This window comes from Symphalangus syndactylus, chromosome 6 (assembly GCF_028878055.3).
Source record: "Symphalangus syndactylus isolate Jambi chromosome 6, NHGRI_mSymSyn1-v2.1_pri, whole genome shotgun sequence".
Taxonomy (NCBI): Eukaryota; Metazoa; Chordata; class Mammalia; order Primates; family Hylobatidae; genus Symphalangus; species Symphalangus syndactylus.
In genome coordinates, this window is record NC_072428.2 from 45,014,760 (window position 1) to 45,158,938 (window position 144,179).

The 144,179-nt window shown below is 41.5% G+C and overlaps 2 long non-coding RNA genes and 1 pseudogene across 3 annotated transcripts; all 3 read right to left on the bottom strand.

Moving 5' to 3' along the window:
• Positions 1-41,600: 41,600 nt before the first annotated feature.
• LOC134737012 (uncharacterized) lies at positions 41,601-52,718 on the bottom strand. 2 transcript variants are annotated; one of them, XR_010121532.1, is made up of 3 exons: positions 52,674-52,718; positions 43,086-43,191; positions 41,601-41,689 (listed from the first exon to the last, which is right to left on the bottom strand). It is a non-coding gene; the product is annotated as an uncharacterized lncRNA (long non-coding RNA). The 2 variants fall into 2 exon arrangements; XR_010121531.1 differs by lacking the exon at positions 52,674-52,718 and adding an exon at positions 43,635-43,799.
• Positions 52,719-53,334: 616 nt separating this feature from the next.
• Positions 53,335-109,142, bottom strand: LOC134737011 (uncharacterized). The gene is made up of 3 exons (XR_010121530.1): positions 109,046-109,142; positions 106,589-106,702; positions 53,335-54,035 (listed from the first exon to the last, which is right to left on the bottom strand). It is a non-coding gene; the product is annotated as an uncharacterized lncRNA (long non-coding RNA).
• Positions 85,332-88,664, bottom strand: LOC129484409 (activating transcription factor 7-interacting protein 2-like; annotated as a pseudogene).
• Positions 109,143-144,179: the final 35,037 nt, after the last annotated feature.

Sequence of the window (144,179 nt, forward strand, 5' to 3'; positions counted from 1 at the left end):
TTGTGGACCCTGCCTCTTTTTTCTGTAGTAACAAAGACACTTACTCCATAGGGCGGATGGGAAAAAGAGAATGGAAGGGAAGGGGCAAGAAACCCCTATGCCATCCCTCATGCCCTGGGCCTTGTGCACATATGCACCACCCTTGAGAAAAGCATCATCATCCAAACCCATTTTACAGCTGAGGAAACCAAGGCTCAGAAACGGGAGTGAGTGTTGCAGCCAAGAACCAAGATTTGTCTCAAGCCAAAGCACATGCCCTTGCCCTGAGCCACTGCCTGTGTCCTGACTTGGTCAGCCAGAGTCCAGTGTTTCATTATTCTGTGTCTAATGGGGTATAAGAAAGTCGAATTAATTCTGACATTCAGGGCAGAATTTGGTCAACAAATAGGGAAGGTATTGCTGGAGGAACTCAGATGTGAGTGAGATTTGGAGCTAAATAAGGTTAGCTAGGCTCACAGGCTGGAGCAAGAAATCAGCAAAGGGCCAGAGCCCCTAGAACCTGTGAATGGGACCTCATTTGGGGGGGAAAAAAGGCATTTACAGGTGTAATTAGTTAAGGAGTTTCCTATGGTTTGAACATTTAGTCCCCTCCAAAACATGTTTTGAAACTTAATCCCCAATGCAACAGTATTAAGAAATGTGGCCTTTAGGAGGTGATTGAGCCGTAAGACCTCTGTCCCTGTGAATGAGATTAGGTGCCCTTATAAAAGGGCTTGAAGTAGGGAGTCTGCCCCTTTTTTGCCCTCCCACCTTCTGCCATGTGAGGACACAGTGCTCATGCCCTCTAGAGAATGCAGCAACACAGTGCCATCTTGGAAGCAGAGACAGCAGACCTCATAGACGCTGAATCTGCTGGCTCCTTGATCCTGTACTTCTTTCAGAACTGTGAAAAATAAATTGCTATTATTTATAAATTACCCAGTCTGTGGTCTTTTGTTATAGCAGCACAAACAAAGACAGATCTGAAGATTAGATCATCCTGGATTACCTGGGTGGGCCCTAAATTCAGTGAACTCTGTCCTTAAAAGGGAAGGGGAGATGAGACACGTAGAGGAGAAGGTGATGGGATGACAGACGCAGAGGTTGGAATGACACGTCTACAAACCAAGGAGTACCCTGGATTGCTGCAGCTGCCAGAAACTAGAGAAGAAACATCTCCTTCAGAGCCTCCAGAAGGAATAAACCCTACCAACACTTTGGGTTTGAACTTCTGGCCTGCATAATTGAAAGAATAAATTTTGATTGTTTTAAGCCACCCAGTTTGTGGTCATTTATTGTGGAAACACTGGAAAACCAATACAGGCTCTATTGCTGGTAAGAATTAAGGTCAAACCAGGAAACACCAGCCATCCAGTGGCTTTGGGCTGAAGCTGGTCCTGGGTCAGTGATTAAGAGCCCGAGTCTCTCCTTAGGAAATGCATACTGATGATAGAAGCTCAAAACCCTCCTTCTTCAACTTGGAGAATTGGCTGAAGTTTCAAATGCCCTCTGGTCAGAGAGGATCTGGGATCTTGATGGTGAAGAGCTTTGGTGTCTGCTGCTGAGAAGGGCTGGGGCAGGCAGGAGCAGGCCTAAACTGTGTGAGGTTCCTGTCATGGGGGTGTAGCCTGACAGATAGGGCAGGAAGGGGGAGATTATGCCTCTGGTTTTTTCTTCAGTGATCATCTCTACCTTTGGAAGGATGGGCATGAGGACCAGCTAGCTATTGACCCACTGTCCACGGGTTGCATTCAGCTTCTCTGACACAGAGCTGAGGGATTTCTTTCACCTTTCCTCTCCACGCCACCCCTGATAAGCACCCCTGTACATGAGGGAAGGAAGCCTGGCATTGGCCTTGCAGAGGCCCTGGCTGAGGGCCCAGGGCTGAGCCCAGACAGGAATTGCCATTTGCAGCATCTTGGAGCATGAAAAGCTGAAAAACAGATGCCCATCAGAGTTCCAGAGAAAGCTTAGATCCTGAAAGACAAAGCACACATGCCAAGTCCAAAGTCTCAAAACGCTGAATCAAAATCAGAATGTGGAGTCAAGAATTCAGAATGGGGCAAAAGTGGGGTCTGGGGTGGAAGCAGGCTGGGGATGAACAAGGGAAGTCCAGGTTGCCTGCCCTGGGCTGACATCCTGGGGGCTGTGGTTCCCCTTCAAGGCATGGCAGGTCCTCATGAATGACTGGGTGAGGAAAGGCTCAAGTAAAGGTCTGAGGCAGCACTGACACCAAGCGGGGGCCTCATGCTCAGCAGGACAGGCCCATGGTCAAGCCATTGCACTGCTTTCAGTTTACAGTGGGCAAAACAAACCCCGCATCCCTAAGGTCCAACTGGTAGTGACCCAACTGGTAGAGACATCTGTCTTCATGCTCAGGCCTCGGGAAGAGCGGAAGCAGAGAAGATAGAATGGGTGGCAGTAAATACTCCAGAAGCTTCTTTTAGAGTCCAAACCCCTGTTCAGAGTTGGAGGCCTGCTCCAGCAATGACACTCAAAGGCACCCACAACAGGCCCCTGCAGGACAAAGCAATGTAGCTGGTCAGAGACTGGGAAAAATTTTCTCTAAGAACTTGGACTATGGTTTGACCATCAGGCTCTCCCTGGCCTGAATCACCTCTGCAGAGACTCCTAACTTAGATCTGGGTCCTGGATCCCACCCCCCCAACAAAACTCCTGGGCAGGCCGTGCACAGTGGCTCATGCCTGTAATCCCAGCACTTTGGGAGGCCAAGGCGGGTGGATCAGGAGGTCAGAAGTTCAAGACCAGCCAGTCCAACATAGTGAAACCCCGTCTCTACTAAAAATACAAAAATTAGCCAGGCATGGTGGCACATGCCTGTAGTCCCGGCTACTCGGGAGGCTGAGGCAGGAGAATCGCTTGAACCTGAGAGATGGAGTTTGCAGTGAGCCAAGATCATGCCACTGTTCTCCAGTTTGGGTAATACAGTGAGAGTTTGTCTCAAAAAAAAAAAAGGCCTGGCATGGTGGCTCATGCCTGTAATCCCAGCACTTTGGGAGACCGAGGCGGGTGGATCATGAGGTCAGGAGATCGAGACCATCCTGGTTAACATAGTGAAACCCCATCTCTACTAAAAATACAAAAAAATTAGACAAACGTGGTGGCTGGAGCCTGTAGTCGCAGCTACTTGGGAGGCTGAGGCAGGAGAATGGCATGAACCTGGGAGGTGGAGCTTGCAGTGAGCAGAGATCATGCCACTGTACTCCAGCCTGGGCAACAGAGTGAGACTCCATCTCAAAATAAATAAATTAATTAATTAAATACATACATACATACATACATACATACATACATACATACGTACAAATTCCTAGGCAAAGCAATGGGTTGAATTCTTCTAACCTAAGTCCATTGTCTTTGAGTGGGGGAAAAAAAAGAACTAGCAGGCCTTGCCCAGAGCAAGAGAAGGTAGAGGTCAAGAATTGGCCTGGGGCCGGACACGGTGGCTCACACCTGTAATCCCATCACTTTGGGAGGCCGAGGTGGGCAGATCACGAGGTCAGGAGTTCGAAACCAGCCTGGCCAATATGGTGAAACACTGTCTCTACTAAAAATACAAAAATTAGCCGGGCATGGTGGTGGGCACCTGTAATCCCAGCTACTTGGGAGGCTGAAGCAGGAGAATCACTTGAAACCAGAAGGTGGAAGTTGCAGTGAGCCGAGATCGTGCCACTGCACTGCAGCCTGAGCAAAAGAGCTAAACTCCATCTCAAAGAAGAAAAAGAATTGGGCTGGAGCCAACATTTAGCAGCAGAGGCAGCAGAAGACAAAGAGTGGACTGCCAGAGTCTGTTCTGACTTCACGTGACTCTCTCAGGACGTCCTCATGATCCACAAGTAGAAGCAAATGAATCCTTTTCCCCAGGGAGCCGGCTCACCTTGTAGGCTCATTAGTGTTTCAAACACAAATTTGGTAGAACAGCAAAAACATATACATTAGTAACATAATCACATTAATATGTAGAAAAGATCTGATGCAAACTGGAAAGTGGCATTTGGAAACTCTGATAAATGGCCATGCAGAATTTAAGATTCCATCTGGAAGCCTGTTGCGAAAAAGGTGACGCATGGGTTTCCATAGAGGGCTCAGCCTTCCCAGGCTCTGACCACACTCAGCTCAAAACAGCTTTCCAAATCACATCAACATGCAGGCGTGACGTGTACCTGTCAAAGGGGATAATTCAAAGCTAGTCAGGATAAGAGGAAACAGGCTCTCACTTCATGCTGCAGGAGGGAGAGTGAGCCCTTTTTCTGCATGGCCATTCAGCAGATTGCCTTGAAATTGGTCATATTTCCTCACCTAGACTTTCACTTCTAAGAACTAAGTCCAAAATATTGTTCAGAGGTTGTGCATGCCATCTCATACACCAATTTAAAGAATAGTCACTAAATACTTTTGTATTTCATGGGAAGGAAAAATAATAAAATAAAATAAGTAAAATTAAAAACTCCACTACTTCTGCCTTCCAGAAGGATGGCAAATTCATCTCTATAGTAGATGTCTATTTGATTCAGAAAATCCCTGGCCTTTTGGCTATGATAGGTAAGGCCATGGGCTAGTCTATATATAAGACATTGAGACAAAAAGAAAACTAAATTACTTGGCACAACAAAGTAATAGGATCTCTAGAGTGGTCCTGTTATTGGAAACAGGTCCTGATCCAGACCTCAAGAGAAGGTTCTTGGATCTCGCACATGAAAGAATGAGGCAAATCCATACAGTAAAGTGAAAGCAAGTTTATTAGGAAAGTAAAGGAATGAAAGAATGGCTACTCCATAGACAGAGCCCATTTTTATGGTTATTTCTTGATTATATGCTAAACAAGGAATGGATTATCAGTGCCTCCCCTTTTTAAGCCATACAGAGTAACTTCCTGACGTTGCCACGGCATTTGTAAACTGTCATAGCGCTGGTGGGAATGCAGCAGTGAGGATGACCAGAGGTCACTCTTGTCGCCATGTTGGTTTGGATGGGTTTTAGCCGGCTTCTTTACTGAAGTCTGTTTCATCAGCAAGGTCTTTATGACCTGTAGCTTGTGCCGACGTCCTATCTCATCCTGTGACTTAGAACGCTTTAGGCTCCTGGAAGTGCAGCCAAGCAGGTCTCAAGCTTATTTTACCCAGGCCCTATTCAAGATGGAGCTGCTCTGGTTCAAACGCTTCTCACGATCCCTTGGGCACCCAAGAGAAAGGTGTTCTGGGGAACATGGGACAACCAAGAAGAGAAAAGATGGGAGGAAAGTCTGGGGAGAGGGAACAGGGCCAAGAAATCTGGTAGCAGGACTTTGGGCTTAGCAGAGAGTGGCAGGAATAATGGTGTCTAATCTTCCATTTTCCAGCTGAAATCCCGTTTTAACCCAAACCCTTTAATATAGGTCATTATAAAATAGACTTGTATTAACTTGCCTCTGGGAAATGAAGGAGGTGGGGCTTGCTCATGGTTGAAATGGAGTGAATCAGAAAAGGCTGGAAGAGCCAGCAGGAGCCACAGGAAGATGTGAGAGGGAATTACAAATGGAGATTGGAGCAAGCGTTTAGAAACAGCAGTTGCAGGAGAATGTGAGCAACAGACCCCACTGCCCCACCCCACCATCCCCACGTTATCTGCAGATACATTAGCAGATGTAACTGCTAATACATACAGATACATGGGGGTGGAGGGGCGGTGGGACCAGGACCAGGGCCAGACCTAAAGAGGAAATCAACACGTTATCTGGAGTAATGGGATTACATTTTTGTTTTGTTTCTTTCGTCTTCACATATATGTTTTCAAATTGTTTTCCCCAAGCATGTGTTACTTATGAAATTTTTTTAAGTCAAACTAAAAAAAATAAACAAATGTGCCAACAGGGCTGTGGAAGGACTTGAACACTGAGTGGCAGCATGCAAGCCTTGCTCCCACACCATTTTTCTCTTGAGACAGAGGAAAAACAAACAGCCATCAGCGCTGGCTCCTCTCCTAAACCTGCACAGGACATGGACTCGAGACACTTGCGAGGCAGAACCCCTTGTTTTCAGGCTCTGCCAACAAGGCTTCCAGAAACTCCAGGAATTCACATCCCAGGAGATGGGTGAAGCAAGGCAGAGCTGTCATTAGCAGGCATTCTGTGTCCCCACCATCCTCTATACTCTCATAGTTTCTAGGTGCAATGTTTAAGTGTCTTAAAGAAGATTCACATGGGGAAAGTGGACCTTTCTAGAAAAGGAAACGGCATGCCTTCTACCAGGTTCTTGCTTTTATCCTTTCAAAAAATTCAAGAAACCAAAGTTTTTGAGTTCCAGCAGTGGCTGCTCTCATTCCTGCTAGAACCCCATTCCATTCTCTGTGCTCTCTCTGGCCTTATGAATCTTGGCAGAGGGCTGCTCTCCTATGGTGATGATTCCCATATTAATTTCAGTCTTTTCAAGACGTACTTGCTAATTAAAATGTGAAACAGTTTTTATCCCTTTAATTAAGACACAAGATGGGAAGCGTAATTTAATTTGGTCCATTGAAACTATCAGTATTATTAGCTCCATAACTTGCTTCCATTAAAGATGTCTATGTTAAACAATATTTTTTTTTACTCCCACACTCACTGGAGTTTTGGCATGTGCTCTCAGTCCTGAAACCACCATGGGAATTTGTGAACTGTGGTCCTGTTGAAAAGGCACCGAATGGAAGCTGGAGCCATCAAGGACACTGGCTGTAGGGACCTGTCGTAGGTTGGGCTCCCCTCCCCACAAGAAGCAGACTCTAAGGATTTGAGTACAAGTAGTTGGTACAGAAGTTCATCTAGGGGTGTGAGGAAATAAGACAGGGACAAGAAGAGAGTCAACTCCGGGTGAGCAAATGAACAAGCTGCTGTTGTGAGAAACTGAGGGGACGCTCACTGGGGACACCTGATAATGCGGAACACACTTCACGGCTGCCCCACCAGAGGAATAGGAAGCCGGGCGTTTATCCTCCAATGACCATCCATCACTGGCTGATGGCTGCTCCCAGGGGCATCAGCTCCCCAGTACTTCCAGCCTCCCCCTTGGGCAGACAGTTGCAGATATTGCAGAGGGAAGCCATGGCGTGGAGGGGCAAGGGGTGATCGGAGACGGTTACCAAATGCATCTGTAACACACCCACAGCCCGATCCTGCAGTTGCACCAGGCTAGGCAGAAAGGGAGGGGGAGACATGCAGGGAGAGTGTCAATCATCAGCTTATTGCTAGTTCTTTCCATGGCCCAAGAGACAAAATCATGGACCAGCAGCAGCCGGGGCCATACTTGGAAGTCTTTCAACAAGGATAAGAGTAGGATGGGAGAAGTGTCAAACTCTCTGGTCCAAAGTCAGAGACAAATGTGGGGAAATAAAATACATGCAGAAATAGATGTGGAGAAATAGAAAAGGCACTGCCAAGGGCCCAGAAATGGGAATAAGCGGATATTTCTAACATCAGTTCAGCTAGTTCAGTCCAAAGGGAACTTCCTCACCCAGCACTGGAGCCCTGACTCAGTGGCTTTCCCATTACCCCAAGGTTTTTCTCTTCAGACAAGGAAAAACAAACAGCCACTGGTAGCTGACTCGTCTCCTAAACCTGCACAGGACACAGACTTGAGATACTTGCCAGGTCAACCCCTGGGTAAGTGCCAGCTTCCTCCAGCTGGAGATGGAGAGGACAGTTGTGAATATGACCCTGCACTAAGTGGAGAACTGATAGCTGGAAAGTGGAAAGTGAACATAATGTCTAAGACGGAGTCAGAGAAATCACCAGTTCATCAGCAACGGTACGGGACGGAGAGTTAGCTCAAGGGGGAATTCTGAGGACAACACTCTGGATACTGAGCTGAGTTGAAAACTAAGGGTGACAGGAATCCAAGAAGGAAGAGAGAACATTAGAAATCTTGCTTGCGCTGCAAGCAAGTCAGCCAGATAAACACAAGTGTGGCTGGAGCCAAGACTGCAGGAGGCCAGACACAGACAAAGTGCACAGTTGTAGACGAGCTCTGTCAGAGGCAGCATGGGGAGACAGCAAGAGGCTATCACTGGGAGCCAGACCTCAACTGTCCTCTTAAGTGAACAGTTAAAATCCCGGCTCCACCACTTACTAGCTGAATGACTCTGGGCAAGTAGCTTCGCCTCTCTGAATCCTTGCCCTGCAGAGAATTCTGCGCAAGATAAATAAGGTGTAAAATACCACAGCATAGTGTCTGCCCCACAGTAAGAGCCCATAAAAGCTGCCCCTCCTCGATCTTAGATTTTAACTTGTATTGTACTCTGGAGCCCTACTTGTTAAGGGAGCCCAATCGTGGCAGCTTCTGACTGTATGTGTGGTGCAGGGAGGCAGGTGTGTGTAGGCAGGAAGTAGATCCACCTGCCTTACCCCAGGTTTGTTGAATGTATCTGTCCTAAAAAAAAAAAAAAAAAAAAAAACAAAGAACAAAAAGAAACCACACAACTAGCTATGGATAACAACTCTTTTGTCATCTCCCAGACAGGTAAGGCACACTGAGCCTAAGGGACATGCCTCTGGTCCCTGCTGGTGATTGTCAGAGCAGGTCACTGACTGCTCTTAACCACTGTGATGGATAATACTGAGTGTTAACTGTACTGTTCCTTCAAGTATTGAGAGTGTGTGTGCCTGTGAGAGTGCTGCCAAAGGATATCAACATTTGAGTCAATGGACTGGGAGAGGCAGACCCACCCTCAGTCTAGGTGAGCACAATCTAATCAGCTGCCAGCACTGCTAGGATAAAGCAGGCAGAAAAACATGGAAGGACTAGACTGGCTGAGTCTTCCGGCCTTCATCTTTCTCCCATGCTGGATTCTTCCTGCCCTCGAACATCAGACTCTAAGCTCTTCAGCTTTGGGACTCTTGGACTAACACCAGTGTTTTTCCAGGGGCTCTTAGGCCTTCAGCCACAGACAGAAGGCTGCACTCTTGGCTTCCCTACGACTTTTGAGGCTTTGGGATTTGGACTGGCTTCCTTGCTCCCCACCTTGCAGATGGCCTATTGTGGGACTTCAACTTGATATCGTGAGTCAATACTCCTTAATAAATTCTCCTTCATATATACATCTATCTGTTAGTCTTGTCCCTTTAGAGAACCCTGACTAATACAACCACCCTCTATCCTGCCTTCCACCTGGTCCAGCCCCCAGAGCCCATCCTGGCCAGGCCAATAGACAATTCTAGGCCATTGCATCCTCTGTGGGATATGTGGGTGCCTGTGTCTTTAAGGTTCATGGTGGGGTGAGTAGAAGGTGGGGTGAGTGAAGGCACACACACCCTAAATACTTGAAGGAACAATATGGTTGACACTCAGTATTAACCATCACAGTGGTTAAGAGCGTTCAGTGGCCTGCTCTGACAATCACCAGCAGGGACCAGAGGCATGTCCCTTAGGCTCGGTGTACCTTACCTGTCTGGGAGATGCCAAAGGAGTTGTCATCCGTAGCTAGTTGTGTGTGTGTGTGTGTGTGTTTTGTTTGTTTGTTTGTTTGTTTTTTTAGGACAGGTACATTCAACAAATCTTAGCAAAGCTTGTTCCTAACTGAAGTAGTTTTTCCTCTCAAGCAACAGTCTCTTCCAAGAAGTGGTAGGCGATGTGTCTGAAGTTGAACAAAGAAAACTGATTCAGTCTGATGAACACACAGCTGAAATTCCATTAAGGAATCCATGCTCCACATACAGAGGCAGGGGCTGGAAATCACACCTCCCAGGGCTGGCCTTAGTGGTCCCCCTTGTGGGAAAGCTGGAGGAAGGATGAGGGCACAGGCTTCCACTTCACATGCCCAGGCCTCCCTCCTGCCACCCTGGCTTTGGACACCCAGAAGATGGGAGCATCTTGAATCTTAGAGAGGCAGGGCCATCAGGATTCGGTGCAAATGTCCCTTGGGTCCCCTGCTCCCCTAGTGCCAGCCTTTTCTGGGCCCACAACTCCTAGCACAGAAGCCCCCTGCCCTTGCTGCCTGGGTCTTCCTGTGGAGAGTGAAATGAAACCCATGAAGAGAGGATGCAGGAAGCAGGCTGGCTTTTCTCCTGCCACGCTTTACCCAGTGTGTTTTGAAACAATACATGGGAAAAGCCACCTGCAGCCCTCAGACCCATGGTGAAGGACTCATTCTTTCTCCTGTTCAGAAATCCTGCCATGCTGAACGCCTCAATGACAGAAGAAACCTTCTTCAGCAGTTGGCAGTAGGCCACTTCTAGCCCCTCCGCCCAGGAGGCCTGTGACACAGTGGCCCCATTGTTCAGGCTGCCTGAACTCCTCTGCATTGCCATTGCAATGCTGACACTGGCCACCTGAGCTCTGTTTGCCATCTTTTTATCTTTCAGCTCTGACAATGCTGTGGCCACTCAGAGTAGGGATGGGCCAGGGCAGCAAGAGGCAGGGGAGGTGGGTGACAGCAGTGGCAATGGCAGCAGGGTGGCCTGGCAAACACACAGTTGAAGAAATGGACCAGCAGAAGCGAAGGCTTTTGTGCGCCAGGCCTTGCAACCTCCCCACTTGTGGTTGCTGACCTCACAGGATGTCATCAGAGCCTGACATATTTCCCACTGGCTGCCATCTGCCCATGGATTACTCCCAAGCCTGTGTCTCCATTTTGCCCTTTGTCCTCAACTCCGGATCAATTTATCCTGCTACTTGCTCCTGAAGGTCCTCCAAGACTCAGCAAACTCACACACTCAAATCTGCATTCTCTGTATTGCCCCTAAGTCTGATCCTCCCCACTGGTTTCCCATCACTGCGCAAGTGTCACGCAAGTTGGAAACAAAATTCCATCCTTGACTCTGCCTGGGGCATATCTCACATCCCAGCAATCATCCGGCCCAGCCAATTCCATCTCCTAAAAGTATTTCCAATCCGTCCTCCTCTCTCCACTCCTGCCGCAATCATTCCAGTTCACACTTCTTCCCAGCATCTCACATCCAGCTTGTTTCCACACTCCCTACTGGTCTTTTTGTGCTGATCTTCCCCCAGCCTCTAATCCATCTGCCTGGAACACCCTTTTCCTCTTGTTCCTCTGGTAAACTCTCCTCCTCCTCAGCCTTCCTCCTTTGTGATGCCTTTAATGATTTCCCACATAATAGGAGGCACACACCCTCACCTCACCCCGTGGGCTCCAGCTGCTGGCATCCATACCCTCATTGGAGCCCTGGCCACATGACATGGCACTGGCTGTTGGCACACCCTTCTCCCACAGGGCTCCCCGAGAGCAGGGGCTCCCAGTGCCCTAATCAATTCTTGGCAAACAGTTAATGTTTCCTAAGTGTTTAATTGAACTAATGAATTCTACAATAAAGAGGCCAGGGGTCTTTATCAAAATCCCTTTCCTCCCAGACCTGAAAGACTTGAAATTGGATTTTGTGTTGGATCTTTTAATTACAGATCCAAAACACCTAAGTCCTTTAGCTGCGGAATCTGTCTGGCCCAAGCATGTACCTCTCTCAATAGCCAGGAAACACTTTGTAAATAAATTCCTTGTCTCAAGTCCCATTTTATTGTTTTAATTCTTTAGAATTGGAGCAAGATCTCCACTCTCAGTGTCTCAATACCTAGTATTCCAGGTGGACGAGTGAAGCACAGTTACAGTGTCGTGTTCGATTCTTCGGGTCCTGCTGTCAGGGAAGATGGGTTGCTTCTTTCAGCTCAAAGCTCCATTCATGGGAGGAGAAAGGCCTTCCACTCAGCCCAGAGCTCCCACTTGCAAACACTCAGTGTTTGAGAAAGATATTAACAAAGAAATTAATCAACCAATGTTACCTGTGCCCACAGGTGTAACTTGCTTCTATGGAAATCACAGAATTTTCTCTCCGTGATGCTTAGACACAAGGAGTTCTCCAGGGCACTTATCGGCGCTGGAGGAGAATATTTGTGCCTTGAGTAGCAAAATGCACAATTTGTCTTTGTGGTTTAGACTTTCACTCACCCTCTCTGCTGCAATGGTTTTCTTCCAGCCTGATTCCTTCCTTGCTTTCTGTCCCCTGAGTCTTGGCAGGGGGAGACTGACTTCCTTTTCTCTTTTTCCTTTGTGATTCCTATGACTTCTCCAAAGCCCAGAGCTCTCCAGGGGGAAGAAACAAGCTTGCTTTTCCATTTTATATTTCAACTTCCTTTTGTTTTATCACAACATCAGCTGCAACCTCCCCACTGCAGTCAAAACTGTTGTTCTTAACTGTACTCCAGCATTTAAATCTATGTGGGGTACATTCTCTCTACCATATCTACATAGTCACTCACTAATCTTTTCTCCCTCCCTTCTTCCCTCCCTCCCACCTTCCTTCCCTTCCTTCCTTCCTTTATTCCTTCTTTTCCTTTCTTCCATCCATTCATCTACTCATCCATCCACCCATCCATCCACTAATCCATTCATTTATTGAGCAGTTACTGAGCTGGGCACAGGGAATGATGAAATGAATAAACACAGGCCCAGCACCAAAGGAGCTCATAATCTAGAGAGGGAAATGGAAATTTTTATAATTATTCATAAAGAGTATGAAGAGAGTGGTGTGACAATCCAAGGGAGAGGATGATTAATTTTAGGGAGTATAAGAAGAATAAATCAAAGAGCTGACATTTGAACTGAGTATTGAATATGAAGAAGAAGGGGAAAATGCCACTCAGAAAAAATAGCCACTGCAATGACCTAGAGACTTAAAATTAACAGGGTATGAAATAGAAAAAAAAATGTCAAGAAGCTCAGTATGATTGGAGGAAAGGAGGCACATATGAGAGGAACTTCAAGTAAGGCTAAAGGAACACTGGCCAGATTTGGAGAATCCCAAATGTCAGAGTTAGGTCTCTGGACTTTTTTTTAGAAAACATAGGAAGCCATTGGCGGCAGGTCAGCAGTTGGAAAAATGGCTATGGCTGCAGAGAATCAACAGGAAAGGGGCTAGATATGAGGTGGCAGGCCAGTTAAGAGGTTGGCACATGGACCAAACGAGAGACGAGGCCTGGAGTAAAGGAGAGGGTGGGATGACAAGGGGACTGGAGGGGAGGGTGTCTCTTTGCATGTCAAAAGTAAGATGCCTGTCTCAAAGGAAGCCAGATAAATAAATGCTGCTTGTGCTGTAGCCAGAGAGCTTGGTAAGGCCTGCTCATGGCCCAGCTGTCTGCAAAATGCTCCAAGTCTTGCCTGGCTCTCAGGAGAAGCAAGCCCTCTGCCAGCCTTAAATTAAAGACTCTTCTAGGGAAATGCACTGCTGCCTGCACCAGTGGCCATGCCCATGTCCATGTCAGAGCCCATTAGTAAGGCTGTCCCACTGGGCTAGAGCAAACGACAAGATAACAGTCAAAAGATGGCTCTTGGTCCCTCCGTATGAGGTGACCTGGTTTCTATATCTACAAGCCCTATTGGAAAACAGAGCCCAAAGTGGGATAAGTCACACATTCTCTTTTTCTTGGTCTCACACCCTTAGAATTCAACATTATTTTTCATCAACAGGCAATTCACCTATTAATTCTGTTTCCTTATATTGATATTGAAAGGTTCTTATTGTTCAAATATAAAGGACCATGCAGAGTGACAAACAGCTACAGAGAAAACTTGGGTTTTCATTCTGAGGAGAAAAAGGAATCAAGAGCTCTTCAAAATAGTAATGAAACAAGCAGATGAAATTTTTCCCACACCCACTGAGTTTAGGACAGTCATCTTTGTTATGCATTATCTCATTCTATCTTCTCAATAGCTCATGAAGTGAGTTATGATTCCCATTTAACAGATGGAGAAACTGAGGCACAAAGAGTTTAGGCCACTTGCCCAATGGCACTCTGCTGCTGGTTTGAAGAGCCAGAGTTTAAATCCAAATCTGCCTCATTTTGAATGTCCTGTTGGTTTCACTGCATTATGTCACCTCAGAGTGGCAGTGTGGAGGGTAATGAGAACACGGGTGGGAGGTCAGAGACTGAGAATCACCCAAACTTAGACTTGCAAGACTTAAATCCTGGACCCCCTTAATAGTCTGTGACCTCAGACAAATCACATGGCTTAAGTAAGCATCAGTTTCACCTGTAAAGTGAGGGCTAGATTGGATGATCCAGGTCCACAGTTCTATGTTTCTAATTCAAGTAAGAGAGTGAGCTCACTGTTAAATGAATAAAGATTTACAGATAGCATTTTTACTTTAATGTTGGAATGTCTCTTAGCATGTGTTATAAAAATAAAACAGGGCCTGGATTGTGAGTTTGCAATTGAGCTTGTTATTTCACTGATTTGGGTTTTAATTGTCTCCTCTGATTCAACTAATCAAACCAATGTTTGTTCAGGGTTTACCCTGTGCCTGGCAGCATGCCACATGGATGAAATAACTTTCCTAGCTGGTACAGCTCCAAATTTAGTTGTTCTGCATCTTCAAACCAAATGAATCGCTGACTTTTCCCAAACTGTCTTTTGAGGAACACTAGTTTAAGATGTTGAGAGATGTTACAGAACCAAAAGCATTCTGTGCTCAAATGAGTCTGGGAAACACGCATCAAACAAAGATAAGCAAGTTCCTTTACTGTGGGACTCCTCCAAGACTTTGATAAGCTGATACCATTAGGAATCTCCAAGAGTGGAAAGGAACAATCAGGGTTTCCCAAACTTAATGGATGGGAGAATTTTCAAGGAGCACCTAACAAAATGAGTATTCTAGTGACTATGCTTTAAGGACCACCAGACCATGGGCTTAAAAATCTTTATTAAGCAGAGCCTAAGAGGCCACTGTCTGACACAGAGTCAGTGGTGTTCATTAAATGTTAACAAAAAGGGGAGCCTATCTGTGTTCAAAATGAGCACTGTCTCTGGCTAGCAAGTGACCCCATGGGATCTCAGCACTTCCTCTTGGCTGGGGAAGGAGCAGGTTGGGTCAGATACCTCTGACATTCTGGGAGTGCATTTTCTGAAAGGGCATTCACAGCTTTTAGCTAAATGTCCCTTTTCTTCACTTGTGACACTTTGGGAAGATGAATCATTTGGCAAGGATGGGTTCTCACCCCTCTTCTAAGTATACAGGCTTGTCAACAGAAGGTTTATTCAATGAGTCCTTTGAGAATTCATCCTTGTCCAGAATGACTGGCTGGTATGTTTTATCCTGAACATGCAGGCACCCGCAGTGTGGGAGTTCTGCCAACAGCCTCTTGCAGTATTTTCAGGAGCTGATATTTTTAAAAATTGAAGGGTGCTGCATTTCTTCCCTAATTGTACAACGAGCACAGGAATAGCCCCACAATGAGAATCACGTTTGTGAAAATGATGCGTTTACTTTGCTATTTTCAAAATTTTATTTTACAAAAATAAAAAGCATCTTAAAATGCCAACCAAGTAGCACATACAATTATTACAGAAGGGTCTGCTTACCTTTCAAAAAGTAATTTACTTGGAAAAGAAAAATCTATCCTTTTTTTCCTTTTCTTTTTCTATCCTTTAACCCTTCACTTTTTTCTTGGCATAAAGTAATAAATTCTTCCTATAAAATTTTTGGAAAATATAAAAGTCATAAAGAAAATATTAAAATAGTAAGTAATTCCATCACATGGGAAAAACCCACTATCACTTATTTATGTATTTTTAATATGTACTTCATATGTAATTTTTTCATTTTTTGTATTTCTTGTACTAAAAGGAAATATATTTATACTTATACATATTCATAAAAATATGTATATATGTCAGAGTAGGAGGAAATACATATACAAAAAAATATTTTTCACTAAATTGGAAAGGCACCATATACAGTTTTCAAGCCTACTTTTTTCACTTAGCACTGTATCATGAACAGTTTCCCAGGGTTGATGTTTCCCATTCCAAATAACCTGGGGTGTTGTTGGCTCATAGGACTGAAGAATTTACAAGCTGCTGTCAAACATGGCTAGTGATGGCTGTGACATTAATATCAATGATTCTTCTTGAAAGCAATTAAACTTGGCATTGCTATAGCTACTTTATGTGTTTATATCAGCTCCTGTAATTGTTTTCTGAAGCCATAAATTTCTCAAGTTAATTATAAACAACTTGCTCTGCTTAATTAATGGGCATCACTAACAGGTATTATCTAATATGCATGTGAATGAACCTTATGAGAGCCACACAGGGCCTGGATTAATGATGTCAGGATGGTGGCCCTGGAAGAGAAGTCAGTCGCCCAGAACCTGGGTCTGGAGTAGGCTGCAGGAAACCCCAGGACCAGAATCTGCTGCAGCAGAGCATGCCAGGACTGTTCCTGCCCATGCTGGGTCTTCGGGATTGAAGTCACCTTGGATCGTCCCAGTTACATGTTATGTGGGTGACTGAGCACCACCTCAGTTTATTAGCAAAGTGTCTCTCCCCTGCACTGTTTTCTCGTCTATGTCAACTATGTTGTTCTTCTCACACAGACCCTGCACTGTGGCTGGTGTAACATGGTGGTAATGAGGCTGGACGCAGGGGCCAGTCTCCCATGGTTCAAATCTCAGCCTGCCAGCCACTAGATGTGAGAATATTAACAAGTTACTTTTGAATAGCACAGCTCCTCAATTTGGCTGTTTTTAGAAAGGAGATAATCATTGTACCTACCTTATAGCCTCATGAGGACTAAATCAGTTAATTTGGGTAAAGCGAACATAATAATGTTAATAACCTTAACTATTATTATTAGGTATTACCAACTTCCCACATGATATACGAGGGAAGCTTCCTTATAGACGAGGAAGCTAAGATTCTATGACCCAGGACCAGGACTAGGGTTAAGCAAGTGAGACATTTAGGGTGCAAAATTTAAGAAGGCACTCTCTTCTCAGGGTCAACACCTCATGCTAGCCTGGCTAGTGTGACCTGTCCACGTTTGCTCAGCTTGGATCAGATCTGAATGACTCCTGAGCCCTTCTGCTCTCATGGGGACACCCTGCTGCTTAGCAATCCTTCCTAGCTTTCACAACCTTGTTCTGAAAAAGGACCCCCACCAGGATTGAGATGCTTCTTTAGGCCAACATAGGTTTGATGGCTGGATTTTCTCTGCAGAAACAGTGCTCTGGGAGCCTCATTTCCAGTCACCTCTGCTGGACACAGGTGAGTAGTGCCGAGGACACAGCATTCTTACTAAATTCTCACTTTCTAAAGCAAGATCTTGACCTTTGGGAGACAAAGATGGCAGAACAGGCTTTATACTTAAATGAGAGCCAAGGTGTCTCATCTCTTTGTTTTTAATATTTATCCAGGTGACACTCTTCATTCCTTATTAATTGCTCAGCAGGGCAGTTCCTTGCAGCTGTTGGTAGCCACAGGCTATCTTGGGAGATGAGGCAGGAACCCCAGAATCACTGCTGGAGAAACGACGGGGCTGTTGGTGGGATTCAACGTTGCCAACATTCCGTTCAAGTGGAATCAATGCCCTTCTGGAGCCTCATCTTCAGTGGTCAATGCCAAGGGCCTCATATCAAAGAGAAGCTTCTCTCCTTCAACTACTACTATTTTCAATTTTTTTCATTGGGCAGGAAAGAAACTGGCCTTTATTAAGCACCTATCACAGGTGCCTTCTTCATAGGTATTATTATCCTCACTCAGCAACTGAGCAAACTGAGGCTCACGGAGGTCATGCTAGCCATGCAGCATGAGAGGGGCAGAGCGAGGATTTAGAGTAAGACCTGCTGTACTTTGTGTGCCCTGTGCACTTCCCTGAATCACAATGCTCTGGGATGTAAATTTAGGCTTCACTGAAGCTGAAGTTCCTGCAATCTTTGGGCCTTGGACCTCTCAACTCATTCTCCTTGGGGGAAGGCAGATGTCAGGGACTAAGTGCATACACAGATGGCCATGGTCATGTTCTGAACCATCTTGTTGGAATTCAATAGTTATCTTAAGAGGCTCCAATCCAATAAGCCAAGGAGTTGTTCAGGGCTGAAATGGGGAGCAGGTCCTTGATTGTGGGGGGACTTCAGCAATAAGCCCATCATGGTCAATCCCCAAGAGGTAACATTGCCCCCCACCAGTGGACAATGCTACTCTGATCCCTGAGTCTCCTCTAGTGAATTACCTCAGAATTTACTGGTACCTTTCCCAAGGATATTAAAAATGAATTTTAATGTGGGGGAAACTGCTTTAAAATGAATAACATGTTGTGAAGGATGTATTAATATATATGTATGCATATATACGTATCTGTGGGGAATAGACATGTGGTTTATTCATTGGTCCATTTGTTCATGTATATTTATTTCTCCACTTTTGAATTCATGTATTCACTTGTGTTTTTATTTATTTGCTCATTTATTCATTCGTTTTTTAATTTACCCAGTCATCCATTCAGCTATCCATCTAACTAACCATTTATTAACCATCTAACTAACCATTTTCCTGCACCTACTATGTGCTAGGTGGCACACTAAATGTTAGGAATATAGAATTGAATGAAACAAAATTCTACTCTTAAGGAACTCACAGTCTAATGGATTAGAGAACCACTTATATCCGTAAGTGCATTTCGGTGTTTTAGGTTCTACAGTAGAGATCTACACAATGTATTTTGGGGGCCCAGAGTTGATTATCCCTGCATAGATGTGAGGGAGAATCTTGACAGAAGAAACACTTGAGTAAGAATTCATCAAGCAAAGGAGGTGGGTGCATGGTAAGGACAGGGGAAAGCACTAAGTTCAACCACGTGGGAATGAGTCCATAACTCCCATAATTTCTCATTCATTCTCTTCTCAGATAGTCATAAGTACTCTGCTCTGGCAAGAATTTATCTGGCAAAAAAAGAAGACAAAACATTCTTCAATTTATCTGCCTATTTCTACCTGCCACCAGAAGATGGAGGTGATGGTTTTCAGTTTTTCAGGAACTAATCTGAGGTGCAGAAGATACAGACCCTGGAGTATTCGAATGTGGCCTGCAAGGGACCACTCAGCCCTTTTTTTTAGCGTCTAGTCCGGGTAACTGTCACCCTCCAGTGTCTCTGGTCATCCTTAGCTGCCATAGGCGTAAATTGCTGGAATATAGAAAGAGATTCATTCCAAATAGTAAAAAGGGTGTTTATTTGCAGGAAGCAAATACTGTTTACCACTTAGTTGTGGAAATTTCCCAGCTGTTCTCTAAGGGACCCATAAGATTTATTCTCAATTTATGTAGTATCTTTCCTCCAAATAGCTTTATAAATTTTTTATCAAGATTGTATTTTGGGAACTGAAAACTACTTGATTTCTACCAGACTGTCACATTTGAAAGGAATTTTATGAAACCCAAATGGGATTTTTTAATGTCTATATTTCTTTTTCTTAAATGGGTTTCCAACTAAGGCTTTCAGATTTTCTCTCTTTTTTTTTAAAGAGGACCTTTTATATACAATGTCACAGTCAGAAATATGACATTCAGTAAGTGACATTTTATTTTAATTCACTTTGACAAAATAATGAACTCTATTTGTAGGAGCAATAGAGCCTTGTCTGACAAGGAGTGTCCCTGGAGTTTTGCTATAAATGAAAAAAAAAACCACAAACCTATTCCTTTTTAAAAAAAGTTTTTGAAAGAATGGCAAGTTTGAGATTTTGGAAAAACTTTTTGGAAATGATGGTAAATGTCTAAGAATCGGTAGGAAACACCCCACAGTAATCACATGTCCTGCTATTCAGCAGTCATGCTTGGATTTCTGGTTTGGACCAGCACATATCACTGTCCATCCTCTGGATTCAGAGTTCCCATCCCTGTGAGCCACCTTCAGTGCCTGGTGGAAAGGAAAGCCTCTTGGCTTCAGGCACCCTCTGCTTCCTGCCAAAGGCGGGTGAACAAAACATCCCAGTCCCTCCTCTCCCATTGACATACATGGACGCTGGCCCAGTGAAAGTCAACAGGGCTCTGGGGTTAGCAAACCGAACACGGGAACCCTGGCCAAAAATCCAGCTCAGAAGCCACCAAATCAGGGCTTCCTAGGGAGGGAGGAGAGTGGAGGCATTTGCCTTGCCTCCCTGTTTTTAACCACTTACGTTTAATGCATCTCATTCGTCAATTTTTAAAAAATAAAAGCCTGAGGAAGGAAGGAGAGGCTTTCATCCTGAGCCTAGGAATCATGAGTTATCAGGAGTGACCTGGAGAAATGAGGTTGCAGACTTTGACCCTAACTGTCCAGCTCTTGGACACTAAGATTATAATTCCCAGCAAAAGAGGGCACAAAGGCTGCCTCAGTCTCAGGGCAGGGGGCAGGGGACTCACTTCAAGGCAAGAGCTGATAGCAAGTGTCCCAGATTACAATATTGGCTGTCACAAGGAGCGATGCATTCTATTTTTAAGTTTTATTTGAAAAACACTGAAAACAATAAAATCAAAAATCATTTATAAATCAATCACATCTTTTAAAATTATTATACCAGGCAGTGAAATTTCTTTCCTCCGTCCTTCTAACACCAACCCCCCTCCACCATGTTTACCATTGTCCATCCTTCCTGACATTTTCTGTCTACGGACAAAAGATTAAACAGATGATAATCTTTTAATTTTATTTACAAAACTGGGACATGCCATGTATTTTAGTCCACATGGCTGTTTTTTTTTTCCCTTAACGATACATGCCAGTGTATATAAACTGAAGCGTTTTTTTTTTTTTATTATTATTATAGTCATATGCCTTCTGACCCCATCTCTGATGAGCACGTCTTAAGGTCTTTGAGAAAGAGTTGTAAAGTAAAAGGGAAGCTTGTGTCCCAGTGGCTTTGTTAGGTAGGATGGTGGAGAAAAAGATCACCGTAAGTGCCCAGACCTCTGAAGACTACTCCAGGCTTTCCTGGCTCCAGGCAAATAGGATTCATTCAGTGTGGAAATATTACTGTCCAAAAAGTTCCTTTTGTTTTAACGTCCAGTTACAGATGCTATAACAGGTTTTTGTTTGCTTGGTTTTTTGTTTTTAAAAAAAGAACGCTCAGATGACATGATTATATATCTAGAAAATCCCATTGTCTCAGCCCAAAATCTCCTTAAGCTGATTAGCAACTTCAGCAAAGTCTGAGGATACAAAATCAATGTACAAAAATCACAAGCATTCTTGCACACCAATCACAGACAAACAGAGAGCCAAATCATGAGTGAACTCCCATTCACAATTGCTTCAAAAAGAATCAAATACCTAGGAATCCAACTTACAAGGGATGTGAAGGACCTCTTCAAGGAGAACTACAAACCACTGCTCAATGAAATAAAAGAGGATACAAACAAATGGAAGAACATTCCATGCTCATGGGTTGGAAGAATCAATATCGTGAAAATGGCCATACTGCCCAAAGTACTTTATAGATTCAATGCCATCCCCATCAAGCTACCAATGACTTTCTTCACAGAATTGGAAAAAACTACTTTAAAGTTCATATGGAACCAAAAAAGAGCCCGCATCGCCAAGTCAATCCTAAGCCAAAAGAACAAAGCTGGGGGCATCACGCTACCTGACTTCAAACTATACTACAAGGCTACAGTAACCAAAACAGCATGGTACTGGTACCACAACAGAGACATAGATCAATGGAACACAACAGAGCCCTCAGAAATGATGCCGCATAGCTACAACTATCTGATCTTTGACAAACCTGACAAAAACAAGAAATGGGGAAAGGATTCCCTATTTAATAAATGGTGCTGGGAAAACTGGCTAGCCATATGTAGAAAGCTGCAACTGGATCCCTTCCTTACACCTTATACAAAAGTTAATTCAAGATGGATTAAAGACTTAAATGTTAGACCTAAAACCATTAAAATCCTACAAGAAAACCTAGGCAATACCATTCAGGCCATAGGCGTGGGCAAGGACTTCATGTCTAAAACACCAAAAGCAATGGCAACAAAAGCCAAAATTGACAAATGGGATCTAATTAAACTAAAGAGCTTCTGCACAGCAAAAGAAACTACCATCAGAGTGAACAGGCAACCTACAGAATGGGAGAAAATTTTTGCAACCTACTCATCTGACAAAGTGCTAATATCCAGAATCTACAATGAACTCAAACAAATTTACAAGAAAAAAACAAACAACCCCATCAAAAAGTGGGCAAAGGACATGAACAGACACTTCTCAAAAGAAGACATTTATGCAGCCAAAAAACACATGAAGAAATGCTCATCATCACTGGCCATCAGAGAAATGCAAATCAAAACCACAGTGAGATACCATCTCACACCAGTTAGAATGGCCATCATTAAAAAAGCAGGAAACAACAGGTGCTGGAGAGGATGTGGAGAAATAGGAACACTTTTACACTGTTGGTGGGACTGTAAACTAGTTCAACCATTGTGGAAGTCAGTGTGGCGATTCCTCAGGGATCTAGAACTAGAAATACCATTTGACCCAGCCATCCCATTACTGGGTATATACCCAAAGGTCTATAAATCATGCTGCTATAAAGACACATGCACACGTATGTTTATTGCGGCACTATTCACAACAGCAAAGAGTTGGAACCAACCCAAATGTCCGACAACAATAGACTGGATTAAGAAAATGTGGCACATATACACCATGGAATACTATGCAGCCATAAAAAATGATGAGTTCGTGTCCTTTGTAGGGACATGGATGAAATTGGAAAACATCATTCTCAGTAAACTATCGCAAGGACAAAAAACCAAACACCGCATGTTCTCACTCATAGGTGGGAACTGAACAATGAGAACTCATGGACACAGGAAGGGGAACATCACACTCTGGGGACTGTTGTGGGGTGGGGGGAGGGGGGAGGGACAGCATTAGGAGATATACCTAATGCTAAATGACGAGTTAATGGGTGCAGGAAATCAACATGGCACATGGATACATATGTAACAAACCTGCACATTGTGCACATGTACCCTAAAACCTAAAGTATAATAAATAAATTAAAAAAAAAATAAAAAAATAAAATACATTATTGGAAAAAAAAAAAAGAACGCTCAAATCCTGGTAGACTTTCTGGAGGTCATTTTATCTCTCTGGGCTGAGGGGAATAACGAGGTTGGTTCCTCGGGTCCCCACATGGAGCTGATCTTTTGTTATCCTTAAATATAATCTATTACAATAGTATTATCGGCAACAGTCAAATTAACATTAATTATATTTTTGGTCATTAAAATACAGTTTTCTCTGTGAATGTTTAAAGGTTTTTATTTTTATTATGCAATATTTTAATCACACATAATTATATGGTAAATAATAACATAAACACCCACAAACTTACTACCAAATTTAAGAAATAAATTATTACCAATACCATTGAAGCTCTTTCCTCTACTGCATTTTCCTGCCGTCCACAACCTCCTGCATCCAAGAATAACCATTACACTAAATTTTATGTATATCTTTTTCCTGTTTTTTTTTAATAGTTATTCTCCCCTCTGGACATTAAAATCACTGGGGAAATCTTTTAAATACCAGATAGTTTGCTTCTATTTTGGACTTTTCCCTTTGGAAGCCATGTAGAGCAGCAAGGAAAATGAATAAAAGAAAAAGAAAAAACACAAACATCATTTTACATGGAACTAGGAAACAGAGAAAACTCACAAACTCCAAGTTACATTTAAGTAATGCCCAAAGCAGGTGAGACTCGAAGAGTCTCATAAGAGGCAGACATGAGAGAAGTCAGGGAGAACAAGGGTCTAACTAGCAGACCTCAGAAATCATCAACAAAAAATGCATTCCCAGAAGCAGAGAATAACTGCCCTAAGTGGGACATCTGTGAGTAGGGTAAGAAGCAACAGAGAGAAGTTGTCAAAAGTGCCCCAACAGATCCAGGAATGGCATACCTCAGAAAGCACAAACAAACAGACATTTGAAGGCAAGGGCTGCTCCTATTAGTGGTGGCATCCAATAAAGAAACAAACAGAGAAAATCAAGGTTGGCTCTAGAAGCCCTTCTGAGCCAGTTTAGATGCACAGAGACGAGCAGGTATGGTTACACTGGGTGCCATATTTGAAGGAAATGGCTCACTACTTAAGTAACAGAGGAGGAAGTACTGACTTGCAAAGCCCAGAGATTTTCCGTATCCTCTTCCCCCAACTCATCTCACAATCCTCCCCAACATAGGCACAAAATAACTTCCTGCAGATGGTTGATCCAGAAATCCACCTAATACAATTGACTAACAAATATTTCAAAGGCACAGGATCTATTCAACTACACAGACTAGAAAACTCTTGTGCTAATGAAGAACACTCAAGTTTCAAAGACATCATAACCAAATATTCCATCATAAAGTTTAAAAATTTGTTACATGCAATGACAAAAAAGACAAAAAATTCAGAAATCCAAAAATTCAGGGAAATGAGATGAAAACTGGCAAAATTCAGGAATAAAAAAATCCACTTTTTTCAGAAATAAAGAATATATGAAAAGGAACACAAGAAAGAAAAGGCACTATAGACGATACATACAAGATGCCTTTAAATGATACAAAAGATAGGAATGAGAAAAGTGATCAAATGAAACAGAAATAGAGAAAGAGATAAAAAGAATTAGGGAGAAAATTAGAATTAAAGAAAATAGGCAGAAAATCAAACACATGCATAACTGTTGTCTCCAAAGACTAAAACCAAAACTGTGAAACAGAATAAATGCTTAATGTATAATTTAAAAACACTTTCCTGAAGTAAAAGACTTGAATTTACATACTGAAAGGGCAAATCACGTACTAGGGAAAACTGATATCAAATGGTCCAAACTGAGACATATCCTAATAAAATTGTTAGATGTTAAAGGATTCTTTGAGCAGCCAAACAAAAAGATCAAATCACTTATAAAAGAAAGAAAATCAGGCTGATATCGGACTTTTCCATGGCATCATTTAACACCAACATAGTGAAGTGAAATTCTTATCAGATATTCAAGGAAAAGAAATTAGCGATAAAGATTCGATGTCCAGCCAAGTTGTCCTTCAAGCCTAATGGCTAAGAAACAGTTTAAAATATGCAATAACTCTGGAAATATTGTTCTCATGGGCCATCCTTGAGGAAAATAGCAGAAAATGAATTCTAGTCAAACAAGAGGTAATTGATGAAAATCTGGCAAAAAGACTGTCAAAGCATTCAGTATATTTAACTGTAGACCTAAAATAAAAAGCAAGCATGGAGGTAAAAGTGACATAATACAATGTAAATAGCACACACTCTGACAATGTGAAAATGAGAAGAGAAGGGCAAAAGATGACAGAATTAGAAATAAGCAAGTCAATTGCTTCATCCCTAGCAGCTAGGAGTCAATAGTCACCACTTAAAATTAATCGAAAGGGGTAGTTCCTCAGTCTTGCAGTTGAGAGTTAGAGAGTAAAGGCTTTCAGATCAACAAAGTTGTAGAACAAAGACTGGATGTGAGTTAATTCTCAGCTGCTGTGTGACTTTAAACAATTGCATTTCCCTAAACCATGGAGATGTCAGTGTCTACTGGAAGACAGACAGAAAATCCAACACATGCATAATTGGTGCCTCCAAAAGCTAATTATTAGGAGTATTACTACACGAAATTTCAAATGTGAAAGCACCCAGGCCACTCTCTGGAACATAGTAAGTGCTCAGAGCTCTGTCATCCAGGCTGGAGTGCAGTGGCCCGATCTTGGCTCACTGCAACCTCCGCTTCCCAGATTCAAGGAATTCTCATGCCTCAGCCTCTTGAGTAGCTGGGACTAAGGCATGCACCACCATTCCTGGCTAAGCTTTTTGTATTTTTAGTAGAGACAGGGTTTTGCCATGTTGGCGAGGCTGGTCTTGAACTCCTGGCCTGAAGTGATCTGCCCACCTCACCCTCCCAAGGTACTGGGATTACAGGCATGAGCCACTGTGCCCAGCCAGTGCTCAGTGCTCTTACTGGAAAGTTGCCCCAGGGCAGGCATGGGCAACCCTGAGACCCTAACTGTTGATGTTAAGAAGTCACGCCTCCTCTCATTCCAGGCAAGCACCAACAACTCTACTAGTTTTCTGTAGTGCTAATTTCTGTGTAGAAGGTGAATCTGCTGTAAGACACCATCTTTCCCCTTTAGTTTCTTACTTTAGAGGATTTGATTAACCAGGAGAAGCTGGAACTACCCCAAGACATTTTTTTATTTCTTCTAGCTGGTTCCTGACACACCAATATCATTATTATTTTTAAATTTCTATCATAAACATTTAAACATGTTATTTTTCTAATCTTATTATTCTTGTGACTTATTTTTACTTTTACAGTTTTAATTTTTAATTTTAGATCTTAACCCTAAAATCCCATCTATGTCTACATTTTTGCTCACTTTTTACTTTTATGGCTTTATCCTTTTATCTTAATCTTTCATCTCATTTACTTTTATATTTGTAACCTTTAATTTTGCTGGTGTATAGCCTTTTACATTTTCTTCTGAATTGCATCCATTTTATTTAATTGTTATTTTTAAGCTCCTAACCTTTTGCCTTTATTGTGATTTATATTCTTTATAAATGTATATTGCTTTTTTATGGTTGTTTTAATATCCTTTTAATCTCCTATACTCTCTCTCCTGACTGAAATAATTTCATTCATTTTTGCCTTTCTTTCTATGAAAATTATGACAAATTTTCATTTCTTTTTACAATGGCCAGCCAGAATGTGTTGCTATAGACGTGGTTGCAAAGAAAAGCTCATCTTGTAAGGAGCAGAGGTTGGACCTTTCTTCTTTACATTTGTCCTAAGAGCTAAATGCTGTTTCTTACAGAACCAATCCCTTTAAGGGTTTCTACTCTACCCCACTCCCTGAAAATCCAGTAGACTCACAAGTTCACACTTTTCAGAATTCTAATTCTTTTGCACAGATGACACACTTGATTAAGGGATTAAGGGAATGGTATTGCTTCCAAACATCTCGCACCCTCTAATATTGTAGAAGAGATTCCCTGGTTTTAGATTCATCATCTTTAAGTCAGTTTGATCCTGCTGGACCAATTTCTATCCATGGGGCTATTAACTTCACTGTAATTGCCTCAAGGGAGATGTTTTCCCTCTTCCTACCAAGCAAAATGCTGACTATTTAAATACATTTTAACCTTGTGCTATATCCTAGGATTTACAGTGTGTACTCACCTCATTTGTGGGTAAACAATAACTTCAAGGAAGAGAGAAACCACTGGTAACTCTTGATCTTATTGTAAACTTCTGCCCTTCTAATTGATCCATGCCAGAACAACTAGCAATGGGCATTCAGAAAATAATTACAAGAGGCATGCATTTAGTGACTGAGATACAGGACACTTAATTTTCACAGCTTTACAAAGCTGGGGCAATTATTCAGACCTTGTAGATCCTGGGCCACTTTCTTATCGAGGCCTAGTAATAAACTCTCATTTCATACAGTTGATTAAAACAAAGTTCTCAAGCTAACTAAAACACCTGAGCAAAAGTTCTTGTGCCCAGAACTGGTCAAGGATGGTCTCAATTGCCTGATTTTGGATTTTGAGACTATTATGAATACCCTGGTCATGATGCTCCTAGGCACATAGTAATTTATCAATAAATATTTGTTGAAATAATTAACCAAATGATTCAAAAATGTTATTTCCCATTTTTAAGAACATTTCCTTTATTATCTATTACTTTTGGATATTTCATCTAAATGTATGTCAGCTGGTTGTAGGTGTGCAGTCTTATTTCTGGGCTCTCTGTTCTGTTCCATTGGTCTATGTGTTGGTTTTTGTACCAGTGCCATGCTATTTTGTCACTATAGCCTTGTAATATAGTTTGAAGTTGGGTAGCATGATGCCTTGAGCTTTGTTCTTTTTGTTTAGGATTGTGTTGGCTCTTTGAGCTCTTTTTAGCTTCATATGAATTTTAGAATAGTTTTTTCTAGTTCTATGAAGAATGTCATTGGTGGTTTGATTGGAATAGCATTGAATCTATAAATTGCTTTGGGAAATATGGTCATTTTAATGATATTGATTCTTCCTATTCATAAGCATGGAATGTTTTTCCATTCGTTTGTGTTATTTCTAATTTCTTTGAGCAGTGTTTTGTAATTCTCATTGTGGAGATTTTTCACCTCCTTGTAGTTGTATTCCTAGATATTTTATTCTTTTTGCAGCATTTTTTTTTTGAGGTGGGGTCTCACTGTGTCACCCAGGCTGGAGTGCAGTGGTACAATCTTGGCTCACTGCAACCACCGCCTCCCTGGCTAAAGCGATCCTCCCACCTCAGCCTCCTGAGTAGCTGGGACCATAGGCACATGACACCATGCCCAGCTAATTTTTTGTATTCTTTGTAGAGACCGGGTTTTACCATGTTGCCCAGGCTGGTCTCAAACTACTGAGCTCAGGTGATCTACCCACCTTGGCCTCCCAAAGTGCTGGGATTACAGGCATGAGCCACCATGCCCAGCCTTTTTTTTTGGGGGAGTTTTGAATGGGATTGCATTTCTAATTTGACTGTCAGCTTAGCTGTTGTTGGTGTACAGGAATGCTAGTGATTTTGTATCCTGAAATTTTGCTAAAGTTGTCAACTTAAGAAGCTTTGGGGGCCAAGACTATGGAGTTTTCTAGATATAGAATCATATGGTCTGCAAACAGGGATAGTTTGACTTCCTCTCTTCCTATTCGGATTGCCCTTTATTTCCTTCTCTTGCCAGATCGCCCTGGCCAGAACTTCCAATACTATGTTGAATAGGAATGGTGAGAGAAGGAATTCTTGTCTTGTGCCTGTTTTCAAGGTGAGTGCTTCCAGCTTTTGTTCATTCACTATGATGTTGGCTGTGGGTTTTTCATAGATGCCTCTTATTATGAGGTATTTCCTTCAATATCTAGTTTGTTGAGAGGTTTTAACATGAGGGGGTATTGAATTTTTTTGAAAGCCTTTTCTGCATCTACTGAGATGATCATGTGGTTTTTGTCTTCAGTTCTTTTTATGTAAGGAATCACATTTACTAATTTGCAGATGTTAAACCAACCTCGTATCCCACAGATGATGCCTACTTGTTTGTGATAGATTAGCTTTTTGATGTGCTGCTGGATTTGTTTTGCTAGTATTTTGTTGAGGATTTTTGAATCAATGTTCATCGAGGATATTGACCTGAAGTTTTCTTTTTGTTGTTGTTGTTGTGTCTCTGCCAGGTTTTGGTATGAGGGTGATTCTGGCCTCATAGAATGAGTTGAGGAGGAGTCTCTCCTCCTCAGCTTTTTTGAATAGTTTCAGTAGGAATTGTACCAGCTCTTTGTACATCTGGTAGAATTCAGATGTGAATTTGTCTAGTCCAGGGCTTTTTTTTGGTTGGTAGACTATTTATTACCGATTGAATTTCAGAACTCATTATTGGTCTGTTCAGAGATTCAATCTCTTCCTGGTTCAGCCTTGGGAAGGTGTATGTGTCCAGGAATTTATCCATTTCTTCTAGATTTTCTAGTTTGTGTGCACAGAGGTGTTCATAATATTCTCTGATGGTTATTTGTATTTCTGTGGGGTCAGTGGTAATATCCCCTTTGTCATTTCTAATTGTGCTTATTTGGATCTTCTCTCTTTTCTTTTTCATCAGTCTAGCCAGCAGTCTATTTAGTTTTTTATTTTTTCAAAAAACCAGCTCCTGATTTTGTTGATCTTTTGAATGGTTTTCATGTCTCAATTTCCTTCAGTTCAGCTCTGATTTAGTTATTTCAAGTCTTCTGCTAGCTTTGGGGTTGATTGCTCTTGGTTCTTTAATTCTTTTAGTTTTGAATTTGAGATCTTTCTAACTTTTTGATGTGGGCATTTAGGGATATAAATTTCCCCCTTAACACTGCCTTAGCTGTGTCCCAGAGATTCTGGTATGTTGTATCTTTGTTCCCATTAGTTTCAAAGAACTTCTTGATTTCTGCCTTAATTCTATTATTTGATCAAATGTCATCCAGGAGCAAGTTGTTTAATTTCCATGTAAATATATGGTTTTGAGTGATTTTCTTCATACTGAATTCTGTTTTTATTGCACTGTGGTCCAAGAGTGTGGATGGTATAGTTTCTGTTTTGTTTTTTTTTAATTTGCTGAAGATTTTTTTATGTCTAATTATGTGGTCAACCTTAGAGTATGTACCATATGCAAATAGGAAGAATGTATATTCTTCTGGTTTTCAGTGGAAAGTTCTGTAGATGTCTGTCAGATCCATTTGGTCCACTAGTTGAGTTCAAATCCTGAATATCTTTAATTTTCTGCCTCAATGATTTCTCTAATATTGTCAATGGGATGTTGAAGTCTCCCACTATTAAGAGAGTTTAAGTTTCTTTGAAGGTCTCTAAGAATTTGCTTTATGAATATGGGTGCTCCTGTGTTTGGTGCATATATATTTAGGATAGTTATGTCTTATTGTTGAATCGAACCCTTTACCATTATGTAATGCCCTTCTTTTTCCTTTTTGATCTTTGTTGGTTTAAAGTCTGATTTGTCTGAAATTAGGACTACAAGCCCTGCTTTTTCATGTTTTCCATTTGCTTGGTAGATTTTTCACCATTCCTTTATTTTGATCCTATGGGTGTCATTGTGTGTAAGATAGGTCTCTTGAAGACAGCATACCATTAGGTTTTTCTTCTTTACCCTGCTTGCCACTCTGTGCCTTTTAATTGGGGCATTTAGCCCTTTACATTCAAGATTAGTATTTATATGTGTGTATTAGATTTTGTATTCATATTGTTTGTTGTCTATACCCTGACTTGTTTGTGTGATTGCTTTATAGCATCACTGGTCTGTGTACTTAAGCATGTCTTTGTAGTGGCTGATAAGTCTTTACTTTCCATATTTTGTGCTTCTTTCAGGAGCTCTTATAAGGCAGGTCTGATGGTAGCAAATTCCCTCAGCATTTGCTTGTATTAAAAAGATCTTATTTTTCCTTCACTTATGAAGCTTAGTCTGGTCAGGTATGTAATTCTTGGTTGAACTTTCTGTTCTTTAAAAATGTTGAATATAGGCCCCTAATCTCTTCTGGCTTGTAGGGTTTCAATTTTTATATGTCAAAAAATATTATTCTTCTTTTGATTTATTTCAGTCTGTTAAATATATAAAAAAACATTTTTAGCTTGCAGGCCATACAAAAAAATGCTGCTGGCTAGATTTGGCCAGTAGACTGTGGTTTGCCAACACCTGATCTAGGACCTACCCAATAAAGATATTCTTCTGATGACTCAGATGGCATCTTCCAAAGAAATAAAATGGATATTTATTCTGGCCTTTCTTCTGTTAAATTAGCATCTCTTAGGTGATTAGGCTATCAGGATATTACTCCTTTGTTATAACAAATAGAAAGAAGGGTATTCGCTTACAGATTCCATAGTGTCATGAGCTGAGATTAACCTTAATAGATAGCATACCTACTATCTAATTAATGTTGTAAAACAGGACCACAAATCAAATGCTTCTAAAAACAAAGTCATTATTTTTTTGTAGACAGCCTCCAATATTAAACTGACTTGTGGCCAATAACCATAAGAAACAAGTTCACAAATTCAAGTCACATGGTCATATATTTTGCAAACAATTTAGCATGGAAAGGGCACAAGGAAACTCTATTTTTCAAGGTTAAATATTCCATGGGTGTTTACCAAAATATTTTATGAACAAATTGGGTATTTGGCCCACCTGCTTTAAATTTTTTCCAAGCAAAAATTATTGCTGTTCGTGCTCTGATGGAGAATTCTGGGGGCCCAATTACCCTTTTGTCTGTGCACTGGAGTGTATCCAAATGCTTCCTGAGGAAAATCTTGGCCAGCGTCTTTGCTTTCTATTTATGTCTGTGTCCTTGCCAGTCTCCTCAACTTTCCTGAGTAAATGCTGATCCTGAGCCCGCCAGCTGACCAGTGAGGCAGACCTGCTCCATGCTCAAGTCAGCAGTACAGCAAGCTGCATTGCATGCCAGGTAGCCCTGGCACCTGGAAGCCCAATCGAGCAGTTAAAAGACTCCTGTGTGATTAGAAAATTGTCAGAAAGAAGCAGTCCATGAATTTTCCTCTTCCAGTGGTTCTTAAGCTTCACAGGGTTCAGAGCCACCGCTGATAATCAGATGAATCAGATGAAAACTGATGTGGTTTGTCTCTGTGTCCCCACCCAAATCTCATCTCTAGCTGTAATCCCCACATGTCAGAGAAGGGGCCTGGTGGGAGGGGATCATGAGGGCAGTTTCTCCTATGCTGTGTTCTCTCTCTCTCTCTCTCTCTCTCTCTCCTGCTGCCATGTAAGACGTGACTTGCCTCCCCTTCACCTTCCACCATGATTGTAAGTTTCCTGAGGCCTCCCCAGCCATGCAGAACTGTGAGTCAATTAAACCTCTTTTCTTTATAAACTACCCAGTCTAAGGTCATTCTTTGCAGCAGTGTGAAAATGGACTAATACAAAAACCATAGGCCCTCTTCATGGAAAAAGAAATTGTTTTAATTTCTGGAGTCCTTATGTAAGAATCTGTTCTAAATCCTATCAAACACATTCCAGGATGGAGCCAAGTGGCAAGGATGCTTTGGCCCATGACTGTAGAGGTGATTTTCCTGAGTGGTACCTAGGGATAATTCCATGAGTTTCCATTTGTGGCAAATTGAGTATTTACTATAGGGATATTTTTGAGGACATTGTTCATTGTATCACACATGCCCTCCAGCTAAAAATTCACAGGAGGAATTTCTCTCTCAGTTCCACTCCTGTGCTTCTCTTAAGGAGTTGTTTTTGTTTGGTTTATCTGTTTACTTTTATTTCTACATATTGTGAATAGTATAACTTGGTGGCTCTTCACTCTGGCCATACTTTAGAATCACTAGTAAGCTTTTATAACATACAGATGCCAGCCTAGACCAATTAAATCACTGTCTCTTGGGGTAGGGCCTGGAAGTATTTTTCAGAAGCTCACCAGTGTCCCTAACATACAGTCAGGGTTGAGAACCACTGATCCCCGGGGAGTCCTGCTCCTTGGCATTGGCCACTAGAAAATTGAAAGCCAGATATGCTGGCTGCTAGCAGCAAATTCACTAGGCCTTGTGGCTTCCACTGGTATCATCTCTCTCCCCAGACACCATCCTAGCCTTCAGGTCTCATTTTCCATTTGTCAACACATTTTAAATGTGACTTTATCTTGTGGCAACATGTTCTATGTTAGTTGGAGACTGTGGGCAGCCTACCTGAGCTTGCTTAAACTAAACATAATGAGAGGAGTCACTGTAATATCACGGGGTTATGTCATGGCCACAGGAGAGGAAGTATAGTTGGATCAGAGGAGGAACAAAAACCAGGATTGAGAAAAATATAAGAAACCAAAGCATTCCCTCTCCTAGTCTCTTACCTTTCTCTTCCCCAAATATTCTCTACTTTCTCCTATGCATCTGTTTCATTCTGTCTTCCCCCATAAACCAGCTTTCTTTTCTTCTCTGTGAAAATAGGTCTCAGTTAAGCCAATTAGTGGAAAGGGATTGCTATCTCCAGGTACTAATTTCAAAATCTCGGGAGAAAGACTGCAATTGGCCCATCTTGGGTAGGCCATCTCCACCAGTTCTGTTCCACTATGGAGGGAGGGTTAATAAGGTGTAAACATGACTTCCAGGCCCCCCACTATAACTGAGACAGACAGCTCTTAGGGGAGGGAGGTCACAGCCTAGCAGATGCCCCTAAATATGGCTAAAACAGCAGTTGTAAACCACTTTGAGACTTTCTGCAATAAGAAAGAGTATAAGCAAATAAACTGCAATGCTCAACATGAATTACATCCGCATCTATCTGAGAATTCGGCCTTAGGATCATTATAACATTAGACAATAAGAAACTTTGTACAGAGTGCAAATGGGACCAGTTGTGCTGAGGGGCCAGGTAACATGGACATTTTGCATTTCTAACACTCCTCAAACTCACTGGTACCTGCAAAAGTCCTGTCGGAAGCCATTTCTGAATCTCACTTAGATAACACACCTGTATGTCAAATCCATGTCAGAGGTGATTCTGGAAAACCTTAGTCATGGCCCTTTCATGGCTCTTGGCCTGACTTGCCAAAACTGCTTTAGAAAAACATTCAAAATGGAGAGCAATAATTTCATGTTAACGGACATTTCAGTTCAGCAGGGTTCAGCTCACAAATCTCATGATGCTCAACACTGCTACACAAATTTTAACAAATTTCAAAGTCAGTGCAGCAGAGTCATGACTGGACAGGCCTTCATTTGTCAGACTAACATCAAGCAACTTAAAAATGAAGCTGGTAGCATTAGCTGTAGCAGATAATCATCAGAAAATGGCTTATGTTTTACAGCAAAAATAAAAATAGTTGTCACTTTTAATATTTGCTAAGTGCCAGGACCTGTGCTAAGAAATTACTTTTCTTAATCCACATCATAACACCATAGAATATAGGGTAAGTTTTTATTAACTTTTTATTGAAGCATAACTTACTTTTCTAGGGCACACAGATGTTGGCCCCAATGAATATTCACAAACTAAACACACATGTAACCAGCACTGAGATCAAGAAATAGAATATGACAAGTACTCTGAGATCCCTATTTGGGTTCCCTTCCAGTTACCATGCCTATGCAAGGGTGACCATTGTCCTAATATCTAGCAGCATGGATTAGTTTTGTCCATTTCTGTTCTCTATACAAATGGAATAACAAATAGGTACTGTTTCAGGTCTGGCCTTTTTCACTCAACATTATGTCATCTGAGATTCATTTACATTGTCACATGAATATAGACCATTTTTGCTTATTTCTGTATAGTATTCCATTATGTGAATAAGACAAAATTTATTCAGTCTACTGTCTTTGGACATATGGGTAATATCCCATTTTATTTTTACTATTACAAATAGTTCTTCTATGATCATCCTAGCACATATTGTTTTGGTGATTACTTCAGTGCATTTCTATTGGGTATATAACTAGAAATGAAATAGCTGGAGAGTAAGACATGCATATGTTCAGCTTTATTAAATGCTGACACTTTACCAAAAGAAGTGTACAAATTTATATTTCCACCAATAGTATAAAGTGTTCACTTTGCCCCACATTCTCACCAGCCTTTGACACTTCCTTTTTCCTTTGTAGCCTTCCGGTGAGTGTGCAGTGGTACATCGCGACGTTCATTTGCATTCCCTTGATGATTAATGAAGTCAGGTACCTTTTCACATGGTTAGCTTTATTTGCTTATTTATTTTTCCACATGGATGTTTTCTTTGAGAAATGTCTGTTCAAGCCTTCTGCCCATTTTTCTACTAGGTTATCTTTTCCTAACTGATTTGTAAGAGTTCTTCATATATTCTGGATACAAGACCTTTGTGGGATATATGTGTTGAAAATATCTTTTCATTTTTGCATTACATTTTTACCCTCCTATTGATGTCTTTTGAAAAACCAAGGTATAATTTGTCCTTGTATTTTTCTTTTTCTGGTTAGCAATTTTTGTGTCCTTTTAAATAAGTGGGCTTTGCTTACTCAAGGATCATGAAAATGTTATCCTATGTATTCTTCTACAACTTTATTATCTTTTACATTTAGAGCTGCTATCCACCTGTTTTTGATTTTGTATTTGGTATGAAATAGGAAACTAAAGATAATATTTTTCATATAATCAGTGGAGCAACATGTAATAAACAAACTATGCCTTCTTTCCCATGCACTGCCTTATCACAAATCAAGTAATACGAGTCTATTTCTGGACTTTATTTTGTGGCATTGGTAAGTTTTCCTAACTTCATGACAGTTCTATACTGTCTAAATCACTACAAATGTATAATGGGCCTTGTTAATCAGCTTATCAACTTTTGCAAAAAAAATACTGTCCGAATTTTACTGAGATTATATCGAATCAATATATTAATTTGGGAAGAAACGACATCTTACAATGTTGAGTTTCCAATTCATGAACATAATATATCTGTTTATTTGTTGAAGTCATCTTTAATTTCTCTCGATATTTTGAAGTTGTACATCGTTTATTATATTTAATCCTAGAAATTTGATGTTTATTGATGCTATTAGAAATATAACATTTTAATTTTTATTTGTTAGTTGCTGATAGAAATACAGTTGATTTTTGAATATTGACCTTGTATCCAACAACTTTACTAATTACATTTATTAATTCTAATAGTTTGTGTATTAATTGTCTAAGCCTCCTGCAATAAATTAGCACAAATTTAGTGGCTTAAAGCAATAGAAATTTATTCTCTCATAGCTCTAGAGGCCAGAAGTCCAAAATCTTGGCTACAATCAAGGTGTCAGTAGGGCCATACTCCTTCCAGACGCTCTAGAGGAGAATCTGTTTCTTGCCTCTTCCAGTTTCTGGTGGCTCCAGCATTCCTTGTGGCCACATCATTCCAATCTCTGCCTGTATCTTCACATGGCCTTCTCTTCTGTCTGTGTGTATGACCAACTTCAGCCTCCCTCATATAAGGACACATGTGATGGCCTTTATGCCCCACCCAAATAATCCAGGATCATCTCCCCAACACAAGATCTCCAACTTAATTACATCTGCTATAGGGTAAATGCACCCAATAGCAATGATTTAAACATACTCTTAGAATGACCCTGTATGGCAGGTGCACCTGAATGTTTGTACTGAGGGAATCCAGTAATGGCCAACTTGGAGATTCATTCCTTTTCTATCACAAACATGAGAGCCCCCCAGCCAGTCCTGTGGGACACAGGCTGATCTGTACAGGGGACTGAGGCCTTGAGTTTTGGGTTAAATGAAGATTGCCAGGTGGAGGTCATTAGAGGGAGGCTGTTAAGTGAAAATGCTGTATAAAGCGCATGATGGAGCAACATTTAATAAACAAACTATGCCTTCTTTCCTATGCACTACCTTAATCACAAATCAGGTAATTAGATATATGAGTCTATTTCTGGACTTTGTTATGTAACATTGGTAAATTTTTCTAACTTCATTACACAGTTAGAAAGGAAGCTGTGGTTCTCCTGCCCAGGTCACCACCACTAGGCCATGTGGTTATGCCGTCCTGCCCACTGCCACTGGACCATTTCTGTAGGTAAGGCAGGTCTCCTGCCCAGCCCACTGCCACTGGACTCTCTCCCCTGTGTGTGAGCCCCTAATAAAACCCCACGTCTCATTTGCTGGCTCTGTGTCTCTTCTTTGGCCTTGTGAACCTGGTGCTTTACCTACTGAGGCAATTTGGGGATTCGGCACAATATTTGCCAAGATGCTTTTTTCAAGTAAGGTAACATCTATAGGTTCCAGAAATTAGGACCTGATATCCTGAGTGGGAGGTGGGGTTGGAGGTACATTTTTCAGCCTACCATAGTTTGTAGATTATTTTAGATTTTACAAGCACACAGTCATGGCATCTGTAAATAACAGCTTCATTTCTCCAACACAGTTTAGCCCCTTTTTATATACTGTATAAGCAAACTATGATTTGGGCAAGTTATGGTAATTTACACAAGATTCTAGTATCAGGGCTAGGATTTGAGCTCAGGTCTGGCAGACTCCAAAGTCTGAGTTCTTAACCACTATTTGGCACTGCCTAATATGAGTCTAAGTTCTATTATTGGCAAAAAGAAATATTAGCAGCAGTTCTATGCAAAAGGCATTCTAAGCAACTGATTTTTTCTGAGAACTACCTATCTTCTTAGATGCAAGATATAACATTCAGGAGTGCTTAAAATCTTTGGGATAAACATTCATACTACAAAGTTTAAAATAAGACTTTGGAATAAGAATTTTTTTAAAAGACCTAGGTTTAAGTCCCAGACTCACCACAAACTGCTATTATGGCCTTGAACAAGTTACGTAATTCATGTGAGCCTGTTTCTACATCTTTAAAACTGAGATAATAACCATGGCACCATGTTATTGGAATACTTAAGAAAATGCATGTGCATTTGCATAGTGAATGCTCAATAAATACTTTTTAGCTGCTACTGTGGTGTTATTATATTTATTCATTTATCAAAACACATTTAGTAGCAAAATGCCAAAACCAAAGAAACAAACAAGACCATCTTTGTCTACAACAAACACCACAACAAATAATTGCCACCTGGGCTAATGAATAGAATGATGGAGACAGGAGGAAACATCGTGGAAGTGAGGAACAGAGAGCAAGTGACTCACTGTGGGTAGGAATGGGGGTCAGGAAGAGCTTCCCGGAGAAGGCAATGCCTAAGCTAAAACTTGAAGGAGAAAGCAGAGAAGACAGGAAGAGCATTCCAGGCAAAAGGACCAGCATGTGGCACAGGGAGGCCTGAAATTACTCTTCCAGCAGAGAACAAAACTGCCTTACCTGCCTTGGAAGAAGCAGAGTTCAGGAACTGGAGGCCAGAAACACCGAAGTTCACTCTATTCAGCTGGGAGAGGAAGATCAGAAAGAGTCACCTGGAGGGGGTATCTGGCTTTAGAGCTCACAGCTTCAGAGCTGGACTGCTCATCAATTAGAAGGTGCCAATGATGCCTCCCTGGCGCCTACTTGTACTGTAGGGACCATTTGGTTCTTCAGCATGAGTCTCTGTATTCCTGGGGCTGCAAGAGCAAGCCAGCCTCAGTCACCACAGCTGATCCCTCTCAGGTGCAAGCTGATTGCTGCCTGACCGGAAGTATGCTGGGAAGGGTACGGGGTGGTGGGTGGGGGAGGCATATCAAGCCTGGAGCGGGTGAGGAGGAGTTAGACTTCCCACAAAGCCTCTTGAGCAGTTCTTGAAATAGATGCAGGGGCACAGTGCCCACTCGGTTCTAAGTGGGAGAGAACTGAGGTGTCGGGGCACATCAAGGATGTGGTGTCCAATACTAGGCACCACAGTCCGATGGTGAGTAGCCTCAGCACCATCTTACCTGAGGAATAAGAGTTTAACTAGGAGCAACACAGAGGATACCAACAGAGGCCCCAGGAGAAGCAGCCTCTTGAATTTCTTGAATCTCACGGAAGACAGATTAGGCTTTCTTATTCTGCACCAGAAGGGAGAGCTAAGTCTTCAGACGGAAACTAAGGAAAGGGAGATTTGGGCTGTCAACATAAATCATTGTTTGATCATTAACGGATATTGAGCCCAGCCTCGCAAAGCCTCTCGGCGCACTGCAGCTCAAAGACACCCAGCTCGCGCTCTTCCCACTGCCGATGCCCAGGAGGAAGGGCAGTCGCGCCAAAGGGGCAGCCAAGGAAGAGCCCAAGAGGGGATGGACGCGGTTTTCAGCTAAATCCGCTCCTGCAAAAGGGGAAATGAAGCCAAAAAGGCAGCAGGAAAGGATACATCTTCAGGCAAAAAAAGTGTAAACAAAAGGGAAAAGGGGAGCAAAGAGAAAACAGGCCAAGTGGCTAACCAAGAAACTAAAGAACATTTATCTGCAGAAAATGGAGAAACTAAAATCAGGGAGAGCCCAGCCTCTGATGAAACCAGAGAGAAAGAAGCCAAGTCTGATTAATAGCATGTACCCTGTCTTAGCGGTCCCCGTCTCCCTTCTTGTACAACCCAGAAGAGTATTTTTATCAACTATTTTGTAAACACAAGTTTTTTTTTTTTTTTTTTTTTATACTTTAGGGTTTTAGGGTACATGTGCACAATGTGCAGTTTTGTTACATATGTATCCATGTGCCATGTTGATTTCCTGCACCCATTAACTCGTCATTTAGCATTAGGTGTATCTCCTAATGCTGTCCCTCCCCCCTCCCCCCACCCCACAACAGTCCCCGGAGTGTGATGTTCCCCTTCCTGTGTCCATGAGTTCTCATTGTTCAATTCCCACCTATGAGTGAGAACATGCGGTGTGTAAACACAAGTTTTTTAGTAGCTCTAGAAATGTTTTTAAAGAGGGAATCCCACCTCATCCCATTTTCTGAGTATATGCTTTTTAAAAGGTTAAGTCATTTGCTGGTTGTTTATTTTTTGGTACAACCAGAAGGTAGCGCGGGATATTGAATTATGGGAGGCTTTCACTGTCTTGGGTGTTAGCTTAACATTCTATAGATGGGGGTTAGTTTTTATATACTATAATATAAAGCATACTGAATGGCAACATAGAATCACAGTCCTGCATTTGTATCTTGGACATTTTAAATTACTTCTAGTGCCATGTTGTTTTTCAGTAGAATAGTTTCCTAAAGAAAGCCAGCCCTTGAACATGGCTCTCCCTGTCAGAATTGTGTGCACTCTGTACCATCTTTGGGCACAGTCCTGTTTCCCTAATGACTTTGTTCATGTGCTGTGGAAGATTGAAAATTTGAGTATGTTGTATATATGCATTTCAATTTTGAATTGGTGGGACTATGTAACAGTTGATCAATATGTGAAGATACTGGTATTTGATAGCCTCTTAAGGAAAAATTGCCTCCAAATTTTAAGCTGGAAAGTCACTGGAACAACTTTAAAAAGGAATTACAATAATGGCTTTTTAGATTATTGGTATGTATGTTAAGAATTGTGTACAAATTGAAATGTCTGTACTGATCCTCAATGCGACCGATAAAATCTCAATTATGAAAGAAAAAAAAAACAAATATTTATGGAATACCTAATATGTGCCAGACACCATTCTAGGCACTTTACAGCAATAGGAGTTATCCAATCATTGAATGAGATGCCTTGAAAGGTAGTGAGCTCTCTGTCACAAGAGAAATTCAAGCAGAAGCAGGTCGATTTCTTAGTGGAATGTTGAAGGAGGAATTGAGGTCTGGAGTAAAAAATCGACCCAGCTGGCTTCCAGTTTCTCTTCAGCCTTGCGATTATATGACATCTGCTTTCTAAAGATTGGAGACACCCACATACATTTCCTTTAGCGTTCTGTGTTTAATATCTTGGGGAGGCAAAGGAGAAAGGTAGACAGCATCCTCTTTGACCTGTGGTAGAAGGTAAATGTAGGAAAGTGGAATGACTTTATCAAGGTAACACAGATGACAGGCTCATGCAGAAGCAGGACTAGGGTCCAGGGTTTCTGCCTCTGTCTCCAACATTTGTTCCTTGTTCCCCTCTTTGTCACAGCCCTGAAACGCACTGGCCTGCTGGGTGAGGTCCTGAAAGGGTCAGAGCTCCAAGGATTACTAAGTAGGGTAGTGTCAGTCCCAGGCCATGCTGTGGATCTAGGGTTACAGCCAGGGCGGCCTCAGGGGCAGGGGCCATATACTGGGCTTCCTCCTCAGGAGGTTTAGTGCTCTGTGGTTGCCATCTTGAAATTCTTAAGACTCATGTCTTCGAATTTGTGTTTTGTGAGGTGTGATGGGACAGTGGGACACTCACAGGGGCTTACGACCTCAGCTTACTTATGGTCCTACTTCCTCCTACCTTTCCAGGGTGGTTGTCTGCGGGGGCTGTGGGGCCTCTCTCTCCCCCAGGCCCCACCGCACAACTGTGGCTGCTCTCCACCCCAGACAGGACACAGGGAGAGTCGGGGGCCCAGCATACACCCATAGTCTTGGTAATGAGGTTCGGCAGCACCCCTATACACCTGCTGGATGGCTAGCCAGAGGCCCCATCTCCAGGGGATTAAGCCTCACCTACCCAATCCAGGTAGCAAGCACATCCCAGCACACAGGTTCAAAAATCCAGGGAAGCCAACTGCCATGGGTTGGAGGGGTGAGAGCCCATGGAAAGGAAAGATGCCTGGCTTAATTTCTTCAGACCCACAGCCCCAGTTGCCTCTGGCTGCCTCGGGCAGGGTTCCTTGGCACAAGCAGGAAGAGTGTGCATGCCTCTTCCATCAAGGGGCAGAAGTCCAGGGCACTTATGAGGCTCCACACTCCCCTGCAAGTGTCCCCACACCTGGAGCCCTACCTCAGGCAGCTACAGCCAGCAACACACCTTGTTGGGGGGAAGGGGGTCCTCTCTCTTTTCCTCCTTTCCAGCGCCGGGCTTCAGTTTGTCTCTTCTGGACAGCTCAAGGCACGTTTTGGGGAGGGACTACAAAATGCAAATTGTATAAGTTCAGTGATTCCACATACACATTAAGTGCTTTTATATTTGCGTTTATATTTGCCTTGCACAATGTAAAGATAAATTAAAATTCATGCTAATAATTGAAAACTTTAATTTTTCTTAGAATGACATTAAATAACAAATGAAAAACACCATGACAAGCTGGGAGAGAGACTGCAGAAGAAAGAAAACAGCTTTATCTGTAACAGCAATTTTTTTCTTGCTTTTTAACCTTGAAGCTCCACATTTTCATTTTGCACTGAGCCTCACAAATTATGCACCTAGCTCTGGTTACAACTTGCTCCTTGCCTAAGCCAACCCATGTGCAAGCTAGGCAGCTTATCCTGAACCCAACGGCTAGAGCCCAGTCTCACAATAATGTTACTGTCTGTGAGTGCCCCGTGGTGGCTCACAGCTCAAGACTGTATATTTCTTGCTTGTCTGAATGCAAAGTAAAAGTGGCTATTTTTATAGAACAAAACCTCAGGGAAAATATGGAATTCAGCCCATCTATATGCACTGCTGCACCTGAGACACTCAGCACACATAATAAACCTGTCTTTGGAAACTTGCTCCTTTACAGTTTTGACATGGATAAATGACAAGTGTTAAATCTTAAGGGAAAAGAACCAGCTGCTGTAGTTGTTGAATTACTGAGACAGAAGCCTCCAGGCCTGCTGATTTGAAATATCAGGGAGAGGCCTCCTGGAAAAGGGTATAGGTAAGCTGGGAGAATGTCTCTTCTATTACCAACCCTGAGAAACTCAGGGCCACATCTAATATCTGAATCTGAACTTTGTAAGCCATTACCATAACCTTGGACTTCGACCAGTAAGAGGACCTTTTTAGGGGGATACATGTCATGCCAAACCAATGGTTCAGAACTTGGATTGTCTAATGAAATTTTTCTTTAGACAGAACAGATACCTGGTGAAAGAGCAAGGACTAGCAACAGACATATTTGTTCACTGTTTAGCGTGATAGCATTGGTAGGAGTCAAGGGTGACAATCGGGATAATTCTAGAGTGTCAGAGTCAAACATAGCTAGTGGATGATGTGTCCTTTCACCATGGTGTTCCTCTGCCCCAGAGTGGAGCTCTTTGAGGGAGGGCTTGGGATCTTTTTTTTTTTACATCCCCTGGTGTCCCCGCCCCGCCCCATTATCTGGCATGGAGTGGTGGCTCAGGGCACTTTTCAAAAATTAAATTCAGTCAACTGCAGTGGCTCACGCCTGTAATCCCAGCACTTTGGGAGGCCAAGGTGGGTGGATCATGAGGTCAGGAGTTCTAGACCAGCCTGGCCAATATGGTGAAACCCCGTCTCCACTAAAAATACAAAAAATTAGCCGGGTGCAGTGACGCATGCCCGTAGTCCTACTTACTCGGGAGGCTGAGGCAGTAGAATCACTTGAACCCTGGAGGCAGAGGTTGCAGTGAGCCGAGATCGTGCCAGTGCACTCCAGCCTGGGTGACACAGCGAGACTCCATCTCAAAAAAAAAAAAAATTAAATCCAACTCCTTCCTTGTTTAGCAAGAAAACCATGGCCCAGAGAATTTTGATGCTATCCTCAAAATCACACAGCTAACAAACAGTAATGCTGGGACCAGAACTGAGACCTCCTTACCCCAATGGGAGCTGATCTAGTCTATCACACTTGGAGAGAAAATTGGTGTCATTTTCTTTGAAGATTATATATAATCCATGTGGATAAAAAAGAATCTCATAGAATCTCAACAATGAGCTGCTGCCAAAATGTTGGCAGAATGAAAATGAGGAAGGGGATGGGGTCCAGGGCTGGGCCCAGCCAAGCAGGGGAAGGCTGACAGTTGCTCAGACAAGGAAGCTTGCCTCTCAGCTCAGGGGGACCTGCTATGGTCCCAACCAGCACCCCAGGATGAGAGCTCTCTGCACGAAGAGGACACCTACTTACAACATTGCTTAAGAGCTTCTTCTGAGATGAGCACTCTTCTCCAAGATATATGTGGATTAATTCATTTCATCCTCATAACGAGCCTGTTAGAAGGGCACTATTATTAATTCCACTTCACTGAAACTGAGGAAAGTTTTCCAGTGAGAGAGAGAGTCAGGCTTCGAACCCGAGAGTCTGAACTCTCTCTTAGCCCTTGTTGCTCAGCTGCCTGTCTGGCCTGGGGAAGGGGAATGCTCACCAGAAACAGGGGAGAGTCCTTCAGAAGAGGGAACGTGTGACTCCTCAGTGGCAGCAGGAGTGCAGCACCTGCTCTTGGGAAGGCCACTCCCGGGAGCACCTCCCCCACCAGCTCTGTTCTTGGACTCCTCCTTTCCCTGGAGCCACTGCCGGAACTCATCAGACTCGGGAGCTGGATGCAGATCCTTGCATACACCTCATCCCATTGTCCCTCCAATGAAAAAGAGGCAACATGGTGTTCTCACAGAGCCTCCAGCCCCTGGGCTTGGCTTCTCCCACTTACTGGCTGTGAACTTGGACAGCTCACTTACCCCCAGGCCTCAATCTCTTCATCCATAAACTGGATACCAGCAATGCTTCACAGGTGGCTGTAGTGAGTTACCATACATGAAAGCATGTTGTAAATTGTTTAGCTTTAGCCAACATTCAATCCCTTTCAGTTTATTTATAACGAGGACCAACTACTGGAGAGCTTGAGAGCGTGGACTCTGGATCCAGACAGAAACAGGCAAGTTACTGAAACTTTCTCAATTTCAGTTTCCATATCTGTCAAATGGGCATAATGTGCTGGTACCAGCTATAGAGATGATGGAAGGCACAAGCAAGATGATGCATGAAAAATAATAGTAAAACGTTTATATGCCTTTAAATAATATATAATAAGTTCACTGATAATCACCTGGCATAGGTTGGTATTATTAATTCTTTTCAAACCGGGGAGAAAAAGACAATCCCTTGTAAAATACTTAGCTTTGTTTCTAGCACATGATTTGTGCTCAATAAATACAGGCTACTAAGGTAATGTTATCACTGGTGTTGTTATTGTTATCAGTAATAGTATTAACATAGAGGGGCTAGTGATTCCTATGCACTTCGGGGCTGAGCGGCACTGCCTTGGGACTCAGCAGGACTCTGCCTTTCTCGGGCTGGACTTTATCCTGAATTCCCCATTGTCTCAAACCTTGAAGGACTTGTTTCATGAACCTGCAATCTGTGCCATTGCACAAGACCCCGTGTTCAGAAGGGGCTGTGCTCAAAAAGGCTCCATGCTTGGTTTAATGGTCTGCTATTGTCGTCTTGAAATTCTTATTTTTCAGTAAGAGGCCCCACATTTTCATTTTGCATGGAGCCTGGCAAATTATGTAGCCAGTCCTGCTGCCTGCCACCCTGGGACCCTCTAGGACTGGTGCCTAGAATCTACCTGGTCCCTGCCACCTTCTTTCCCTCAACCTGATTCCACTTCCTGCGTCCTGAACACCATATTTCTAATGCACACAGACACCATCTTGACCCTGACTGCAGCTCTAGCAAACTTGTGAACTGAGGTACAATTAGGCAGTCAGACCACAGGGATTTGTCCTCCCAGAAGCTAGACTTGCTAGAACCATACCTGAATTGCCATACCTTTTCTTTTCTTGTAGGAATCACCTTCTTAGCATTTAAATGTGCTAGAATTATGCACACTATTTTTAACTTGCCTCATCCCATTAAATTCTTCCTATAGCTAAGGTATATATTATTTTTCTTGTTTTACAGAGAAGGAAACTCAAAAAGTTTAAATAGCATGCCTAAAATGAAATAACAGATCAGAAGTCACACCAGAATATAAACACATGTGTGTTCAAATCAACAGCCCTTGGGCTGTCCTATCTCATTGCACTCAGTGGTCCTTTTCTAGGTCTAAACTCAGTTCCCTGCCACCAGCAAACCTACCTGCTCAGGGACTGAGATCTCTGCACACTGTCCCCCCCACACTGTTCCTCTGGATGTCCCCACCCTCCCAGGGTTGATGTAGGAGACATTCCACAGAAGCACACAAAGGGTCTATACATTAGGTCCTTGTGGCTGGGTGACAAAGAAGCCACAAACTTGGTGTCTTAAGACAAGAGAAATGTATTCTTTCACAGTTTTGGAGCCCACAAGTCTGAAATCAATGTCACTTGCTCTGAAATTAAGGTATTGGCAGGGTCTTGCTCTCCCCTGGAGTCTCCTCTTCCAGCTTCTAACGACTGCTGGCATTCCTTGGCTTGTGGCCATATCACTCCCATCTTCAAAGTTTATGTCTTTGTGTCTCTCTCTGCACCATCTTCCTGTGGCCTTCTCTATGTGAGTGTCAAATCTCCCCCTGCCCCTTCTAATAAGGATCATGTGATTGCTCTCAGGGCCTACCTGGATAATCCACATGACCTCTCCACGTCAAGATTCTCCATCACATCTGCAAAGGCCCTTTTTAGCCATATAAAGTAATAATCATGGGTTCCAGGGATTAGGAGGTGAATATCTTTTGGGAGAGGTGGGTACTTTTGTAGCCTACCAAAGTGGGCAGATATGCTAATAGTTGGGGGAGCTGGACAGAAAAAGAAAGGATTTCTCAGCCCTTTCAGAAGCATTCCTGAGCAGCCTTCAAACAGCACAGCCTTCCGAAGAGAACTGACTCCACTATACTTAGTCTGATCCTCTGAGGGAGGGACGGTTTGAGAAGAAGGATGCAAGGAATCCCTGGATAAGGCCCTAAGGGCTAAAGAGCGAGAGACTGGATCTTCTAAGGAGAGCAGAATCGAAAGTTAAGCTGTCCTCAGGAGTTTCTGTGTTCCTTTCTCACATGCTTTTTCCAGCTTTGCAGGTAAAATATGTGTAAAAACCATTGAATCTATTAAGAATTCTGCTCTGGGACCGTTGTGTTTTCAAATAGCAGCTAATATAAACCCTCTTCCTCCCATTCTCCTTTGAGGCTATTATTCTTTTTCCCTCTCTCATTACTCAGCTGGAAACCTTCTGTTTCTGCTTCCCCTCCTTATGCCTAGATTATCCCTCATCCTTCCATGTTGGGAAAATCACTCCCAACCCAGGAAACCCTGAGGGGCAGCATTCAGTCATGCTCAAAAGCTAAAAAGTACAGTAACTATTTCCTGAAAGAACAGGGGCAAGCATGACTAGAAAACAGATGCTCTTGAAAAAGGCAAAAACCCCTCAGGAAAAGCCTCAGCTCATACCTGAATCTGTGCAGGATCGGCTGCACCTGGGCAGTGACCCAGTTAGCTGGGTGATGGGATGGACAGTTAAACTCAGGGCCTTAGATGGAACATAAAAGGAGGCACTGAGAACTGAGGCAAACTATGGAATGAACTTGTATATTATTTTATATATGCTCATATATCCAGAGTTCAGTGTTATGCTGCGGCAGATGAGAGGTAAGGATTTAAGCACCAGCCCCTCCATATTAGACACTGGTGCAGTCTTAAATCAGGAGTGGCTGGGCAGGGTCTCATCTAATTGCCCAGCTCTGTTGTTTGATGCCTTTCCATTTGTTTCACCTTCCTTTCTGGGCCAGGATAACCCGGTCTTCCACATCCTGGCACCAGGGTGGACATACTTACTGCTCATATTTCTTTCTTCAAAGAGCAGACTTTGTCAGCTAAGCTCCTGTTGTTCTCACTAAACCTGACCCTATTAGCTACTGCACTAGTTTGTGCAGGAATTTTAGCTTTTCCTTAATTAGAATGTGTCTATATCAGTCAGAGTTGGACCAGAGAAGCTGAACTAGTAGGAGAGATAGAGAAAGGGGGGAGGGGTAGTGAGAGAAAGAGAGAGAGATTAAGAGACCTTTTACAGGTAATTGACCTATGCATTGTGGGAGCTGGTTAAATAGTCCAGGTAAGGCTGTCTCTGTGTCTGATGGTGGAGCTTAAAGACCACAAGGCAGGCGTCAGGAAGGGAGGATTATGAACAGGTTGGAACCTCACAGGCACAAGCTGGGACCTCACAAGGACAGGCTGGAACCTGCTATTCTTGTTGCCTCTGACCTTGGTGAAGAAGAACTCCTGCATAGACCAGACCCTCAAACCTGAGCTAAACACTCACACCTGGCCCAGCTATTGCTTCACCAAGGAGGTGAGTCAGCAGGTTAACAACAGTGTAAATGTGCTACGTGATGGCTACTGCCTCCCTTTTGCCCCCAAAAAATCCTTAGAGGATCTCCTAGTTCACCCACCTTAACCAGAAACACATGCAAAGGGAATCCTTGCATGTCAGCAAGCCAAACCGACATGTTACAAAGCCAGCATAGTGTCTTAGGTCAAATGTCCCAGGAAACAGACTATGAGATGGAGATGTACATGCAGATTTACTAGGGTGTGTTCTTGGGAGTGAAGGAAGCAGGGTGGGGCAGAGGGAGAAGGTGAGCTGAGAGGCAGTTGCAACAGGATTCTGTATGGAGCTGGGCTGGTTTTCAGGGTTGTCTGGAATGAAGGCAAGGCTGCCTCGGGGAAGAGTGCATGATCTTGGGAGATAGAGGGCAATTTCCAAAGGGGCCTCAGCTGTGAGCTGTCAGCAGCCACTACTACCAGCTGCTGGAGGAATGAGTGCCTCATTCCCAAAGGGGGAATCTGGACGTATATGGCAGTATCCAGTACAGTCTGCTTCAACCTGCCTGTGATGAGTGTGGAACCTGCCTGTGATGAGTGTGGATATTCTATGCTGGAAGAGGGGTTTTTAGGTGGGTAGGAGGTGAATGATTCTCCCTGTTACTCGAAGTTCATTTATTTGGTGGCTTTTTCCTAGTCCTCTGTTTCTAAATTTTTTCCCAGTTACAAGGGCTGGAGTAGAAACTTTTCACAGCTTCCCTGGTACTTTTTTGTTCCCCTGCTTCATGCCTGCTACATATGATTACATGAATGTTCCTCCATACTTAGGCCTCCCTCAGAGAACCTGGGTTTGGGGAATGTGGAATTCTAGCAAGTAGTATAAGTTTTCTCAATTTCCTGCCAAGTGAGCCTGGAAAACCAGGCCTGAGGCCTCGCCTTCAGAAAGGCTGCCTAAGAACCTCATTCCCTGTGGTCCACTTGGGGGTGAGGTGTGTCTGGCTCCACCCGCTAAGTCATGTTTTTAGTAACAGTGCAGATCCGTAAGTGATAGAAAATACCAGGTTGCCATTTTCTCATTTCCCAGAGCCATCAAACCACTTCTTACACATTACTGTTCTTAAACATCCTCAAATTAAAATTATCCTTAGAATTTGAGAGTCACACATACATAAAAGTGTGGCCAAGTACAGAAAATAAGTCCATCCTTCTAGTGCCTTCTATGTCAGTGAATGGCACCAGTCTCCATCTAGATGTACAACTCAGAATCCAAGGAGTCTTCTCAGAACCTCCCTCTCCTGCAGCCCCCATATTACAAAAGACTGTCAATCCTCCCTCTTAAAGAACTCACCAGTTCTCCCTCCCACTTCTCTCCTTCTCCACTGCTGCCTCCCCACCCCCAGACTGCCATTGCCTCTCTTCTGGGCCCCTGTAGTGGCCTCTAAATCTGTCTGCTGGCATCTTCTCCTACCCCCTTGCAATCTGTTCACCATTCCACAAATAGAACAGAATAGTCTTTTAAAAATACAATTCTCACTATGTATTTCCTGTCCTTAAATTCCTTCTGTGTCTTCCTACCTATTTCAGTCAGAATAAAAACTCAAATTTTAATGTGGTCCACAAGCCCCTACAAGGCTCTTCAAGGCCTTGCAAGGCCCCAGGCCTCGTATTGCCCCTGGCTGCACCTCACTTGCTGGGTTCCACCAGTCTGGCCTTCTCTCAGTGCCTTCTCTGAGCCTCCCTTCTGTCATTTTCACACCCTTGCCTACTTAACAGCTGCTGTGGTTTAGTGGTTACTAATGCAGACTCTGCACTCAGACTGACAGGCTTTGAGTCTCCAGCTGTATAGTACCCTCCTCTTTTTTTTTTAACTGTGTAGTCTTAGACAATTGGCAAAAGCTAACTGTATCTCAGTCTCCTCATCTGTGAAATGGAGGCAATAACAGAACCTTTAGCTAGAGGAATAAATGATTCAGCATTCACAGAGCACTTAGTGTGTGCTCAAAAATATTAGTTATGGTCATAACCCATCCTTCAGTTCTCAGCCCAAGCACTTCCTCAGGGAGGTCATCCTCGCAGGCCCTCCCTGAGCCAGGTCAGGGACCCTCCAGGTATTCTTATAGCTTCCTGCACCTTTCTTTCATAGCACATAGCATAGTGTGGTTCTGTCTGCCCTCTGCTAGGCCATAAGCCCCTTCAGGGCAGAAACACTGCCTGTTTGCTCTCTGGTACATCCCCAGAGCCTGCCCTATTTCTAAAAATAAACATTCCCTTTTCTGGTGCAGTTGGGAGGGTGTGGGTACAGGGTATGGCACATGCTTTCTGTCACCATATATGGAGGTGGAAAGTTGGGAGGCAACAGAAGACATCCGAAATGTGTCCTGGGGAGGCCTTCTTGTGGCTGATGAACACTGTAGGAATGGTCTGCCCAGTTCTAGTGAGCCCTGGGAGAGGCATTAAATTGGCCCCAGGAATGTCCCCCAGATTGCTGTGCAAATCCAGCTGGTGTCTCCTCACCCAGCCTGCAGACTTCGGAGTGGGACCCCAGAATTGCATCAGTGTTCCACTCATGGCAGGCAGCCCTTGCCCACCTACAGTAACTCCCGGCCTTAAGAAGACATACCTGGCATGTCCAGCCTGGCTACAGAGTTATGTTGTTTTGATTTCCACATCTCCACTACAGAGCACATCCACCAAGCATCAATACTCTTCCGCATCTGAACCAGAGAAGGGCTGTAGTGATGCCTCTGTCATACATTGGGAGGGCTGAATTCAAGTCACAGCATTGCCATTAATTCTCTGTGTGACCTTTACTGGTCATTTCAACTCCATTATTCATTTTACCTCTTTGTAAAATGAAACATTGAAACAGATGACTTACTCCAGCACAGAGTACTAGGCTACCCCTCAGAGAACCTTCTCCCCAGGACCCACCACAGTGATCTCAGTTCTCAGTAACATGGGATCCTACTCAGCACACACACGTGATCGGACTAAGGGTGGACCCCTCACCCAAGCTGGTTCTTCACTCACAGAGATAGTTCTATGGTGTTGAGTATCATAGCTATAGGTTAGGAGAAGCCAGGACCAGACTGGTGCCCATACCGGGCAGAACCTCACAGTAGCTGAGTTTGGGGAGGTTAACTACAGGCCCTAGAGAAGGAACTGGTCTACCAAGAGAGGACTGGAGCAGAGGCAGGCACATGGCACCAGACAAAGAGAAAGAAGTCACCCGATGACCTTCAGTCTCCGTGAAGCCCAGTTGTAATTCCTCTACAATTGGGGGTCTGGAAATTCCCCTCCATCTCTTCACTTAAGGGGAGTTTAGATGGTTTCTATTCTTGGTAACCAAATGATTGCTGACTAAGGCATCTTCTCATATTGGACGTCAATTCAACAAAACCTCAACCAGTAAGAGTGCAATGATCATGACAACTTTAACCTTCCCAAAGACCTCTGTCTTCACTTACCTTATTTTAAAGCCAAACAGCCAAGGAAAATTGATGCTGTCAGAAGGTTTTCATTGTGCAAAATGAGGAAACCAAGACCCAGAGAGGGAAACAGACTCAGTCAAGGTCACTTAGTGAGTTAGTGACAGTCAAGGTGAAAGCAAAGCTCTGCCCACTCATTCCAGAGAACATCTCCTGCTGTGCATCAGGGCTTCCTCTTTACCCTGGGCCCACTCTTCCCCTGGCCAGGGCTGTTACAAAGTCAGAACTGTCTGCAGATTTCTGTATGGAACAGTATTTGTCCCTGGTCTGTTATGTGTTCTGGAGAGTAACAAGATGGAGACCATGGGGATGCTGGAGTTGTGGGTGTGGACGTGGGCACCACACCACATGCAAGGGAAAGTTTTGCAGACACCGAACTGCGGAACAAGACAATAGCCACACAGGCCAGAGAGCATAGCTCTGCCTCCAGGCATGGCCTGGGGGAACACCCACGGGTGAGGAGATGCCTCCCTGATGTGGAAACGGGGATTCACATTGACCAGCCTGAGACTGCTGCCCTGGACTCCAGCCGCAGGAGATCCCCCTGGGACTACGGGCTGCACTGGAGAGGGGAGCCCAGCTGGGAAATCACCAGAAACACCCACCTGAAAATCACAGAGCCTGGAGAGGGTGGTGAGGCAATTTCTTTTTTTTTTTTTTTTTTTTTGAGACGGAGTCTCACTCTGTCGCCCAGGCTGGAGTGCAATGGTGCAATCTTGGCTCACTGCAAGCTCCGCCTCCTGGGTTCACGCCATTCTCCTGCCTCAGCCTCTCCGAGTAGCTGGGACTACAGGCGCCCGCCACCACGCCCGGCAAATTTTTTGTATTTTTTTTTTTTTAGTAGAGACTGGGTTTCACCGTGGTCTCGATCTCCTGACCTCGTGATCCACCCGCCTCGGCCTCCCAAAGTGCTGGGATTACAAGCGTGAGCCACCGCACCCGGCCGGCAATTTCTTAATAATTATCCAAAGACCTTTTGTTCTATTAAATACAGCCTCAAGAGAAAAATAAAAGATAGGACTTTTTAAAGATGCCATTCCTATGAGCAAAAAGTCATGTATTTGGAGCAGATACAGATACACCTACAATCAAACATATCATTTTGAACCACTGTTATCTCTGTAACAGGCACAGGCGTGGCACAGAGCAGGTTCTTTACAAATGAGTGCTTATCTGAGCCTAGAACTAGTTTAACTTTAAGCACTGCTATTATCCCATTTTATAGATGAGAAACTGAGGCTTTACAATCTGAGATCACACAGTTAATACATGTAGTCTGCAGCGAGGCTCCAGAAGCCTTGGCTTAAGTTTCAGGCTATATTTGATGCTCTCTTATCTTTGGACAGGACTAATGTAGGATGTGTAGGCTGGCAGAAGTCTGTAGAATTTCCTGAGGCCAGAGGATCTTGAAAGGGGCCTGGCATCTAACCATACAGCATACAAATACAAACCTTGTAAAGATGTTTCTCTTGTCCACTCTTGCTGAGGGGCCTGAAACATGTTTTTCACCAGAGTCTGGACCTTTTCTGTTTGTTCATTTGTTTGTTTGTTTGCTTTTGGCTGTCCTGTCTATGAAAGAGCAAGGGACAGAGTCAGGGACACCTGGATCATATTCCGGGTGCAGGTCTCTCCCTTCTCTGGACTTCAGTTTCCCGCCCCCACCCCCACCCCCAACCTTAAGACACAGGTAGATGAGATGGCCTTTCCCGTCTCCTCTCCCAGCCTCTATTTTCAGATGATTCTCATGGTTCATCTGAATTCTACCAACAGAGAAGCTTATTTAAGCTTCAGGTTAAATATTTCAGCAGCTGGCACATGGTAGGCCCTCAGTAAATGTCCAGAGTGATTTAAGGGATGCCTCGGGCATCTAGGGTTTCTCACCATATCTGTGTCCATTCCTATAATTTCCTCACACGTGGGCTGTTGTAAAGCCTGTGGTTTATGAAAAATAGTTTAGGGCTCAAATCCCAACCAGGGGGTCACAAAATCCCTGGGAGGAAGAGCCCGGAATGTCACTGAGGCTGGCAAAGAGACGGAATGAAATAAAACTAGACCAACCTCACTCATAAATATAAATTTGCAAATTCTAGACAAAACGCCAGGAAATTGAATTCAACAGTATATTGAAAGAATAATTTACCACAGCCAAATAGGGTTTACTGAAGAATGCAAAGCTGTTTTAATATTAGTAAATCTGTTTATAGAACATATCAATGGGTCAAATAAGAGAAACCATATGATTATCTCAAGAGGAGCAGGAAAATCATTTACGAAGATTCAAAATCAATTCCTAAAGGGGACCTTCTTTAAAATACTAGGACTAAATGATACAAGTGGACAGTGATGGGAATGTTTTTAGTGGGAGGGCACTCCACACCTGAAGGTTTTCCAATGTTTGGGAAATTCCCCGCTTTCTGAGTTTGGGTGGGAGTCAGAGCCATCTTTCACTGTAGAAATGGAAGAAGGGCCAAGTGCTCACTGTCCTGGGTATTGGCCCCCTCCTTGCAGCGACAGTGAGGCATTTAGCATAAGCTCAGATTGGGGAGCAAAAAAGCCAGGCAGCAGAGAATCTTTTATGGCAGTTCCAGTAATAGCAGCAACATCTGTTTCCAGGGACACAGTGATAGAGGCACAAGTAGCTGTATCCGGGCTCTGGGGACCAGCAGAGTTGGTTTTTCGAGATGTGGCATCCCATGGTCAAAGATGGCAGCAGCCATTCCTCTGTGTTCCATGTCATGATCTGCACTGTGGTGCCAGCTGCCCAGGACCTCTTGTTCCTGACTTCCTGGTGATTCTCTGAACCATCCAGAATCCTGCCAATAAATTTCTTTTTTGCTTAAATCAGCCAGAATCAGTTTCTGTTGCTGGCAACGAAGAAATCTTAAAGACACAGAAGGTTATTTCTTTTTTTTTTTTTTTTTTTTTTTTATTATACTTTAGGGTTTTAGGGTACATGTGCACAATGTGCAGGTTTGTTACATATGTATCCATGTGCCATGTTGATTTCCTGCACCCATTAACTCGTCATTTAGCATTAGGTGTATCTCCTAATGCTGTCCCTCCCCCCTCCCCCCACCCCACAACAGTCCCCGGAGCCTGATGTTCCCCTTCCTGTGTCCATGAGTTCTCATTGTTCAATTCCCACCTATGAGTGAGAACATGCGGTGTTTGGTTTTTTGTCCTTGCAATAGTTTACTGAGAATGATGGTTTCCAGTTTCATCCATGTCCCTACAAAGGACACGAACTCATCATTTTTTATGGCTGCATAGTATTCCATGGTGTATATGTGCCACATTTTCTTAATCCAGTCTATCGTTGTTGGACATTTGGGTTGGTTCCAACTCTTTGCTATTGTGAATAGTGCCGCAATAAACATACGTGTGCATGTGTCTTTATAGCAGCATGATTTATAGTCCTTTGGGTATATACCCAGTAATGGGATGGCTGGGTCAAATGGTATTTCTAGTTCGAGATCTCTGAGGAATTGCCACACTGACTTCCACAATGGTTGAACTAGTTTCCAGTCCCACCAACAGTGTAAAAGTGTTCCTATTTCTCCACATCCTCTCCAGCACCTGTTGTTTCCTGGTTTTTTAATGATGGCCATTCTAACTGGTGTGAGATGGTATCTCACTGTGGTTTTGATTTGCATTTCTCTGATGGCCAGTGATGAGGAGCATTTCTTCATGTGTTTTTTGGCTGCATAAATGTCTTCTTTTGAGAAGTGTCTGTTCATGTCCTCTGCCCACTTTTTGATGGGGTTGTTTGTTTTTTTCTTGTAAATTTGTTTGAGTTCATTGTAGATTCTGGATATTAGCCCTTTGTCAGATGAGTAGGTTGCAAAAATTTTCTCCCATTGTGTAGGTTGCCTGTTCACTCTGATGATAGTTTCTTTTGCTGTGCAGAAGCTCTTTAGTTTAATGAGATCCCATTTGTCGATTTTGGCTTTTGTTGCCATTGCTTTTGGTGTTTTAGACATGAAGTCCTTGCCCACACCTATGTCCTGAATGGTATTGCCTAGGTTTTCTTGTAGGATTTTAATGGTTTTAGGTCTAACATATAAGTCTTTAATCCATCTTGAATTAATTTTTGTATAAGGTGTAAGGAAGGGATCCAGTTGCAGCTTTCTACATATGGCTAGCCAGTTTTCCCAGCACCATTTATTAAATAGGGAATCCTTTCCCCATTTCTTGTTTTTGTCAGGTTTGTCAAAGATCAGATAGTTGTAGCTATGCGGCATCATTTCTGAGGGCTCTGTTCTGTTCCATTGATCTATGTCTCTGTTGTGGTACCAGTACCATGCTGTTTTGGTTACTGTAGCCTTGTAGTATAGTTTAAAGTCATTTCTTTAACATAATAAAGAACGTCTTATTTTTTAAAACCTGTGGCCAGAAATAATACATAAATAATGTCATTCCTATTAAAACAAAGAACAAAACAAGAATTTTTGTTGACTGCATATCTCTTTTTTAAAAGTCAGGTTTACTGAGGTATAATTTGCACACAATAAAATTTATTCACTTCAACTGTACAATTTGATAATTTCAGCAAATAAATGCAGTCGTTGAAGCACCATGATATTCAACACATAGAGTATCCATCACCCCAAAAATTTCTCACAAGCTCCTTTATAGTTGATGTCCTCTTCCACCCCAGCTCTGGAAACCACTGATCTGATTTCTATCTCTATAATTTGGCCTCCTCCAGAATGCCATATACATAAAATCAGATGGTAGCCTTCTGAGCCCTGCTTCTTTCACTCAGCAAACTGTTTTTTGAGATTCATCCATGTTGTTGCATGAATGATATTTCATTGTATAAATATTCCAAAATTTGTTTATCTATTCCATGATTGATGAATATTTGTATTGTTTTCAGTTTGAGATTATTATCAATAAATCTGCTATAAACATTTGTGTATAGACTTTTGTAGAAACGCAAATTTTTTTCTTGGGTAAATATCTAAAAGTAGGAATGCTGGGTCATATTAAATAAATATTTAACTTTATAAAAAACTATCAAATTGTTTTCCAAAGTGGCTGTGCTGTTTTGCATTCCCATCAACACTTTATGTGAGTTACAGTTGTTCTGAATCCTCACCAGCACTTGCTATTATCAGTTTTTAAATTTTAACCATCTAGTGGATGTACAGTGATATCTCGGTTTGCCATTAATTTTTATTTTTCTAATAATTGATGATTTTGAGCATTTTCTCATGTGTCTACTTCCCACCAATACATCTTTTTTTTTGGTGAAGTATATGTTTAAACTGTTCACTTATTTATTTATTTGGCTGTTTGTCTTCCTTTTACTGTGTTGTAAGGATTCCTTATATATCCTGAATACAAGTTCTTTGTCAAATTTGTGTTTTGAAAATAGTTTCTTCCAGTCTGTGGCTTGTCTTTTCATTTTCTTAAGAGTGTCTTTCAAAAAGCTGAAGTTTCCATTTTGATAAAATTCAATTTATCAATGTTTCAATTTCATTCAATTTATCATTATTTCATGATTTATGCTTTTTGTGTCATATCTAAAAAACATGTTACCTAACCCAAGGACACAAAGTTTTTTTATCTTACACTTTCTTGTAAAAGCTTTATAGTTTTAGCTCCCACATTTAGTCTATGATTCATTTTAATTTTCTTACATAGAATGAGAAAAGTGTCAATGTTCATTTTTTTTGCATAGGAATATAAAAATTTTCTGGAACACTATTATTATTTAACATCATTATAGAAGTTCTGATTGGCATAATGAGATACAAAACATAAGTAAGTTGTATAGTTACTAGAAAGGAAGAGAAAAACTATCGTTATTTACAGTCAATATGGTTTTGTATCCAAGAAACTCAAGAGAATCTATTGAACACACATAGAATTAATAAGAATTCAATAAGATGATTCATTACAGAGTAAACATGCAAAAATCAATAACTTTTTAATATACTAACAGTAATTATTTAAAGAATATAAAAGAATCCCATTCACAATAACAGCAAAGACTTAAATGCCTATAAGAGAAAATAAAAGAGAAAGAGAAAGTGCAAGGCCTAGATAATGAAAATAATAACGTTTTATTGAGGACATAAAAGAAGTTAACTAAATATAAATGTGTGAATACCTTATATGGAAAAACTCAATAATATAAAGATGTTAATTTTCCCAAATGAATTTATAATATTGGAGTTATCTGGGGAACATGACAAAATGATTCTAAAATTCATCTGGAAGTGTGAACAGGAAAGAATCACTGAAAAAGTGTGTTGAAGAGCAGTGAGGAGGACCAGATATGAAAATATTTTATAAAGATATCATAATGAAAATATTGTGTTAAGGACCCAAAATCAAATAGATGAATCAATATGCTAGAATAGCTAAATTAGTCTGAATCAGAACGTGATATATATGAAAACTTTATGTATGATGACTGAAACATCACTAACCAGTTGGGATCAGGATTTATTGCAGGGTAGCAAGAATGGAAGAAAGGAGACCAGTTCACAGGCTATCAGAATAGTCCAAGAGAAATATGATGGCAGAGAAGTTCTCTTGGGTTCCTAACCCAGAGCTGTTCCATGGCCCTCAGGCAAGTAGAACCACCCTCTGGGGAGCAGGACATCCCAGGCTGGTGGGCAAGTGTGCAGAGGGGATGGAGAACATCCAGGGCCCTCAACAACAAAGTTGAACACTATTCCAGCAACAAAGGAAAAAGACATAAAGGGCCTTTAGCCATTTCCACAGACGGAGCAACAAAGGGTGAATTGGAGCTGAGAGGTAATATGTTGATAACTGACACAGGATGCAAGTGCCAAACCACACTTCCCAAACACATTCAGCTCTGGACACATCTGCTAGTGGCCAAAGCAAGTCACCCAAACAGGTTCACAATCAATTGGGTGGGAAAGTATGTTCTGCAGAGAGATGGGGAGGAGGGTGAGTATCTGGCAAACAATAATCTCAGTGATCGCAGAAATAGTACTAGTGGAATGTGCCAGTGCATTGAAAGGGAAGGTAAAGAATTGGGAGGATGCTATAGTTTGGATGCTTGTCCCCTAAACCTCACATTGAAATTGAATCCCCAGTGTTGGAGGTGGGGCCTAATGGGTGGTGTGTGAGTCCTGGGGGCAGATCCCTCATGAATAGCTTGGTGCTGTCCTAGCACCAATGAGTGAGTCCTCTATTAGTTCCCGTGAAAGCTGGTTGTTAAAAACAGCCTGGCACTGGCTCGCTCTCTTGCTTCCTCTTTCACCATGTGATCTCTGCACAGGCTGGCTCCACTTACCTTCCATCACGAGTGGAAGCAGCCTGAAGCCCTCACCAGAAGCAGATGCTGGCACCATGCTTCCTGTACAGCCTGCACAGCCATGAGCCAAAGAAACCTTTTTTCTTCATAAATTATCCAGCCTCAGGTGTTCTTTTATAGCAATACTAAACAGAATGAGACAAATGTGTTTTACAGTTTAGATACAAGCAAGCCCCTGGGTGGATGATAATGCTATTTACTAACGTAGGAAGGACTGGAGGATGAACAGGTTTGCTGAGTAAATCAAAAGCTTTGTTTTGAATTTGTTAAACATTAACATCTAGGAGAAGATATCAAATAGGTAGTGAGACAAGAGTCTGACTCAAAGGCCACGTCTAGAAACATAAGCATGGTAATCACCAGCCTATAGAAAGTCTTTTATGCCATGGATCTGCTTGAGGTCACCTGGGGAAAGAGTGTAGCTATAGCATCAGAACTGTCCAAAAATAGAGCCCTGGGCACTTCGATATTTCCATAACAGATGAGGGAGAAGGATTCAATAGAAGGACTGCAAAGGATTCCTGAGTGTTGTGGAAGAGTACCAGGAGAGTGTGGTGTCACTGGAGCCAAGAGAAAAGGGTTAGGAAGGAGGGCCAAACTGAGTGCATCGCTGCTGGGAATTTGCGTAAGACGAGAAGAGAGACGGAGCTGTTGGTGACCCCGGCAAGAGCTCCATAGGGGACCAACTCTACAAAGCACTGTGCTAGGTGCTAGAGATAAAGAGATGAGTAAAACACATTTCTTGCCCTTTAGGAAATAGCAGCCTGGTGAGGAAGGCAGGCATGTGAATAAATCATTGCAATACAGTGTGATAAATCTTATAATGGAAAAACATTTTCCTAAATGTGTTCCACTAAACACTATTTGAGGGAGATGTTAATCAGAGCTCGAGAAACAAAGTGTCCCAAGACCAAATAAACTTAGCAAGTGCCACAGACTAATCCCCATTTCAGAAGACTCCCAGGACACATTAATATTTTAAAAGTTCTGAGAAATTCTGGAGCAGAAATGTATGACTAACTTTGTTTCATGGTTAAATAAAAAAGAATAGATTTAAGTGGAAGATTTTATGTTTTGGCATATCAGTTAACATCCTCCAGATAAGAACAGTTTTTTTCTGAACTCCAGTTTGGGAAGCACTAAAATAATGTATTAATGGGTTGGGGGATCCCTGGGGATAGCTCTATATTTTTGCTTGGAGAAATCAGAAGCAGCTACCTGGTAGGAGAAGCTGTTGGAGCCGGCAGCCTGCCTAGGGCTGAAACCTGTTCCCTCCCAGGTCAAGAGTCCAGGAACTTTATGAAGACTTTTTAATGAGTCAAATGTCCTGCAATACCACATGTGGGCCACATGGCCAAGCTGATGGACAAGCAGGAAACACCCACCCTCTGATGCATGTGGTGCTGCTGCCAAGAGGGGACAGAGGAATACCAGAAGACAGGAGGAGAGATGAAGGGAGGATAAAGCTCTTTCCAAATCCAAGGAGGCAGGACCCTGAAGGAAACTGGAAGGAAGGTTCTTCGTAATGATGTTTAAGACTTGCTTTGTTAACATCCTCAGAACAGAAGGAAAAGATGTGGCTTCTCTCCAAAACATTTTCATCACCAGAAAGTCTGGTGGCAAAATCTGTAGAAGTTGCAAGTATCTTTAATGCAGAAGGCTACACAATGCTTTGAGAAACAAATAAAATGCAGATTATTAGGTCTGCAAGCACTCTGAGAGCTCACAGGGCCGAGAAGAATCAGCTGAGGGCCAGAAAGAATAAGTGACTTGCTTGTGTCTCCTCACCAACAGGACTGGAGCTGGGACTGAGAGCTGTCAGGCTGCAGGGTCAACTGCAGAGCTCTTGGTGCTATGTGCTGGGCACAGGAATCCAACAAGTTGTCCCTTGGGATCTTCTCTCCACACCCAGGTCTTGTCTGACACCCCCAGGAGTTATGGAGAAGCAACATCAGTTCCATAGTAGAAGCAGCCACAAGTGGGAGAGAAATAAAAACACTGAAGCTGGCAGGGTGGTCTAAGGGGCAGACTCTCTCACCCCAGGAATGCAGGAGGGGTTTCCCCTCCATGTGCCCTGGATCCTGGGGCCCAGCTGCAGGGAGAATGGGAACAACTGCCCCAGGACCCTCAGTGACCCTGTACCACAAGACACAGTGGCTGAGCTCATAAACCTGCATTCCCTGGACAACCGCTCATATATTGCCGCCAAGTTGAGAGGTGTGGCTTCTCATTAATTTGCCTGTTTCCACAGAGGTAGAAAAATCAGCGAAAATTAAATCACCAGCTGAACCCTCAGCAGTTTCAGGTCTTCTTCAATTTTTCCCTGACAACGAAGGCACTGGAGGCAGCAGAGACCCCATTAATACTTCACTGCACAAATGCATGCTGCTAAACAAAAATCAATTTATTAATCCATTCACAGGTATTTTCTGAAGAGTCATCCTCAGGCAGGTAGGGAGTACAAAGAGAGTGAGGCAGTGGTGTTCACACTCATACCTACTGGTGGGGAACAAGAGGAAGCCCCCATCCTGGCAGAACAGGGGCATGATGGTGAGGAGCCTGCCAGGAGGTTGAGAGGCACAAGTCACAATGTCCAGAGGCCACGGTAAGCCCAGGCATGGCTAGAACAGATGCTAGAACCTGGTGGGCTGCAGCAATGGGAGTCCAGAGAGCAGAAGGCACTCCAAGAAGATGGTTCTGGTTGACCTAGAGTTGAGCACAGGGAGAGTGAGGCAGAAGTCTGGACTTTTGGGCTGAGATAACATGGTGAGTGTAGGAATGTGAGAGTAGTTTTTTTGGGTTTTGTTGTCGTTGTTGTTGTTGTTGTTGTTTTTCCTCAGTGACTCAACCCTGAGAAAATTGTCAAGTGACCCCTTGTCTTGATCAATGTTGGAGAAGCCAGGTCTGCCCTTAGAGTTCCAGTAGTTCTAGCTGTGGGAAATGAGAGCCACCCAGGCATAGGGATTGAAGCCCCTGGATATAAGGGGACCCCAGGGGAACTATCCCACCTTCTCTTCATTGGTCTTCTGACATTTTGGAAGACTTCTGCTGAACACAGGATCTGTGCTTTAAAGGGTCTTGTAAGTTACCGTCTCCGTGTGAAGAATAAAAGAATATTCTATTTGAAGCTGTTTGCTTTGCAAAGAATCAAATTCCTCTCTGACTGGCTAAAAAACAGAGATGAAGATTATCACAATGACACAGAAAGAACTTAGATGAAAGGGGCAGGGTAGGAAGCACAGCCAATCCCTGCAGGGTTTGCATCTAGTCATCTCAGTCTCTCAAAGGCCAGAGGGGCTCTCTAATTCTATTTCTATTTCATGCTTCTCTTGATCAATCAGCTTCCTCTGCTTACAAATATTGTACACAGCTCTCTAATGGGATGGCTGTCCTAATCCTGACTCTAGATCACTCCTAGTCTAAAGAGCCTACCATCAATTGGCTACAGGCCTGTGTCACTACACCCAAATTCTTCAGAACCTGATTGATGATTGGCAAGCCAGTGGGTCACTGGCAAATGGCAAGTCAATGGGTCATTACTCAATAGGTCATTAACCAGAAATTAGATTGACTATTTACCAACTATTGCCAAGGAGGGTCTGTTCATGTAATATATGGACTGTCCCTTACAGGAGATGCACACAGGACATATATTGAAGCACAAATAGCATAGAATTGGATAGATGCTTACCATCAGAAATGCAGGCTTATTGCAAGAATTTATAGCAAAACACATAGGGTCAGCTTGAGTAATGACCCCCCTACCCCCTGCCAAAGACTTCCACATCCTAATTCAGAAGCTGTTGACGCAGGATTTTCCTCTTGGTCACTTTGCAAGCCAGGACCTCCAGCTGGCAACGCCCCACCTAGGCCTCACTCAGCCACACTGCCTGCTGCAGGAGATGGCTCACCCACTCAGCCCACCCAGGTAGAGGCTGGCTTGCACACCAGTTCCTGAGTTCTTGTCCTGTACCCAAGAAGAATGAGGATGCACTGACAATTGAGGAGTGAACAAGACGGGGATATTTATTGAGTGATGAAACAGCTTTCAGTGGAAAGGGGACAGAGGGGTGGTCTCCCTACCCAAAGGTGGGAAAGTCTCCTTAATATGGCTGAGTTGGGGGCTTCTTATGGGCTTAGAATGGGGAGGGGCAGGCCATAGGTAGTCTTGGAAAAGGCAACATTCAATTGGTTAAAAGGCATTATTCAGAAAGAATCTGTCAGGAAAGGGCAGGCAAACAGGAACAGAAGTTCTTACTGTGGGTCACAGGTTTCATCTGATACTAGCGGCCCAGTCTTTCAGCCTTCAGGCTGTTTTTGGCTTGGAAGTGGGGTTTCATCAGGGACCTGCCCCTATCACTATCACTATGAATATGTTACCTTATATGGCAAAAGCGACTTTGCTGATGTGATTAGGATCTTGAAATGGGGAGAGTATCCTGTTATCCTGATGGACTCAATGTAATCACAAGGATCCTTTCAAGAAGGAGGCAGGGTCAAAGACAGAATAGATGTGACCACAGAAACAAGAAGGTGGTGATGGAAGCAAGAGGTTGGAGTGACATGAGGAAAGGGTCACAGGCTAAGGAACACAGGTGTCCTCTAGAAGCTGAAAAAGGCAGGGAACCAGATTGTCCTCCAAAGCCTCCAGAATGAGAGCAGCCCCACAGACACCTTGATTTTAGACTTCTGACCTCTAAAACAGTAAGAGAATACATTAGTGTTGTTTTCAGCCACTAAGTCTGTGGCCATGTGTTTCAGCAGCAATAGGAAGCTATTACAGCTGGAACCATGGGATGCCATCATCCTAACTGTCCAGGGCTTCTCACAGGGAACCAGAACTATAGTTCATATTCATTCAGGATGCAACTTGAATTCAAGCAAACCCTGCTCCATTGTGTATACCTTGCATTTGCTCTTTCCAAAAGTGAGGATTCGATTGACTTTGTTCATCGTTATGCAACACAGATCATTCTTACTGAATACTCAGGCTAATAGGTTTTGCATCAATACACCTTAGTGGGGACTGGCTTCCCTCTTGTCCAACACAAAGGGCCTGATCCAATCAGCCATGTCCAGGGCAGCAAGGTGGCAGCCAGTTAGCAACCTCCATAGCCCACACACACACACACACACACACAAAGCACAAAACTTTACAAGGAAGAATGGGCTTCAGCTATCTGTGGGAGTCACCTGAGGATACCACCCACAACCAGTAGGGTTTAACATGCAGAAGTTTAGCAAACAATCTTGAGGTTTTAAGAGAAGAATGGCCCCTTACTAACCTCCTTATACTAACCTTGATGCTGCAGTGGTAATGAGTTAAAATTGTGAGAAGCTATGAGCTCAAGGCCTGGGGTCCCTTTCTTTGGGCCCTGTGATCATGGCCCTACTGGATCCTAATCCCACAGCCACAGGTAGTCATCTTCCACAGGTCAAAAGCAACCACTCCTCCACCATCTCCTGTGGTGCCCTTGCCCCTGCACATTGGCTTGAAGGAGGGGACAGGATTGCTGCTTGACCAGGAATAATATTTTTAGGAGTTTAAAGAAAATAAAGAGAATCTGTTAAAGGCAGTTTCAGGTTCTGGGCATGAAAAGAGATGCAGCACTTCAGCTTCTGGAAATCAAGAAGGCTTAAAAAGTCAAAGAGATATTTGAATGACTCCCTTTGGGACTGGAAGAAACCCAGTTAGAGGCATGAAGGTACAGCACTCAGGGTTTAATAGGTGGAGGTGCATCCCTAAAACCAGGTCTCTGGGCTCACTGGAGCCTGACCTCATTTTCAATTGCTGAAAAACATGCACGCGATAAGCTCAGTCTGAAGATGCTTTGACAATTGTTTGAATCAGCCATTTTCCTAGAGGGTTTTATTTATAATTATTATTTTTTATTTATTTGTGTTTTTCTCTTATGATAGGTTACCTTTTGTTTAAACAATTGAGCATCCCAGACCAGATTATCTAGAAATAAACTGGTGCTTTTCTGTGGTATTTCTTTAAAAGCAAGTATATTTTTAACTCGATTTATCTGTTTTTGTACACTCAATGACTTGTCTCTAAACAGCTCCATCAACTTTCTTAACCTGAATCCTTGTTCAAGTTTCCTAGTCCCTATCATTAAATTAAAACCTTTAAAGTATTTTAATTTAAGCCTTATTTGAAAAGATCATACATATCTCATGATTCCTATTAAAAATTAAGTAACTGAAATGCACACATATAAAAAATATATATGTATATATTATATATTATTATATACATAATATGCCAGAAGGCAGAATTTATCTTCCATGGACTAATATTTTCTCAGAAAAAAAAAATTGATAATCTGGTTTCTGGCATAGGCATGTGCAGCACCCCCCCACCCCCCTCCGCCCATACAGGATACCTGGGGCAGTCATGGACAATTTCATCTCACATCTCTCTAAGGAATGACAGGTCAGCTCTGTGGCACATGGTCCCCCTCCTGCGAGGTCTGGCCTCCTCATGATGCTCAAGGTCCATTGGGAAGATTCCAGAGTGTGAGTGATGGGGGAGAACAGAAGGAAGTCCACAGAAGGTTGGGTAGGAAGAGACCTCAGCACACCAGGCTGCAGCTGAGACAAGGCAGGGCTCCCTGGGCAGCAATGTGTCCTCCATCTCTATGTAGATCATTTTTCTGCCCCTCGTTTGGTGCACACTCCTGCCAACAGGATCTTAGAGGCAAGTTGGGTAAAGATTAAGCTGCCATGAGACCTGAAGCTGGTGCTCTATGGCACATGTTGGGGAGAGCCCAGGATCTCCACCTCACACCCAGGCCCTGCTCGCCAGCTGAGGGCAGCTCTGTGATGTGTGATGTCATTGCTTCTGGGCCGGCGATGGTGTGCTGAGCAGAGCTGCCATAGACACTCACCCCTACACCTGGACATGTCATGCCTACAAACACAGGACCTGGAGAAACCAGGAGCCATTCTCAATCCACCTTGGAGCCCTAACTACCACTGAAAGGCTTTGCTGGGACCCCAAATCATCTGGCTTTAAGGAGCTGTCAGGAAACTCTACAAAGGGCTTAGCTGGCAACGAAGGGATAAATGGTTAATCATAGTTTAAGTGGTGCCCACTTTCTGCTCCAGTGTATTAACTCTAAAAATCGAAAGAACGGAGGGGTGCTAATGGTGGGGGCAGGGACAGAGAGCCCTGCCCAGTTTCCCCTTAAACGAGAAGGCATCCAGACCCTTATCCAAGATTTCCGTGGCACCAAGAGCCCACGGATGGTGGATGAGAAGGCGTCCAGTCCAGCACGCAAGGCTTCCATGGCACCAAGAGCCCAGGGATGGTGGTTTCAGTGTCTGGTAGAGGAGGTTGCCTTTATGCACCTTTATGCACCTTCCAGCAGGGGGTTCCGGGAGCTTCATGCTGTAGAGTAGCGGGGTCAAGGCCCTGTTTTATCTCTGCAGTTGAAACAGTCGCAGATGTCTATGTGCTATTTTCAAATGAAATTCCTCGTGGAAACTGCACGTGTTTTTCTCAATAACCACCCCACTACCACTGCCAAACTAAATTAAGCAACAAGCATCAACTTATATCAATTCAATATTTATACAAACTATGATTATCTCTGATGGATCAGAAGCTCTGATTGGCAGTTACATATGGTTTTGATGATAAAACTCTGAAAACAAATTTATTATTATCTGCAAATAAAGGGTATATGGCAGATAGGATTTTCCAGAGCTTGGAGTTTGAAATAACACAAAAGATATCCCTGGTGATAGGAAAGCTGAGAACTCTAAAATAAGAATACTAGGGGCAGGGGCACCAGGTCAAGAAAGGTTGTTGGACTGGATTATATTTATTAAAGAGAAAAGCCATAGAGCATAGTAGAAATGTCGGGATGCAGAAGAGGAGAACTCCGGGCCATGGCCTTGCTACGTGACGGTGGCCAAATGCCTTGCCTTGGATCTTTCACACCTGGACACTGGAGGGGTTGGACTTGCCTGATTCCCTCTCTCAGGGGCAAAGCCGTGGACCCAGCCCGGGGGAGAGGGTTAGGGAATGTGGTGCACACGAGACCTGGCTAAGCTAGGCCTCGGGACAGGACTTGTGGCAGGAAGGATCCCACGTTGTTGACCCAAGACAGCAGATAGGAGTTTTTGCAGGTCCCTCTTCCGGAGGCACCTCTGAAACGGAAACGGTGTGTGCAGTGTTTATCAGGAAGTGCTCTCAGACTCCATGCCCGTGGGAGTAGTGAGGGGCACAGGATGGGACAGAAGGAGATGCTGAACAGTGATGCAGAAGCAGCGAAGACCTCCGCCATCCTGCGGGGAAGCTTGGGAGCTGGTATGGCCCTGCAGAGATGCACTGAGGTAGGGCGAGGACCCAGGCCCTCTAATCCCCTGCACTGACTCGACATTGGATGCGCAGCCCCTGGGAAGGGGATGTGATGGGCGAGGTGGCTCTCGGCATCTGAGGGCAATCCCTGGAGACAGACTCAGCTCACAGCTGTCAGCAGCCTGAGGACTGTGGCTCATCTTGGACGGGTAGGGACCCAAGGGGAACCTGGGCAGCGCACTTCACGCCCCCTGCAGGCACAGTGCTGCAACTACAGCCAACCATCCGGAGGGGAGAATTCAGCTGCGAGAGGCCCAGGGAAGAAGCCGAGGGAGACTCCAGGCCCTAGTGAGAAGGCGGGGCACAGCCAGCAAGGCGGTCCTGCCTGCAGACATCGTAGTCGGCATCTGCGGCCGTGGCGTCAACCAGTAGGAAGCGGATTACGACCCAACTAGGCTCAGCCAGGCTCCATCACTGTAAGGTTGTGGGCTCTCCCAGCGTCTCTGAGGACTGAGCGAGGCCCTAGCCTGGGCAGAGGAGACCTCTGAGGTCGTGCAAATAGTTTTCTATGAAGCTTGTCTTCTGCTGCTCTTCCACCCATTGTCCATCAGTCCTTGCCACTTCCTTGTCCTGGGCATCAGCTAGCCTGGAACCCATCAAGGAGGTCAGAAAGGAGTCAGGATCTGTGGTGGAGGCTGGGGAGGTCAACCAATAGTCAGAAGCGGTGAATCCTAGGCAGGCTGGGCACAGTGGCTCCCGCCTGTAATCCCAGCACTTTGCGAGGCAGAGGCAGGAGGATCTTTTCAGTCTAGGAGATCGAGACCAGCCTAGGCAACATGGCAAGACCTTGTCTCTACCAAAAAAATACAAAAATTAGTTGGGGGTGGTAGTATCCACCTGCGGTCCCAGTTACTCAGGAGGCTGAGGTGGGAGGATCCCCTGAGCCTCGGAGGTCGAGGCTACAGTGGTTCATGATCATGTTACTGCACTCCAGCCTGGGTGACAGAGTGAGACTCTGTCTCAAAAAAAAAAAAAAAAAAAAAAAAAAAACAACGATAAAGAAGTCATCTAGGCAGCAGTATGGTAGACTGCAGACAGTGAGATTTGGAGGCAGACAGACCTGCCTTCAATTCTCACCTCTGCCACTTTTGGGCTGTGTGACTTTGAGCAAATTGCTATACCTCTCTGAGCCCCATGCTGCCCATCAATCCTAGCACCTATCTCTCAGTACTTTATTAAGTCTCCAGGATTATTCCAGCTGCTGTTTTACCTCTGTCTTCTTTTGAACTCTGACCACTGCCTTTTATTTAGGATTATGACACGCATCCTTACCTCTTGGATTCCTCGCTGAGCCCCACGTCTAATTGTTTACAGGCATCCTATGTTTAACTGCATCCCACCGCTCTCTGCTTCTCCTTAAGGCTGGTCCCCACTTTGCTATCAGCTGTTCTACCTCAGCATCTCTTACTCTTTTCTTCTCAGCCTGACTGCTACTGAAGCCCAGTGTGAGTCCTGGCAGAAGAAATCTGCAAACCCTTGTCAGATGTGTTTCAGCTTTGCAGTGGATGGTAGGGCCACCCTCCCGTTGGGGTCAGGTCAGGGGACATGACTCTTTAACATTACCGAAAATAGAAGTTTCTTGAATACAAGATGAAGGAAGAGGTCAAATATCATGTAGAAAGTCACACATTTAAAACAGAATTTGGCTTCTACATTTTCTTGGGAATGGGTAGAGAAAAAAGCTTCACTCTCTCTGTTTAAAGAAATCGAAACTTTAGAGGGCTCTAGGAAGAAAAAAGAGAATCTTCACATGAGAAATAGAATATTGAGAGCCCTTATTAAGATAAGTTTCTTGCTCAAAGATTGAAAGACTCAGTGCCTTTGGAGTTTGGCTCTGGTTGAGGGAGGGGATGGGATGAAGTGACAAATGCCTCAGAGGTTATGGCTAATGGTGCCTTTGGAGAGAGAAGCACTGGGACATGTGTGTGGGAAAAGAGGTTTCAGAATGTGATGGCAGCCTCCAAAATGGCCCCAGTGATGCCCTGTCCTGGTGTTCACGTTCTTGTAAAATCCCCTCTACCTTGAATGAGGGATGCTGATGAATAATGATGGGATATCACTTCCAATATTAGGTTACAAAAAGACTCTGCTTTCCATCTTGCTCACTCTGAGGGAAGCCAAGCTGCCATGTTGTAAGCTGCCCTATGGAGGGACCCACATGGCAAAGAATGGAAAATGGCCCCAGCCAGCCAAGAACCCTCAGCCTACCAGCCTGTGAGGAACTGAATCCTGCCAACAGTGATGTGAGTGAACTTGGAAGCGGATCCTTCTCCAGTGGCACCATCAGGTGAGACTATAGCCCCAGCCAACATGAGAGCTGTTTCAGAAGAAAGGAAGTATTAAGCCAGATGCTTTACATACTTTTTCTTGGACCTCAAATTCATTCTGTGAGATACATGTTGGTATCTCCATTGTGTAGATAAGAAAACCAAGACTCAGAAAGGTGAAAACTTACTAACTGTCATATGATGAATGAATAGAAGAGAGGGGATTTGAACTCGGGACTGATAACACAAAAGCCCACACTCTGGTTATTACAGAAATATACTGTGTTTTTATTTCTACGTTTCCATCAGAACTTAAAAATAAAAATGGACAGTTGCTCAATTATCCCACTAACAAACATATGGTGGCAGCAAAAACTGGGACCACAGCACCACGCTAACCAAGGCCAGGCCTTCCCTGAGCTGGCACACACTCCCGTGCAGCAGCATCAGAAGCTGCTCAGAGCCTGCAACATCCTCTTGAGGCAGAATCCTCCATGTGCAAAGTGATCTAATGGTCAATTTTTAAAAGAAAATAGCTGAATCTGATGCCAGTATGGGCCAAGTACCACTTCTAAGAACCTTACATGTCTTAACTCACTTAAACAATCCTACAAGAAAGGCACTATTATAGTCATCCAATTTATGGATGAGGAGACCAAGGCACAGAGAATTTAGATAATTTTCTCCCAGACATTCAGCTATAAGGAGCAGAGCCAGGATTTAAACTCGGACAATTTGTCTCCACAGTCGCATACAAGATCCCCAGAATTCTCTCCTTGGTCCCAGGCTATCATGTTGCCTGGGTTCCCAATACAGCATTGGGTTTAGCTGGCCTTGGTTCCAGGCCTTCACTTTCTGGATTCAACCTGGCTACCAACACCCTTGATTCTGACTTTCTCCATTCATCTCCTGGTTCCCAGTTCCCAGCTAGCCCTTTCTGCCTTGACCCCATCTGCCCTGGCTGTCAAGCTGCTCATACCTGCATCCCATCCCATGCCTGCACCCCAGCCCTCACCTGCCTCCTGACCTGTCTTACAGCTCACCATCCAGCCCACCTGAGGCTCTGCCCACTGACAGGCTACTCCCAGGACAATACTAGCCCCAGGACAAGCACTACACCCAGACAGCATGTCATTCAACAAGTCGGGGGCAGGCTTAAGGTTAAAAATCATCCCCATTCTGGAGATATTATCTGAAAAAAAGACTGTTTTCAGGAAACAATCTTCCCATCTGTGGTGATTTTAAAAATATATTTCCCAAATTTTGTGCGGGAAAGGAAAGTAGCAATATAGATGCAGGAAGAGCATTACTGTGTGGATAAAAAGATGATGTATGCAAATGAACATGCTCAGCCTAGAACTTAAATTAAGGTTACTGCCTGACATGGTAGGTACTATGGTCTGAATGTGTCCCCCAGAGATCATGTGTTGGAAACTTAATCTCCAGTGCAACAATGTTGAGCAATGGAACCTTTAAGAAGTGATTGGGTCATGAGAGTTCTGCCCTCATGAATGAATTAATGTCATTATTGCAAGAGTTAGTTATTGCAGGAGTAGGTTCCTGATTAAAAAGTGAGTCCACCCCCACTTCTCTCTCTCTCTGTCTCATGCACATATGTACTCTCTTGCCCTTCTACCTTCCACCGTGTGATGACACAGCAAGAAGGCCCTCACCAGATGCAGACCTCTCAACCTTGGGCTTTCCAGCCTCCAGAATTGTAAGAAATAAATCTCTATTCTTTATAAATTACCTAGTCTCTGGTATTCTGTTGCAGCAGCACAAAATGAATTAAGACAGTAGGAAAGATCATTGACACTGTTATAGACCTCTAGGGTATGATGAAAAAGCAAATCTGCCCATGTTTATGCAAATAACAGAGTCAGTTAAAGAGGCCATAACGTTGATCATATGGGACTTCAATAGCCCTGAAATGGACTAGAACAAGAATTATGGGATGGTAAGGAGAGGCCACAGAGCTAGCAGTGATCAGAAGCTCTTTTCCAGGAGACTTTGTTGAGCAATCAAAAAGATCATGGGCTATTGGGGGCAGCCATCTGAAAAGTTGAATGCAATGAAAGATGAAGGATGGGGCTAAAATGCTAAAAGCAGCGTTTTCAACCAAGTCGCATTTCAATTTAGTCTTCCCATCTGTGGTGATTTTAAAAATATAGTTCCAAAATTGCCTGTAGCATCTGGGCAGCAGGGTCTGTGGGCAGACACCTGCTCACCAGTGAACATTTGGAATGACATTTCTGGAGGGAAGTGTCGTTGTGGCTTAGAGATTAATCCATAAAGAAGATAGACTTAGAGAATCCCAGAGTAGCAGAGCTGGGAAGCCCCTGAAGATAACATAGCCAAACTCCCCAGAGAGGGTAAGTGACATACTCAAGGTCACACAGCCAATAATTAATGGGGAAGGGGCTGGAACTCCACTTTTCTAAGTCTCTGTTTAGGACTGCAGCATCCCCTGGAGTGAGTGAAAGGAAAGTTCTCGAAGGAATCTCCTCAAAAGGGATGTAGAATAAGAGTGAAGTTGTTGCCTCAGAAAAAAAAAAGTGAAAAATGAATAAAGATTGATAAATTCAGATCTCCATTCTCGTCAGAAAATAAAATTTCTGATAATTATTATCCCTCACTACCTTAGGGAAAACAAGGAGAATGAAGATTGTCCTAGCACGATTATGTAAAGGCAAGACTAAGAAAGGAGAAGGAGTTGATTCCCATGTAGAAGTCAACCATCTAGGCTAACTGTTCATCCCACCCCAATGCCTCAAACCCAGGCTGCCCACCTATTTATCACACTTTTGCAGGCCTGTGAAAGTCAGCAACAAATACCGTACCTATTCCAGGAGATTGTCCTAGAGCCTCCACAATTTCTCTGTGGACACTATGCCTGCTCGTGTCTCCCTGGTTCTGATTTCCATGTCTGCTCTCAGTTTTAACATTTTTCCTGGCCTTCTCATATTAGTCACCTAAGCCCCTCCTCTTGGGCCTTGGGTCTCAGCCTCATCTCATCCTAACACTTCCTACTAACCTGGTGAGAAGCTCCCTGCTCTAGCTACAGCCCACTAAGCCTGTATGCTGGCCTAGCTCCCAGATGCTCTCAAGTAAAAACAAAAAAGTAGACATTTTGTCTTGAACCCTAAGTTTCCATGTTGGGGGGAGGGATAAGATTATGACCACTATCCATACCCCATCTCTTGAGAATTTGGAGCTGTGGGATGAAAAAGAAGAACCAGAGAGTTGGCTGCAGCCGGCAGAAGAAAAAGGACAGATGGTTCCCCACAGGAAAGGCACCACCGGCTGAAGTACCAGCCTCACTCCCGTGGCTCCTACCTGCCATGGTGCAGGTGCATGTGTATGCATGTGTGTGTGCCTGTGTGTGTGTGTGGCCACCCTGTGGTATAGGGTTGGAAGCCCCACCTGCTTGGGCCTATGCAAAGACCTACCAAAAAATTCTCTCATTTGCTACTCAGCAGTTTGAGGAAAATAAACTTGAATATATCAGTCCCAATCCAGAGAGGCTTGAGATGGTTGGTTGGAGAGTGTTTTCCATGATGTTGGCCTAAAGCCCTTCAGCCACTTTGAACAGGTAGGCATATGTCTCAGTGTGAAATCTATTTGTAACCCAAGACGATGTTGTCAATACAACAGGAAACTCTGCCTCCTCTAGCCTGTGGGCAGGAATAGGGTCCCAGTGACAGTACTACCTCAGACCTCACTGTGTCGTAACTTCCTTCTGCTCACAACCACTCCTAAGTGCCCTCTGAATGTTTCTGGGCTCCCAGGGGAGGTCTTGGGTGTGCCTGCACATGAAGTGAGTTCTTGAGCCCCAGGTGGCTCCTTCCCTTTCCCCACAAGTCTCAAGGTCTGCGGATCTCTCTGCTTCTGCTCCACAGGGTGCCCCCGCTGGTGTCCTGAAGCTCACCCTGCACCAAGCAGAAGTGAGCAGAAGACCCCACACCCTGACCCTGCTGCAACGCTCTCACCTGGAGACCTAAAATGTGACCTCCATGTCCCCTCTGTGAGAACAGCTTCTTCCACCTCTGCTGTGGGGAACAGCAGCATCCCAGGCAGAGGGAACTGCAAATGCAAGGAACCTGAGTAGGGTAGGGGGCAATGGTGGTCAACGTTTGAAGAACAGTAAGGCAGTCAATGTTACTGGAGCCCAGATAGATAATGAAAGGTGGATGACATGGGGTCTTGTAGGTCACCACGAGAGTTTTACTCTAAGGTGATGGGAAGCCAGACACCTGTAGACATGTCTACAAATACCTTTGAGGTTTACCTGAATCCTTAGCTGCAGAGGAAAACACAGGAAGTATGGGAGTTCCCCACAAGAGTTCACATTTGAACTAGGTTTTTTTTTTTTTTAACCGCAACCTCCGCCTCCTAGTTTCAAGTGATTCTCCTGTCTCAGCCTCTCGAGTAGCTGAGATTACAGGCATGTACCACCACACTGGCTAATTTTTTGTATTTTTAGTAGAGATCGGGTTTCACCATGTTGGTCAGGCTGGTCTCGAACTCCTGACCTCAAATGATCTGCCTGCCTCAGCTTCCCAAAGTGCTAAGATTACAGGTGTGTCACTGCACCCGGCCTTGAACTAGGCTCTGAAGGATGACCAGGAGTTTTTCAGATGGGGGAAAGAGGAGCAAAGCATCCTAGATAGAGAGACTAATATATTCAAAGGCTAAGAATGGTGAAAGCAAAATGTGTTCCGGGGTGGCTGGCCATACACCTGTCTGGCATCCAGGACAGGAGGATGTTAGAGGATGCTGCAGCAGAATGCGAGGCTCAGATGTGGTTGGGGTCAGATAGGGAGGACCGTACACAAGGCATCATCTCTAGCTTCCTTAGGAACACATTCCCTTCTTTGAGAACCACACTGGCCCCTAATGAGCTGAAGTCACTTTATTACTTACTGCAGCATAAACGAGCACTGTTATGAGAGGCATATGGCCCATCTCCCCCCTCCTTCTTCCCATCCCACCCTCACTCCTGAAATCCAGGCAGCTGCCTTGGGCAGCATCAGAAAGTCCCAAGTGCTTAAGGCTTTCAGACAGCTTTTCCCCAATAAGACAAGCTCTCTACTTAATCTGAAGAAATGGAGTGTTATTAAATTAATTTCTGAACTATCCTTGCCAAGAAGCTAAGGACACTGGAGTAAAAGGCAGGGGATGAGGTGGGAGGGGTGGAGGGGAGAAGCAGAATGAGGCAGGGCAGCAAAGAGGCAGCAGAGAGGCAAGTTCCTGACCCAGGTCTGCCCAACAGACTCGTTCCAGCAGGTGGGCTGCCTCATGCTGTCCAAGGCACTGTGTTGAAGAGGTTCAGTAATTAAAATAAGAAATGAGAGTCCTCTGATCAGTTACTGTACCCAGGGCCCTAAAAATGATGGAAAGATGGCCTCCCTCTGCCGTGGGGTCAGCCCAAAAGTAATTACCAGGATACTTTGCAGATTATTGAATAAGTCCCTGGAACCGGCACATTGATTTACATAAGACCTGGAGATTTTGAGAGATTTGAGAGAATATTAAGAATCAATCAATATTTTAATTTATTTCAGGGTCCTGGAGACTTTAGCTCTGTAGAAAACCACAGGGAGGAAATTGTGACCTTTGCAATATGGCTGGCTGGCAGGCAGCAGGGAGGTACCTCGGCAAGGAGCCTGTTTGGCAGCCGCTGTGGGGAAAGACTTCTCTGTGCTGGAATGCTGTCTTTCTTCACAGCATCAGTCAGGAATTTCAAATAGCCAAAGAGTGGAGGGCCTTAGGGTGAGTGAGCTCCGGAGGCCTGGCAAGAAGGCTCTTGGCTTCAATGTGCATAGCTTACTCCTCCCCAGAGAGAGTCCCAAGGGCCTGGAGAGGGGAGCCTGCAGACTTTGTGCCTCTGCCTAGGATGCACTGCTGTGATCTGGAGACATCCTCGTAGAACCACCTGATGACGTGTCATCATTGCAGGAGATCCAGTACCTTCCCCCCGGGTCACCAGGCTCCCTAGGCCATACTCTTCCTGTGTCCTCCCCAGGGCTTTGCCAGATAATCTCATACAGAACGTGAGCACCAGGTCTCGGACTATCACCACCCTCCTGTCTTATTCCACAGGAAGACTGTAAGCTCCCTTCAGGCAGGAATGATGTCTGATCCATTTCTGTGCCCCCAGTACCTAGCATCATGCCTGGCCCAGGATAGGTAGATATGAAAAATAATGTGTTGAATAAATGAATGGTCAAATGAACTAATGCAAGAAAAGTAAATATTTGCTTGTAAAAAATCAGTTATGATTCAACAGCAAGCAGACGGCACATTCAAGTGTAGTAATTAGAGAAATTCAGAAAGGTGAAGACAGGGTGGAGGTAACTGACCAAAGCATGCCGCACCCTGGGGCTGGCAGCAGTGGGAGAGAAGGAGCTGTTAGCACCCCCAGGCCTGATGCAGCCAAGAGAGAAGCAGGTCCCAGAACCTGGAGCAGGCCACTAAAACAGAGAGGTTGCCTTTTGCAAGGGAGGCAGCCATCCCCTCAAACCTACAGGGAGGAACTGGGGGAACAAATACCTTGACCTCACCCTCTGTCCTTCCTTGGATCTCCTCCCTGTGTTCCCCACTGGCCAAAGCCAACCAGAAGTCAGAGGCCAGTGGAGCTCCTTGATTCAGGGTGGAGAGTAAGCAAAAGATCCCCAGCAAAGGGCTGCCAGGTAACTCTCTGCCTATTCCATCTGGCTTGTCCAGCCCCACGAGAAGGGCAGATCTGGGCATCCCAACTGATAGGCATAACCCAGTAGTTCTCAATAGGGGGCAGTTTTGCCAGCTGCTGGGGGGATTTGTTTTTCACAACTGGGATGGGGAGGGTGCTACTGGCATCCAGTGAGTAGAGGCCAAGGATGCTGCTAAACATACTAAAATGCAAAGGACAGCACCCACAACAAAGAACTATCCAGCTCAAGATGTCGATGGTGCCATGCTGAGAAAGCCTGGCCTTAGTCGAATGTTGAGAGGAACTCAGGCACACTCTGTGCTGCCCTGGCTTCAGCCAGAGAACATTGCCTCACTGTGCTAGGAAGGGCAGTGTCATTTGGTCCAACCCAGAGCCATCGGCCAGTAAGTGACCAGTGTCTTTACTTTGAGTGTCCCTTCAGGAAGGTGCTTTAAAATGAAAGTCTATCTGCTCTCTGTCTCTCCTCACTGACAGTGATGTCCTAGGGTGTCCAGAGTGGTGGACGGGTGGCAGGGAGCACCACTCAAGCCATGGGCAATTAGCTTTCCTCTGGAGGCCAAAACCTCCCCACTGGGCTCACCACCTCCCCAACTCCCCTGATATTGCAACCTTCTCGTTCCCCTCATTTTCAGTTTTATATTCACACCATAAAAACATTTTGTAAAAGTGAATCAAGTCTTGCCATCTGTCTCTCTCACTTTTATCATGTTTGTAATGAAAAGAAGAGTCAAGAGGAAATTGAATCCAAACTGCAAATGGTGTGCTGCTCCCTGGTAGCTGAGATCCACCCGAGCAAGGCGGGGACTCGAGGAAGAGGGTGGCCCTCGTGGTGCAGAATCACGTACAAAGAGAGTTCCATCAAAATCTCATGCAAAATTCTCATGGCAGCCCTGGGAAGTAGAGCTTGTAATCCACACTGACAGATGAGGAAATTAAGGTTTTTCAGGGGGAGATTAGTACTTCAAGGTTGTACTCCCAACAAGTAGCAAAGCAAGGTCTTAAACTCCGTACTTGGCCATCAACTCCAAGTTGTAGACCACTGTTGCTTCCTATTTCATCCTGACATGAAATTGTTAGCTTACAGGTACGGGGTTTAGGTAACATATTGAAAACTGTTGAAGTTTAAGTAACTGTGGTACTTAAGAGAGCTCTATTTTACTTCCTGTCACAGCTTAGAGATTTTGTCCCTCATCTGACACTTCAGGGCCAGAGCTGGGGAGAGAATAAGTTCCATGTGTACATTCATGTCACAAATATTCATTGAGAAAACATGTGCCAGGTGCTAGATGTGGGATGGCCAGAGAGCACCATTCTGAGCAGGGCAGCAGATCTTGAAAAAGGACCCTTGGCACCAGATCAGAGAGGAACCTAATAATGGCAGGCTGCATTTATTGAGCACTCACTATGAGCCAGCTACTGCTCAAGTACTTTCTACATACTAACTCATTGAACCCCATAAGGCTGATACTCTTACAACTCCCATTTTACAGATGAGATGACTCAAGCAGTTTAGAAAATTGCTTGAGGAACCCAGCTTAACAGTTGTTCTGTTCTGACAGATGCTGCAGCGTGGATAAATCTTAAAGACATTTTGCACAGGGGAAAAAGCCAGTAACAAAAGGAAAAATACTGTGTGATTCCACTTATATGAGGGACCTAGTGTAGTTAAATTCATACAGACAGAAAGTAGAAAGGCTAGGAGTTGGAGGGGAGAAGGGAACGGGGGAGTTATTGTTTAATAGGTTCAGAGTTCAGTTTGCAAAGATGACATGAGTGTGGAGGTGGATTGCAGAACAATGTGAATGTCCTTAAATTAGTGCCATTGAACTATACACCTAAAAATGGTTAAAATAGGCCGGGTGTGGTGGCTCACACCTGTAATCCCAGCACTTTGGGAGGCCAAGGCAGGTGGATCACGAGGTCAGGAGATCGAGACCATCCTGGCTACCACAGTGAAACCCCATCTCTACTAAAAATACAAAAAATTAGCTGGGCATGGTGGTGCCTGTAGTCCCAGCTACTTGGGAGGCTGAGGCAGGAGAATCGCTTGAACCTGGGAGGCAGAGGTTGCAGTGAGCCGAGAGCGCGCCGCTGTACTCCAGCCTGGGCGACAGAGCGAGACTCCGTCTCGGAAAAAAAAAAAAAGGTTAAAATAGTAAGCTTTATGTGTATTTTACCACAATAAAAAAGGTGAAAAATATAACTTTTAAGCTGATCATTAAAATTCATAAGTTTTTTTTTTAAGGCTCTGGAATCCATTCTCTTAACCATCCCTGTGTTAGAAGCTGTATTAGTCAGTGTTCTCCAGAGAAACAGAACCCATGGGATGTGTATCTATACAGAGAGATAGTGAAGGGAACTGCCTACACAATTATGGAGTCACGCAAATCCACGATCTGCAGGGTGGGCTGGCAGGCTGGAGACCCAGGGAAGAGTGCATGTTGCAGGTCAAGTCCAAAGCTGTCGGCTGGCACAATCCCTCTGCTGGCAGAAGTCGGTCTTTGTTCTGTTAAAGGCTTCAATGGGCTAGATGAAACCCACCAACATAATGAAGGGCAATCTGCTTTACTCAGAGTCCATGGATTTAAATGTTCATCTCATCCAAAAAAAAACATGCTCATAAAAACATTCAGAATAATGTTTGACCAATTACTGGACACCAAGGTCCAGCGAAATTGACACATAAAATTAACCAACACAGGTGGTCAATTCCACCGTGCCACAGCTAAAGAGAGAATAGACCTGCAGTAAGCAAGGAACTGAACTGGTGGGATCAAGTCCAGGAATGCAGGTAAACTGGGTCCAAAACCAGGGGCAAGCCCACAGCGAGCAGACTGATATGTGAAAGCAGGAGAGACTTTGAGCAGACTGAGCCAAGGTGAGTGGTGGCAGAGATAGTGCTGGCTTAGGATGATATAAAAATGCAGGCCCTGGCTGCAAAGCCCATAGACTCCTGCCAGGTGATGGGCAGCCTGTGCCAGGGAAGGCTGGGCAGGACAGCCCAGGCCACTTCAGGGGATGATGAGGCATTACCCCAGCAGTGTGGAATATCATCTTCCTTCTGAAGGGGAGGAACAGAGATCATAGAAGTTTTGCCCAGTTAGTCAACCGTTTTACATGTCCAGCCTGTCTCAAGTCTGCATATGGGACCTGAATGGCATCAGATATACAAGCACCAGATCAGAATGTGCTTCTGGGATTATATTATGGAGCATTCAGGGCCTGCAAGGACTTCCTGAGCTGCCATCAGGGTCCAGAAGACAAATTCAAGATGAAGGTTTCTGGCCAGGCATGGTGGCTAAAGCCTGTAATCCCAGCACTTTGGGAGGCCAAGGTGTGCGGATCGCCTGAGGTCAGGAGTTCAAGACCAGCCTGACCAACATAGTGGAACCCCTTCTCTACTAAAAATAAGAAAAAAAATTAGCTGGGCATGGTGGTGGGTGCCTGTAATCCCAGCTACTCAGTAGGCTGTGGCAGGAGAATCACTTGAACCTGGAGGCAGAGGTTGCAATGAGCCAAGATCATGCCACTGTACTCCAGCCTGGGTGACAGAGCAAGACTCCATCTCAAAAAAAAAAAAAAAAAAAAAAGATGAAAATTTCCTAAGAGGGCAGCACACAGGCATGCTGGGGCCAGGTCAAAGGCAGAGACACCATGGGTGTCAGTGGCCAGGAGATGAAGCCAAAAGTTGGAAGGTGGAAGGAGCTATTGACTACAGCCAAGGGAAAGAACAGGCAGAGGAAGGAATGGGGGTAACAGGTAAGGGCTGATGCCAGGCAGGTTGGAACAGACAGGAAGGGAGAAGGTGGTGAGACATGTAGTTTCAGGAACTAAGTCTGTAAGTTCAGAGGGTCCATCAGGGCCCTCTTGATTCTTTGGACCTGGGGCCTTGCCAGAAACATCCAGAATAAAGTCATCCAGGTCTTTGAAGGGAGTAGCTTCCCATGACTTGATACCCATCTGCAGCTGCAAGCCTCATCTCTAGGAAGGAGACAATGATAGTTTTTAGAGTACAGCGTGCCGGCACAGACCCAAGAGATGTGGCATCTAGACCCAGATATAACTTGGTCTTAGATTACCCATTCCAGTAAAGTAGGGGTGATCCAACTCCCAGCAAACCTCAGAGTCATTTTCATAGGCGCAAGTGAGAAAACAGGACTGAAAGTCCAGTGACATCTACAGTAAGTGGCCCTGAAAATGTGAAATACCAAAACTACAGCAGGGCAGAGGCCCATCCCTGCCACTAGGGAAGAAGGGAAACAATGTGTCTTCAGAAATATGCAAGGTCTGGAGTGGTGAGGAAAGGATGACTTACTATATTCTAACTGAAAACTGAAGCCAAACAAAACCAGACGTTTGACGTCTGTTAAAATTCTGCTGCTATGAAGCCAGTGCCAGAAAGAACACAGAATGACAGCCAGGAATTTACAAAGAGTCAAGGGACCATGCCCAGCCCTGGGCTACAGGACCACATGAGGTCTGGTAGGTAGAGCAGCAGAGGTCCCAAGCCAGAGAATGTGGGCAATGGGTGGGAGTAGGTGGAAAGGGCAGATTTCCTATTCCCAAGCCATCTATTCACTGAATATTTTCAGTCCATCCTGGCAAGTCCCATTTCCATCAGGCTGCATAAACCCTTCCCATTGCTCCTTGTCCCTCCCAGTCTGCTCAGTCTATAAATAAAGTCAGGATTTCATTAAACAACAACAATAATAGATACCTGGAATTAAACAACTATCATGTTGGCCACCATCACTTCTTATGAACCTGACATCATGTTCCATGTTTTGTATGTATTATTTCATTGAATCTTAACAACTGTGCATTTCACGTATGCAGAACCTGAAGTTTTGAGAGATTAAATAACTTGTCTATGGTTATTTTGCCTCCTCTTTCCCAGGGCTGGAATTTGAACCTAGGTCTTTCTGATGCCAATATAAGCACATTAGCCCACAGCTCCCCCGATATGTTGAGGATCATGTTGAGGGTCATAACTCTGCCTGTTAGAGAAATAATCTCAAGTATGATGGGAAAGAAAATGTCACTGGAAGGTGTTATGATGAGTTGGACAATGCTAAGGTCACTTAAGGATTAGGAAATTGAAAGAGTAACCTAAATCCACTGAGAATTTCCATGGGAAAAACATATAAATGAATTTAGTAGCAGTCCCCTGGGTGCCAGGCCAGCAGCTGTAAATAGCATTCCCCGAAGTCTAATTTCCCTGTAATGGCTCTTGGTATTAAGAGTTGAGTGAACAATTGTAATAATAGGCAGGTTAATCTTCCCCATAATTTACACTTGGTGAACTGTGGAGCAGGAGGCAATAAGGGCTTTGCCGAAGGAGAGAAAATCCTGAGAAGGCATCTCAGCCTGTACTGTTCCTGGGAAAGGTGATTGTTTCCTTTGTGGCTCTGAGAGTACTGCAAAAAAAGCAGAGTACAAAGCTCTGTAAAGCTCTGTCAGGAATGATTGGTTGGACCAATCCCACCCTTTCATTTTCAAGGCTTGCAGAGAGGCTTGGAGTGGGGTGTGATTGAAGCTATCAGTCACCTGCAGGCCTCCGCAAGCTTCGGAAATAGACTTGGGTTTGAAGATTGGTCCTCCTGTGCAACTACAGGCAGGTTACTAGGACTAGAAGTTTCCAGGGCATAGTTCCCATTCTGCAAGCCTTTTGGTAAAGGAATTTATTAAGGAGACTAAAAACATGATCCAGTTAAGCATTTTTTAATGTATTTTGGAGAAAAAAAAATACTGGCTAAATTTAGGAGCTGGCTACAGGCCCTTAAAATGCCTGAGGATCAGGCTGAGTTTTTCCTTCTTATTTGTTTTGTTTCTAACAATAGCTAGGAGGCAACCTCATGGTGTAATGAACTTCATAGTTGGACAGAATGCGTTCAAATCCCATCTCCTCACCCAAGTTCTGAGAACTCTGCAAGACAGTTAAATCTCCCTGAGCCTCAGTTTCTTCATTTGTAAAAAAAAAAAAAAAGGGACATTCATGTTTTGATTGTTCTTGAACAACTCTGGAAACCTGTGAAGTATACACTAGCTGACCAGTAAGTGCAAATTCTATGTAAGGAGGTTCTAAGAAGGTGAATCACCCACCTCCCAGTGCCCACATCTCCACCCAGTTCTGTTGTTCTCTGCTGAAACTCAAATATAGAGCTTAAATATCATCTTATTGTGAAATATAGCATATATACAGAAAGATATATAAAAGAAAAATGTACAGCAGAAATAGAACGTAGAGGGCAGTGATTTGTCACAAAGAAGTACCTGTGAGATCAACATCCAGGTGGAAGTCTAGGTCAGGGGTCAGCAAACTTTTTCTCTAGAGAGCAGAAGAGTAAATATTTCACTTAGCTGATTTGGTCCCTTCAGCAACTACCTAACTCTGCTGTGTTAGTCTATTCAGGCAGCTGTAACAAAATACCATAAACTGTGTGGCCTAAAAACAATAAAAATGTACTTCTTACAGTTCTGGAGGCTGGGAAGTCCAAGATCAAAGTGCCAGCTGACTCAGATTCCATGTCTGGGTAAGGGCCTGTTTCCTGGTTTCTGGCCTATAAGGTTCCCTCTCACTGTGTCTTCACATGGTAGAAGGGGCAAGCTAGCTCTCTGGGCCCCTTTTATAAGGATACTAATTCCATTTATGAGAGCTCCACCCTCATGATCTCATCACTTCCCAAAGGCCTCCTAATATCATCACATTGGTGATTAGGTTTCAACATATCAATTTGGTAGGAAAGGCACAAACATTCAGGTCACAGCATCTGTATCTGCTGTTGCATTGTGAAAGCAGCCATAGACAATATTAAACAAATGTGCTTGCATTGTTCCAATAAAACTTTATTTACAAAAATAGGTACCAGAATGTAATTTACCAACTCCTGATTTAGATGATGATCAACACCCAGAAGCCACCTCATGTTTTCTCCTTAACAAGGGCAACATTATCCTGATTTTTATGGCAATTACTTCTATACTTTTCTTTATAGCTTTACTACCTAAACATACATTCCTAAGCACTAACTTTTTGCCTAGTTTTTGCACTTAATATAAATCAAGTCATACAGTATTTACTTTTTTGAATCTGGCTTTTTCACCAGATATAACTAGCATATGGCTCTAGATTATTCAACTTTACAAGTGATGCACACGCACATTGCTTCCAGTTTGGGGCCATGGTCAATACGCAGCTATGAATATTTTTATACAAATCTCATAGTACACATGTACATGAATTTCCATGGGTATAAATCTAAGAAGTTTAGGAAATTCCAGGAAATTTGGGATCATAGAGTATGTATATGTTCAACTTCAGAAGATTCTGACAACTCTTTTCCATATAAATCATGTGAACTTGCATATCCACCAGCAATATATGATGCCAAGGAAACAACATAATTTTTCCTCAGCCCTTACAAATGTATTGTTGAGACAGACTCCTGTTACTAAAGACAGATTAACAAGAGAAAAAGCAGACAAGTGTATAAATGCAAACAGCACACATCACATAAGAGAAACTTCAATGAAAGGTACCTCAAAGCAGTGACTTGAAACTCTGCCTTATTTAACATCTTCAACAAAGAATACTAAATTTTAGAGAAGTGACAAGACAAAGCAAAGAAGTTTTAAGCTTCCAGAGGTAGCTATGAGTAGAATATGGAAATAAACTAATGGAGTAAGGGTTATTTGTAGATTCCTCTGGTGCCATCTCTGAGCTAATAGCAGTCGTCTCCAGTAAAAGATAATTTATATCATGTCTTTAGGCAGTAGGGGCAGAGGAGAGAATAGAAAGAGCTCTTCCTCCCTTTGCTACTTCTTAATTGCCTTCAGTTCAAAAATATTTATTTCAAAGAGGTAGATTTTGGAATGATGCATTCTGGTTTCCTTCAGTGAGAAGAGTGCCAACTGTTGCACCTCTACTCCAGAGCTACACAGGACTTGGTATTACCAGACTTCTGTAGCTTATCCATTCTGGTGAGTACATTGGTAACTCATGGTTTTAATTTACATTCCCCAATTAGTAATGGGGCCCAACACCTTTCCATGTGTTCGCTGGTCATTTAGATCTCTTCATTTGTGAAGTGCTTATTGAAGTTGTCTGCCAACGTTTTCTATTTGGCTGTTTGACTTTTCCTTATTGATTTTTAGAAGTTCTTTTTGTTCTCTGAGTATGAGCTCTTTGTTGACTATATGTGTAGCAAATCTTTTCTCCCACTGTTGGCTTACTTTTCATCAAGTTATTTGAAGAACAGAGAGATTCTTGGTTTCAAGGTGGTAAACATCTATTTTCCATCATAGTTAGCACTTTTTTAATATCCTGCCTAAAAAAAATCTTTTCATACCCCAGAGTTATGAAGATCTTCAGGTTTCTAAGTTGCATTTCTCTAGGATATTATTCATCTAATCTAAATCCAGGTTGTGTTATTAATAATATGCCATTACTAGCATCTTATTATTTTTAATACTAGCAGAATCTCTAGCAAAGTTGACTTTTCATCCTTGACATTGGATATATATGTGTCTTCTCCCTTCTCTTCTTTTTTCATGAAATCTTTTAATTTTTATAATTTATTTTTGTCATCCAGCCCAAAATGTCATCTTTTCATAAAATCTTGGCAGAGGTGCACCCCAGGTATGATCCAGCCTCAGTCAAGAGCCGATTTTGCAGTGAGCCAAGATCGCACCACTGCACTCCAGCCTGGGCAACTGAACGAGACTCTGTCTCAAAAAAAAAAAAAAAAAAAAAAGAACTGATTTTTCCTGTAGCTATGCTGACCACAGCAGGTCACTAAAAGCTGATTGTCAATGGAGGAAACAGTGGCTGCTTGTATCCTAGGTCTTCTGATGGAAGCAGCAGTTCCACAATCACCAAAGGTATTGTTCACAACACACCTCAGCAACATGGGTCCATGAGAGTGTAAGCCTTAGAATCTATCCATTGGAAGGATATATTTAATACATTTCAGAAATTCATCAAATTACTGGCCACTTACAACATATAGAAGAGGACTGTTTCTATAGAAAGGGCTTACAATCTGAGCTGACCTTTTACAATGGCAAATAGTATTACAGTGATATTGTAAACAAACAACTCAACTATGGAAAAAACGTAGTACAATATATAATTATTGAAGACCTCTCTTTTAGGTAAGATTTTCAGAAAACCCAGGGACAGATTTGATATCACAGAATGGTCCATAACATCCAAAAATATCTTTTTATTGGACAGTAAAATAATATTTGTTGGAAACTAAAAACTGAGATAAAGGGCAGGCCTTTGGGAGTGGTAAAGCTTTAATTTCTCCAGTCTTCTTCCAAATCAACTTATTATTAGGGTTCTCATAACACAGGAAGAGGTGGTAGCTTTCTACAGAAGCTCACTGGGATTGATTTTGGTTATATTCCCAGTCAGGGCAATGCCCCTGGGTCTCAAAACCCATTTCACTTTGAGCTCAGGCTTGTGGTGAGGAAGTGTGTCTCGGATTTTATCTACTAATTCAGGTATTAGTGGTGGTGGTTCTGAGAGTGGTGGCAGGTGCTCAAAGGACTCAGGAACCTGGGCTGCATTTTGTGCCAATGAGGTTGTTTCTTTTGAGTTTAAAACAGTTTTCAAAGGTACTCCAGGGTGGATACTGGACTTTCTGTATTGCAGTTGGATAGGCCTTCTTTTGTCAAATCAATTGTAAAATCAAGTTTCCTCTGTACAGCCATAACTTCAGCATTGGGAGAATTGCTGGAATTTCCTGATGTAATTTTTCTGATATCTGTTGGATTTGATGTAACTGGAGTTGTCAAATTAGGACTTTTCACAGAAATCAACATAAGATCATCATTGTTACTTTCAGAAACAGACTCATTTTGATCTGGTGACAAATTAATTTTTTTACTTCCTTTTTCTGAAGGGTTAGAAGGCTCATAATTCACAGAAGACCTTCTTTAAACTGGACTATTAACTGACTCCAGATACTTTTTTTTTTTTTGAGACTGAGTCTTGCTCTGTCACCCAGGCTGGAGTACAGTGGCGTGATCTCAGGTCACTGCAACCTCCACCTCCCAGGTTCAAGTGATTCCCCCACCTCAGCCTCCCAAGTAGCTGGAATTACAGGTACCCACTACCATGCCCGGCTAATTTTCATATTTTTAGTAGAGACAGGGTTTCACCATATTGGCCAGGCTGGTCTTGAACTCCTGACCTCAAGAGACCCTCCCGCCTTGGCCTCCCAAAGTGCTTGGATTACAGGTATGAGCCACCGTGCCCAGCCCTGACTCCAGATTCCTATCCAAATTCATAATCTCTGAATTTGCAACCTTATCGTCTCCATTACCGGATAACATGTTTGGTTCCAAACAATTCCTTTGAGAGAATAATACGTTTTAATACGTCTTTGGAGTTTTGCTGTTTTGGTGAAGAGTTCATCAGCTATTCCTTCACGTTTATTTCTGCACTCTAGATAGAGTGCGTTCGTTCAATTCTTTCAGTTTATTGTCAAATAGTTCGTAATTTATACTATGATCAAATGTTTGACCTGTTCCAGGAATGCTGTTTGCCTTTCCAAACCTACACAAATATTTTCATAAATTTGCTCTGAAGTTTTCATGCATTTAATATTTTCTTTGTTTTCTGAAAACATCCTCTTCTTTTGATAATGGCTGTTGTTGTTATCAGTGTCAAGTGATGACTGCCAAGTTGAATCTGCACTTTCACAATTTGAAATGCTGGAAGGACAGGTTCTACTAGATTCTTCAGTTTTCAAAATGTCATCAGCACAGTTGTTACAAGTGACTGAATTCCCCAAGTTAGGTATTTTCTCAACAGGCACAACACATGAGTCTTCTGAACTTAAAATGTTGTCACTTTTCATATCTACAACTATCTGATCTTTGACAAACCTGACAAAAACAAGAAATGGGGAAAGGATTCCCTATTTAATAAATGGTGCTGGGAAAACTGGCTAGCCATATGTAGAAAGCTGAAACTGGATCCCTTCCTTACACCTTATACAAAAATTAATTCAAGATGGATTAAAGACTTATATGTTAGACCTAAAACCATTAAAATCCTACAAGAAAACCTAGGCAATACCATTCAGGACATAGGCGTGGGCAAGGACTTCATGTTTAAAACACCAAAAGCAATGGCAACAAAAGCCAAAATTGACAAATGGGATCTCATTAAACTAAAGAGCTTCTGCACAGCAAAAGAAACTACCATCAGAGTGAACAGGCAACCTACAGAATGGGAGAAAATTTTTGCAACCTACTCATCTGACAAAGGGCTAATATCCAGAATCTACAATGAACTCAAACAAATTTACAAGAAAAAAACAAACAACCCCATCAAAAAGTGGGCAAAGGACATGAACAGACACTTCTCAAAAGAAGACATTTATGCAGCCAAAAAACACATGAAGAAATGCTCATCATCACTGGCCATCAGAGAAATGCAAATCAAAGCCACGGTGAGATACCATCTCACACCAGTTAGAATGGCCATCATTAAAAAACCAGGAAACAACAGGTGCTGGAGAGGATGTGGAGAAATAGGAACACTTTTACACTGTTGGTGGGACTGGAAACTAGTTCAACCATTGTGGAAGTCAGTGTGGCAATTCCTCAGGGATCTTGAACTAGAAATACCATTTGACCCAGCCATCCCATTACTGGGTATATACCCAAAGGACTGTAAATCATGCTGCTATAAAGACACATGCACACGTATGTTTATTGCGGCACTATTCACAATAGCAAAGAGTTGGAACCAACCCAAATGTCCGACAACAATAGACTGGATTAAGAAAATGTGGCACATATACACCATGGAATATTATGCAGCCATAAAAAATGATGAGTTTGTGTCCTTTGTAGGGACATGGATGAAACTGGAAAACATCATTCTCAGTAAACTATCGCAAGGACAAAAAACCAAACACCGCATGTTCTCACTCATAGGTGGGAATTGAACAATGAGAACTCATGGACACAGGAAGGGGAACATCACACTCCGGGGACTGTTGTGGGGTGGGGGGAGGGGAGAAGGACAGCATTAGGAGATACACCTAATGCTAAATGACGAGTTAATGGGTGCAGGAAATCAACATGGCACATGGATACATATGTAACAAACCTGCACATTGTGCACATGTACCCTAAAACCCTAAAGTATAATAAAAAAAAAAAATGTTGTCACTTTTTCTTTGATAAAAGGCAAATGTGATTCTGAATTGGAGTTTGTTTCTAAATGGAAAACCATCTGGTCAGTTTTCTTATTTCCACAGTACCGGTTGCTGTAGACTCTGGCATCTGAACACCACCACTCAATTAACTTGGTGGACAGAAACTGGACTTTAGACTACAAGCCCCTTTGTGCTCAAAAAGGGATCCTGTTACATTCATCTAACATTCAAAATGGCTTTCAGAATGGTTTTTGGAAGTGTTCAGTGAATCTTTTGCCTCTTGTATAAAGACTCTGCTTGGGGAATCCATTGTTTTACTTGGCTTTTGGTACGGACAAACAACCTGTTCCAATTTTGTTTCTGAATGGACGATTTCTTCTACTGGTTTTCTGCAATTCTGAGAGAATACTTTACTTTTCTCTGGTAACAAATTTTTATTAGAGTCCAATGAGGAAGCACCATTTTCAGAATGTCCACATTTGCTAGTTATGACACTAGGACTGAAATTCTGATTACCGCTTGGAACATTACTCCCAGTTGCTGCTGCTTTCAGTGCTTCAACATGCCTTGACTTATTCAGAATCTCCACTTGTTTCCAGCAACCTGGGGGCATTGTGTTTTGTTTGTTTGTTTGTTTTTTTGTTTGTTTGCTTTTAATGTCTTCCCTTTACTTCTATCTGGACTTGTCATCTTTCATATCCAGCAATGGATCCAAACCAAGAAGAAATCTCTGATTTACCGATATACACCAGTTCTTAAAACACACAAATCATTTCCAATAAGGCACTGGCTCATGTATTTCTGTTGAAGCAGAAGTCAATCTTAGGATGTAGTCTGTACATGTCTGCAGATAAGATTGATAAGTGCTGAATTCAGTGTAATTAGTCCTTCATTCAGATGCTTCATTGTTGCATTTTCAATTGCTTTCCTGTAATATAATTTATCTTTATCTTGAATGGCCTTCCCCATTAGTTTTGCAAATACTTATGTCGCAGGTCATTTACTGGCTACAGCAGCGCCACTCCAGCCACCCAATCCCCACCTTTTCTTCTTAATCCCAATAGAGGTATATCAAAGATGTTTCTCTTTTAAAAGGACTAACTTTGGGTTTGTTGATACTCTCCATTGTATTTTTGTTTCATTAATTTCTGATTACATTTATCATTAATTTCCTTCTACTTTATTTGCTATTGTGCTGTTATTTTTCTAGCTTCTTGCGAAACATGCCTGAGTCAATGATTTCTTTAGTCTTTCTTCTTTACTGCACACACACATATGCCACACACACATATCTTGATATTTTTATTATTATTCAGCTTAAATATTCTACTGTCCTGTGTGACTTCTTCTTTGACATATGGGTTATGTTGAAATATATTTCTAAATTTTTAAACGCATGAAAAATTTATAATTATGCCTTTGTTATTGATTTCAGGTTTAATTGTATAATTGACAGGGAACATTCTCTGTATGATTTCAGTTCTCTGAAATTTGTTGGGATTTGTTTTATGACCCAGCATAAGGTCAATTAGAATACAAATATTTCATGTACACTTGAAAAGAAAAAAATGCAAACTCTTAATTTGTTGGGTGAAGTATTTAAAAAATATTTATGAGGTTGTTTGCTAATTATGCTATTTAAATGTCTTTATTCCTTTTTTGCCTATCAAATATCAAGACCAATGTGTTAAAAAAAAATCTTCCAATGCAAGTGTGGATTTGCTTACTTCTCTTCATGGCTGTGTCAATCTTTATACATTTTGAAAGTGTATTATTAAGTGCATAAACATTTTAAATTTATTTTTCAGTTTAATATTTTACAATTCTGAAATGTCCCTGTTTATCTCTAGGCATGTTTTTTGCCATGAATTCTGCTTTGTCTGGCAAAAATATAACTATATAAACTTTTTTATCATTAATGTTTAGATAATAAAATTTTGTCCATTCTTTTACTTTCAAACTTTCTGTGTTTTAATTTTTCTCTATGTCAAGGTTTGAGTACTGTCTAATGATCTGCTGTGTCCGATCTGCAGTTAAGCCTGTGCACTGAGATCTGAATCTCAAATACTGTAATTTGGGGTTCTAGAATGTCCTATCTAGACATTGTATCTAGATCTATGGGGAGATACTTTGAGACCATCAAAACATCCTGCTCCTTATCAGATTTTCTCCTTCAATTTCACATATACTGATGATTTATGCCTGATCCAGTCTTTATCATGTTGGTTATAAAATAGTGATTTTTCCACTTCTACGACTTTCTCAACATTTACCAGATGGCATTCTACCGTAAGAAATATTTGCAGCACATATCAACTGAGCACCCACCTTCTCATCTATCTGTCTGTCTATTATCTACCTGTCTATCACCTATCTCTTACCTAAACTCATCCCTATTTAAATGGATTATAATATATAATTAAATATATGTATAAAACATAATTACGTGTCCCTATTGTTTTGATGCTCAAATTTGATTTGATCCAGTCAGTGACCTTTCAAGGTGGTTTCTTTATCTTTGTAACATACTCTCCTCATTTTATTTGTTTTTGAGTACTTTCTTGTTTTCTGGCATTTAAACAAAAAAATGTTCCAGATCTATCTTGTACCTTCCCTGAGAAATAAGCCATTTCTCCAGTGATCCCTGGTTTCTTTTTAACGATTTCCCTTTAATGACTTTGGCACTAGGTATACTCATTTCTACTGGAATGTCACTATTTTTATGTCTTTTCATTGTAGAGCTAAGGAATATCTTATAAATAAGGAATCCTGAGTTCATACCGGCATTTACAGTTCCCATCCAGCTCCACAGAGTTCTTCCTTGCATTCCCTTATTTAATATTGAGACCTCTCTTCCACATTTAGAATCCTAGTTCCCAAAAACACCAAGCCATTTACTCAATCACTCAGTCCTACAGTGCATTTAAAATAGTTTCAGAATAGCTTTACTTGCACCACCAAAAGGAAGCTTTCTGAAAAATAGTTCAAAATTTGTCGTTATTTTCTCTAAACTGAGGATATATAGTATAGTCAAAGAGCCATGTTCAAAAGTTATTTGAACCAACCAGTGTTTTTCCCCCCTACAATGTGGTTATATTATTAATTTGAAATACAGCTGAATTTCTATGTCTGTTTGCATTTAGTTTTTGTTAATTTCTCTGTTCCTGATTTTTTTTTTTTTTTTTGGAGACGGAGTCTCGCTCTGTCGCCCAGACTGGAGTTCTGTGGCGCAATCTCGGCTCACTGCAAGCTCCGCCTCCCGGGTTCACGCCATTCTCCTGCCTCAGCCTCTCCAAGTAGCTGGGACTACAGGCACCCACCACCACGCCCGACTAATTTTTTGTATTTTTAGTAGAGACGGGGTTTCACCGTGGTCTCGATCTCCTGACCTCGTGATCCGCCCGCCTCGGCCTCCCAAAGTGCTGGGATTACAAGCATGAGCCACCACGCCCGGCCTTGTTCCCGATTATTTTATTTTGCTTTTTGGGTTATGTAGAACATTAACGTGATTCCCAAAGTCAAAACTATGCAAAAAGGCATATAGAAAGAAGTAGCAATATTTGCCCTGCCCCTTCAATCCCATTCCTCTTATATTTGTAAGTAACTTTTACTGTTTTCGCCTTTCTTTTGGCAAAAGTAAGCAAATGCACTTATGTTTTATTGTTTCCCTTTATTTGTTACACGAAAGATGGCATTCTATACATACACTTTTGCAGTATGCTTTTGGCCACTTAAAAATATATTCTGAAAATTACTCCACATCAGTTCATGGAGATAATCTTCATTCTTTTTTTTTTTTTAAACAGCTGCAAGATACTCCATTGTATGTAGGTGCTATATTTTGTTTTCAACCAATCTCCTATATGTAAGCATCCAAACAATTTCCAATATTTTGCATTCACACAAAAATGCAGCAGTGAAAAACTTTATGCACATTGTTGGCATAAAGTAAATTCTTAGAAATGGGGTTACTAAACCTAAGGCTTAGCGAGTATGTAGTTGTATCAGATATTTTCAAATTTCCCTTTACAGAGATTACACCATTTTTTCATTCTCACAGGCAATACATGAGACTCCACATTTCCCTGCAACCTCATCTACTACACATTATCAAGCTTTTGAATTTTTGCCAATCTGATGGATAAAACATAATAGTTTGGTTTAAATTTTCATTTATCTTATCTTGAGTGAAGTTTTGTATTTCATATATTTAAGAGCTATTTTAATATTTTTTGTAAATTGTTTGCTCATGTCTTTGTCACTTTACTACCATTTTTGTCACTTTTCCTTCTCAATCAAAAACAATTCTTTATATATTAGGGATATCAACCTGCATCTGTAATATATATTGCAAGTATTTTCTCCCAATTTGTCATTTGCATTTTGAGTTACTTATGGTATTCTTTGCCATTAAAAAATGTTTTTAAAAATTGTTTTCTGCCGGGCGCGGTGGCTCACGCCTGTAATCCCAACACTTTGGGAGGCTGAGGCGGGCGGATCACCAGGTCAGGAGATCAAAACCATCCTGGCTAACATGGTGAAACCCCGTCTCTACTAAAAATACAAAAAATTAGCCAGGCGTGGTGGTGGGCACCTGTAGCCCCAGCTACTCAGGAGGCTGAGGCAGGAGAATGGAATGAATCCGGGAGGCGGAGCTTGCAGTGAGCCGAGATCACACCACTGCACTCCAGCCTGGGTGACAGAGCGAGACTCCTTCTCAAAAAAAAAAAAAAATTATTTTCTGTAGTCAAACTTAACAATCCTTTTTGTTTGCATCTGGATTTTAAGTTACAATTTGAAAACATTCCTCCACTCAGGATATACAGGAATTCACCCATGTTTTCTTCAAGTACTTGTATAGTTTAATTTTGCATATTTTGATACATGATTCATTTTGCATTTATTCTTGTGTATGGTATAAGGGAAGGATATAAATTTATGTTTTACAAATGGCTATCTATTTTTCCATATCATTTATTAAAAAGCAATTATTTGCCCCAGTGATTTGATATACTACTTGTATTATATACATGGTTTCTTGACTTTCTGTTCCATTCCAATAGTCTTTCTGTGTATTCATGTGCCAGTACCACACCATTTTAGTTGGAGGATTTGTAGTATGTTTAATAAGTGATAAGGCTAGTTCCATCTCAGAGCTCTTGCTTTTCAGTATTATTCCTAGTTATTCTTGTATCTTAATTTTTCCAGGCACTTTAGCTCCAGAACAAAAAAGTTGCTTGGTATTTTATTTTGATTATAATAGGTTTATAAATTAAATTAGGAAGAACTGACATCTTGATGATGTTGAGATGTCCTAACCGAGAACAAGGGGTGCCTTTTTCAGAGCATGTCTAGAGAGATTTGGACTCTGTCATCCACTACTATTTTTTAGACCCAGAGGCTTTTGTCATAGTTTGCATTATTGAATCATCAAAGTTTAAATGTTAATTGGTAAATTTTTTACTCTCTTCCTGATCAATACAAGGAACTTAGAGTACTTTAATGCAATTTTCTCACCATTTTACTTTTAACTTTATGTATCTTTCAAACACAACAAGACTTTATTTTTGTCATTTTATATAGTCAATATCCATGTAGACTTAGCTATGTTATTTACCCTTTTCATTGTTCTTCATTCCTGTTTGGGTCTTCAATCTTCTGTCTGTGATTATTTTCCTTCGTCTGATGAATGTCCTTTAGAATTCCCTTTAATTCCTTTTAAGGGTCTACTAGTAACTGATTGTCTCAGTTTTGTTTCTCTGAAAATGTCTTTATAATATCCTCATTTCTGAGGAATATTTTTACTGGGTATAGAATTCTAGATTGGCAGTTATTTTCTTTCAACATTTTAAATGTAAATTACATTGCCTTCTAATTTCCATTGTTTCTCTTGAGAAATCAACAGTCTAGTTGCATTGTTGAGAATAATCTGCATTGTTTCCTCTGCTTTCATAATTTTTTCAATTTGCTTAAGAGTTTCAGCTGTTTGTTATGATTGCTTCTCTTTTTATGCATTTCTTTTTGTCTATTATATTTGGAGTTTTTAGGTATTCTTGTAGCTTGAGATCTTTCATCAGTTTTGAAAAGTTCTCAACTATTATGTCTTCTTGTTTCTGTTTTACTTTTTCTTCTCTCCTTCTGAGACTTCAGTGATGTGTTTAGACTATCTCATTGTGCTCTCCATGTTTCTTACCCTCTATGATGTATTTTCTTGCCTTTTGTCTCTCCTGCCTCATTCTTAATATTTTCTCTAAGCTATACTCAACTTACTAGTTCTCTCTTCAGCTGTGTCTAGTCAACTAGTAAACTCAACCACTAAAATCTTTATTTTAGTTATTGTATTTTGACTTCTAGAATTCCCATTTGGTTTCTTTTTAGAGCTTCCAGATATCTGCCAACATTCTCAACCTTTTCTATTACCCTCTTGGGCATGATAATCATAGTTTTTTTTAAAAGTTTACCAGATAACTTCAATATCTGGACCCCCTGTGCAATTAGGCCTGTTTATAAGTTGTTTCTGCAACTGCAGGAAGACTAAAGGACTATGTATTTCTTTTGCTTTTACAGTAGATCTCTTTGTGCTGGCTTAAATAAAGCATCTACAGGAGTCAGGCAGGTAAATAGAAATTAAAGTGATAGGAAAAGGTGAGGGACTGTGGCTAACTGGGGAATGCATGTCTCACCCAAAGGCCCTCAAATGAAAAAAACTGTAAACATTTTCAGGTCAAACAAAATGCATCTATGAACTGAATTTGCTTTCCCAGTGCCACAAATTTGTAGTCCCAAAACTACAGATTAATGTATTCCTGTCCTTTACTCCAAATATGAAAGTCTAGGAAAATAAACTTTCTGGTAGTTGCATTCATTTACTCCTAGTAGAGGATAGAACCTAAGGAATTATTGTGAAGTCTTAATAGCCAATGTTTATAAAGTCTATGTATGCTAAGAATTCCTCTGAAGACCATATATATATATATAATCCTTACTACAGTATTATGAATAAATTTTTTATTATATGTCTTATGGATAAGGAAACTGAAGTACAAAGAGATTAACTGGATTCAGACCCCAGCAGTCTGTCTCTAGTACTTGGCATTTGCCACTACACAGTGCTGAGTCAGGATACATGGGGAAAGAGGGCCTAAAGTTCTGAAAGTTGAAAGTCTTGACTGAGTTCCACCTGATTCAGTAACTGTGAAATTCACAAAGGAGCAGAAAGAAATGTGCTATTTTTACTGGGGGAAAATAAATAATTAAAAAAGTGCATGCCACCAGAGAATGAGATCAGCTTTAAGATACCTGTACCATTTCAACCCCATAGGAGATAGTGTACTTGTTCGCACACCGAGCACATTGCTACTACAACCAGCATATGAGAAAGCTATCATACAAAGACTCTCTCTAACCAGGAAACTCTTATGGATTCTTCACCCATGAAAGCACCAAGAACTGAATTAGGTTATAATTAACTATAAGCATTAAAGTCTCATCCTTAAGAAGAAAAAAGAAATTTAAAAACAAATAAAAGAAATACAGTCAAATCAAACATAAATTCAAGAAATTTAGAAGAAATAATCTACTCAAATGAGAAGGAACCAGAAACCTAACTCTGGTAATATGACAAAACAGAGTGCTATAATACTTCCCCAAAAAAATCACACTAGCTCTCCAGCAATGGACCCTGGACAAGATGAAATCTTTAAAACAACCAATGAGAAACTCAGAAGGTCAATTGTTAAGCTACTTGAGGAGATATCAGAGAAAGGTGAAAACCATCATAAACAAATTAAGAAGCAGCTCAGGATATAAATGAAAAATTTTCTAGAGAGATAGATACCATCAAGAAAAACCAATTGTACTTCTGGAAATGAAAGACAGACTGAGGGAATTACAAAATGCGATGGAAAGTTTTAACAATAGACTAGAATAAGTAGAAGCAAGAATTTCAGAGCTCGATGATGGGCTTTTGAATTAACCCTATCAGACAAAAATAAAGAAAAAACAATCAAAAGAAATGAACAAAGTCTCCAAGAAATATGGGATAATGTAAAAATGCCAAACCTAAGAATAATTGATGTTCCTGAGGGAGAAGAGAAAATAATAGGTCTGGAAAATTTGTTTCAGGAAATAATTGAGGAAAACTTCCCTGGCCTGGCTAGAGATCTAGATATCCAAATCTAAGAAGCTCAAAGAACTCCTGGGAAATTCATTGCAAAAAGACCTTCACCAAGGCATAGAGTCATCAGGCTATCTAAAGTCAGCATGAAGGGAAGAATTCTAAGAGCAGCTTTTGTAGGTTACCTGATCCTTTTATTGTACTGCTCTTTGAAGTTAGAGCAGCAGACTTCTCAGCAAAAAACTTACAAGCCAGAAGGGATTGGTGTCCTGTTTTTAACCTCCTTAAACAGAAAAAAACTGTCAGCCAAGAATTTCATATCCTGCAAATCTAAGTTTCATAAATGAAGGAGAAATAAAGTCATTTTCGGACAAACAAACGTTGAGGGAATTTGTCACTACCAAACTAGCACTCTAAGAAATGCTAAAAAGAGTTCTAAACCTTGAGACAAAAGCCTGATATGCACCAAAATAGAACCTCTTGAAAGCTTAAAACTCACAGGGCCTATAATACAATAACACAATGAAAAACAAAACTAGGTAGTAATTAATATGATGAAGAGAACCATACCTCACATCTCAATATTCACATTGAGTGTAAATGGCCTAAACACTCCACTTAAAAGATACAGAATGGCAGAGTGAATAAAAAATTGCAATCCAAATATCTGCTATCTTCAAGAGACTCACCTAACACAGAAGGATTCATATAAACTCAACGTAAAAGGGTAGAAAAAAGTATTCCATGTAAATGGAAACCAAAAAACAAGCAGGAGTAGCTATTCTTCTATCAGACAAAACAGACTTCAAAACAACAACAGTAAAAAAAGACAAAGATGGTCACTATATAATGATAAAGGGATCAATTTAACAAAAAGATATTACAATCCTAAATGTATATGCACCAAACACTGGAGCTCCTAGATTGATAAAACAATTAGTACTAGACCTAAGAAATGAGATAAACAGCAAAACAATAATATGGGAGACCTCAATACACCACTGACAGCACTAAACAGATCTTTGAGACAGAAAGTCAACAGAAAACAATGAACTGAAACGACACATTAGAACAAATGGGCTTAATGAATATTTACAGAATACTCTACCTAAGATCTGTAGAATATATATTTTTCTTATCAGCACATGAAACGTTCTCCAAGACAGAACATATGATAGGCCATAAAACAAGTCTCAATTAATTTTTAAAAAATCAAAATTATATCGAGTACCTTTTCAGATCGCAATGGAATAAAACTGGAAATCAACTTCAAAAGAAACCCTTAAAACTACAAATACATGAAAATTAAATAATCTGCTCCTGAATGATATCTAGATTAACAATAAAATCAAGATGAAAATTTTAAAAGCTTTTTACATGAATGATAATAATAAGTTATTAAAACCTCTGAGATACAGCAAAAGCAGTGCTAAGAAGAAAGTTTATAGTGCTAAATGCCTATATCAAAAAGTCTGAAAGAGTACAAATTGACAACCTGTTGTCACACCTCAAGGAACTGGGGAACCAAGAACAAACTAAACCCGAAGCTAGCAGAAGAAAAGAAATAACAAAAATTAGAGCAGAACTAGATGAAATTTAAACAAAAAAAATTCAAAAGATTAATCAAAGAAAAAGCTGGTTCTTTGAAAAAATAAATCAATAGACCACTAGCTAGGTTTACCAAGAAGACAGAGGATCCAAATAAGCTCAATTAGAAATGAAACTGGAGACATTGCAACTGATACCGCAGAAATACAAAAGATCATTTGAGACTACTATGAACATCTTTATGTGCACAAACTGAAAAACCTAGAGGAAATGGACAAATTCCTGGGAACATACAACCCTCCTAGATTAAATCTGGAAGAAATAGAAACCTTGAATAGACCAATTACAAGCAGCGAGATTGAATCAGTAATTTTAAAATTGCCAACAAAAAAAAACCCAGGACTGTTGGATTCACAGGTGAATTCTACCAGACATTCAAAGAAGAAGTAGTACCAATTCTACTGAAACTATTCCAGAAATTTCTATTGAGCAAGAAAGAATTCTCCCTAAATCATTCTATGAAGCTAGTATCACCCTGATACCAAAATTAGGAAAGGACACAACAAAAAAAGAAAACTACAAACTAATTTCCCTGATAAATGCAAAAATCCTCAACAAAATATTAGCTAACTGAATCCAACAACACATCAAAAAGATAATTCATCATGATCAGATGGGTGTTATCCCAGGGATGCAGAGATGGTTTAACATCCATAAGTCAATAAATGTGATACATCTCACAAACATAATTAAAAACAAAAACTATATGATCATCTCAATAGATACAGAAAAAGCATTTGGCAAAATCCAGCACCTTTTTAATGATACAAACTCTCAACAAACTATGCATAGGAAGGACTTACCTCAAAATTTAAAAAGCCGTATATGACAAACCCACAGCCAACATCATACTAAATCAGTTAAAGTTGAAAGCATTCCTCCTGAGAACAGGAACAAGACAAGGGTGTCCACTTTCACTACTCTTATTCAGCAGAGTTCTGGAAGTCCTAGCCAGAGCAATTAGGCAAGAGAAAGAAGTAAAGGGCATCTGAATTGAAAAAGAGGAAATCAAACTATTGCTGTTTGCAGATTATACGACTGTATACCTAAAACATCCTAAAGACTCCTCCAAAGGACTCTCAGATTTGATAAATGAATTCAGGAAAGTCTCAGGTTACAAAATCAATGTACTCAAAACAGTAGCACTGCTATATACCAACAATGACCAAGCTGAGACTCAAATCAAGAACTCAATCCCTTTTACAACAGCTGCAAGAAAAATAAAATACCTAGGAACATACTTAACCAAAGAGGTTAAAGAGCTCTATGAGAAGAACTGAAAAACACTGCTGAAAGAACTCATAGATGACACAAACCAGTGGAAACACATCTCATGCTCATGGATTGGAAGAATCAATACTGTGAAAATGACTCTACTGCCCAAAGCAATCTATAGATTCAATACAATTCCCATCAAAATACCAACATCGTTTTTCACAGAATTAGAAAAAATAATTCTAAAATTCATGTAGAACCAAAAAGAGCCCAAATAGCCAGAGCAATCCTAAGCAAAAAGAACAAACCTGGAGGCATCACATTACTGGACTTCAAATTATATTAAAAGGCTATAGTTACAAAAACGACAGAGTACTGGTATAAAAGTAGGCACATAGACCAATGGAATAGAATAGAGAATTGAGAAATAAAGTGAAATACATACAGCCAACTGATCTTTGACAGAGCATTAAAAATTATAAATTGGGGAATGGATACCCTATTTAATAAATGATACTGGGGAAGCTGACAAGCCACAGATAGAATAATGAAACTGGATCCCTATCTCTCACCATATACAAAAATCAACGCAAGATGGATCAAAGATGCAAATATAAGACCTGAAACCATAAAAATTCTACAAGACAACATTGGAAAAACTCTTTTAGACATCAGCCTAGACAAAGAATTCATGACTATGACCTCAAAAGTAAACACAACAAAAACAAAAATAAATAAATAAATGGGACCTAATTAAACTAAAAGGCTTCTGCACAGCAAAAGAAATAATCAACAGAGTAAACAGACAAACCACAGATTGGGAGAAAATATTTGCAAACTATGCATCCAACAAAGGACTAGTATCCAGAATCTACAAGGAACTCAAATCACAAAGAAAAAAAAAAACCACATAATTCCATTAAAAAGTAGACAAAGGACATGAATAGCCATTTCTCAAAAGAAGATATACAAATGGCCAAAAAACATGAAAAAATGCTCAACCTCCCTAATCATCAGGAAAAGGCAAATTAAAACTACAGTGAGATACCACCTTACTCCTGCAAGAATGGTCATTATAAAAAAGTCAAAAAATAATAGATGTTGGCATAGATGTGGGGAAAAGGGAATACTTATACACTGCTGGTGGGGATGTAAATTAATACAACGTCTATAGAAAACAGTATGGAGATTCCTTAAAGAGCTAAAAGTAGATCTACCATTCAATCCAGCAATCCCACTACTGGATATCTACCCAGAGGAAAAGAAGTCATTATTATGAAAAAGACACTTGTACACATTTATTTATAGCAGCACAATTCACAACGGCAAAGACGTGGAACCAACCTAGGTGCCCAATGACTAATGAATAAAGAAAATGTAGTATATTTACACCATGGAATGCTACCTAGCCATTAAAAAGAATAAAATAGGCCGGGCATGGTGACTTATGCCTGTAATCCCAGCACTTTGGGAGGCCAAGGCGGGCAGATCACAAGGTCAAGAGATCGAGACCATCCTGGCTAACATGGTGAAACCCTGTTTCTACTAAAAATACAAAAATTAGCTGGGTGTGGTGGCGTGTGCCTTTAGTCCCAGCTACTCAGGAGGCTGAGGCAGGAGAATCACTTGAACATGGGAGGCGGAGGTTGCAGGGAGCCAAGATCATGCCACTGCACTCCAGCCTGATGACAGAGCCAGACTCCATCTCAAAAATAAATAAATTAATTAGCTAAATTAAATAATGTCTTTTACAGCAACTAGGATGGAGCTGGAGGCCATTATTCTATGTGAAGTAACATACGAGTGGAAAACCAAAAACCATGTGTTTTCACTTATAAGTGGGAGCTAAGCTATGAGTACACAAAGGCATAAGAAGTGACATAATGGACTTTAAAGACTCAGAAGGGGAAGAGTGGGAGGGTGGCTAGGGACAAAAAAAAAAGTACGCATTAGGTACAAGGTACACTACTCAGGTGATGGGTGCACTAAAACCTCAGAATTCACCACTATATAATTCATCCATGTAAAAAAAACCCACTTGTACCCCAAAAGTTATTGAAATACAAACAAAACAAAGAAACAAAGAAATGTGCTGTTTTTAGAAGTACTGTGAGGTGCTCTGTTCCTTAAACACTGCTGTGTTGTCATTCTTTCTTTTATAAACTGGAATGTCTTTGAATGTCAATTCAATTAGTAAATGTATAATTGCTGTCTTCATAAACCATACTTTGACATTTAATATGCCAAACATGACTGTTTTATGAGAAAACCAAGTTATCCATAATACATTTTTATGTTCTGCAGCTATCAAGATGTCTTCAGATTTATAGAGTGCTAAAAATGTAACTATATCATAAATACCAATTTTCCCTAAAATTGTCTTTTTTAAATAAAACAGAAAAAATGATATTTCTGCCAATGTTCTGTTCCAATAGATCTAAAATTCTTGAAAAGTTGAAATTCCTCAAATATTGAGGGTTCTTGTGCAGCTCTGTACAACCACACATAGCAAAGTGTGTCTTCAATTGTGCACTTTTCTGGGAAGCTTGTGGAGTCATCCATATATGCACGGGATTGGGGAAGATAAGCCCACTAACAAATTTTAAATAGCTCTACAGAGCAGTTCTTAGACAAGACCTTGCTGGTGATGAGATAAGGCAGTCTGAGAGTCTGGGCCTCCCTGTGGTCATGCTGGAGCTTTGAGGGAGAAGTAATTATTTTACCATGTAGGGAGGAGTAGAGGGATCTGTGGGTGGGAGATGGTTGAAAGCTCACACGCTGCAAAGCTCTTTCATTCTCTATGCCAGGACTGTGGATGGGAACAGACTTTTCAGGTCCTGAAAGCCTTCCCCGGTCCCTTAGAAATCCAAACTGAGTGAGAGGTTGACAGGAACCTCTGAAAACTCAGAGTATCTCTGAATGAGAAGTACCAATGGGCCAGACAGGGAAAGAAGACAAAAAACATGCTTTAAGGGGAAGGAAGAGGACAGGCAATGCTGGATTCAAGAGCAGTTAATGGCTCAGGCAGTCACACGTCAAACACAGTGAATGGGTTTGGAGTGGTGGGGAGGAGGTAGAGCAATGACAGAAATCAGTAAGATCAGTGAGATCAAATGGAAAGCCAAAAATGAACTCAAGTGCATATGGGAATTTAGCCCACAGCGAGGTCGTTTTTCAAGTGAGTGAGCAAACTGATTACTCAATAAACTGTATTGGTACAAAACACTAACACTGGGCCAAAATGAAGGCAGGTTTATACCATGCAGAAAAATATGTATCAGATGAGTTCGAGATTTAAATATGAATGTGTTTTATAAAAAAAGCAAAAAAGATTACCAAGGTGATAGATAAATTAATTAGTTTGATTGTGGCAATCATTTCACAAGTATATGTTGTATATGTATATCAGAACATCACATTGTACACCTCAAATATATAATTTTTATTTGTCAGTTGGACCTGAATGAAGCTGGGGAAAATAACCATTTAAAAAAATTCAGGAAAAGATGACAGTGTATGGGCAAGTTTATAAAACTTTGTTATCCAAAACCTACATAAGTGAATAAACCTATGTAAGTGAAGTAAATAGCAAATATACCATCAACATTGAAACTGTAAGGATCTCAGTCTCACACCACAAAGAATCATTATCCTGTAACTGAAATTAAAATTATTTGACTCTAGGAGTTGACAAAGAGAATGCAAAAGAGGGCCATGAATACTAAAAGGAAAAAATTATTTAAAATCTTACTGATACCCACCCTACTACACAAATGGGAGTAAGAGGAACCAGGGCTAAAATGGGGCAGAGGAAAAATGTGGAATGTCCCACAGAAATCTACCTTTCCCCAGCGCAAATAACTTCCTGAGTACAGCATGGGAGGGAAACAAGAGAAGATGCCCCTAAGGATAAGGCAAGAGGCCTAGCTGGGTGGGAGGAAAAAATAACAAGCCTTTTGAAACCAAAAGCCAGGAATCTCTAAGATTTTATGCAAATATGACTAGCGCACTCCAAATTAGAAGAACATAGCACAGGACAGAATCTGGCCTCAAGTCAGCACAGTTACCCAGAGCAATGAATCCTTGTAAGCCTTTAAGTGTTGTAACTAAAGCTAACATAATTACAAAATACAAGGTGAAATTTATAATTATTGACATAAAAAGCACGTTAGAAAAAGGTATGTATTATAAGCTGAAACAAAAATCCCAGATTATACCAATAAAATCTTACAAGTGGGGATGCGTGAGGAAGTATGTATACTAATTTTTTTATCTTTCATGGGAGATGGGGCTGTCTGCAGATATTGTTTAATCTATAAAGTTGATAATCTAAGATTAACAGCACAGTCATGTGTCACTTAACAGGGATATGTTCTGAGAAATGTGTTGTTAGGGGATGTCATCATTGTGTGGGCATCACAGAGTGTACTTTCCCTAAACCTAGATGATATAGCCTACTTCACACCTAGGCTATATGGTAGCCTAGTGCTCCCAGGCTACAAACCTGTACAGCATGTTACTATACTGAATACTATAGGCAATTGGAATGCAATAGTAAGCATTTGTGTATTTAAACATATGAAAGGTACAGTAAAAATACAGTATAAAAGATTTATTTAAATGGTACCACCTGTATAGGGCATTTACCATGAATAGGGCTTGCAGGACAGGAAGCTGGTCTGAATGAATCAGTGAGTGGTGAGTGAATGTGAAGGCCTAGGACGTTACTGTACACTACTGTAGACTTTACTAACACTGTATACTTAGGCTACATTACATTTATTTTTTAAATAAAGTCATTGAGCTACAGTGTTACAACAGCTATAGTGTCACCAGGTGATAGGAATTTTTCAGTTCCATTGTGATCTTATGGAACCACCACTGTATATGCAGCCTACCATTGACTGAAACATCATTATAAGGAACATTGAACATGGCTATTATGTTTAACTATGTTAAGTATATATATGCAGACTTACCAAGTAGTAGAGCTGAATACCATCCAAATTAATGAAGCAGAAAAGATTAAAAAACAAACAAACATGCAACAATAGAATACTAGAAAATAGCAAGAAATAATTTTTAAAAAGCAGAAAATAGAAATTAGATGACAGATAAAAACTAAACACATCTATTATAACAGTAAATGTTAACATGAAAAGTTAACCTAATGCATAAAAAGAATTCTCAGATTAGATTTAATATGAACTAAATCTAGCCGTAAATGCTCTATAGAAAAACAACACAACTTTTACTAGATAGCTTTCATTTGCTTTCCAGATCTACTGTTACACTCCACTGCTTTGTGTACCAGGAGGCCAACCAATACCAATGTATTCACACATGGCTTTGCCTCCAGCTTCCAGCTGGGTTTGGTCATAGGAAGCACCAGCCTGAGGTCTGAGAGAGGGAGGGAGGGAAGGAGGGAGGAGAGTGAGGTTGGGGCATTATCTCCCTGGTTCCCTTGTGCAGAATCACCACAGTGGGCTGCCTCCCGCCTCCAAGGGCCACAGCTGCCGTTAGGCAGCACTTTCTCTTCAGGCTCTGTCAGGCAAAGAAGGGGTGGTAATGTTGCCCAGTGGTTAAGTCCAAGGGTGCTACGCTGTCCCTGTGGTTTCTCCACCCCCTTGCTCACACCTCTCTAAACAGTCCCTTTATTAAATTCTCATCAAGTTACCTAATTTGAGCATAGCATCTGTTTCCTGCCAGGATCTTGACTTATACACACCCAAACAAAATTACTCATAAAGCTGAAAGTAAAAGAATAGGAAAGGAATACTAGGAAAATTTAAAAACAAAAACAAAAAGTCAGGGTTTATCTTCCTCAGAAAATGCTGAGTTCAAAAAAAGGTCATTAAATGGGACTTAAAAGATCACATTATACTGATGAAGGGTAAGACCCACATTGACAAAAAATTATCTTGAAGCTATGTGTGGTAAATTATACAGAATTAAAACATACAAAGCCAAAAAATTACCGGAAATGCAAAGTAAAAGGAGGCCAAATTCCAATAGCAACTAGGTATTTTAATACAGCTTTCTCAGTCTTTAAAGATCAAGTTAAACATTAGTGGGAAAATTAGTAAAATCTGAACAAACTCTGCGATTTAGATAACAGAATTGTACCCATGTTAAGTTCATAGTTTTTTTTTCATATATACTGCAGTTATGCTGATTAACATTCAGGAAAGGTAGGCAAAGGGGAACTATCTGTACTAGGTAGGTGTGGGGAAACTGTACTATTTTTGCAAACTTTTCTGTAAATCTAAAATTATTCCAAAATAGAACATTTAGAAAAATACCAAGTTAATAAAAGATAGAAATATATAAAATCTGAATGATGTAATTAACAATATTGACCCAAGAACAGCAACTACTCTTTTCTTCTCATGTAGTCATAAAATGCAAACATTCTCTATACCTTAAACAAAAATAAACTCAAAAATTCTAAAAAGTAAAAGCATCAAACCACATTATTAACCACAATCCAAAATTAAGTAGACACAAACCAAAATCCTTGACCATTTTTAAACTTTAAAACTTTCTCTAAGACCCTACATAACTCCTAAGTTTAAGAGGAAACTAAAACTACAATTGCAGGAAGTAGCAGCTAATGCTGGTTGCATTTTCAATAACCATTTTTTCTTTCTTCCTTTCTTATTTCAAATTTTACCTGGTTTTTAAAAATATTCCCTCTTCCCCAAGAAGCCATCTGTTTCAGGTGAGGTAGGTTCCACTCCTGCTTCTAGGGGGTAGAATCTTGTTTGGTCTGAATCAAATCATAGTGGTCTCACTCCTACCACTAGTGATCAGAAATGGTCACATGAAACATCCTGACAAATGAACTTTGAAGGAAAGTCAGATGAATGTCTTCTCACAAAAGGTTTACTTCAATGCTAAAAAGAAACTGTCCCCTTTCTGTGTCTGAAAATTGTTATGGGCATGTGACACTCAAAGCTGCACCTTACCAACATGAAGGAAACTTACTTAAGAACAATCCCCATATACTAAAGGTGGCAGAACAGGATGATCAGAATAATGTGGGTCATTGATGGTATCATTGAACTGCTGAATAAACCAGCCCTGAAACCCTCCTACCTCAAACTTCTTAGGAAAAAAAACTCCTCAGGGCAATTGTCAGTTTTCTGTTATTTGCTACAGAAAGAATCCTAACTGATGTATAAAATATCTGGAATGTAATAAAAAAAAGAAAATAATTACATATTCAACCCTGCAGGGTCCAGCCAAAGCATTATTCAGAGGAAAAGTCATTCCCTTTCATCCCTTTCATTCCCAATATATATACTATCTCTAATCAATTAGGCATTTAAATCAAGAAGCTGGAAAAAAGAAAGGCAATATAATGTCAAGGAAAGTGGAAAAAATAATTTAAAAATTCAATGTTTTTTTGTAGCCAACTTAACTCTGCATATAGGCCTACAACCTCCTTTAAAGTAGAGCATTCTCTCCATCTCAGCTTCTCTATCATCTCTTAAGTTCAGTTTCAGATTTTGTCGCCCTTCTCCTAGACCCAAGGCAGGGAGGGTAAATAGCAATCCACTTAGCTTCCTAGTACTTCTCGGAAGGTAAGCACTTACCAGGTCACTGCTATATCTTGCTCATCAAACCAGTCTATCCGGCTCAGATAATCAAGAGCTGGCTGTGATGTTAAAGTTCTTGATAAAAAGGAAGGTAGGATCTCAGCTCAAATGCTGTAAAACAAGAGAATCAGATGGCATAGATGGGACTCTCTAGAATGGAATAAGAGAAAAACATGTCAAGCCAAAACAATCATATCCCCACAACTTCTCTGATAAGGATGTTCATCTGTTCCTTAATAAGGAACCAGTAGATGTTTTCCTCAGAACACTTTCTAGATCATTTATAATTGGCTGCATATATTTATGCTGAGGTTAAGGTAGAATGAACTGTATCTAATTCTCATTCTAGAGCATGAATTCAGAAATTCTCCTGAAATCCTTCTGTCAATCTATTTAGATCTTACATTAAAATGCTGTTTAATTAAAGACATATGTTTGGACTTGGAAAGCCAAATCTGACTATAATAAACAATGTTCTGATCACCAAATGGGCAAAAACAAATAATCAGATCCCCTACATCATCATCATCATCATCATCATCATCATCACCACAACAATAATAATAGTAGATAACCCTTACTGGGCACATAGACCCTTACTTGCTGTATGACAGAAACTACACTAAGGATTTTACATGCTTCACTTCATTTAATTCTGAAAGATGAGGAAATAGAAAGTGGGATTCAAACTCAAGTCTATCTGCTTCCAAAATCCACATTTAACCATAACAATAAAGTAACCAAACCAAGTTTTTCTTTTTTCTATCTGATGCTGCTAATATTACATTTTCACAGTGGTTTCTACGTTCATACTCGTAAAAAGCCAGTGAAGGAAGAATTATCCCCACCTTACAGATGAGCCTCAAAGATGTGAATAATATTCACAGATCATGTACTGATTAAGTGGTAGAACCAGTACATGGTCTTCCTTCCTTATCCTCTAAAGCCCAGGCTTTTTCCATGCAGTGTCTTGTCATGCAAGCCATTCCTCACTTGACTATCAGGCGAACAAGGAAGGTAAGGAATTGTCCCCTGGGATCAACATGGAGCTTTTCCCTCTCTGCCTCCTTTTCCCATCCCTGGAAAACAAAGCAGTTATGTGCCCTTCACTATTCATTGCTCACCTTCATTATCTTCAGGCAATTTTTTATCTTGATGATTTTATTTTCCATTTTCTTATCAAGGGTGTGTACACAGGCTATAATTGTGTCACTCAAGATGACAGCCACTTTGGAAGTTTTCTGTGCATTAGCACACTATTTAGGGAATAATCAGCAGGCCCCAAGAAAAGCATAAATTTTAGCCAAAGCCATTGTTTGGATAGGGAGTTTCCAAGAAGTCAGAGAACTTTTTCAGAAGTTCTCCAGTCCTTTTTGAAAGCAGGCTAGAGCAAAGAGATAAACGCCTTCCCTTCTTTCTACTAAATATTGGAAAAGATACTATTTTTCAAGTCTCCTTCCCCAGCTGAAACAGTACTAGCCAATTCAGGTGAGGAAGAAGTAAGTCCTGCATCACTTTCTGTAATGTAACATGATATAACAAAGAAAGATGTACTAAATATAAAATGTTGTCAAAAAAGTTAAAATCTCAACAAAATAATAGATATCTCAAAAATGCATGTTATCAGTATCTCTTACAAAAACTTTTTGAAATTCCCTAATGCAGGACTATTAGGTTTCCCTCACTTCCCCTGAGTATCATGAGCTCTTTCCTACCTAAGTACCAAAAGACCAACTCCTCTCTTGCTAACCATAAGCCAGTTCTCAGAGAAGATCTTGCACTATACTTTTGCATTAAAAAAAAAAGGCTATGATTTTCAGGGGCTAAAGACCTAGGATATGGTGGTGGTCACCAAACTTCTGGTTGGTAAGCACTTCCCTCCTTTCTTCCATAGTAATCAGAAAAGTCTTATCTTAAATTCTGAGGCTATAGTATTATTTTGCACAGTAAGTCAAGCCCAGAAAAACATCTTAAAACATTAAGTGGTGCCCCTACTTCTGGCAATGGCAGACTAGGTTGTTTGAGTCCAAATCTTTCTCTAAAAACAATAAAACAATCTAAACAAAATATTTTAAAAATTTGTTTGGAGGCATAGTAAAAACTACCATGATTATAAAAATTTTATGGAATGGTAAGAATAAAATGGAGAAATACAAGAGGTTAGCTTAGCATTTGGGGCTTCCCTAGAGTTAAGTGCCAATTCTAAATGTAAAAGCAATGGTAGAGAAGCTGAGAAACTGAACAACGTTTTCAGAAACCACAGAGCTAGAGTGACAAAAAATAAAGTTCATTGTCTTCCAAGAAGAAGGGATTTAGTAAACCCCAAAGGCTTTTGGTGGGTACCCCCAAAAGACTGAAATTTTGGAGAAAATGTCAACAAGAAATAGATAATCCTCACAAAGACATACCTGAAGCCGGGCAGTTTACAAAAGAAAGAGGTTTAATTGGACTTACAGTTCCAAGTGGCTGGGGAAGCCTCACAATTCTGGCAGAAGGCAAGGAGGAGCAAGTTGTGTGTTACATGGACGGCAGCAGACAAAGAGAGAATGAGGAAGGCACAAAAGTGGAAACCCCTAATAAAACCATCCGATCTCATGAGACTTATTCACTACCACAAGAACAGTATGGGGGAAACTGCCCCCATGATTCAATTATCTCCCACTGGGTCCCTCCCACAACACATGGGAATTATGGGAGTACAATTCAAATTAGATTTGGGTGGGGACGAAGAGCCAAATCAATATCAACATGTATATAAAAATATCATGTTGTACACCTTAAATATACACAATAAAAAATAAATTTTAAAAAATATCCTGGCCGGGCACAGTGGCTCATGCCTGTAATCCCAGCACTTTGGGAGACCGAGGCAGGCGGATCACGAGGTCAGGAGATGGAGACCATCCTGGCTAACATGGTGAAACCCCGTCTCTACTAAAAATACAAAAACTTAGCCAGGCGTGGTGGCAGGGGCCTATAGTCCCAGCTACTCGGGAGGCTGAAGCAGGAGAATGGCGTGAACCTGGGAGGCGGAGCTTGCAGTGAGCTGAGATCCTACCACTGCACTCCAGCCTGGGTGACACAGCGAGACACCGTCCCAAAAAAAAAAAAAAAAAAGATCCTGACATTAGAGTTATCCCACACAGATTTTAAAATAATTATTTTAATAAATGTAAAGGTTAAATATCAAAATAGAAAAATTTTGGCAGAAAAACTATCAAAAAGAATTAAATGGAAATTCTAGAATTAAAAATTCCAATAATTGAAATGAAGAACTTAAAGGATATATTTAGCAGCATGTTATAGATAGATGAGAGGGAACTGGTGAACTAAAAGAAAATATAGTTGACTCTTGATATCCATGGGTTCTGCATTCATACAGTCAACCAACCACAGATTGAAAATATTCAAAACAAAACTGCATCTCTACTGAACATGTACAGATTTTTCTTCTTGTTAGTATTTCCTAAACAATGCAGAGTAACAAGTATTTGCATTACATTTACAATGTCTTACGTATTATAAGTAATGTAGAGGTAATATAAAGTACACAGCAGGACAATCCCAAAATAGCAGTCAAGTTATATGCAAATGTGACACCATTTCATCTCAGAGGCTTGAGCATCTATGAATTTTGGTACCCACAGCAGGTCCTGGAACAAATCCCCCATGGATACTGGGACAACTACATACAGAATGAAGCATAAAAAGACAAAAAAATAAGTAAAGAGCAAATGAAAAGGGAAAATATGTGGATAAATTTAAATCAAAATTGAATTAATGGAACAATAATAATATCCTGTAATGCTTTAAATATAGAGAGAATTATATAATAGTACATAAGAAAGGAGGAGGATTTAAAGTGTTACATTGGTCAGAAAGTGACAAAAAAGAAAAGGATTTTTCTTCTTTATCTCCAGGGTAACCACTTTAAAAGTATATCATGAATGAGTGAATAAAAGAAAAAAGAAAAAATGATTTCAAAGAAGGAAATAAAAGAGAAAGAGGAACATAGAACGAGTGTATTAATCTGTTCTCACACTGCTATAAAGAACTGCCCAAGACTGCATGGTTGGGGAGGCCTTAGGAAACTTACAATCATGGCAGAAGGGGAAGCAAACACGTCAATTTTCACATGATGGCAGGAAGGACAAGTGCCAAGCAAAAAGGGAAAAGCACCTTTTAAAAACCATCAGATCTCATGAGAACTCACTCACTATTACAAGAGCAGTAACATGGGGATAACCACCCCCATGATTCAATTACCTCTCTAGAGGTCCCTCCCCCAACACGTGGAGCTTACAATTCAGATTACAATTCATGATGAGATTTGGGTGGGAACACAGAGTCAGACCATATCAACAAATGAGGCAAATACAAAGATGAAAGTTTTAGACCAAAATATATCAGTAATTACATTAATTGTAAATGGACTAAAAATTCCAATTAAAAGGAAATATTTTATGAGTAGATTAAAAAAAAAATCTTTACTTATAATAGAGACCCCAAAACATACGTCCACAGAATGGAGGAAAGTAAAGTGATGGAAAAAGATATACCACAAAAACACTAATCAAAGGAATGCTGGTATAGCTATATTTAAATAGATGTCAAGGAAATAGCATTATTAGAGACAAAAAGAGAGAATTCATAATTATAGAGGAGTCTACCCAACAGGAAGCTATAAGAATTCTATGTATATATGTACCAAATAACATAGCCACAAAAAACATTAAGCAAAGTAGGCCAAGGTTGTCTAAGACCACAGAAGGAATTAATAAACAGTCTGTTTAGTTTGCCTTGTACCACCAGTGCCTAATAAACTGTCCAACACTTTTTAAACAATAAATGATATTTCTTAGACTTGTTCCAATAAAAATTATAATAACACATTGTTAATGCTTAAAACATACACAACACACATACACACAAACACACGCTAATCTAATTACTATATGATAGTACTTAAAGGCATGGTAGGCTTTGGATTAATAATACCTTGGTTAAATTCCAGCTCCATCACTTACTAGCTATGTGACCTTGGAAGAAATAGCCTCGATGAGCCTGTGTTTCCTCATAGGTTTTTCCAAGTATGAAATAGAATAATATATAAAAAGTACATAGTAATGTCAGCCCCTAAGCAAATACTTCATAAATTGTAACAATTAATAGTAATGATTATATGTTAGAAATTTGAAAATAATCCCAAAATAGCAGTCAAGAAGCTCCTCTACAAACTAGGATCAGAAATGGTACTAGAAATTAATTTAGTTTGCATAATTATAAAAATTGGCCCTAAGAATGTTACTGTGGTAGACAAACTTTAAGATGGTCCACATGATTCCCACCTCCTATAATTAACACTTTTTAATAATTTTTCCCCTCAAATATGGTCAGCAAGTGTGACTTGTTTCTAACCAACAGAATGCAGTAGAGATGATAAGGTAGGTACATGATTATGTTTATATGATCATATAGCACCCATCTTGTTCGAGCCTCTCTCTCCATTGCTAGCTTTGAAGAAGAAAGTTACCATTAATCCGACAGCCACAGGAAATGAATTCTGCCAACATGAGGGAGCTTGGAAGTGGATCCTTCTCCAGTCAAAGCTCATGAAAACCCAGCCTTGACTGACACCTTGATTGCAACCCTTGACCCACAGAACATGGACCTTTGACCCACAGAAATTATGAGACAATAAATGTGTGTGTGTGTGTGTGTGTGTCAGTGAGCGTTATTGATATATAATTCACCCATTTACAGTGTACAACTCAATGGTTTTTAGTATATTTAGAGTTGTGCAACCATTACCTGCTTTGGAGAAATGTCTATTCATATTCTTCACCCATTTTTAAATTGGATTGTCATTTTACTATTGAGTTTTAAGAGGTCTTTAGGTATTCTCAATACAAGTGCTGTATCAGATATATTATTTGCAAATATTTTTCCCCATTCTCCAGGTTGTCTTTTTGTTGGTGGTGTCCTTTGAAATAGAAGAGTTTTTAATTTTAATAAAGATCCTTTTATCTATTTTTTCTTTTGTTGCCTGTGGTTTTGGTGTCATATCTAAGAATCTATTGCCTAATTTAAGGTCATGAAGACTTATCCCTATATTTTCTCCTAAGAGTTTAATAATTTTAGCTTTTACATTTAGGTCTCTGATTCATTTTGAGTTAATTTTTGCATATGATATAAGGCAGGGATCCAATTTCATTCTTTCGCATCTGGCTTTCCTGTTGTCCCAGCAGCATTTGTTGAAAAGAGTATATTTTTTTCCCTGTGAATTGCTTTGGCAATCTTATTGAAAATCAACTGACCATAAATTTCATGAAACTTTATTTCTGTCCTCTCAATTTTATTATGTTGATCTACATGTCTATCCTTATGCCAGTTCTACATTGTCTATAGCTTTGTAGTACATTTGAAATTGGGAAGTGGGAGTCTTCCAGCTTTGTTCTTTTTCAAGTTTGTTTTGTCTTGTTATTTAAACTTCTTGAATTTTCACATAAATTTCAAAATCCACTTGTCAATTTTTGCAAATAATCATCTGGGATGTTGAGTAGAATTATGTTGAATCTGTACACCAATTTGGGGAGGGTGAGCATCTTAATAATATTAAGTCTTATGACCCACAAATGTGAAATATTTTCCCATTTATTTAGATCTTCTTTAATTTCTTTCAACAATGTTTGGTAGTTTTCAGAGTATAAATTTTGTACTTTTTTGTTAAATTTATTTCTAAGTGTTTAATTCTTTTTGATGCTGTTCTATATGAAATTGTTTTTCATAATTTTATTTTCAGATTTCAAGTGTATATACAATTAATTTTTGTATATTGATGTTGGATCCTGTGACCTTGCTGAACTTGATTATTAGTTCTAATCATTTTTTAGTGGGTGCCTTAGGATTTTCTATGGACAAGATCATGTCATCAACAAATACAAATAGTTTTATTCTTCCTTTCCAATCTTGATGACTTTTATTTCATTTTCTTGCCGATTTGCCCTGTTGAGAACCTAAATTACAGTGTTGAATAGAAGTGGTAAAAGCAGATATCCTTGTCTTACCCCTAATCTTAGGGGGAAAGCATTTAGTCTTTTACCAGTAAGTCTGGTGTTAGCTTTTTTTGTAGGACTTTCATAGATTATCAGGTTGAGGAAGTTTCCTGCTATTCCTGGTTTGTTGAATGCTTTTGTCATGAAGAAGTGTTAGATTTTGTCTGATACTTTTTTTCTGCAATCCTTTGAGATAATCATATGGTTTCTGTCCTTTTTTCTTGATATGATCATTACATTCATTGATTTTTACATGCCAAAATGTGAGTTGTTTTAAGACGGTAGGTTGTGGTAATTTGCTGTGCAGTCTAGACAACAAATACAGCTACAGAATAATAATAATTATAATAGTTAACATTTATGAAATGTTTATTATGTGTCAGAAACTGTTTAAGTGCTCATTACTAACTCACTTAATTCTTAAAGTCACTGAGTATTAGAAAGGGTCACTATTATTATCCTTATTATACAGATAGAGAATATGAGGCTCAGGGAACGTAAGTAATTTGTGCATGACCAGGTAACTATCCATACGTAGTAGGTGTAGAATTTGGAGCTAGGCAGTTTGACTCAGAATCTATGCTTCTAGGTAACAAAAATTTTTCTTCAAACCATTCAACCAATGGCTTAAGTAGGCATTGGAGAGCCAGCTCTCCACACTAACTTCTGCCCTGGTTGAATGCTAAGGAAACTGACCCATTACAGACCATCCCCAACAGCTAGACAAAGTTCTCCATGGTGCCAATCTAAAAGTGAAGATAAACTTCTCAAGAAATACACCAATATACAAAAAAAAAAAAACCTATTTGTTAATAGAGCTTATTTTTAACAAATAATGTAGGGAGAACTGGATATCCACATGCAAAAGAATGCAGTTGGACCCTTACCTTACACCATATACAAAAATTAACTCTAAATGGATCAGAGACCTAAAAATAAGAGTTAAAACTATAAAACTCTTAAAAAAAAACAATAGAAGGGAATCTTCATGACAGTGGACTTGGCAATGATTTTTTGGATATAACAAAAGCACAGGCAACAAAGGAAAAAATAGGTCAATTGGATTAGCCCCAAATTAAAAGCTGTGTATCAAAGGACCCAGTGAAAAGGCAACCCAAGGAATAAGAGAAAATATTTGCAAATCATATATCTAATTAGGGGTTATTATCCAGAATATATAAAGATATCCTACAACTCAATAACAGAAAAACAATCTGATTTTAAAATGGGCAAAGGTCTTGAACAGACATTTCCCCAAAGAAGATATACAAATGGCCAACAATCACATTAAAAGATGCTTGGCATCACTAATTATTAGAGAAATGCAAATCAAAACCACAATGAGAAACCACCTCAACCCATTAGGATTGGTAGCATCATAAAAACAGAAAATAAAAAGTATTGGCAAGGATGTGGAGAAATTGGGACCCTTGTACACTGTTAGTGGGAATGTAAAATAGTGCAGCCACTGTGGAAAACAGTATGGTGGCTCCTTGAAACATTAAACATAGAATTACCTACCATATGATCCAAAAATTCCACTTCTGGGTACACACCCAAAAGAATTGAAAGCCGAGTCTCAAGAAATATTTGTACACCCATGTTCTCAGCAGCATTATGCCCAATAGCCAAAAGGTAGAAACCACCTTATTGTCCATCAGTTGATGAATGGATGAGCAAAACATGGAACATTATTCAGCCTTGAAAAGAAAAGAAATTCTGACACACACTACAACATAGATGAATGTTGAGGATATTATGCTAAGTGAAATAAGCCAGCCACAAGAAGACAAACACTTTATAATTCCACTTATATGAAGTAGTTAGTGTAGTCAAATTTATAAGACAGGAGTTAGAGTGGTGATTCCCAGGGGCTAAGGGAGCTGAGAATGGGCTCCCTTATAGGTAGAGTTTGTTTTTTTTTTTATAGGTAGAGTTTCAGTTTTGCAAGATGAAAAGAGTTCTAGATATTGGTTGCACAATAATGTGAATGTACTTGACACTAATGAATTGTACAGTTAAAAGTAGTAAAAATATGCCCGGCGCGGCGGCTCACACCTGTAATCCCAGCACTTTGGGAGGCCAAGGAGGGCGGATCACGAGGTCAGGAGATCGAGACCATCCTGGCTAACATGGTGAAACCCCGTCTCTACTAAAAATACAAAAAATTAGCCGGGCGTGGCAGAGGGCGCCTGTAGTCCCAGCTACTCCGGAGGCTGAAGCAGGAGAATGGCGTGAACCCAGGAGGCGGAGCTTGCAGTGAGCCGAGATCACACCACTGCACTCCAGCCTGGGCCACAGAGGGAGACTCTGTCTCAAAAAAAAAAAAAAAAAAAAGGTAGTAAAAATAGTAAATTTTATGTTATGTATATTTTTACCAAAATTAAAAATTTAGAAAAACACTAAAAAGAGAGATGTCTCAGGGAAAGTCCTTCAGTGAACAACTTGGGATGGAAGACAAGGCCTCCCAGAGGCATCTTCCAGAGATCTTTAGAGATGGTGGCAATGTGCCTCCTAAGGAGTGTGGGCCTATAACTGCAGGATCTTGTTTTGCTGAGTTTGTTATGAGAGTTTGAGCCAGAGCTGAATTGCTTGGGACAACAAAGGAGAAACTGCACCCGGCCCAGCACTTTCCTATTCTGCTCCTCCAGAAGGAAGTACTCAGCTTCTTTTCTTGAAAGTTGAACAAATATTTAAAGAGTATTTAGTTTAAGAGGCATCAAATTATCAGCCTCCCTGGGGTGCCCATGTGTCTCAGTCCAGCCCTGCTTCTCCCCATTAGGATATGGCAAAGCCAAGGGCTCTATAGCCAATCTCAGTAATTAGGAAGAGTTAAGCTTTTTGCTGTGTCCACAAACAGTATGGATTGCGGTGTTTCTGCTTAGCTGATCGGAAAATTCTAACACTTTGGAGTCAGTGTTTTCAGGAGCTTATAGCTGAGCATTCATTAATTATGCAAAACAGGCTTCAGGGGACAAATTCTATTGAGTTAATTAATATTGAGTGTTGCTAGCCAATTAGCATCCTTCTCCCTTATTGCAGGGAGGTTGCTGTGGGACATGCCAGGCAAAGCTGGCTTCCCCTACACCTCTGCTCTGACCCCTTCTCCCTTCCATGACAGCACCATCGATGAGGAGGGCCAAAGGCATAGAATTCCCCACCACCACCTGCCTGCATCCTGGGCCATTTCACTATCCATTTAGACATGGCACTCAAAGCGTGGGTGGCATATCAGCAGAATCAGCATCACTGGGGATGCTTATTGAAATGCAGAATCTCAGGACCCACCCTAGACCTAGTGAATTGGAATCTGCAATTTAACAAAATCCCTTGTGGTCCATATGCACATTAAAATTTGGAAAGCGCTGATGTACAAGACCCATCCAAAACCTTGGCCCTCACAATTCCTTGCGCTTCTTAATCCAGAAGCTTGCTGCTCATTTACCTTACTGATCACAGATGCCCATGAACACATCTAGAAGCTTGCATTTCCCCACCGCTTTAATTTTACCAGCCTGTAATGCACTCTAACAGTTTTCAAATTCCAATATGCAAATCTCTCATATCTAACAGAGACCTCCAGTGGATTGGCCAGGCCATAATCTCTCAATCTGACTCTCTCCTTGTAGCTTCCTTCCTTTTTTGATGATAGTGTAACTGCCCAACGGCTTCACCTTGCCCACTGCCTAGACAGAACTGATTTATCAAGACAGGAGAACTACAATAGAGAAAGAGTAATTCATGCAGAGCTGGCTATGCAGGAGACCGGAGTTTTATTATATTATTACTCAAATCAGTCTCCCCAGGCATTTGGGGTTCAGAGTTTTTAAGAATAGTTTGGTGGGTTGGGGAGGCTGGTGAGTCAAGAGTGCTGATTGGTTAGGTCAGAAATGAAATCATAGGGAGTTGGAGCTGTCCTCTTGCTCTGAGTCAGTTCCTGGTTGGGGGCCACAAGACCAGATGAGCCAGTTTATCAATCTGGGTGGTGCCAGCCGATCTATCAGGTGCAGGGTCTGCAAAATATCTCAAGCACTGATCTTAGGAGCAATTTAGGGAGGGTCAGAATCTTGTAGCCTCCATATGCATGATTCCTAAACCATAATTTCTAATCTTGAGGCTAATTTGTTAGTCCTATAAAGGCAGTCTAGTCCCCAGGCAAGAAGGAGGTTTGTTTTGGGAAACGACTGTTATCATCTTTGTTTTAAATTATAAACTATAAACTAAGTTCTTCCCAAAGTCCCACTCAGCCTACACCCAGGAATGAACAAGGACAGCTTGGAGGTTGGAAGCGAGATGGAGTTGGTTAGGTGAGATCTCTTTCACTGTCTCAGTTATAATTTTGCAATGACAGTTTTGATAGCACTTTAATCCTTCCCTCTTTATTATACTCAACTCTACTGCCCCATGTAGATCCCACTACAAATGCTAAAGCTTTAGTGCTGCTAAGAAATCTTCTACACGTCCCCAGCAACTTTCTCCCCCATTCTGTAACTAATGGGCTCTTTTTGCCCACTGCCCAGATAGAGCTGATTTGTGAAGAAAGGGCAGTTGCCATAGAGAAAGAGTTTAATACATGTAGAGCCAGCTAAACAGGAGACTGGAACTTTATTATTACTCAAATCAGCCTACCTGAAAATTCAGAGGCTAGGATTTTTTTAAGATACTTTTTTTTTTTTTTAAGAAGGTGGGGGGCTAGGGAATGGGAATATTTTTTAAGATAGATTTTTTTTTTTAAGAAGGCAGGGTGGGGAATGCTGATTGGCAGGGATGAGCTCAATTGGTTCCTGGGTGGAAGCTACAAGAAGAGATGAGCCTGTTTACCAGCCTGGGTGGTGCCAGCTGACCCACCAGAATGCAGGGTCTGAAAAATATCTCAAACACCAATCTTAGGTTTTACAAAAGTAACATTACCCAGATGAGCAGTTGGGAAGATTAAGAATCTTGTAGCCTCTGGTTGCATGGCTGCTAATCCATAATTTCTAATATTGTGGCTAATTTGTTAGTTTTACAAAAGCAGTCTTCCTCCCTCCAGGTAAGAAGGAGTTTATTTCAGGGATAAACTTACCATTTTTGTTTCAAAGTTAAACTGTAAACTAAATTCCACCCAAAGTTACTTCAGCCTATGCCCAGAAATGACCAAGGACAGCTTGGAAGTTAAAGGCAAGATGGAGTCAGTTAGGTCAGATCTCTTTCACTGTCATAATAATTATTGCAAAGGCTGTTTCAATTCTAGCCACTATACTGCCATACCTCATTTCATGCCCTCTTCTTGATGCAAGGAAGGCAAGCCCCAAAGTGGAGCTTAGCCTCTGAGTGTTCTTGGCTTTTCCCAGGAAATAATTCAAGGGCAAGCTAGAGGCAGAAGAAAATAGCTCTGTTGAACAGACAGTGTTACAGCTCCAATGGTGTTATAGCTCTGTGACTGCTCCTGCAGAGCAGAGCTACCCCATAGACAGAGAGTAGCAGCTCAGGACAGTTTTGCAGTCATATTTATACCCACTTTTAATTGCATACAGATTCAGAGGCAGTTTGTGCAAAAATTTTTAGGGAAAGAGTATTAACTTTTGGGTAATTGGGCCATTGCCATGGAAAGGGGTGGTAACTCCCCAGTGTTGCCATGGCAACAGTAAATAGACGTGGCATACTGGTTGGCATGTCTGATTGAAAGCTGCTTCCATCCTGGCCATTTTAGCTAGTCTTCAATCTGGTCCAGTATATGAGCCCCACCTCTGGAATCAAGTCCTGCTTCCTACCTCAGTCTCATCAGAGGACCTCTCCTCTTATCCCACAGAGAACTTCAAGCCATCCAGACCACATTCATTTCTTGTCATCTTCAAACTTACCTGCATCTGCATTTATCTCTTTCTTCTTCCTTCTCTCCTCAATGAAAGAGGTGGCCCTCCTCCCATCTAAATCTGATGACTTGAAGCCCCACTGTTCAATGTCCTCCAATGGCTCCCTACAAATCTCCAGAATAAGGTTCAAACACTGTCTCCCTGGTTCCTGACTGCTTTTCTTGCCCTTCATCCACTGTTCCTCCCTACGCTCTCCTCCTGCAGCCCTTGCACTCATCTGGAGTTTATCAGGTCCTACCAATTTATCGGAAGTCCCTCAAGTGTGGCATGTTATTTCCTATCCCCAATAATTGCAAATTCTGTTTCTTCTACCAGGAATGTCTTCTGGTTAATTGCTACTTTTCCTATAAAACTCAATTCTACTTTAGTCTCCTCAGATATTTTTTTATCATCCTTCTAGCAATATGCCTTGGTACCCTTTCCATATACTATTGACAGTAATATCTGAAATAACTCTCAGTACTTTCCATGTGTCTATGCTAAGTACCTAACCTGCCTAACCTCATTTAACCCTCATAATAACCCTCTGAAGAAAAGTTATTATTATCCCTCTTTTACAGTGGGCAAACTGAGGTTCAGAGACTTATAAAAAGTAACTTTTCGGAAGTTATATTGCAAACATAGGATTCAAACTGAGATCTGTGTGACACTAAAGCCCAATCCCCTAATCACCATTTTACATGACAGTGCCCCATGTCATGCTGTGCTTTCCTTTACCAAAACATGATTCGAAGTAAACCTAAATCTCTGCTGGTATGTCTGTTTCTACCTGCTGCTCTTGGTAAAGGCAATGAGGTCTCTTCAGTCAGGGGCCGTGCCTTTCCTCTTTGTATACTCCCAGTGCAGACCACAGGGCCGTGCATGTTAGCTTCCACAGTGAACATGAGTATCTATTTACCTGGCTGCCATAACCAAATATCATAGACTGAGTGGCTCAAACGACAGAAATTTATTTCCTCATGGTTCTGGAGGCTGGAAAGTCTGTCCAACATCAAAGTTCCAGTGGGATTTAGTTTCTGATGAGGGCTCTCTACCTAGGTCGCTGATGACCATCTTCTTGCTGTGTCCTCATATGGCAAAAACAGGTAGATCTCTGCTGTCTCTTCCTCTTCCATAAAGACATCAGTTCTGTTACATCAAGGCCCCACCCTACACCCTCATTTAACTTTAATCACCTCCCTAAAGGCACTGTCTCCAATACAGTCACAGGGTGGGTTAGGGCTTCAATGTGAATTTGAAGGGGATGCACATTCCATTTATAGCAATGAGCTACAGCTGCTCCACTGTTTCAGGGACTCTGAGGCACAAATCTGCCAGCAGTACAGGAGTATCTTAGATCTTCTAAGGTATTGGAAGTACCTGGGATGATCCAGGAAAACATCACAGAGAAGGGGTATTGAAGGACACTTAGACTATTGAAGGAAGCTAAAATACTTTACCCCAAAATATACTTCTTTGACATATTTCAAGATGGATTATTCAGAAATGCTGGAAACACAGAATAGCTAAAAAGCTGCCTTTTGTGGAGAGTTGTCTGCTTTTCACATATATAAGCATTGGACCCTGGAAACTGCAAATGCTGTGTTGGCAGTATTTGTTAATGAGCTTCATCCTGAGCTCAGTGTTCCACCTGGAAAACAGACTAAATTAGAAGCTACCTATCTAAATGAAATTGGCCTGCTTATAAAATACTGTGGTGAATTCCTACAATGCTGTGTTACCTTGGTTATCTGTTTATCTTCCTCTAACATAACCAAACTCCTTCTTTAGAAAGCCTATGCTCTCTGTGCTTTGAAGTGTCAATTTGCTACCCTGTTTTCTCTAAAACTCTGTAAAGGCTTTGGCCATGTTGGACAGATAAACTTTAACCTATTCCATTTACAGATTCAGTTTAATCCAACCATCCTTTTAAACTCATGAGTTTTACCTGTCATATGACTAAAATTTTTCAATCAAAGCTATACGAAAATTTTTGCCTATCATTTGAAGTATACACGTGTTCATGTCTGTATTTATATAGTGTCTACATGGTACCAAAATGACTTGGAAACAAATTAGTACTCATAAATTACATAAATAAGCCCATATGCTTTTCAAGTTAATGTGACTTTAGTAATTTTTGGTAAATAAAGCTAGCTGTAAAATTGTTGGTAAAATAAAATAAGAACATCTTCAGAATTGTCAGTATTAACTATAATTCAAACATTTCATGTAGTACTAATAAAATATAGTATTTCATGTAGTATCAATATAGATTTTCATGTAATATTAATAAGATATAGTAAGAGATTTTTGTTTGAGTAAACTGAAAAAAAGAGGGGGTGAGAGTATACCTCATGCTTTCTCTATCAGGTCTTTTAATTGTTCGGAAAAGCAATTCTCCTATCAAAGTCACCTATCATTTTTTCCTAGGTCTATTGGTTTGGCAGATTTATGCTGTCTTTGCTAGATGTTTTAAGGATGTTTCAATTGTTTATTAAGCAATAAAACCATTGCTTCTGTAATACTTTTGATAATTGCTTACTTTGTCCATTAGCTTATATCTTTGGTTTTGAGCAATTAGATTCCAGAGTCTCTACAAGTAGTCATTGTGAGGCCTGGGGACATATGTGTGTACATAGTGCTTGGGCCACCAGCTGCAGGGCAGAGCCAGGCCCAATATCATCTCATTCTCCTGGCCTAGCTCTGTCTCCCAGCCAGGCTGAGAGAGGTCAGATCCTCCAGGCATTGTCTTCACAGCTGTCTTCTTTCCTGAGCTCTGTATCTGACACATAACAATTAAAATTGCTTACTTCCTAGGTTTTTCACTGAAAGTCTGGGTTACTAAGAATTAAAATTGTAGTTAATATATTTAATTACAGCTACAAGATATAAGAGAAAGAATCCTATATGCAAAGGAAACTAGCATGTGTTTTTGGTGAAGAAGGATACAAGGAAGACATGAGAATGTGGTATTTTTTTCAAGGAAATGTAATTTTGTCTAGTTTAGAGGTTATTTAAAATTTTTTTTTAGTGTGAAGGAAAAACGCATGATAGATAAAACTGAATGAATATAGAAAGTTGAAGAAAGAAAGAGAATGGGAAAAACTGTAAGAGGTTATAAAAGGTTTAGGAACTCTTTTGTGTGGTCAAAGCTGATAGAGATTAAACTGATCTGTTTTTAAGGTTTTATTAAAATTAGTTTTAGTATTAATAATACACTGATGCAAATGTAGAACTTTGTTTTCTCTTTTGAACTAGATTTTCATGTAGTGTTAATAAAATATGGTAAAATATTTTTGTTTACCTTTTGAGTAAACTGAAAAAAAGAAGTGGGGAGGGCAGTTGTACATCGTGCTATCTTTGTCAAGTCTTTTGATTGGAGAAGCACGTCTCCTATCAAAGATACCTTTGCTTTTTAAAATCCATTAATTATAACTTTGCCTAAATAAATATTATTCTACAGTGACCTGTGATCTTATTTTGATTAAGTGTTTTATACTTTTGGTATTTGACAGGCTTCCCAAAATCTAACCTCAAAATTCTAAGATTAAGTATTTTTTACCTTGCTCTACCTTCTTGACATTCCAAAAAGGGCCCCTGTAAGTCCAAGAGAGACATTAAGTTTATTTGGTTTGTTAAATCATTGTCAAATAGAAATAATGTTTATTTTTAGTTATATTTGTATAAATGTGCTATTAATGTCTTCTGAAATCGTATGAGATTCCTAGAAACCTGATGTGTCTTGATACATGTTATCAGACAAATTACCGTTACGTAAAATTGTCATAGGCCACAGAAAATAACCAAATTTCTTTGTTAATTCTGTCTTTATGACCATTCTAAATCTTGTCCATAGTAAATTGTTTTATGCTGATGCTTCCTCTAAAAGATCATTACAAGCAAGTATAATCCTAGGTTTTGTCTTTAAGGAGGTTCCTGGAAATGATGAATAGATTCTGACAGGCACTCTGAAATAGACCTTTGCTGGTGACTTTGACTGGGTAACAATTCCAAAACATTCAATGGAAAAAAAAAATAACTGTACTAAAAAAATTGCTAACATAACAACAAACAGATTAAAAATCAATTATATGGGACTAAACTGATGGAGGACTAAAATAATTTTTATGACTTTTTTGTTTGAAACATTTCTGACTCTTTATGTGTTGTTTGTCAGCGTCAATTTTTTTTTTCTTCTAAGTTACCTATAGCTTTACAGCAATTGGGTAAAATACACTTTTGTGAGCAAAATTGAAGCATTTACCTTTCTCTCTACCTGATTTCTCAAGAATTCAGAAACTATTCATGAGTACTCTTATTTTATGGCAATATAGTGATTTGCATGAGTTCAATATGAATCTGTGTTTTGGGTTTTTTGTTTTGTTGTTGCTGGGTTTTTTGGTAACAGGACACAGTTGGAAACAATGATTATTTTACCAAAGCTTTGATTGTGAGATCATATTTTCATATATGACCAGACTGCTTTGAGGAATTAAAGTTGACTTTTATAGAGCTGATAAAAGCCCCATGGACAAACTAACCTGATGCCAGGTCTACAGTCTTTCCAGGGTTCCTGACCTTTCAGTAAGTAAAGAATGTCACTTTCTGACAAGCCCAGAAACCTCAAGATATTTTAGGGACCTCAAGAAAAGAAGAATTCATTCAGTTTATATTGGTATTACAGATAGTTTTTGTCTTGGCTCCTAAGCCTCAAGAAATTTTTAAAAGTCTAATCCAGATTTTCTTGCAAGAATGTTCTAGCAAATCCAACTCAAAAGAGCCTATATGGCCAAACACTTTTCTTGCTGTACTTTATCCAAATAATCAGGCCAAATATAAAACTTATTTTGCAAATAAATTAGTTTTACTATAATTCATCTTGGTTGAAATGGGGGACTGGAGAGAGAAAAACTATGTTTCAGAAGAAAACTATAGTACACATGTTATTATACTGCAAGTCTAACCATTGTTTTTGAGTTTTCGTTATTTGGCTACAATTTTGACTGACTTCTGAATTCTTACCTAGGTTCAAGTCTCCAGACCAACATTTCCAACTTTCTCCTGCCCTTCTGACTTAAAATCACTAGAAATTAAAACTGTGTTTTTCTTGAAGCCCTGCTAACTGAATCTAGACAACTTGATATAAACTTTAAGATAAACCACTACAGCGACTTATGTATAAACAGCCTTCATGCTTGTTGATGTATGGACTACTCAGGAAGCCCACTGGATCACCCAAGTAGAACTACAATCCAGGAAAATCTGTCAGGTTGCCACTGCAATCTGAAATGTTTCAGAGATATAGGAAAATTAGTTTATAGAATACTTCCAACATTAACCTTTGTTTTTCTCCTGTTTCCACACAAATGCCTCTTCTTAAAGATCTTCATGTCTACCTCAGATGTAGAAGCCTGGCTCTGAAAGCCCATCTGCAATGCCACATTCTGAAATAAGATGCAACTATTCAACTGAGCTGACCTATTCTCAGGACTAAGAGACTGATTTAAGAAGATGTGATATGATATGCATAAATTTGGTCTTCTCTGCTTATCCTAATCTCTATTTTTTCTTCCCCTTTGCCTATCTCTTATCTCAAAAATTCTAACCCAAATTTCTTCAAAGCTATCAACTTGGCTTTTAATATGTGAAACTTTCTGAAAGTAAAGTTTCAAAGGAGGTGCTAAACAGAAGAAACTAAAATATTTTACCCCAAAATACACTTCTTTGACATATTTCAAGATGGTTTATTCAGAAGGGCTACAAACACAAGAATAACTAAAAAGCTGCCTTTTGTGGGCGAGATTTGCATCTTTAAAGGAAATAAACAACAGATGCAAATAAGCTTTCTCTGAAACTCTTCCTTATCTGAATCTAGGAAAGATTAACTGAGACTTTGACACCTTTAAAGCTCTGACAGAAACATCTACCACTGGCTACCATCATTCCTTCTGAGGGCTGTTACCTGTGAGGTTTCATCTGTATAACAAGACCACTTTTGCTAGCCAGCCCTCCTCTTCTCACCCTCTTACAATCTCTTTTGCCATGCTCCAATCCCCAATTCTTTCTGTAACCTCAAGATAGCATAAAAGCATCAACCATTTGGCCATTTCTTTGAGTCTTTATATTTGGTATGACTCTCACACACAAATGTGCACATAACAAAACTTGTATGCCTTTTTTTCCTATTTATCTATTGTCAGTGTGTTTTATGAACTAAAATTATCAAAACTTCAGGGGGAAAATTTAAACTTCCATACACTATATATAAGTTGAAAAGATGGCAAAGACCATTTCTGAGAGGAGGAAAAAGCAGGGATAAGGTGGGACAGTGTCACAGAGTATTCAGGCAGGCTTCAGCTCAGCTATCAGACAGGATCCTAGTCATGAAGGGTCTTGAAGGCTCTGTCTGAAATCACTGATTTTATATGATAGGTCAAAGACTACGTAGCCTTTTACCTTCTCCATCAGCTTTTATTAGTTGGTTGGGGTTGCCTGGAACACTAAGTTGAGGATTCTGAGGCTGCATCTGAGTTCATCAGAAAGAGGGCAGTAATAGATTAGTGATGTCTGTCCTGGCACTGAGTACAGGGGAATAAGACTGGCAGCAAGAATGCTGTGGATTTGCCACCTCTGCGAGAGATCCTGCCCTCCAGGTGTGCCCCTGGTACTTCTAGGAGAACTCAGACTCATGTGGACCTGTAAATATATCCGCTACTGTTACCATGCAGTGTCCACCATGCTCTTCCTTTCCTGCTCTGCTTTCCCTGATTGAGCTGATGGTCTGAAAAGCTGCTTAGAGGAAGCTTGGTTTTGCCCACGTTGAGGGTGCACTTTATGAAACTGCCTTAACCAGGCCAGGGTGTCATTTCCCAATGCACCCAGAATACTCCTGGGAGCCAGAACAGTGCTGAGTTCCACGCAGAGTTTGATAGAATGGAATATGACAAAATTGTATTTGCCTTTCCCCCAAGACTCCAAAGCAGTTCTACTTATGCCCATAGCTCACCAAATTATCCCCTAAAACTTGGTCAGTTCTTTCAGCTTCCAACCTTCACCTTCCTAACCTTAGGGACTCAGACACTCTCCAAAGGGTTAGGTAGTGAACAAAAGTCATAATATCTGTTGTCCTTGTCTCCATTCTTCTTGTAGTCCCTGACCTCAGCTAAACTTCTCCAACTTTCTCAATTATAAGACAAAAGTCTCCTTACATATTTAAAATAAAAAAAAGGTCTGATATGGTTTGGCTGTGTCCCCACCCAAATCTCATCTTGAATTATAACTTCCACAATTCCCACCTGTCCTGGGAGGAACCTGGTGGGAGGTAATTGAATCATGAGGGCAGGTCTTTCCCATGCTATGATGTGATAGAGAATAAGTTTCATGAGATCTGATGGTTTTAAAAAGGGGAGTTTCCTTGCACAAGCTCTCTTGTCTGCAGCCACGTGAGATGTGCCTTTCACCTTCTGCCGTGATTGTGAGGCCTCCCCAGCCATGTGGAACTGTAAGTCCAATAAACCTCTTTCTTTTGTAAATTGCCAAGGCCTGGGTATGTCTTTATCAGCAGCATGAAAATAGACTAATACAAGGTCCTTGTGAGAAGATGGATATTGACTATACCCTAAGCCCTCATCTACCATCAGAATGCTTTATTACAGGGGAATAAAATTAGAAAACACATGTAACACCCTGTAAGTTTCTCCCTCAACTCTAACACCACTGGAGACACTGAGAGCATACTGATAGATAAAATTTAATGAACCTTTATTATGCAAATGCACTGTGCTAAGTACTATGCATACCCTATCTTATTTATTCCTCACATTAAATCTCGAGGAGGAGGGTAAATGTTGTGCTGTATGCTTTGGATTGTGATGATGCTTCTTGCATTCCTAGTGTTTATTTCCCTGTTGCCCTTTCTTAGGCAAGACTCTCTGAAAAGAAAAATGGAGTTTATATCTACACCTGAGCCAAGCATTAATAGGGAAACACCTCTCTACTTTTGAATGCCAAACAAAGGAAAGGGTTACTAATTACTAGGCAGGAGGATGAAGGAAACTTTCAATAATGATTGATAGGGTTAGGCTTTGTGTCCCCACCCAAATCTCATCTTGAATTGTGATCCCCAGACATTTAGAGAGAGACCTGATGGGAAGTGATTGGATTACAGGGGTGGTTTCCCCCATGCTGTTCTCATGATAGTGAGTGAATTCTCACAAGATCTGATGTTTTACAAATGGTAGTTTTTCCTGTACTGACACATACATGCTCTCTTACCTGCTGCCATGTAAGATGGGGCTGCTTTCCCCTTTGCCGTTATTGTAAGTTTCCTAAGGCCTCTCCAGCCATGCGAAACTGTGAGTCAATTAAACATCTTCCCTTTGTTTTATAAATTACCCAGTCTTGGGTAATCTTTACAGAAGTGTGAAAATGAACTAATACAATGATATTAACTAGCATATATTGTACCATTATTTATGCTCTAAGGACTTTACACATATTTAATCTGCACTATATGCTATGAGATAAATGTTACTGAAGATTAGAGAACTAGGACAGAGAGTGGTTAAACAACTTGCCCAAGGTCAAACAGCTGGTAAGTGGTGGAGGTAAAATTCGAACACAGACAGTTGGATTCCAGCCTACACAGACTCCGGGCCACTAGATGATGCTGCCTCCTCCAAGAAGGTGAAGTTCAAGGCAACCAGGTCACATCAGGTGGTCAGGCATCTTGCAAGTTTAATACTCTTTCTTGAGACCAACTTCAGTGTTCTGTTGTAACAAGTAAAGCCCTCCTGTGTTTAGCTCTCTCTCTCTCAGCACTTGCCAGCTGCCTTGGACACATCATAGAGCATGTGCTGGTCATAAATACCATGGAAAAACAAATTGAAATACAATTGCCTTGACACTGGGCAGGAGAGGGAGAAGTCAAGGCATTGTCATGGACATCTGTCCTGTTGAAATTTTCATATTTCTGTTGTCAAAGTGAGTCAACCAGACCCTCTGCAAGGAATGAAATTAATGGACCCAAATCAAAGTGAAGATTTGGTATTCTTGTCAGAGCCCATTAAAGTGACCAGTTCAGGTGGCAGCAGGTGGTGGCATTATCATGCAATTTCCACAGTCAATTTGAAGACTCTCTCTCTTGCTGTAGCATGTGTGTGCACATGAACACACACACACACATAAGCCTCAAGGCACAAGGGATTTGGTTGGCCTCAAGGTTCAGTCTAAGGCAAATCAAGCAGAATTTCCCACAGGATCTTCTGTCAAACATTAGTGTTGAGGAAGGTTAATAGGCTTGTGGTTAACACAGGGTCCCAGGCTCCAATCATGTTGGGAATGCTGGTTAAGCAGAGTTAGTTGTGTTCCACAGAACTCCTCAGAGCCTTGAATATATTCATGTACACCACAAGTCTCCCAGAGGAGAACAGAGTATGCAGAATTGACCAAAATCCCTTGCCTGCTGGTGTTGCATGGAACATACTGAAGAGACTGCTTTTCTATAGCATGAGTCCTGGTCTTTCTCTCACCTCAAAGCTCCAGGTGCTGAGGCCTTTCCCTGCACATTCTTCCCAGCGCAGTTCTGCAGCCAACTTGACCAGGGCAGGAAGACATTAGCAATCTCAGCCTCACCAACTGGGGAGCCTCAAGAAGGTCATATAGACAAAGAAGCAGCACTCCAACTCCCAGGTGCCAATTGAACACAACCTGCTCTTGCTTCTAACCCTCTTCCTTGCCATGGGGTGGCTCAGTCCGTGTATCTAGGCCTCTTCTGTCCAGTTTTCCTGCCCAGCACTTGATTTCTATCCTGGGTCTGAACTCTCTGTCCTGAACCCCACTCCACTTGGTATGCCTCTTTCTTGTCACCCCTCCCCACGGACTGTTCTTGGTTCCCAGATGTCCTGTTCCTTCCTGGGAGCCTCCTGCAGCTGAAATGTTCACTGGAAATACTCCTGCCCCTCCCCCTGCATGACTACATAAATCATCTATCACTTGGGCAATCCTACCTCACTTCCAAGTGGCCCTGGCATGGGTGTCTGTGGTGCATGACAAGCCCCTTGGCTCTTAGACAAAAGACTACCAACTATCTCCACCAGCACCAGACTCACAGCCAGGCCGTTTGCTAGTCCTCAAGCCTACCTAGTGCTGGTTGCCCATCAATCCCCAATGGTCTCTGTTGCTGATGTTCTGGCATGGTGAATGGCCAAGCCCTTCTCAAGTTGTGAATAGGAGCTTGGCAATTTCAGATAACATCTCCAGCATCCCATGAGTTGGTAAGACATGCAGCTGAGGTTTTAAGCTCAAGACCAACACATAAGTGGCGAAAAGTCTGGGGCTTCCATTGGGTGTGGTGCTGGTTGAGTGGTGTGAAGGTGATTTTGATGGTTTAGATTTTGGGAACAGGATAGTTATATTAGATCAATATTCCCAGACATTTGGATTTCATGGACAATTACAATTTCAAAAATACTCTCCGGGAGACTTTATAATATTGGCAACGAAGGTGCAATAAAAAAGTAATAATCTGTTAGTACCATCATTTCACACAAGAAGTTGTACCTTAATGTGAAAAAACACAGGCAAGGTAATCTCGGCATTGAAAACGAGTTCTATGGAAAATTTTCATACTTTCTCTATTTTACTGGGGTCCAGTAGAAATTGGCCTTGGATCAACCCCAGCCTGAGGACTGAAATTTTAGAGCCCCTGCTCCAGAGGGTCTCTGAGGTCTCCTCAGAGGTTCTGCTCATCTAGTTGACTTCTCCTCACTGCCTGGCAATCAGTTACATATCTGACAGTTTCAATTATTGGATGGCACTTTCCTTTATGAAAGAAAATCTACCTGCCTGCAATTCCCACACCTTGGTCTTGTTTCTGCCTTGACCCTCCCTTTGGACATTTAAAGCCTGTGCCAAAGGCCTTCCTCAGGCAACACCCCTCCCTGTTTGCTCCCCCAGATTTAAGAGTGGACTTTCTGAGGAAGACCTCCCAAAGAGAAAGGGAGAGGTCTGAGCATTGGGGAGGGCTCTACTGGCCTTCCTTCCTCCCAAACCTTCCTTCAGTGACTCAATGGCATAGAGCAGGGAGATGCCCAAACAGAAAGCGAGAGGCCAGAGAACCATGGGAGGTGGGACTCCTGAGGAGGTGGCACCCTGAGCCTTGTGTGACATGAGAAAGTCTTGGTGAGATATCATGGGCTGGAACCCTCCCAGCAGAGTACACTGTCCTGTCACCTCCAAACCCAGGGCAGTTCCAGGGTGGTTGCTTGGGGTGGTCATTGCAGCCGTGCCCTCTTCTCATAGAGGAGAGAAGCAAAGTAACCCCACATCCAGGGAGCAACTGTCTCGGGACTCACCTGTCTGTGGGCTATGTGTGAACTGCTCTTGAAGGATATGGCAGACCCATGCAGAGAGGCTAGCCCTACTCTCAGCTGCTCTCTGAATCAGGGCAGCTCATGCCTGCAGGCAAGCCATGGTCTCTCATCTGGGGAAAAGAAGTTGACAGTTTTTGTGAGGCCCCAAAACATGAGTGATCTTCATTCCCATTTACTGAATGTTAATTTGTTTGATTGTAAAATTTCTCAGTGGCTTCCCATTGTTTTTGAGATTTAAAAGCCATATTTTTTAACTCAGTCTTCAAGGCACTGTGTGAGCCTCATCTTGCATACTCTGCCCTGACTCACTAAGATCCAGCCACACTGACTCTTCCAGTTCCTCAAATGTACCCTGACCTTTACACATATGCTGTCCCCTCTCTCTGGACCACTCTCCCCGTATGCCCCCTTTACCTCCTCAAACCCTACTCAGCTTTACTTTAGATCTCAGCTAAAAGGCCCCTTCCCTGGGAGACTTCTCTGAACTCCTCAGTCTGGAGATGTATCATCAAATACCACAGCCACTACCACGTGGCTACTGAGCACTGGAAAGGTGGCCAGTCCAACTGAGATGCCCTGTAAGTGTCAAGCATACCCTGGATTTTTGAAAACTTAGTAAAATGTAATAATATACAATATCTCATTGATAATTTTTTATACTGATTACATGTTGAAATGATATTTTAGATATATTGGGTAAATATATTAAAATTAATTTCACTTTTTTTTTTTTTACTTTTGCTAGTGTGGCTACCAGAAATTGTTAAACTACATATGTGGCTCCCCACATCTGTGGCTCATGTTCTATTTTTTTCTTTTTTTTTTTTTTTTTTTTTTTGAGACGGAGTCTCACTGTCACCAGGCTGGAGTGCAGCATAACGATCTTGGCTCACTGCAACCTCCACCTCCCGGGTTCAAGCAATTCTCTTGCCTCAGCCTCCCGAGTAGCTGGGACTACAGGATCACACCACCATGCCCAGCTAAGTTTTTGTATTTTTTTTTTTTTAGTAGAGACGGGGTTTTACCATGCTGGCCAGGATGGTCTCGATCTCTTGACCTCGTGATCCAGCTGCCTTGGCTTCCCAAAGTGCTGGGATTACAGGTGTGAGCCACCACACCCGGCCTCATGTTCTTTTTTTTTTTTTCTTTTTCAGACAGAGTCTCGCTCTGTCACCCAGGCTGGAGTGCAGTGGCACGATCTTGGCTCACTGCAAGCTCCTACTCCCGGGTTCACACCATTCTCCTGCCTCAGCCTCCTGAGTAGCTGGGACTACAGGCGCCCACCACCATGCCAGGCTAACTTTTTTGTATTTTTAGTAGAGACGGGGTTTCACCGTGTTAGCCAGGACTCATGTTCTATTTCTATGGGATAATGCTGGGGCACATCGCCCTGGTGTGTGCCCAAACAGAACTTTACGTTTTTCTTCCTAATCTTTACTGCACTTTAGAATTATTCATTCCCACTGAAATATAAACTAGGTAAGGAGGGAGACCATGTTTTTTTGGTTTCCCACTGTGTCCCCAGCTGTTAACACAGTCCTTGGCACACAGTAGGAATAAAATAGATGTGTCAAATGCATTGATGAAATCTCTAACATGTTCCAAACACATTACATGCAGCATTTCCAAAAGGGTGTGCATGTGTGTGTGGGTGTGCGTGTGTGTGTGTGTGTGTGTGTGTGTGTGTGGCTAGGGAGAACAAAACTTGTTTGCTGCTGAGATCTTATAGAGAAGATCTTATAGAGAACAACAGAACAGTTTCGGATAACGCTGGGTGGGAGGCCTCTGTGTGGCACCCCTCACCCCTCACAGCCATCCTGACGCACCTATGAAACCTTAGAGTCCCCGAATAGACTATATGAAAACCACTGTGTTGCCTTACCCATGCCCCTCAACAGCTCAGTGAGAAATTATGGCAGAGGGCAGAAACATGACTTGTAGCCAGTGTGTGGTGGAGTCAAGTAGGTGTCCATTGAATAGCAAATCCCAGCTGAGTCCTCTCAAGGCACTAAAGAACCTCACTGTGTAGAGCAGAAGAGGTTCCTCAGGATACTCAGTTACCTACCTCCAGAGCAGCAAGCTGGAGGCTTTGTGACTGTGAACAGCCCTACTCTGCTCACTGCTCTGAGACAAATGCAGATGAATACATCTACTTAGAAGGGGCTGCTGGGGAGATTAAATGAGATAAATTTACATGTAGCACCTAACATAGTACCTAGCACATAGGAGGCACTCAATAAATGGTTGCTATTATTATTGTCACTGTTGACCTAAAGGAAAAAAAACTTGTTGAGGCATACTTAATATAAGTAGAGAGTTTATTTGGGCCAAGTTTGACGATTGCAACCAGGGAGCATAGAACCAAGTGTAACAGCCCAACAGGTGCATCTTGCCCACTGCCCAGAAAAGCCAAAGACTGAGAACAGCTGGTATTGCAGCAATGAAAGAGTGCAATTATTGCAGGGCCAGCCAAGCAGGAGGATGCTAGACATTTTTAAAATCTGCCTCCCTGAAAGCTTGGAGGCTAGGGTTTTTAAGGATAATTTGGCAGACAGGGGGCTAGGGAATGGGTACTGCTGACTGGCTAGTAATGAAATCATAGGAGTGTCCAAAATGGTCCTCATGCACTGAGTCAGTTTCTGGGTTGGGGGTTTCAGGGTTGGGAATCTGTTCCTTGGTATGAGTCATGGGTCCAAATGGAGTCAATTGGTCACCAGAATGCAAAAGTCTGAAAAATATCTCAAGACCAATTTTAGGTTTTGACAATAGGGAATGTATCTATAGGAACAACTGGGGAAGTTATAAATCTTGTGACCTCCAGAGAAGTAAATGATTATAGAAAGGCAAGCTAGGGAACAATGGCTGGTCATCATTTAACTACCTTTACATCCTAGCAGAATTCAGGCCCCTTCTGTAATCCTAATCTTGTGGCCTTTCACTAGTCTTACAACAGCAGTTTTGGCCCCTAAGCAAGAAGGGGGTTAGTTTCAGGAAGGGGTTGTTATCATCTTTGTTTTAAAATTAACAAAGGCAGTTAGCTTGTGAGGTTAGAGGCAAGATGGAGTTAGGTTAGATTTTTTTCACTGTTACAATTTTTGCAAAGGCAGTTTCACAAGTTGCCCTGAATATAAGCTCCCGTTAGCAGAAGTTACACGTGGGTTTTTAAAGAAAAAGAAAAGGCAGTTCCTAAGTTGTTTACCAAGAATTTATATTAAAATAACAGAAGCTATTGATTGGCTATACATTGTTCTTTGTACCACAAATTCCAGGAACATGAAGATAATGGGTAAGGCAGGAACAAAATGCTGTTAAACAACTGCCCTCAGGCATAGTTGTGGGGAGGTGGGGTGTGACTAAAGTCCCCATACTCATGTCTCTCTGGGCCTGATAAATTTTGCGTGACCTTGCATAGCTCAGACTGCTCTGAGCGATTTTTCTTTTCTCATCATCATCATCATTATTATTAAAATTAAGCAAGTAGTAAGCCTGAGCAGTGTGACAGAAGCATACTTCATTATTGGCTAAATGTATTTCCTTTCTGTAGTCGTTACTTACATGGACGTGTATCCATGATTTACACTTTGTATAGACAAATGCATGCACATAGATGTATACACAAAATATATAAGCCAGTGAACTCTATCATCTGTTTGTACGAGATATGCAGGCAGGAACTGAGCTGAATCTGTTTCCATAAGGGATCCAGCACAGACATGTGATCCTCAAATACAGAACCAACTGTGTCACCTCACAAAAACAATTTCAGTACCACTAGGAGTGAAACCAAGGGCATATGAACATTTGTTCCTAATTAACAACAACAGAAAATCTGTCTTGCTAGTCTTACTAACCAATTTTAACCCCAGTTCCTGAGGTGCTACTTGTCATGTTTCATTTGAGAAAAGCGTCATCGTATCTCCATGGTGCCCAGGACGCACGCTGGGTCTCTGCATTGCATACAAGATGGCAGCTCCCATTCGTCCTGCATTAATAAGACAGCAGACCAGGAGGACTGGCTGTTCAAAGACTTGGTAAGAACCCAGCACCTGTCAAAGTGTGAGCCAATGGAGCTGAAAACCGTAGCATTTTCACTGAGAACTGTTGTAGCAGAAGAGCCTAAAGTAAGAACTGCCAACCAGTGACTGGTGAATAGGCTTCTCTGTGGGCCTCAGCTGCAAGATTTCAGCCTGGGAACCAGGTGTGGTCCTGTCCCTTCCACCTTCCACCCACCCCGTGGAACTAATTCAGAAGCCACATTTTGTGGCCCTTGCCCAATAGTCCATGAGCCCAAAACTGGAGCTGCAGAAACCGAGAGCACTCAGAAAGCCTCCAGGGTATGACATGCCAGCAAAGGGTACCTAGAGTCCCAGGGTTTCTGGCTCTGCCACCTCCTGTCTGGCTAAAATCTCTGAAGGCACGTGTGGACTCAGGGGCCAGAGGCCTTTCTACTACAGGGGGTCTATGAACTCTTTCTGTAAATGGCTAGATAATAAATGTTTTTGGCTCTGTGGAACCAACCATCTCTCTTGTGATGACTCAATTCTGCTGTCCTAGTTCAAAAGCAACCATGGCGTATTAGTGCCTTTTCACACTGCTGATAAAGACATGCCGGAGATTGGAAAGAAAAAGAGGTTTAATTGGACTTACAGTTCCACATGGCTGGGGAGGCCTCAGAATCATGGCAGGATGCGAAAGGCACTTTTTACATGGCAGCAGCAAGAGAAAATGAGAAAGAAGCAAAAGCAGAACCCCTGATAAACCTATCAGATCTCATGAGATTTATGCACTATCAGGAGAATAGCGCGGGAAAGACTGGCCTCCGGGATTCGATTACCTCCCCCTGGGTCCCTCCCACAACACGTGGGAATTCTGAGAGGTACAATTCAAGTTGATATTTGGGTGGGAACACAGCCAAACAATATCACATAGACAATATGTAAATGATAGGCATAGCTGTGTGCTAATAAAACTTTATTTACAAAAGCAGGTGGCACCCAGGATTTAGACAATGCTGCTTTACACTGACAAAAGTGAAAAAAAAAATTCAGGTGGCAACCAGAACTTTTATCTTTAAACGAACTAGATTAGAATGGCATTGGATAGGATGGGATGGCATGGGATGGGATGGGATGGCATGGGATGGGATGGGATGGGATGGGATGGGATGGGATGGGATGGGACAGGTAGACTAGAACAGAACATGTAGAGTTTAGCGTATGGAGAAATAAGTATTGTTTTGTGATTATTTTGTTACAAATATGTTTTTATCCAAATATACCATATGTGTGTGTGTAGCTGCATTCTAGATGGTGATTATCAATGTATTTCTTAGTCTGAGTCAGGATCATAAAAGTGGGAAATACACTGGCATAGTGAATAGAATCTGCAACTATAGGTCAGGAAGTCTGGGTTAAAATCTCCATTCTGCCCCCAATTTATAAGATCAGACTTCTGATCTTTCAAAAGTCTCTTCCCCTCCACTGGGCCTCAGCTTTCCCATCTGTACACTGAGAGATTTAGGGATGAGGTCCGAGTTAACCTCTAGTTCTTAGATGCTGTGGAGGCATAGATGTCATTATTTAGTGCCAGTGATCAGGAAATCCTGCAAACCAGATGGTCCAGGTCAGAGATTTCCAGATAATCTAAGCTTCATCCCCAGGGTCTCTTCCCGACTCCAGCCCTCTCTCTTTTCAACTGAGAAGCATTTGCTTCATTTCATAGCTTGAAGCCTCATTTTACAAATCAACTCCCACTTGCGGATGAGACTGAAGCTCTTGGAGAGAAAGTCCTTGCACAAAGACACGACACTTATCTTGCCCAATGGCATTCATAAGTGCCTAGACCAAACTCAAATTCTCGGTTGTTTTGTGTTTATTTTTTAAAATCCGAAGCCCTTGTCCTTTTTTTCCATAGTATGGTCCTCCTTGGAGAAGGTAGTTTGTTGCAACATCAAACCCCAAGCTTCGGCTCACCCTCTATTTCTACTTAGGGTCAATTCCTAAATACTTAAAAATGAGGCAGTGGCTGCTAGGAAACAGTACAGATTTACCAAGAATGGGCCACGTCAACTCAAGTATTTTCCTTTCTTCATGGGTTATTAGATGTGCAGGCAGGGAAATCAAGTAGAGAGCATGTATCTGAGTTTCTAGAAGATCCTGATAAGGTATCTCACAGGGCCCTGCAGAGTGGCGGGTGAGATGAAGGCTGGAGAAGGATCAAGTGAGGCAGGTCCATGGTTGGTAGATCAATCATAACCAAAAGGCATCATCTAATAGAGCAAAGGAGGTTATGGGAAGGGGGACTCAAATGCCTACATATGAGTGGCAGTGAGTTCTCTGGCCAACAGGAAGGGGTAAGGTCAGCCTACAGAAAGCAGCCATCACCCAGGTGTAGCCTATTGTGGCCACAAGGGGACTGGCCAAGTTGGAGCCAGACCCCAATGAAGGTAGAAATCTAGATTTGCCAATTAAAAGTGCTGCAAGCACATTCCAACAGAAAAACAAACACTGTGTCGCACACACACACACACACACAGAGCACAAACTGACTTATAGCTGTCAGTCTGCAATGTTAGGATTAAACATTTGCCATTAACCAGAGAAAGGCAGTGACACAAGGCTCTATTCTCTAATCTGTCCTCTTCAACATTTTCATTGCCAGCTTGAATGAGGACACAGAAGCCATAATTATCACACAGACAGATATCAGGAAACTGGAAGCTGGGGGAAGACAGGATCACAATTCAGAGTGATTTTCACAGGCTGGATCATAAAACCCAACATGTTGAGATGAGAATTATAAGAGAAAAATGTAAGGGTCTCTACCATGGGCCAGAAACTGTTAAACCATAGTTGATCCCATTCACACCATATTGTTCCGCCCTCTCCCCCACTACACACTACATGTGTGCCCTCAGGTTCTGTTCCTCTTCTGGTGGACCTTCTCCTCTCCTGGCCTTCCCAAAGCAAGAGGGCACTATCCTAGGACCCCAATCCCTTCCTCTTCCTCAAGGAACGCTGCTGTCCTCAGCCTGTGGCCTCTGCAACCACCTACTCCACCTCCTGCTGAGGTCTGGAGTCCAAGCCAGTAAAAGATACCTACCATCTAAACTGATGCAGCAACCCGGGCCTGACTGTTTTAGTAGACTTGGGAGTACTCAACCACCATGGGAGTCACCCCAGACCCCAGCAGCTTCACTGAGCCAAGCCCAGCTCCAAGATGGCCTTGTCCCCCAGGCTGTGGGAAGGACTGGCCTTCATAGCTTATGAACCACGAGAATGTAAGCCCCACCAGGGCAGGGGTCCTGTCCATAGCATTCCTCACCATGGCCCCAGCACCTAAAACAAGCCTGACCTCAATTATGTGTGCAATAAATATTAGAAGTAAGGGCTACAAAAACACATACAGAAATTTGAATATTGACTACGAATTAGATGACTTAAATTATTGATAATTTTGTTAAGTGTGATAATGACATCGTTACATAAGAAAATGTTTCTCTCTCTCTCCCTTTCTCTTTATGAGAGGGGGTACAAACTAAAGTAATTTAGGAGTGAAATGACATGATGTTTGGGATTTGCCCATATGTTCTAGCCAGAAAGTGAGGGAGCTGGGGAACAGATCAAACTTTCTACTTTTTTTATGTTTGAAAATTGTCATACTAAAAGCTAAAAACAAAAAAACAGAAAACTGGTAAGGCTATAAGGCTGGTCTCCTACCAACAGAACTACAGGATTAGTTACTGCAACCCAGCCAGTAGTACTGGAGCCCTCTGGCTGAGGCCTCCTCTCCTTCCCTTTAGCTCCCCACGGGGATGGGAGGGCAGATTCCTGCCTTGTGATAAGAAAAGACACTGGATTATTTCTGCACACTGACCCTACCCTCCAGTCAGGCTCTGAAGCAGCCTGTCCTAGGGAAGCCCCTGGGGCTGAGGTAAGCAGTACAGCTCTGTCAGAAAAAGTATGGCAAAAGGGTGTATGGCACATCCTTTCAATGCCATAGTGGGGTGAAGGGCACATGAGGAATATCTAGTGGATAGTATTTGGTTCAACTCATAATTTACTATTGATTTAAAATCTCAGATTTAACAAAGGTACCTACTGTTGATTTTGTCCACTAGAGATACAGATAATTTCTATCCACTAAAAATGATAATGCCTAAAGTTACATTATGGGCCTGTTGGCCATTAATCCATTTTGAATCTAACCCAGCAATCTTCTACTAGCATTTCTTATAAATGCCTGGCTTCTTAAACACTATTTGAGCCAGTTCTAACATCTTACTAGTTCCCTCATTAATTAATGACTGGAATAAACTCTTTGACATACATTCATTTTGTATTGGTATTAAAATGACATTTTTTAACCTTTTGAAAATTATACTTCATCATCTCCCTGGAACTTACCTCCTGTAAGTCAGCTGTTCCTATGTTCTGTTGACATAGGAACTCTGGAGGTAGTCATTTCCACTTTGGATAATTCCAACCACAAGAACAAAATTTAAAAAGCTAAAAATGATTTATTTAATTTAGCTAGAGTCTGTCTCTATTGAGCTCTCTCCCTCTACTAATGCAGTGAAACAGCATTCAGACAAACCTGTGCTCAGTTTATTAGCTGCATGACCTTGGGAAAGGTATTTGATCTCCCCAAGGTCCTCCCCTTCCTATCTTCCAGTTGTGAGGACTAAATGAGATAGTCCACGTAAAGCACTTAGCACAGTGCCTGGTATACCATAGGTTAATTTATCTTCTTCTCAATCATTTTCTCATTCATTCCTTTATTCAACAAACATTTGTTGAGGCACTGGTGGTAAATGCTGGAGATGCAAATATGCATAACAAATAGCTCCTGTTCTTAGGATGCATGCTAATTAGGAGGAGAAAAAGAAACATTCATAAAGAAATTCTAATACAGCATGATAAGTACAACAATAGAATCATGTACAATGCACAGAGGAGAAAGTGATTAGCTCTGAGGCAGAAGCAGAGGTGGTTACCAAAGTAGGCTTCCCAGAGAAGGTGATGCCCATGATGTGTTTTGAACATAAATAAGAGTTTCCCCAGCACTCAAAGAGGGAGAAAACATTACAAAGACTTGAAAAACAAAATAGCATGCTACGCCTTCATGGAATGTAAAGAGCGAATGAAGAGCCAAGAGACGAATGCTGGAGCGATAGTAATGGGAGATGACATTGATAAGCAAAGGAGGTTTGACGTTCTGCTTAAAAAATGATGGCGAGTTTTTGAAAGGTTTTAGGCAGGGATGTGATATTATCATACGTGTATCTTAGAAAGGTTATGGTGACATGTTCTATGCGGAATGAAGCAAGACCAAGGCTGAAAGATATCTTTGACTGTTCTCATGGTGAAACAGAGTATGGTAAATTTACTATTATAATAGTGAAACAGAGGTGAAACCTGGAAACAGAATGAATGAAGAGGAAAAGTGTTTAAGAAGTAGAATCATCCATCCAGACTTGGCAAATGAGCAAGGAATGGCAGCTAACAGGTGCAGAGTAGGCTCATAAGCCAAGATCAGCTCATTCATAGGCTGGCCAGTGACCAAAGAAGTAGCTGACTATACAAAATTAGGTCCAATAGTATTGATGGTAACACTAGGACAGACTATTTTTAAGAAAAAGAAATCACACATTTAAACTTTAAAGAGTTTATTTGAGCATTCAATGATTCATAAATTGGGGTAACACTGGATCACAAGGGGCTAGCATTCCGCCAGAAGGGGCAAAAGAGGAAACTTTTATAAAGCATTTGCAGAACCAAGACAAAGAAAGCAATTTTGATTGGCTAGAAGTTAGGTGGCGGTTTCTGATTAGTATAGTTTCTAGTTTCAATTTACTGTTTCCATTGTGCTTTCATTTGTTCATGCAGGAATTTAAAGTGCCAGAGCCACCCCAATCTAATGGACACCTAATTAGATTTTTTTAACAAGTCAGACACTTTCCTTTCTGAATTTGAATAACGAAATGCAAAGATAATCTAGTTAATTGGAAAAAGAAAGAGAAAGGAGAATGACATGTAAAAAGAAGCACAGACGCTATTGAAAAGAGATCAATGCCAGAGGCTACAACAGCTATGACCACTAGAGAGCTGGACACCGTACAGCAAAGCTGCTGTTAAAGCCTTACAGTCATTGGCATCTGGCACATAAATTCATCTAAATCCATCTAGGTTCCTTCCAAAATGTGTAGCATTTTGTAACTGGTCAGATGTTAGGGAAAGAAATTCATCTGCATGAATATTGCAATACAGGTCTCACTTCCTCCAAGTCTTTCCTCCAACTCTTCACTGACCACAGTTTGCTCTCTCTCCCCACCCTGATTTTCTCCATTGTGTAAACTCCAGGCTGATCTTGCTTCATGCCCCCAGGATCCAAAGTCAGAAGCACTTACCTCATTCCTAATTCTTAACTCCACTTGCCTATTTGGAACACAGCTCCCCTCCTGCTCCTCCCATCCAAACCCCAGGCTGCTCTGACCTTCAGCAGGTCAAAAGGAAAGAAAGGTTGCAACATGAGACAGAAACTTCTAGATTTACACTTGGTCACAGAGAAAGCAAGAAGAAGGAGAACCATATTGCTTGCTGGAAAGAACAACCCTACATTCAATCCTTCATTCAGGAATAGTGTTTTACCAGGCCCCTGACCCAGAATTTTCGAAACTAGCGTTTATAAACAGATAAAGTATCTGCAGAAACCCGGGTATGCACACATTCTACTAATGGTCACATATATCCCAAAGGTTGAAGAATATGAGAACTTAAGCTCCATGAGGACCAAGATTTGTCTTTTTCATCACCGATCCTCAGTGCCTACAATAATGTCTGGCAGGTATCAGGAAGCCAGTAAATATTTATGGAGTGAACAAATATACATTTGTTCACAGCAAGTCTGCAGAGAAATCTCTGATGATATGCTAGCATTCTCGGCCTTCAGCCCACCATGATTAATAATTCAATGACAACATAAATGGATTTCTGAAAAAAATAAAAAATATAAAAATGGAGCAGGGAAAAATTTTTAATGCATTGGTGAATCCACTCAAAATTTAAAATATCTGAAGAGGCCAGAGCAATAATCAATATGATGAGAGATTATAACAGAGCTGTCATACCAATTGAGAGATGTGATTTAGCAGCAGTGCTCTTGGAAAAGAATCATGGGTCTTAGCTGACCATAAACTCAGAAGGAATTTGAGGTATGAAGAAGTTGTCAAGAAAGTGGCTGTGCTCTGAGGTAAGGAATCCAGAAATGAGAGAAGTGATGGCCCAGTACAAGGCATGATGCTCAGACCCCTTCTAGAGTGATTTGCCTGGTACTTGAAATATGCTCAAAGAAGGGAAAATCAAGGAAAGAAAAGGATGGAGACCATATTATATGAGAAAGAGTTGAAAAAACTGGAGGTGTTCAGCCCAGGGAAGCCCCAGGGGATATATTAATTTGCTCAGACTAGATGTCTTAAAACAACTGAAATGTATGCTCTCCCCCCTCTGGAGGTCAAAAATCCAAAATCAAGGTGTTCACAGGGCCAGGATCCCTCCTTGTCCTTTCCTGCTTCTGGTAGCCCCCAGCATTCCATAGCTTCTGGCAGCATCACTCCAGTCTCTGCCTCCATCTTCACATGGTGTTGTCCCATTGTGTATCTTCTGATAACGATACCAGTCATACTTGATTAAAGGCCCACCCTATGCCAGTGTGGCTTCATTTTAACTAAGTGTATCTGCAAAGACCCTATTTCCAAGTGAGGTCATATTCTGAGGTACTGGGGGTTAGGACTTCGACATACCTTTTTGGATAACACAATTCAACCCATACAAGAGGGCAAGAGAACCGTCTTCATGTATCCTAAGAACTGCCTTGTAAAAGATTTGATTTGTGTGGCCCAAAGGGCAGAGCTAAGAAGCAGGAATGCAAACTGCAGCTACTCGGGAAAAGCACTTTCTAAGAGTGAAAGCTGCCTCCCTGTGGCTCCTGACTCTGAAGCTGCGCAGGAGGAGGCAAGTCGACCTGTGGGGTGGCATTGGGGGGCAGTCTTTCCCAGGAAGGGGATGGGGCTGCATGGCCTCATCTCACTCTGTTACTTGATTCTCTGGCACTCTGGCACGAGGGAGCTATTTTTAACTAAGCAGAGATTTAAGTGGCTGTTTCCAAGAACCAGTATAAGTAGATGAGCTTCACGATAATGCAGACTGCTTATGAGAAATGGAGCATGAATTGCAGACCCAAGAAACGAATATAATTCAGCCTCTATTTTAATTTTTAATTGGAAAAAAAAAAGCCCATCCCAGCCAGGAAGAACAGGGGAAGAGTGTACTTTGCACAGCACTATAGAAAGCATTTGTTAGCTCTGCTGAGACAAATGGCATAGTCTTGTTGCTTCTGCCATCCCCACAATTGGGATAGGAAAGATTCCTACAGAGACTGCCACTGCTGCCCGTCTCCATGGATAATGAAGGTCACGGTTTATGGGCGCAAACTATTCTGCTCCAGACACAGCCTCATTGGTATGCAGGCATGAAAACCCAGCAGCCAGCCCCACACACTGATCAGATTTGGGAATTTAGTCATAATGTATAACTTCTCTCACTCCCTCCCATTTTCTCCAGACGTTTTGCATTTAAATGGAGGAAGAGGACAATAGGAAGGAGTCAGGGAAAGAGAATTCGCATTTACTAGGCACCTACTGTGTGCCAGGCATTTGTTTCATTGAATTATGCAGGCTTTGATTCCATGTAAAATGGGGTCAGCATGTGTGCATGTGCATGTGTGTATGTGTGGGTACACACGCTGACATATGTGTGACCTAGATGGAAAGTGAAGGGAAAGGAAAGAAGTGGAGAGTGCTTACAAGATGGAAAGAGGAGTAAGGGTGGAGGTCCTGGAGCAGCCTTGTGAGACAATGAATTAGGCTGTTTCTCTGATGGCCAGGCAGGGAACTTCCTGCCTCCAGCAAGGGTATCCAACCTGGACAGGACCCAAGGGTCAGGTCCACCCAGAGTCACAGGGATGCCTGAAATCAAGGCCTGAGATAAAAGAAAGCTGAAGAATTTGAGAAAATGTCAGGTTCCATCAGTCCTGGAAGGTCTTCCAAGGCAGCCAGACCTCAGCTGGACATTTAGGTGTCTCTGTTCAGGATCTTGCTGCATCCAGAGCCCGAACTTACCCATTTTACATTTACTGATTTGCTTGATTTACTCTGGAACCTCAGTAAAACTCTCCCCTTTCTGGCTCTAGCCCAGTGGTTCTGAGTCACTCCATAAATGGATCACTGGGGAGACTGTTTACAGAGCAGATCACCAAATCCCACCAG